Source organism: Carassius gibelio, chromosome B7 (genome assembly GCF_023724105.1).
Source record: "Carassius gibelio isolate Cgi1373 ecotype wild population from Czech Republic chromosome B7, carGib1.2-hapl.c, whole genome shotgun sequence".
Classification (NCBI taxonomy): domain Eukaryota; kingdom Metazoa; phylum Chordata; class Actinopteri; order Cypriniformes; family Cyprinidae; genus Carassius; species Carassius gibelio.
Window position 1 is genome coordinate 6,889,181 of NC_068402.1, and position 121,896 is coordinate 7,011,076.

The 121,896-nt window shown below is 35.7% G+C and overlaps 5 protein-coding genes, 1 long non-coding RNA gene and 1 gene segment (V, D, J or C); 4 read left to right on the forward strand and 3 right to left on the reverse strand.

The window, feature by feature from the left end:
- Nucleotides 1–2,081: 2,081 nt before the first annotated feature.
- On the forward strand, nucleotides 2,082–5,779 carry LOC127962213 (uncharacterized). Of its 2 annotated transcripts, XR_008154536.1 has the most exons (4): nucleotides 2,082–3,643; nucleotides 3,745–3,897; nucleotides 4,008–4,039; nucleotides 5,217–5,779. It is a non-coding gene; the product is annotated as an uncharacterized LOC127962213 (long non-coding RNA). The 2 variants fall into 2 exon arrangements; XR_008154535.1 differs by having other exon boundaries at nucleotides 2,082–3,897.
- A 4,869-nt stretch (nucleotides 5,780–10,648) lies between these two features.
- Nucleotides 10,649–12,446, forward strand: LOC127962326 (uncharacterized). The gene is made up of 6 exons (XM_052561865.1): nucleotides 10,649–10,729; nucleotides 10,829–11,182; nucleotides 11,260–11,637; nucleotides 11,722–11,850; nucleotides 12,083–12,129; nucleotides 12,210–12,446. Exons 1-6 carry the CDS (start codon nucleotides 10,657–10,659, stop codon nucleotides 12,336–12,338), a joined length of 1,110 nt encoding a protein of 369 aa, XP_052417825.1. The 5' UTR covers nucleotides 10,649–10,656; the 3' UTR covers nucleotides 12,339–12,446.
- A 5,414-nt stretch (nucleotides 12,447–17,860) lies between these two features.
- LOC127961017 (uncharacterized) lies at nucleotides 17,861–19,902 on the forward strand. Its single transcript, XM_052559941.1, has 6 exons — nucleotides 17,861–17,915; nucleotides 18,091–18,447; nucleotides 18,615–18,662; nucleotides 18,758–18,910; nucleotides 19,029–19,081; nucleotides 19,703–19,902. Exons 1-6 carry the CDS (start codon nucleotides 17,873–17,875, stop codon nucleotides 19,808–19,810), a joined length of 762 nt encoding a protein of 253 aa, XP_052415901.1. The 5' UTR covers nucleotides 17,861–17,872; the 3' UTR covers nucleotides 19,811–19,902.
- Nucleotides 19,903–29,303: 9,401 nt separating this feature from the next.
- LOC127961841 (Ig kappa chain V region K-25-like) lies at nucleotides 29,304–41,038 on the forward strand. The segment is given in 6 exon segments: nucleotides 29,304–29,434; nucleotides 38,262–38,633; nucleotides 38,795–38,830; nucleotides 39,112–39,213; nucleotides 39,304–39,332; nucleotides 40,994–41,038. Coding segments are annotated over 6 exon segments (627 nt in total).
- A 2,430-nt stretch (nucleotides 41,039–43,468) lies between these two features.
- Nucleotides 43,469–53,816, reverse strand: LOC127961400 (sodium- and chloride-dependent glycine transporter 2-like). The gene is made up of 16 exons (XM_052560483.1): nucleotides 53,532–53,816; nucleotides 52,281–52,733; nucleotides 50,870–51,014; nucleotides 50,279–50,410; nucleotides 49,952–50,125; nucleotides 48,991–49,138; nucleotides 48,754–48,886; nucleotides 48,452–48,586; nucleotides 48,225–48,328; nucleotides 47,833–47,957; nucleotides 47,564–47,676; nucleotides 47,275–47,406; nucleotides 46,893–46,992; nucleotides 46,491–46,591; nucleotides 46,149–46,316; nucleotides 43,469–45,335 (listed from the first exon to the last, which is right to left on the reverse strand). The coding sequence occupies exons 1-16, from the start codon at nucleotides 53,532–53,534 to the stop codon at nucleotides 45,177–45,179; spliced, it is 2,325 nt and encodes a 774-aa protein (XP_052416443.1). The 5' UTR covers nucleotides 53,535–53,816; the 3' UTR covers nucleotides 43,469–45,176.
- A 2,073-nt stretch (nucleotides 53,817–55,889) lies between these two features.
- LOC127961026 (protein arginine N-methyltransferase 3-like) lies at nucleotides 55,890–109,494 on the reverse strand. Its single transcript, XM_052559948.1, is given in 11 exon segments — nucleotides 55,890–56,312; nucleotides 64,293–64,380; nucleotides 66,035–66,085; nucleotides 74,270–74,356; nucleotides 77,179–77,366; nucleotides 83,644–83,722; nucleotides 101,025–101,124; nucleotides 105,217–105,338; nucleotides 105,868–105,933; nucleotides 107,783–107,927; nucleotides 109,341–109,494. Coding segments are annotated over 11 exon segments (1,059 nt in total). The 5' UTR covers nucleotides 109,364–109,494; the 3' UTR covers nucleotides 55,890–56,202.
- Nucleotides 109,495–111,762: 2,268 nt separating this feature from the next.
- Nucleotides 111,763–114,710, reverse strand: LOC127962118 (oxidoreductase HTATIP2). Of its 3 annotated transcripts, none has more exons than XM_052561586.1 (6): nucleotides 114,602–114,710; nucleotides 113,516–113,699; nucleotides 113,179–113,286; nucleotides 112,610–112,747; nucleotides 112,432–112,493; nucleotides 111,763–112,256 (listed from the first exon to the last, which is right to left on the reverse strand). In XM_052561586.1, the coding sequence occupies exons 2-6, from the start codon at nucleotides 113,696–113,698 to the stop codon at nucleotides 112,040–112,042; spliced, it is 708 nt and encodes a 235-aa protein (XP_052417546.1). In that variant the 5' UTR covers nucleotide 113,699; nucleotides 114,602–114,710; the 3' UTR covers nucleotides 111,763–112,039. The 3 variants fall into 3 exon arrangements, with proteins under 3 accessions (XP_052417546.1, XP_052417545.1, XP_052417547.1); XM_052561585.1 differs by having other exon boundaries at nucleotides 114,511–114,699; XM_052561587.1 differs by lacking the exon at nucleotides 114,602–114,710 and adding an exon at nucleotides 114,442–114,589.
- Nucleotides 114,711–121,896: the final 7,186 nt, after the last annotated feature.

Consider the following 121,896-nt stretch of genomic DNA (forward strand, 5'->3'; position numbering starts at 1 on the left):
CTGAAAAAACAACAACACCAACTAAATAGTACGTGGCCATCATCAGAGCATATTTAGTATTTGATTATGCTCTTTGTTTTCAGCTAAATCACATATGGGTCTGACCCTGACTGGCCTTTTCAGTGATAGGTCTACCATAGTTTAGCTGTGCTAAAAGCCACTCCTCCTTATATATAAAACACATCAATATCACCCACTTAATTTCCTCTTCAACTCTTATTGACCCAGTGCAGAATGTTACATATTTCAGCTGCAGCTCTATTGCTCTTTGGGATGGGTAAGCATTTTTATTTTATTATTATTTTTTTTTTTACTATAAACTACAATACTATAATTAGAGACGTAATTATATCTTTTATAAAGTTTAAAATGTGGTAACATTTGAACTGAAAATAATGTTTTGTGGTGTGCTATAGTTTTACTTTTTTTATTTAATGGTTTTCAGGCTTCCTCCAAATGACGTTTTCAATAGCAAGTATACAGGCTCTTCCAGGACAAAGTGTCACTATGTGGTGTTCACACAATATTCATGTTTCTGGAGGTCTGTATTGGTTCAAACAAACAGACGGGGATGTACCCATTACTATTGTGTACATGTTATACACCGAAAGTCTTCAGAAGTATGAGCCAAATTATTTCAACAATTTCACAAAAGATCACATAGTCATGGACCAGTTCAGCAAAAACACCACTCTAACAATTAAGAAAGTGAAAACGTCTGATTCCGGCTTCTACTTTTGTGGAGCTACAGTATATCACATGAAATTTGGCAAGGGAATCAGACTTGAAGTAAAAGGTAATCTTTTTGAGGCTCTCTGACTGATAACTGATTTTTTTACATACTGTTTATAGCTCTCTTTTTTCTCACTTTGTCTTTAATAGCACAGGTTGAAAAACAACACAATTTAAATACCATTGTAAATGCCACAATGGTAAATGACTTATCCTGGCCAACTGTTTTAATATCAGAGAAAAATTACACAGGAACCTTCAAAAAGGGTATTTTTTATTTTTTATTTTTTATCTCAATATTATAGTTAAAACCACATTTTAAATATATTTATATTCTTGTTTAATCTGTCTAATCAAATTATGTGGGAAAATTATTCTATAATGTATTCTTTGTGGAGCCGTTTAAAACATTTCATTGAAATGATGTCCACTCTTTCACAGATCATGAGCAATCATCCGTGTCTACTGAGGACTGTTCTAGAAGCATCTATTTTAAACTGACCCTCCTATTTGGTGGAATATGTTTTTTTACATGTATTGTTCCTCTTATTTTGGGGATTATCAGGGAACACAGAAGACAGAAGCATAAAAAAGGTAAACTTTTTAAACATGATTAAAATATTAAGTTTAACCACAAATGTGGAATGAACATTCTAAAATAGCTTTGAAATGATTTTTAAGAGTAATTGATTATCTTTTTCTCTGATTAGTGCCAGCTGCTGAATGTCAAGCACACCAGCATGATGACAAGGTAAACTCCACAGACTTATGTTAAATGTTAGACATAGACATGTTACTCTGAGGGCTAAGTAAAACCATGTACATATAAAAACAAGCAAAGCTTTGTTTTCTACCAGATCACACTTTCTTTTTTTTCTGTTATAAAGAGCAACATATTGTATTTTTGTATAAATGAGAATCTTCTATAAGTGATTAATTGCAATGAGTTTTTTAAAAACACATTGAAAGAATAATCATATTTTTGTATAGTTTGTGTGTGTGTGTGCTATTATCTTATGATTCCAAATGAACAATATTATTTCTAATTCTGTTGGCTATTAAGGACACGAATAGATGCTTTTTCAACTTTTTGCTGTAGAATTTATTTTGGAGGCTAAGGAAAAGGAAAATGTATCCAAATGCTCTGGAGTAAAATCCAAGACTTTTGATCATCACTTTGATTAGAATCTTGATGTACATGTTTGTACTTCTTTGCAGGAAAATAATTCAGTAGTATATGCTGCTGTGTATTTCCCAAATAAGAGACCCAAAACAGCAGGACGACATACTGAGGAGGATACAACTGTGTACACGGACACTACTTGAAACATGAAACTTAATTACTTACTTACTCAAACATATTTTTAATTTATTATCTATGGTTTATTTTTAACAGCTATATAGTACTTTTTAAAGAAATGTAATTTTTGAGGAGATCAGAGATCTGTCTTTCCTTTGCATAACTGTACATAATGATCAAGTTTACAAAAATTGTGTTGCAGTATAGCTTGATTCCTGATATTAATTTAGATTTATGTATTTAGATGAATTTAGATTCCAGATAAATATCAGTGTTTTAGTTTGCATCTCAATTTGGATGCAGATTAAAGTGTCCAGCTAGCCATTACTCATGAATCTCATGGTCCCAAATACAAGTTTTGATCAGTCATAGACATTAGAGTTTTAAGTTTGCTCGCTCAAGACTAACTAGTTATGCTCGTCACTTTCATACTATTTATATCAAACGGTTAAACCCTGTAAATCAACTGAACCCTGGGCTTTCAGAGAATTCAAATCAGGATAAAATCAAGTTTATAAATTTGTGGCTCAGGTAAAATGTATGTTTCAGGAATGATCAGTAAAAGACACAAACATACATTCTTGTCAAACATGCATTATAGTTCTTTGTAAAGCTGCTTTAAGACAATTTATTCTCAAAAGTGCTATGGGGAAACTATGGTGTGCTAAAGCAGTTAAGAAAAATTAATATTATACATTATAATCAGTGTATCTGATCAACAATGAATTTTCTTATTTTGAACTAGTAGCCGTGGACTCGTCTGATGATTGACAGGTCTGTCATAGTTTGATGTAAGCATAAGCCACACCCCCTCACATAAAAAAGCTCATTGATTTCCTCATCTTAATTTCCTTGTTGGTTCTAGTCTGATTCAGTACTGCAATGGTTTATAAAATAATTTCAGCACTGGTGATCTGTGGCACGGGTAAGAACTATTACACTATAATAACTTCATTCATGCAAGATTAATTAATTATTAATTAAACTGATTAGGTGTGATCTGTACACAGCATTTATTGTGTTATCAATGTTCTAAATATTAATATGCTGTAAAATTATTTATTGTTCCTCTGTTGGATTTAGGTTTTCTCATAGCTAAAACATCTTAGTCAACAAAAATCACAGCTCAGCCAGGAGATAGCGTAACTATTTGGTGTAAGCACACCACAAATTTTGGAAAGTACATACACTGGTTCAAACAATCAAACAGTGCTGTTCCTCTCAGCATTGTATACATGATGTTATACAAGCTTGAAGTAAAGGCAACATATTTAAATGGTTTTCAACCAGACCATCTTGTGATGTCTCTGAACAGCAAAAACACATCCCTAAGAATTTCAATAAGATATTTCTGATTCTGGTCTGTACTACTGTGGTTGGCAAAAGTGGTTGATGACATTTGGCAATGGAACACACCTAGACATTAAAGGTGATACTATTTTTTTCAACAGCACTTTTGTAAAACAGCTTTATAAAATCCTTATTCGTCCTTGTGATTTCCAAAATGCTTCTGTGATGCTGTGTGGATTTTATGAAAGACTCACATCTTCATTTATTGCACAGAGAGGAGTTTTACTACACAGCAAAATGAAACAGAAATTACAAAGAAAGGTTTTTATCATCTGCCATTCTTTAATGCTTGTCATATTCATATACAACAATGCTTTTGTCTAGATGATGGTGTGTTAGAGTAAAATATGACTTGTTAACAGATCTGAAAAAGAGCCCGATTTCTGCAAGAGACTGTTCTGAAGATATCTTTTATAAGCTGCCCTTTATTTTTGGTGGTATTATAGTTATTCTCATCATCATTTCGCTCACCACACTCATAATGAAGATACAGAACAGAAGAATGCAGGGAAAGGGTAACAGTGCATCTATTCAGTTCAAAAGATTTACTTACATTGCTGTATAAATTTACAAATAACTGTGCAGTGAAATAATTGTAAATAATTGTTTGTTTCTGATGCCGCAGTTGCTGAACACCATGAAACACAACATCATGAGGTAAGCTAATTATTATAATAAAAATTTAAATTCTCTGAATTTTAAATAAATATATTTGAATTCTTAACCAAGAGTTCCAGGGTTTTTCTGCAACATTTTTTGCCAAAAAATATTGAACAGTTGAAATTAAAGACTGGGTCGACAGGAGTACAGAAAGATTATAAATATGCAAGCCTCTGCTGTTGAAAGAAGTTGTAATGATAATGGACATAAAATGTAAAGAAATTTTTCTAATATCTGGGTTTTTTCAATATTATTTTTATGTCGAAAAACTATTTTGAGATTTGTTGTGTTTTCATATGGCCTGCAGTCTTGCTTCTCTTTTCTATTTAGCTCTAACCATGTCTTTAAATAGGACAGCATGGTTGAAATCCTTTTGTGACAATATGGTTAAAATTTAGTAAGCAAAAATAAGGCACAAAAGTTATTTTTACAGCTTGGAATAAAATCACATTTATTGTTTATTTCCGAACTGTCCCCAAAATCAGAATTAGAAATCAATCATGATTCTATCACCAGAGAATGCTTTTGGATACTTGCATGTATAATATATATATATGTGTGTGTGTGTGTGTGTGTGTACTTGTTTTTCTATTCTGGTGGGGACTTAAACCTGAATACACACAGACTCATGGGGCCTCGTGGTCAAATTGAGGTCCCCACGGGTAAACAAGCTAATAAATCACACAGAATGAAGTTTCTTGAAAATCTAAAAATGCAGAAAGTTTGCTGTGTGGGTTAGGTTTAGGGGTAGGGTTGGTGTAGGGCGATAGAAAATAAGGTCTGTACAGTATAAAAACCATTACGCCTATGGAGAGTCCCCACAAGGATAGCTGACCAGACGTGTGTGTGTGTGTGTGTGTGTGTGTGTGTGTGTGTGTGTGTGTGTGTGTGTGTGCGGGCGTGCGAGTGAGTGAGTGTGTGTGTGTGTGTGTGAGTGTGTGAGTGAGTGAGTGTGTGTGTCTGTGTGCGTGCGTGCGTGTGTGTGTGTGTGTGTGTGAGTGAGTGAGTGAGTGTGTGTGAGTGAGTGAGTGAGTGAGTGTTTGTGTGTGTCCACTGTTTTGCTTATATTATTTTCTTTTGTAAATTAAATTTTAATTTCTTAAAATTTCAAATTAAAATTAATTCAATTAAATAAATTAAAATGCTATTAAAGTCATCTTTCAATCTGTTGCAGGAGTCTTATTCATCAGTGTATGCTGCTCTACAGTTCTCAAATCACAGATCCAAAAGAGCAGCCAGAAATACAGAGGATAGAGATGTTGTGTATTCTGCTACTAGATAGTCCAACAGTGGCACACAATCAAATATTGTAGCTTACTCTAATGTTCATCATCAAGACACTAATATTGAAATGCTTTTACTAATGCCATACATTTTAAGCGAATGTGAGCTCTGCAATGTTCAGTATTTTCAATGCAATAAAAATTTTAAAGATCAAATGCATTTGAAACTTTAATTAAATCAGTTTGTATTTGCTATCATGAAGATATAAGCAGGCCTTTATTCAAGAGGCAGGGGTTGTGAATGGTATCATTTCCTGTACAGACCCTGACAGGAAGAAGCTGTTCAGTGTAGAATGAGACGTGCTGAGATGAATTTGAGCAGACCAAATTACAAAGCTGTAAATATACACATCAAAACATTGCTGTACAATTTATCACAACTATATATTAATTATGCACACATTTCACAAAAATTTAGTACTTTGTGAGCAGAAGCAGTATTGCCATGACCATTATGAATATACTCGACAATTGAAAAAAAAATGCTATTAAAACAATATTCAAATCTATTTTAAATGTGTGTAAACTGGTTTTTTTTTATCGCATAAAGGCTTTCCTAAACGTCTGCGTGCCAGTGTGTGCACATGAGAGCATCACAGTTTGACTGTTTTCCACCCACCAGACTGACCCCAGCTCATCTCTCAACCACACAAACACCATCACACTACATGCCTTTCACACTACTTTCCATAACCATAACAGACAAAACACCCCTTGTTTTTAAATGAGGTGTTAAGTCACAGATGACAATAACTTACAAAAAAAAAAAAATTGAAACAGCCATGAAAGTAAACTTTTATATATTTGTATATTAGTTTTATTTAAAATATCTTATCAGACATAAAAATTCCCATATTTTTAATACGTAGTCTTTTTAAATGATGGTATGGATTGCACTGATAAAAGAGAAGTTGAATTATACTAATATACTAATAACTAATTTCAAGACATTCAAAATTGTTAAATATTATCTGTCACTTATCTTAGTCCAATCTGCAATCCAAAACATGTGCAGTATGTTGGCCATCATAACCTCTGCATGAAAAAAAGGAAAAATGCTGCAATATTGTACCAGGACATTATTCATTAAAGACATTTTCTTTAACTCTAAAACACAATGCAATGTGTAATTCAAAATATAAGTAAAACACCTGAGAAAGAAATAAAGAAAATCCCATTATATGAACACTGCAGTGGATCTATAGTAAAATATTTCATCTTTAGAATAGTCTTTTGAAGTGTCTCTGTCAATGCAGTTTTATCGCAATGTACTGTTAAAGTTATCAACTGCATGCGTACCACTTGTTAGTTCCTTTCACACATTGAGTAATGGTTTCGAAAATAGACTTAAGCCATAAATACATATAAGACAATTTGATGCACAGTGCTCAGGTTGCGGTCAGCTTTTGTTTCTGAAAGTAACAGAATAAACAAGCGACCTTAAGCGCGCTTAGGTCTCTGTGGGTAAAAGTTTCCATACATCATCTTATTGCAGTGAAACACAAGCATTAAAACGAAATGCAGACAGCTATGCTCTTGCTATATTTAGATTTTCTCCTCTAGCATTACCAAGCTACCCCACATAAATAGTGATTATAGTGATTATTCACCTCTTAAACAAACTCCATGGAATTTTTTTTTTCTTTTTATTCTTTTTTTGCAGTGTTTAAAATTTGACACATGCTAATTAGATATTGTACTTTAACCTGCTAACAGATAATTTAACTAGATGCTCTTTACCTGAAGGTGCGAGTTAAAACACATATTCATTCCATCACCCATTTGTAATATCATATGTAAATATTTATGTGCTTTCAACTACTGTTGTTTAAAAAACCCATAATCACATGACCTACAGCAGGGATGTCCACTCCTGTTCCTGGAGGGCCAGTATTATACAGAGATACTTGCCTGGAAGTCTAGTCGCTGTGTCCTAAATGCTGCCTTCAGTTGACACATTCCAAGGTAGGAATGAAGACACGTCCAAATCTAATGTCAGAATGACTTTCTGTCTCCTAAGATGTCTTCAACTGATTGATTTTTGAAGGCAGCATGGAGGTATTCTTCAATGTCTTTGACATCCCATAATCCAGTGCTCCACTCTGTGACTACTGGACCAAAAAAATTATTATGAAATAAATAAAGCTTTTGGACCCAGCCAGTGAATCTTAAGACCTTGGCTGTGTCCTAAATCCTCCTTATACTATTAAATACTGCGGGACATAACTAGGGACCGTCATTTATGGTGGTGGATGAAACCATAGTTGACATCATCGAGGGCACTCATTCAGTCCCATAATGCACCGCATTAATGAGTGTACATCCGATTTGCATTTTTTTTAGCACATTTTGAAGTGTGTTCCACTTTAGGCCACTCCATAGACCACAAGTGAAGAAGAAAGACGAAACACCAGATACACGTAACACGATCATCTGATATGAAACATCCTCAAAACTGTAACATTATGGAATAAAATGTCAACCAATGAAGAGGTAATAATTACTGTCAAGCTTTGGGGTGTTGATCGACATCTACGTTTTGATTATCATTCTGATTCCAACTCATCGTTTTATGAAACCAAACATTTATGTTTGTTTACAAGCAGATATCGTTTTCTCTTTTTTTTTGGGATGTTTTGTATGTTCAGATATGCATACAACAAAATATATACAAATTCAAACCTAAATAGGGACATAGTAGTATACTTTAAGTATGATGTAAAGTTCACTTAAAGAAAACTTATGAGTATACTTGCAGTATAAAACTACTAGACTAGTTGTTTACTGAGACTATACATCAAAGTATACAATGTATTTAATTAGTAAACTATCAGTATACCAAGATGAACTTATACTAAGTTCAGTTTTAGTATAATTGCAGTACAAACTACCAGTGTTGGGCAAGTTACTTTTAAAAAGTAATTAGTTACAGTTACTAGTTACTTCTTCCAAAAAGTAACTAAATTAGTAACTCAGTTACAAATTTTTAAAGTAACTAGTTACTTAAGAAAGTAACTATTGCGTTACTTTCAAGTAAAATTACATTTTAAATGCTCAAACGTGACCCCACCTCTACCCCTCTTTAAAGGAACTTAAAATACATGTGCATGTTCAATTATTTATGATAAATCTGAATATTATAATGAAATGGACACTTAATACAATACATTATTAACAGAAACATGAAACATTGTACACAAATCTAAAAAAAAAAAGTTGCTGTGGGACAAAGTGAGACTAGCCTCCAATCAAATGGCATGTATGTAGATATTATGTTTATATAGTGGATCAATGCAAATAACACGATAGATTTTTGGGAACTTTTGATATTTCCTTTTATTGTTTCTTTAATTTCTTGAAGGAAAAAGTAATGTATATACTTCTATTTAGAGAAGGCTACTTTTGGATTATTTGGGCTCGTCGCCATACCTGTCTCTGGTTGACTGACTGGCTTGTGTTGTTCGTTGTGTGTCCTGTCCTGTCCGATGATGGGTCGTTCGCGAATGAGCGTTAGTGATGATGGATCGACTCGTTCGCGAATTAGCTTTTGATGAGTCGTTCGCGATTCGCGAATGAGCCGACTCTAAGAGCCGGCTTTTTTAGTTGAACTTCGGGAGCTGGCTCGCATATCTGAAGAGCCAACTCTATTTTTTCAAATTTAGCCTATAGAAATTAAATAATTATGTAATAAAAATTGAAATATTATAGTCAAAGTCATTTAAAGAGCCGTTTGTGAGCCAAAGAGCCGGCTCTTTTCAGTGAGCTGAGTCAAAAGAGCCGAATTCCCATCACTACTATGCGTGCTTTCGAACACCCGCCCAACTCTACCTCTGATTGGCTTACAATGAAATTTTACTCTACCTCAGCCAATCGTCAGCATTTATGCGCTTGTCTCGTGCTCTGCCCACTAACCAAGGAAGAACAGTAAAAAAAAGTATTTGCCTCTCGTTCAGAGATCTAGTTGGTCTGATGAAAAAAAAAAAAAACAGCTTCATCATCAGTTATAGTAACGCGCCGCATTTTTTGGCAGTAACGGTAACGGCGTTATTAAGATGAGAAGAGTAATCAATTAGATTACTCGTTACTGGAAAAAGTAATGCCGTTAGTAACGCCGTTGTTTATAACGCCGTTATTCCCATCACTGCAAACTACAAACATAGAGGTAAATTAGTGGTCTCTTCAAAGTTTGCTACTGTTATACTTAAAGTATACTTTTGTAGAAAGTGGGCAAATTTAGTCCCAAGGAGTATTGAAACAGTACACTTACACTGATATTTGTATACTTGCTACATAAAGTATACTTAAAAATATACTTGAACTTTACTTAAGTATACTACAGTAATTGGTAAGAGTACCAATAATGTACTGTGAGAGTCGTGCATAATGAACTCCCGCATATCGCCAAAAGGTGGCGCCTGCGGCTGAATCATCCATGCATTCTCCAAACCACTTGTCCAATGTGGGTACAGCCTCATACATGTACAGATTTCTTATTTGTCGTTTATTAAATAGTTTAATTAAGGTTTATACATGCTAGTTTGCATTACAGAGTTCATTAAATCTTTTTATTACTACAGAAGCTTGCATTTAAACAAGTAAATAAATATGATGGATTCTTATATTTTAAGGTAAACTGACTGATCAAAGCACTGTCTGACTAGTTCTTTAGTGGTTTGACAGCAGGGAGATGTTTCGTTTTTTCAATGAATTAATTGAGGTTTCACGGGATAATATTTATGGAATATGTTTTAAGGATTAAATTATCAATTGGGCATCAAAACGCATGCCAAGTGTGTCCAACAGCCATGACAGGCATAATTATCTGGAACAGCTGATTACTGGAGGAGTTACAACATTCAAATATTTCCTGTATTTCTAGACTTCTATCTATAAAGTTGATCAAATAACACTGGACTTGTTTTTTTATTTTTATTTATATTTTTATTTATTTTTATTTTTTACTATTATTATTAATATTTTTTATTTATTTATTTATTTTCAGTCCGAGCTTACTTTGTAGCAAGCAATACAGAAAATAAAAGGTCAAAATAAAAGGTCAAAACTACTGAAAATTTGCATTTGCAATAATTAAAGAATTAAATTACCAGTTGATAATTTGAAAACACCAGAACCAGATTCACAGAGGTTCCAAACATGAACATAAGAACAATAGATAAGCCACATCACATGCTATACTGTACGTCTTGGGTCAGAGGCCTGAATGGAAATATGACAACAGCCAATCACATGTCATTTAAATCAGAAAGGCAAGTCTTGACTCCCCTAAACCCAGACCTTTCACACCCACATGTCTTACAAACACTCCATAAGATGTTGCCAAATGCACAGAGGACCTCAACTATGTTTAAAGTACTTCTGATATTTTTTCTACCCTTAAGGACAGGTGTGTTTGTTGTGGAAAGGAGATTAGTTCTGCACAGTTAATTCTCACCTTACAATATTTAAGATAATGTTGATACTGTTTCTACTTTTTCCTTTGCAGGCTTCATCGCATCTGCTGCTGTAGTTCAAAAGAAAGTCCTGGAGACCTTCACTGCAGGGGAAACTATAACTTTAGAGTGCTTGATTTCTCAAGACCACGAAAACTATTTCTCTTGGTTCAAGCAATCTCTGGGAGAAGCTCCAAAATGCATCCTCAGTCTCTATGCTGACACTTTAACACCAACATTGTATGGAGACTTCAAGAATGACAAGAGATTTACAGTTCTAAAAAAAGGAGATCTTTTTGCCCTAACCATAAAAGATGCAAAGCCATCGGATACTGGAATCTATTACTGTGGTTCCCGTGACTATGATCTTATAACGTTTAGTAGTGGGCTGTTTTTAAACTACAAAGGTAAGCAAACCAAGAAGCAATCAAATTGCTTGTCCTGAAGAAAAAATCTAAATGTTGTAATAGTTTTGTAATTTCAGGGGTCAATACAAGACAACATCACATTAAGCAATTTTTGTCTGACATGGACTCTGGTACTTGGGTAAATGAGCATGAGTTTAACCCAGGAGACTCTGTGAATCTTCACTGTTCAGTTCTCACTGAGAAATGTGTAGGAGATCACAACATCTACTGGTTTAGGCATGAATCGGGAGATACACACCCAGGAATCATTTACAAGCATGGAAACATAAATGATCAGTGTGAGAAGAGCTCTGAGAAAGATTCACATGTACAGTCCTGTATCTACAATCTCCCCAAGAAGAACCTCAGTTTAACTGATGCTGGGACTTACTACTGTGCTGTGGCCACGTGTGGAGAGATACTGTTTGGGAATGGAAGTCGGCTTGAAATTGGAGGTGAGAAAAATGCATTTGAAAGATCAAATCACATTTTAATTGCAGTTTAAAATATTTAGACTTTTTTTTTATTTTTTATCTTAGAACCAATTTCTGAGTTCGTCTGGACTGACTTAATGGTCCCAGTTTTGGTAGCAACAAATATCTTGTGGTTAGCGATCATCGCTTTCCTTCTATGTAAAAGAGTACATAAACGACAAAAAGGGTTTTCTGGTAAGCTATTTTCATATCAAGAATATTCACTGATGATCATATTGTATGATAATCTTGAGCATTACTGACAGTAATTTTGATGAAATTAAATGAAATCCACCTTAATTAAAACTGCAAAATATACATGTACATATGAACATATCCAAAAATGTAAATATTAAGATTTTATTTTAAAATGTATCTTAAAAAACTCACTGATTACTGCAACTGAAAAGGTTCATATTGTTTACAGACACCCAGCCATTGCAAACAACACTTTCTTCATCTCCTGCTAATGAGGTAAAATTTAAATAAACTACATTTCTTATTCACTCTGTTTTGTTTTATTCATGTAAAGAGTGCTTTGCTGTTGGTTTTAGGATGTAGCGGAGGAGTTGAGCTACGCAGCAGTACATTTCTCTGGAAGAAACTCAAGCAGACACGAGACTGAAAGAAGCTCATACTCACATGTTGTATATTCCACTGCTAGATGTTCTAGTATTAAATAACAATTCTGTGATATAACATAATAAAGTAATGCTGTCCTTTATGTGTGTATTAGTTATATTTGATGTGTCCGAGTGTTGTTATGAGCGATAATAAAAAGAATGCCATTGTTTCACCTAAAACATCTGTCTCTCTCTTTTTAGTAAAAATAAATAATAATAATAATAAAAAAAAAACATTTTATGAAAAAGCCCTTTTAAGTTGGTGACAGCCTCATTCTTTTTCTAAGAGATTTATTATATTATTCGTCAGTGAACCAAAACTGATATATTACAAAGTATAAAACAATATAATTCTTGTATACCTGGAGACAACATACAGCAGGAGCTAAACATCTTCAGTTCTCGTTCCCCTAATAAAAAGAAATCTGTCCTTTTTGCTCATTGGCACGTTACACTTCCAGGCTTTTTGAGCCAATCACCAGAACCTATATATGCACATAATAATAATAATAATAATAATAATAATAATAATAATAATAATAATAATAATAATAATAATAATAATAATAATAATAAATGTAATCAGTTTAACCTTTTAATTAAATTAAGGTTTATAACACAGATACCCCTATCTGAGCCAGCTGAAGCAGAGTTTCAGTGGAGTGTAAAGTTTGGCTATTTCACTCCCCCAGCTGCTGAAATTATAAATTGTGGGGGGGGGGGTCTGTATGTCAGTCTGTATTTACAGCACTCGGTTCAATGACATGTGCTCTTCCAATTGTGTGAGACTCTACCATGCTATATATATAAAACTGCATTTGCACATACTGTCAGACTGATGCATTCACACAAACCTAGCCCCCTTTTGTAAGCTCAGTAGGAGAACTGATTCCTCTTCATCATAAATCATAGTATACATTTTGTGTCCCTTTATATATAACTTATGCAGTTTATATCCTATGGCAGCTTGTTGATGTCTTTTTTTTTCATAATTTAAGTTCTATTGCTTTTAAATTAGTTGTTTCTTTTTTATTTTGTTCTTCCCTACCCTTTGCTTTCTTTGTCTATCCACTGTGTAACTAATTTGTATTTTGTATTATTATTGTTTACGTAAATTTTTTTGAATAAAAATGTTAATTTATTAGAATTGTCTTTGTTTCTATTTAATGTTAGCTCTGTGGTTAATCTTAATACAATTTAAAATAATTTTATTATTTAAAATGAGAATCTTGCTGATTTTTGTGCAATATATCAATCATATTTTTGTGAAGACAGCAGACACCTATTATTATTATTATTATTATTATTATTATTATTATTATTATTATTATTATTATTATTATTATTATTATTATTATTAGTTCTACCAAGTAAATGTGAAAGTCAAGCAATTATCTGCAATATTTCCAGGTGAGTCTGATATTAAGCTCCTTCTAACAGGCTACGTTAAAACATCAATGAAGAACTGAATTGAAGAAGGGTTATTGTAAGAGTTGTGGTTTTCAAGCTTGACCTTCTTGCGTTATAAGCGCTTCTTGATCATATGCAGATAAAGGGAACTCGACATGTGATCACCAAAACTGTGATCTTATTATTATAAAGACAGACATCACAACATGAATTCATATTGTGTAAATGCTATGATGGAGACATACAAAATTTGCAGTGTTTAAGGGTACCCAGGACAGGTTTGAGAAGCACTTTTGAATAAAACGAGGGTCCTGGCAATGATTTTGAAAAACACTAGGGGGCTGTAGTGAGGGATAGTAATTTACTCGATGAGTACTCAACTGAATGAGTGTAACTTCATAAATGTATTTCTGCAACCTTGGGCCAGTTGCATAAACTGCTTAGACAAGTCTTAAAAAGGAAGTCGTCTTTTTTTATATATATATATATATATATATATAAAAAAGTGACTTCACTAATGTCATATAAAACACAAATTATAATGATTACAAATTATACGCTGAAAATATAGCAGAAGGCCAGATATATAAATATAATAGATATCCAACAGCATGCCCAAATAAATATATATCAATAAAAAGAAACCCCTACCTAAGTTTCAAATTTACAATAATAGCCTACAACCTCACATTATTTGAAATATCTCTATTTCACTGACCATTTATGAATATTGCATTAATAATGTATTCAGTGACACAATTATATATGCAGTATTCACAAGAACAAATGTACACATTTAGGTGTACTGTAAGATATCACATTACGTTATCCAAAAATATGTTTCAATATTATTAATTCAGAAAATAAATATTTTCAGAGGACTAAAAACTCATTTCCTGTATCATTACTATCAAACATGGGTCTGACCCTAACCGGCCATCTCATTGGTCTATCACAGTTCCTGTGGCAAAAGCCACTCCTCCTTCTTAAATATTTTATATCAGACTTTTAATTTCCTCTTCAGCTCTGTTTTGACTCAGTGCAGAAATGTTACACATTTCAGCTGCAGCTTTAATACTCTTTGGGACGGGTAAGAATTATTTTCTACTGTGGACAATATGGGTAGATATTTATTTTAATTGAAAAATTATTTTAATTTAATTATATTGTTTTGTGATGTGATGTGCTATGGATTTACTTTTCTTGTTCAATTTCAGGTTTTCTACAAGTGACGTTTTCAATAGCAAGTATACAGGCTCTTCCAGGACAAAATGTTACTATGTGGTGTTCACACAATATTCGTGTTTCTGGATATCTTTATTGGTACAAACAAACAGACGGGGATGTACCCATTACTATTGTGTACATGTTATACACCGAAAGTCTTCAGAAGGTTGAGCCAAATTATTTTAACAATTTCACAAAAGATCACATGGTCATGGAGCAGTTCAGCAAAAACACCACTCTAACAATTAAGAAAGTGAAAATGTCTGATTCTGGTTTCTATTTTTGTGGAGCTGGGGGTTATGACAAGAAATTTGGCAATGGAACAATACTTCAAGTGAAAGGTAATCTTTATTTAACCTCTTTCATTACACCTACATATCATATTGTTAGTTGTTGGTTTCACTTTGTCATTAATAGCATGTGTTGGAAAAACACAGTGATTCTGGACCACAAAACCAGTCTCAAGCGGCTGGGGTATATTTGTAGCAATAGCCAACAATACATTGTATGGGCCAAAATTATAGATTTCTTTTATGTCAAAAATCATTAGGATAGTAAGTAAAGATCATGTTACACATGGACAACTTTAAAAGAGATTTTAGATTTTTCTGCACCCTTAGATTCCAGGTTTCAAATAGTTTTATCTCGGCCAAATATTGTCCGATCCTAATACACCATACATCAATGGAAAACGTATGCATTCATCTTTATTCAGATTATGTATAATCTCAAATAAATAAAAATGCCCCTTATGACTGGTTTTGTGGTGCAGGGTCACAATTTAATACCTTTGTAAATGCCGCAATTGACTTATCTTTGCCAAATGTTTTCATATTAGAGAAAAATTACACAGGAACCTCAAAAAAGGGTATGTCATTTTACCATTTAACAGTTTTTAAAATTAAAACTGCAGGTGTTTAAAATTTACTATTGTTCTGGTTTAATTTGTTGATTCATATTACGTGGGAAATTTATATATAAAATGTGTTCTTTGTGGCATCACTTAAAATGTATTTGAATTTTGAAATGATGTCCACTCTTTCACAGATCATGAGCAATCATCCGTGTCTACTGAGGACTGTTCTAGAGGCATCTATTTTAAACTGACCCTCCTATTTGGTGGAATCATTTTTTTTACATGTATTGTTCCTCTTATTTTGGGGATTATCAGGGAACACAGAAGACAGAAGCATAAAAAAGGTTAAACTCTTTACACATAGTTGGAAAAATTAAGTTAAATCACAAATGTGGAGTGAATATTAAAAATGACTTTGAAATTATGAATTTTTTAATTTCAACTGATTGACTTTTTCTCTGCTTTTCTGTCAGTCGCTGAATCTCAAGTACAACAGCATAATGACAAGGTAAACTCCACAGACTTACATTAATTACTTTATACATTTATAACTGTTCATTATTTATTGTTATATGAGTTTTATTATCATCTTATGATTCCAACTGAACAATATTATTTCTGTTGGATGTTTTTATTTATTTATTTATTATTTTTGCTGTAGTATTTATTTTGGAGGGTAAGGAAAAGGAAAACCATTTACAAAGACTCCAGAATAAACTTTATGTTGTCGTATGATCACTTGAATTAAAATCTTGACATATGTTTGTATTTCTTTGCAGGAAAATTATTCAGTAGAATATGCTTCTGTGTATTTCTCAAAGAAGAGACTCAAAACAGCAGGACGACATACTGAGTATACAACCGCTGTGTACACTGATACTCCTTGAAAAAGGAAACATATTCAAACATATTATAAGTTAATTAATTATTAACTATTTTTAACAGCTAAACAGCATTGCTTTTTTTACTCTTTAAAAATGTCATTACTGTAAAAACTGTCTTTTCTTTGCACTTTTGTAAATAATGTTTAAGATTATTAAATTTGGTTGCAATACTTTGACTCCTGATATAAAATCATTATGACGCCATTACACAAAGCCCATTAATTTAGGTTGAGATAACAATAAAACATCAGAGTTTTAGGTTGCATCTCAGTTTAGATGCCGCTTAAAGTGTCACACTGGTTATTATACATGGATCTCATGGTTACAGACTCATAGATTGTAGTGTTAACTAATACCATTTAAAGTTTGATCACTCATGGCTAAATAGTAGTTTTACATAATCATGTTTCATGTTTTTTCATGAGCCTGGGTTGTCACTTTCATTCACCTTAAGTTGAATAGTTAGGCAGAAAGCTACAGTCCTGAGTGAGTGTTATGTGCTGGGCCTTCAGAGAAAATCAGGATAAAATCAAGTTTATCAGTTAAGGTACTATGTATCCTGTCAATAATTCAGAAATAATAATAATAATAAAAAAAAAAACATATTCAAAAACACATAACAATCACACATGCTTTTAGTTCTTTGCTGCTTTGGAACATATGTGACCCTGGACCACAAAAAACAGTCTTAAGTGACAATTTCTGTCTGAGATACAACTATTTGAAAATCTGAAATCCGAGGGTGCTAAGAAATCTTTAAAGTTGTCCATATTAAGTAATTAGAAATTCATATTACTAATCAAAAATTGAATTTTGATATATTTAAGGTAGGAAATTTACTGAATATCTTCATGGAACATGATCTTTAGTTAATATCCTAATGATTTTTGGAAAAAAATTAAAATCTATCATTTTCACCAATACAATGTATTTTTGGCTAATGCTACAAATATACACCAGCAATTTAAGTTTTGTGGTCCATGGTCACGTATATTCTCAATAATGTTGTGGAGAAACCAGGGAGCCAAAGCAGTAAAGAAAACATCACATCATTATCAATATATCTGATCAACAATGAATCTTCTTATGTTGAACCTGTTGATTGACAGGTCTGTCATAGTTTGATGTAAGCACAAGCCACACCCCCTCACATAAAAAAGCACATTGATTTCCTCATTTTAATTTCCTCGTTGGTTCTAGTCTGATTCAGTACTGCAATGGTTCATATAATAATTTCAGCACTGGTGATCTGTGGCACGGGTAAGCATTATTGCACTATAATTACTTCATTCATACAAGATTAATTAATTCAATATTAATTAGTAAACTTTAATTGTGAAATAGTTTTATGAGCTTTTATGACTTTTTGGGGAACAATTTTATCAGGATTATAAATATAAATATCAAAACACTGTTATTCCTCTGTGATTTTTAGGCTTGCTTACAGCTGTTAAAGCGTCTCAGATAGTCAATCTATCAGCTCAACCAGGAGAGAATGTCACTATTTGGTGTCGACACAACTCAAACGTTGGAGACAATATACACTGGTTCAAGCAAACAAAGAGTTCTGTACCTAATGCCATTGTATACACGTTGAAAAGCTACCAGCTTAAAGAACTACATAGTACTTATTTAAATGGTTTTCAACAAGATCATCTGCTGATGTCTCTGAACTCCAAAAACACCTCCCTACGAATTTTAAATGTGGACTTTTCTGATTCTGGTCTGTACTTCTGTGGCTGGAGCTCTTTGATTATGACATTTGGTGATGGAACACAGCTAGACATTAAAGGTAATCTGCCCTTTTCAGTAACACTATTGTAAAGGATTTATTTTTGCTCCTTGTCTAGTTGTAATATAACAACAAATATATTACATAATACACATATATGTGGATCATTTTAAATGTGTTAAATGACTAATGACTAAATATATTTAAAGTCTTTATTTACTGTGCAGAGAGGAGTGATACACCACAGCAAAATAAAACAGAAAATACAAATAAAGGTGTTTACACATAACACATAACATTCATAACATTACAATAATGCTTTTATCTGAAAGGCGGTGTGTTAAAGTAAAATTGTATTTAATTTTAACAGATCCAAACAAGAGCACGATTTCTACAAAAGACTGTTCTGAAAATATCTTTTATAAGCTGACCTTTATTTTTGGTAGCATTATTGGTATTCTTACCATCATTCTGCTCACCACGCTCATCATTAAGATACAGGACAGAAGCACACAGGGAAAAGGTAACACTGCATCTATTCAGTTCAGAAGATTTATATACATTGCGGTATGGATATAATTTGGAAAATAACTGTGCAGTGGATTAATTGTAAGTTTAAAAAAGCTGAACCTCTTTTTTAGTTTCCCTTTCTGTTGCCGCTGATGCTGATGGCCATGAAACACAACATCATGAGGTAAACTTATTGTTAAAATAAGAATGTTCATTCTCTGAAAAAATACATTTGAATACATAACCAAAAAGGTTTTTTATTTTTTATTTTTTTATTTTATTTAGAAGTCCTCTAAAATCTGCAGATATCTTGACAACAATCCTTGAAATTAAACACCAGGGTGACAAATTCTAAAATATTCAGGGTGCAAATGTATGCTATTCAAATGATTAATAATGAGAAGAGTTAAAACCCATAAATTAGTTATATTTAAATATTACTTTTACACCTAACATTGTTCAGGAGAAATGTCTCTTGAGATTGTTTTGCACACAGCCTGTGGGCCTTTTCTGTTTAGCTCTTACCATGTCTTTGAAAAGGCTTGCATTAGACACAATAAGTCTATGTGAACGCAACTCTCGAGCAGAACATTGCTCTCAGGGAAATTATATATGGTTCACTGTTAGATTGTGCAAAAAATAGTGATGCTATAAAGTGAGAAAATGTATTTGGATTTTAGTAAGCTTTATATATACACAAAAATAATTATTTCTTGATTTTTTTGTGTATCTGATTTTTTTCTTTATATATTTTAGTTACATTTGTTTTTACATGTTATTAAATACATATTTCAATCTGTTGCAGGAGCCTTATTCATCAGTGTATGCCGCTGTACAATTCTCAAAACACAAATCCAGAAGAGCAGCCAGAAATACAGAGGATACAGAAGTTGTGTATTCTGCCACTAGATAGTCCAACAATAGCACACAGTCAAATACTGTAGATTACTCTAATGTTTAAAAGCCATAAACTCATCTAGACTCTAATATATATATATATATATATATATATATATATATATATATATATATATATATATATATATATATATATATATACGCTATTACTAATGCTGTACATTTAAAGCGAATGTGAGCTCTGCAATGTTTAGCATTTTCAATGCAATAAAAGTTGTAAAGATCAAATGTATTTGAAAGTTCTAAGAACTTTAATTTATATCTGATAAGTTCTCTGTAAGTTAGATACAAGCACACCCTTATTCAAGAGGCAGGGTTTGTGAATGATATCACTTCCTTTACAGACCTTGACAGGAAGAAGCTGTTCAGTACAGAATTAGACGCGGTGAAGGGAACTTGACCGGACCAAATTACAAAGCTATAAATATACACACCAAAACATACACTTAGAGTTTTAGAGTTTTCTCAACTAATTTTTGTAGGATATTTTTGAGTTTTCTCTACTTTTTGTTGTATAAACTGAAATGTCCTGAAGCCGGTTGCCTTAAACTTGTACGTTTTCTCAACGTTAGTTTGTTTACAGTGTAGCTGTACAAAAATATTACAAATCTTATTAACTATGCTCACAATTGACAACAATTTAGTACTTTGTGAGCAGCATCAGTATAGCCTGATCATATGAATATTGATAGTATTACTCATTACAATTTAAAGAAAATATTTAAACATTGTGTAAATCTGATTAAATGTGTGTGTAAACAGTTTAAATCAGATAAAAGCTTTCTTATATATCTGCATACCAGTGTGTGCACCTGTTAGCACATGAGAGTATCACAGTTTGACTGTTTTCCACCCACCAGACTGACCCCAGCTCATCTCTCAACCACACAAACACTACATGCCTTTCACACTACATTCCATAACCACAGACAAAACACCCCTTGTTTTTAAATGAGGTGTTAAGTCACAGATGGCAATAACTTAAAATAATAAAATAAAATAAAATGATTATTATTATGAAACAGCAATGACAATAAAAAAAATCATATTTTTCTGAAAATAAATATAAATTTGTAAATATACAGTATTATTCATAATATGATATATACAGTAATACTTTGAACTACTTTGAAAAGTAGCAGGCTAGGCTCATTTATAAAAATTTAAATGTTACTCTTGCTTAATTTGATGTCACTTATCTTGATCCAACCTGCAGTCCTAAACATGTTACATGTTCCTGGCCAGCACTGTAGAAAAATGGAATAAGAGCTGGTAATCATCTGCCAGGACATTGACTGTTTAGTTAACATAAATTTTCTTTAACTCTAAAGCACAACACAATGTCACATGTAATTCAAAACATGCAAAAAAACAGCTTTTTTAAAAAAATAAAAAAAATTATTGGGCCCTTTTTTTTACAGACTTCTCTTAACATGAGGAAGGGAAACAATATTTCTCTTAATGCATAATGAATTGTTTATCACTGAGCTTCACTGAAACTTGACACTTTTGCTTCTTTGCAGGTGTCATTATTTAAGTCATATGATGATCTAATATAGTAATGTGTCTTATCTTTACAAAGATGTTGTGAAGTCTTAGTGTCACTGCAAATTTAGCACAATGCATTGTTAAAGTGTGCATAAAACCACATGATACCTCCTTTCATATATTGACTAATGGTTTCGAAAAACAGACATATGCCACTGAATACATGTAAGACAATGAATTTGATGCACAGCACTCAGGTTGCGGTCAGCTTTTGTTTCTGAAAGTAACAGAATAAACAAGCGACCTTCAGCACGCTTAGATCTCTGTGCGTAAAAGTTTCCATACATCACTCTTATTGCAGTGAAACCCAAGCATCAAAGCACAGACAGTTGTGATCTGGCTATGTTAAGAGTTTTTCCTCCAGCATGACCAAGCAACCCAACATAAATGGTGATTATACAAGCACCTCTTTAATTAACTGAATCACCATGCATAGGTATTTTTTCCCTTGTTCAAAATATGCCATGTTAATGGGATTCTTTACTTTGCAAACTGATAATTTGACTAGATGCTCTTTACCTGAAGGTGCAATTTAAAAAAAAAGTTTGAATTTCATTCCATATTTCATATTTCTCAAAGCAAATATCTTGCTTAGGCCCATTTTTAATATCAAATGTTAATGTTTATTTATTTTCAAATACTGTTGTTTTTAAACCCAAAATCACATGACCTACAGGAGGGGTGTGCAGTCCTGCTCCTGTATTATATAGGGAGCTTCAGTTCCTTATGGAGCGAATTTCTACAGGACAGTGCCCCTTAAGCAGCAGGTATAGACACCCCTGTGCTACTGTACAACATTTAAATGTCCCCTCTTTGTCCAGACCACATATAAATGTAATTTTGAGAGTATGATGTTATTGGAACAATATAATTAATAATGTTGCTCAAATAACTTTGGACATGTTTCTTTCTTTCTTTTTGTATTTTGATAATAATGGGTGTTAAGGAAATATAGAAAATAACTTGAAATAACTTCATTTAAAAAAATGAAAATGAGAGTTCACAAGAATTAAAAATTAAACCCAGACCTTTCACACCCATGTCTTACAAACATTCCATAAGATGTTGCCAAATGCTCAGAGGACCTCAATCATGTTTAAAGTACCTCTGAAATGTTCTTTTCTACACTTGAGTAAAGATGTGTTTGTTGCGGAGAAGAGATTAGTTCTGCTTTAATTATTAATTTTTTTTTTTAAGTTTTAATTTAATTCTCAATTTGCAAAATTTAAGAGAATAATATTATGATCTGATGATACTGTTTGTATGCTTTCCTTCGCAGGCTTCATCAAATCTGCTGCTGTAGTTCAAAAGAAAGTCCTGGAGACCTTCACTGAAGGGGAAACTATAACTTTAGAGTGCTAAATATCTCAAAGCTATGAAAACGTCTCATTAGTGTAACCATGGTTCCCTGAGTAGGGAAACGAGACACTGCATCCTCTAGGGGTCGCTATGGGGAACACCTCATTGTGACCCGTGTCTGAAGCATACATTGAAAAAACAGCAACGAGTTGGCCAGCGACAGCCTCTGACGTCACTACCAGCATGACTATAAATAAGCGCCAGGAGAACACGTCATCCACTTCTTTTTCTGAAGCTTGCGTCCGAAGCATGGCAGGGAGCTAGAGGACGCAGTGTCTCGTTCCCTACTCGGGGGACCATGATTACATCCGTAACCTGAGATGTTCCCTTTCAAGGGAACTTCGAACTGCATCCTCGAGGAGAGTGCAGGCCAGAATCATGGCAAACACTAACTACCAACTCTACCATTTCAATGGGAGTTGCCCCTGGGACATTTAGACGGCTGTCCATGACATTACCCCTCATAGCCAAAGGCCTAAGCTACATACCTACTTATTTGTTAGGTGCCTTGGCCCGGGGTAGAGCAGAAGGCTTGGAATCAGGAAGGATTCCTTTAAAGGGATAAGGCTAAAAACCCAGTAGTTATACTAAGTCTTGCCTGTCGCACAGGGGCTACCGCTTGCTCTTGCATAAGCTTGCTGAAGGAGCTGTCTCAACAGATCTCTAGTAGCAACACCCTGTTAAGATAGGTATCTGAGGATACGTAAGTGGAGTTGTGCCCAAGATGAACCAACTCAAGAAAGGGTACGAAGCAACCGCGCGAATATAGGATTTTAGATGCAGCGCACTAGGTTGCATACTTAGCATAGCATGGATTTTCAAATACTGTTCTAAGGAGGGGCTCTCGTGGCACTCTGATCGAGCAGCTCATAAATGGAATGGTGCATCTCAAAACAATATGTTTGAGAGTCGTCAAGTTTTGCATCAGCTCAAGGGCAGCGCTGCTAAACTACCACAAGAATCGCCCAGAAAGCCCCTCACGTTGAGGGAAGCAATGCTTGAAGTGTATAAACAAATACACACTGGCTGAATGGAGCCCAAGGAACCAAGGTCTAACCATCTCAAGAAGGGAAACGAAGCTAAGCGCGTAACCCTTACTGTACAGGATTTCAGAAAGTGTGCAGAGTCTTGCATGCACACTTACAACTTACATGGATTTTAGAAAGTATACAGAGCTTAGCGTGTGTACCTAAAGGTTCCTAAGCATCGCAGAGGCACTGAACCTCACATGAGCAATGAGTCTCCCGCAGAAGCCTGTGATCTCAGCCGCCCAATACCAGAGCACGAGACTAGCCTTCTGTGCCCATCTTTAATCCTCAGATCAAGATGGACCAGGACCCCTATGTTGTTCGGGCTCAGACCTGGACTTTCGTGGAATGAAGGATTTGAAGGCAGCTGAGTGCATCTTTGACTCCCTGATCTTCTCGAGCCCCTTTCTTTCTTCCCGATGTCTGCCAGGTTCTCCCACAGATGTCTCTCCGTTACCACCACAGCAACCATAGACCTACCCATGGCAGAGGCGGCCTGCTTGGTAGCACGGAGAGAGAGGTCTGTGGTGCGGCCACCTGGTAGGCTAAAAGGCTCTCGCCTTTATCCAGGTCCTTCAACAGATCAGCCTGATAAGCCTGAAGCACTGCCATCGTGCGCAATGAAGACACAGCCTGACCTGCTGCTGTGTATGCTCTGCCATTTAAGCAAGATGTATCCTGGAGGGGCTTAGATGGCAAAGAGGGAGATTTAAGAGAGGATGCAGTGCACACAGATCGCCCCCTCAAGGACATCGCGTGCATGCTCTTCGCCCAAACAAAAGACGCAAAGGCTGTGTGCGTCATCATGTGTCAAATAACACAGCCACGGATGTACACACTGTCTAAATGCCTTTCTAGTGGATGCCATGATAAACAGAGAAAGATAGCTCTTACCATGGTCATTTCTCAGATGCACACTTCAAACAAAACAGTCAATGAAGACGTATCAGAGGATGACGTGTTTTCCTGGCATTTATTTACAGTCGTGCCGGTAGTGATGTCAGAGGCTGTCGCCAGCCAACTCGTTGTTTTTTCAATGTATGCTTCAGACATGAGTCATGACGAGGTGTTCTCCATAGCGACACCTAGAGGACACAGTTCGAAGTTCCCTTGAAAGGCAACTACATCTCTTGGTTCATGCAATCTCTGGGAAAAGCATAAACTAATCCAGCAGTAAAATAATATACTACTGCAATCATTTGAAATTGTTGAAGTTGCTTATATGTTGTTGTGCTAATGTGATAGATTGGTTGCTACAATGACAAAATTAGTTTTGCCTATTTTTTGTCTGCATTTTTCAGCCTCAATTTGGATGAAAGAATAGAATGTATCTATTCTGATTGTTAAATCTGAGAGGAACCCTTATGCTGCCAGCCACATGAAAGAAAAAAATTAACTAGGACTATATATTTTTAGCTTCGTTGTTATATTCCTTTTGAACTAGGCCTAAGCCTGACTGGTTTATCATCTTTTATTATTTATCTGATTTGCATGTAATATGCGCAATTTTTTTTTATGTGTCTCATTTTGCACTTAATATTTTATATGTTGCAAATAACTAATAAAATGTAGGCTAAGTATCTTAGCTAATCTGTTTTCTGGAACTTAGTGATACGAAATAATGACCTTTATTCGGGTACAACATAGATTTCTTTATTTAAACCAACCCAAAAAATGACAAATTTAGACAACATGACAGGAAGATGTGGCTAAAGCCTCCACCCCAATACTTAATCTTTAACCCTTTCAAGATTGAGCTTTTATCCTGCAGAAAGGCCTGTTGCATGTGTAATCTTCTACAGATCAGTTAAGATGACTAAATGATCATACATCATATGCATTGTACTTAACCTGTATAAGTATGAATTTAAGATTTTTCTTTAAACCTTTAGCAAATGACTTTCTGACAAAAACATTTAATAATAATAATAATAATAATAATAATAATATAATTACCATGAAATCATAGCCCTGCTTAGCACACCCATTTTAGAAAAAAAATACTCATATGTTTAGTTATTCTTTTCTTCATCTTCATGCTTCTAAAAAATACAAATAATTGTGTTATATCACCATAATTTTATCTTATCATAATTCATCCTGTGGTAGGTTAACATTCATTTGTCTGTGCTCAACACTGCTGCCAGTCACTGTGTCATCAATGCTTCTCAACATCCTCTTGTATATATAAAAAAATAAAAAATAAAAGAATAAAAAAATTCAGGTAACTTTTCAACCTTTTATTTAATAGTTGATTAAATATTTGATTGTTGTCATAATATTGTTTTAACAAATAAAAAAGTTGTATAGTTTTATTTTGAACTTGTTTTATAATCCATTTGATCCTTTATTACATCTGGTTTAAGTGCCTGAGTTTCATTTTATTTAAATTAGATTATATAATATTAGTTGTATAATATTAGATTTCTTATGTTTTATAGTGTTTTTTTTTTTTTTTTTTTTAGTAAAGTTCCTGTAACAAAGTTCATAAGTCGGGAAGAAGGAGGCGTGAACCAGCAAAAATTTAAATAAAACTTTAATGATAAAATACACACAAAACAGTGGCACAGCCCCTCGAGGATGACTGCCATGCACAAACAAAATCAAAACTCAAAATAATATCCAGGCCTGGTTCTCTCTCGTCCTTCACTGTTGTTTCTACTCTTTTTATCCTTCCGGTGCTCCTCCGTGGTACTCGAGACTGGTGATAGGAGCAGGTGTCGCTCATTTCCAAATCACTCCACCGGCCTCGCTCCATTCTCACAGCTCTCGGCCCTGCACCACTCATCACAGTTCCAAATTATAAATATTTACCTTTCTTAACCTATGCATTGTTGTTTTTCTGACATAAACAATAGAATGCAAGCAGTGGCAAGAAATGTGTTCCTTTGAGTTATTATTATATACTACATTTTCTCACATGGACTCTAAATATTTTAATAACATTTAACAATAATAGCATTTGGTGGCATCACTGCAAGCGCATAGAGGATAAGATCACCTTTTGCTGCAACACCAGCAGTCATGAAAATGTAGTTTATGTTGTCAAAAAATAAATTAAAAAAAAAAACCCTCCTGTAATGCAAATGATTTGTGATTACAGCTAAGCCCCAGCAAAATGCCATTGTTTCTGCCCTTGAGAAACTTTGACTATTAATTTGTATCGGCACAGGTGTTACACAATGGAAAGCATGTACAGTAGTACACTTTTGGTTTAAACTATCTTCCTTATCCTGTTCTCTGCTACTTTATTTATTTGACAATTGCTGATAAATTTAGTAATAGAAGAGCTCTTAATTATAATTAGGTTATTTGCTATGTATAACTAGGAGACGCAATGGTGTACATAAACCTTCCGTCCACAGTGATGACCCATACCTCTACTTTCACACCCTGTGCTGCATCACAACCACAAACACTATTTTCAGAAATGCTTTTCACACATCCCCTCATTTGAGGCGACAACACTGGATTGCATAGCAATGACAACGGTTTCCATTGCTTGTCTATTTTATGCAGTTGTTGATTTCCTGGTGAGGGCCTGCACAGAAACAGTTTGAGACTCAAAAGGTCACATAAGGGTAATGAATTCAAAATGTAAAATCTCATTCATCTCAACCAAAACTCTTGATTTTTGTCAAGAGATTTTTGCTGTTGAGATTCATTTCTTATTTGTACTTTATACTGATACAAAAAACCACAACTTTCAGTACTCATTGCCACTGTATAAATATCTTCACCAGATGATTTTCCATTGATTTTTTATTTATTTTGCAAGTGAAGGTGATTATTACAAAATTCTGGACACCAACCATAGAGAGGACAACACTTTTGTAGAATAAAATAGCTTTTTTCTAGGTATGACTGATAAAAGTCTATCACTGAAGAGAACATCTCAGTTACATATGGTAATCCACGTTCCCTGTATGAGGGAACAGAGATGTCACGTCAGTGACCGACGAATTGGGATATCGCTTCAGTAGACCAGTCTACTTCGAGTGTAAACTAAACGAGCCAATGCAGATTTTCATGCAATTATTGCATCCAGCTGCCGCTGCCGAGTATAATAAGGCAGGAGGTGCAATGCATGCCAAGTTTATGCTGAGGAGCCAAGCCGGTGACCTGGCAGCTCAGCAGTGGTACAACAGCCTCCTTCAGGAAATGAGTGTAACCATACGTAACCGAGATGTTCCCTTTCAGTCAGTCACTCTCGATGTCACGTCAGTGACCGACAAATTGGGATCCCTACCAAAGAGCCATGTAAGCAGGGGTGTAGGGCAGGGCTCGGAACAAGTAGTTCCACCCACCATTGTCAAAGCACTACCACACTGAGTGAGATTGGATAACGCTTGTGGAACCAGGTGAGCCTTGCACCCCACACTCATACCCCTCTCTGGCCCTCTCACAAGCCGCCAGAGTTGGGTCCCTGTGTTCCACCTCTCTGCCCCACTGTGGGTATGGCTGTGGTTCCACGGGTCCGGCTTGTAGGGTTTCTAGGTGCCTGGTCAGCACTATCCAGCCCATCTCGCTGGCTTCTGTGGACCATCACAGCAGCGCAGCCAAATCTTCCTCAGAGAGCTCTCCATCTGATGCTGAGATCGACATCTGGTCAGGGGGAGGTCCACTGGATACCAGTGGAATGCACATTGAAGAGGGACCAGTGCGTTCCATGGGTCACTCCCCTGATTGAAGGTGCTGAAGGAGTGATGGTTCCCAGAGGGTTGGTTCCCTGCGGGGTTTGCCCCCCCTGTATCTCTCAAACCACCCGTGCTACTGCCAGAAGTGGTTCTCATCTGTCAGCCGCCAGAACGAGCCCCAGATCAAGGCAGCAGCAACAGGAATCCACCCCCTGAAGTTACAGTAGCGAAGCCTGGTTCCAGTTCTGAGATGGAACATGACTCATCAACAAAGGCCACCTCATCATCGTGCTTGATGCCCAGACACGTGAGGCAGTGATCGTGACCATCACCCGGTGCCAGGTGACAACCACACAGGGAAACGCACAGGTGAAATGGCATCCTTATAAGGAAGATCAGTTGTCTTTACAAAGATGCGCCTGTTTATTACTCTTTTAGAGAAATTGCTCTTTTAGGAAAATGCTCTTTTATGTCCTGAGGTGCACAGGAGAATTCCCACTTGCAGCAACGTGACGTCAAGAGTGACCGACTGAAAGGGAACTCCAGTGTTTCCGCAATGACTAATCTGTATGTCTCTGATTGAACATTATTTTCAAAAACTCAACAGAAATGCTTGTGATTGGTTATAACGCTAAAAGATTTAACAATGAGTAAACAAACATATGGTGCAACACGAGGAGATCTTTAATGCCTCAATCAACACTTTTAATTTCATTTTCACTTTATTAGCAACAGCCGTAATACATTCAGTTTTGTCCAATTTGGTGAAATGTTAGCCTCAAGTCGTTGTTAATTTCAGCCCGTGGCCAGGGAAAGGTTATAAGCCTTGCCCAGTCTTACACAAGCTCCGCCTATGCTGATGTACATGATTAAAAACAACCACCTTAGAGAGCAATGTTCTTTTCTCCGAAAACTAAACCAATGAATGAGCATTTGAGAGAAGGAACAGGAACATAAGATCGCAGATCACAGGTGAAGGAGTGTATACGCACAGCACCTCAAACATGACTAGATTATTATACTTCATATGTCTTCTCCTTAAACAGTGTAAGTACACACAGATTTATTGACCTATTATTCCTTTTAAATATATTTTAACTTGTATGAACAATTTGTAAAAAATACTTTTATTTTTTAAAAAGAAGTTACATTAAAAGACAGTGGACTGGGAACAAGCTGTTACAATTTCAAACCCTTAAAGTTGATTTCAATTTATTTCAGGTGTGTATGCTGTGTTTGTACTGCGTGTGTCTCAACCAGAGTCAGCAGTGAGAGTTCAGCCTGGACACTCTACAACTCTTCCGTGCTTCACACCAGATGATGGACACTTTAAAGTGTTCTGGTTCAAAATACAAAACAGTTCTGCTCCAGTTTTTGTGGCTTTGGCTGAATCAGACAAAACTGCCATAATAATTGGAGACAAATTTCAGGATCCCACAAAGTATACATTAAGATGGAACAAGCTCAGCTTCAGTCTCTCAGTACTGAACATGGAGCAAACAGACATCGCTGTGTACTACTGTGGGATTATTATTTATCGAGAGATGTATTTTGGAAATGGAACAAGACTGATGTTTGAAGAGCATTTTAACGGTAAGCATTTGACTGGAATGTACCCAGCATATGTAATTTATTTCATGCATCTGAAGTGTGAGAAGAAATACTTTGTGAATAGCCTTAGTTTCATGATTTTGTTCATTTTAGATATCGCATTATACATTGTGACTTATTATAATATGAAATGACTTGCTTTGTTTATAGGAACGGAAAAAAATCAGGAAAAGGAAGATGGCTGCAGTAGGTCCACTTTGATATTCATTAAAAAATCACTAAGATTTCAGTTAATATAGCTGAATAGTAAAGAGACAAAAAATTAAGAAATCAAATATTTTATTTTTATTTTTACACTGAAAATAACTAATGCAAGATTCACTTTGAAATCATTTTCACTCAGAAATTGCTAGTAAATTTCACAAATAATAACAAATAAATGGCAAATAGCACATTGAATTAAGCATCATATTTTGAAGTAGAATTTCTTTATATTAATTAGAATGACTCAGTTAGTATTTTCTTAAATATATTCCATATTTTTTATTTACAATTTTGAAAAAAAGGTTTTACAGTGTACTTTTACAGTTGTTGTAATAATAAAAAATTATAACATAATTAATTTTAATAATAAGTTCATTATTTACTAATTTCACATTTTTACAATTCAGTGTTGTTAGTTAATGCATGTATACCATAAGAAATAACATTAACATAAATTAATAAATAACTTTTAACAAACTGTTAACAAATGAGACATAATTGTAAAGTGTTACCAGAACAATTAAAGATAATGTCAACATACTCTATATTTCATCTTATAGGGAATCAGTCTGTCTTTGTTTGGCTAACACTGATAACAATCATTGTGGTGTCCATACTTCTCAACTTCATTCTGTTCTACATCTTAAAGAAACATAGAGCAGGTAATATTTATTTGCCGCCTATACTGGTATTTTCAAAGTATGCCCATGCAGTTTTTTATTTTTATTAAAATCTTACTTTTGTCACTTTTTTTTCAGACACATCACAGAGCCAAAGAGCTTACCGAAGTCATAAACTTGCTAAAATACAAATGTTTGTTTTAAAAGATGTGGAGACCCAGGTTGCATACACAGCTGTAAAAGATGATTGATTTTGCATTTCATATTTGATTAAATATTATATTTTTATTGATAATATTGTTTTAACAAATAAAAAAAGTGTATAGTTTTATTTTGAACTTGTTTTAGAATTAATTGTATCCTTTAATCAACTGGTCTAAGTGCCCGAGTTAAATTTTATTTAAATTAGATTACATAATATCAGTGATTTCTATTGTTTTATAGTGTTTTTTTTTTCATCTTGTCAGATTGCAATTTATTTTTTATTTGTAAAGTAACACTGTGAAAGATGATGCACAGTTAACTTAGCTAAATGAATTTCATCTTACTTATTTGTTTCTGGTCTGTTAGTTTCTGTAACAATGAACTTAATTTCTTTGTGTTCAATAAAAAGTTTATACATGTGGCTCCTTTGTGCATGCATTATAGACAGAAGTGCACATAAGATTTTCAGCTTTGTTCTCATAAGAGAACCTGGAGATTTGGTTTGGTTGTCACATTACACAAGCGTGACCCATTAAATAAATAAATATATATAGTAACTATAAATAATGAATAAATAATAGAGATAATATTATTGCACTTCATATAGTTTTTTTTCAATAAAATAATAGTGTGATAATACTATTATAAATCATTTTAAACATTTTAAAAGGTATTAATTCTGTATATTACCAAAGACTGATAATACCATCATGATAGATTCTGTATGTCATTGATATTATTCTTCTTTGAAGACACTTTATCAAACCTACAGAGAATGGCATGGCCTTAACTAACATGACGCAATTAGAAATTATAACCATAATGGTCTTCTTACAGACGAATGGATGAGTGCAAACCCAAAAAGGTAAGCATTATAAATGTACTCTTATTCGTTGGTTTGTCCATGTAATGTTAAATTTCACCCTAAAAATATATTGTTTTTTGTTGATGTTTTCAACTTCAGCTCTTTGTTATTTTGCATGGTTTATCCCTGTTTGTTGATTTGCACATGAGGTGGGACTGTCTGAGGTAAATTAATACTTACATTTATATTTTATATTTATACTTTCTCGTTGAGACGCTCACGCGATTCTGAAACGAGATGTTGTGACAATCTCTAACTGAGTCTCAAATCAATTATAGTTCCTGTTCTACCTGCCAAATCAGACTCTGCTGTACACGGGACTCTGTACTTTTCATTATTGTGCATGCAGATGTTATTCAGGTATGTGAAAACTTGACTTTTGCATGAATACTGAATATACCATCTTTGAATGTACCATAATTTTAATTAGTTAATTGCAGTTGAAATAAAAATGAATTAGAATATATATTTTTTCTTTAAGAAGTTTCTTCTGCTCACCAAGCCTGAATTTTTTTGATCCAAATTACAACAAAAAAAAGTTTTTACTGTTCAAAAACTTTTGACTGCTAGTGTTCTGTATGGACCTAACCAAACTAAATAGTTTGTTGTTTGTTAATTGTCATCCACTGTATGATGAGTAAAATTTATTTTTCTTAATTTTTTTTACAAACACACAGTGTCTGTGAGTTGATTTGCATGAGTTTTAATTTAATGCAACCTAACCTAAGAGTGTTCATTTTGTAAAGCAGTATAAGTGATGTCTAAATGAGACTGTGGTTATCCCTAGAAAATGTTGAAAATACATCCACATGGATAACATCAAATTTAACCTTCTAGAGAAGTCATGTGGACGTCTATATAAGACGTTTAGATGTCATAAAAAGTTATTTACTTTGACAGTCTTGCAGCATGTTAAGAAAAGGTAGTGTAATTATCATGTTTCAAGTGTTTGTTAAATTAGTCCCAAAAAGGACATGTCTCATTCTGAAGGTGTTCACTAACAATATCAATAACTTGCTTACTTCAAGATGACGGTGCGTCCACATGCAGCGGCTTCTTTCGCTCCCGATTAATTGGTGTTTTCATGTTTTTTTGTCCTTGTGAGTTTAAGTGTTTTTGTATGTCTTCATCGCATCTACTTGTCTCTAAGCACGCATACAGCCATGAGTTTCTGCTGGATGTCGGCAGAACTACATTTTTAGAGTTAAACTCCCCGCACGGGACCTCGGTTTGCTATGGAGGCCTACACCATCACCGACCCCCACTACTGCATCTCGCTTACAGCGGAGGTGCCACAAGTTGTGTGAGAGTAAGCAGAAGAGGGGTAAGCACAGAGGCATCCAGGCTAGGCTAACAGCTATCCCCACCATCGTACTGGCTAATGTAAGTTCTTTGGGCAGTAAACTGGACTACATCCGATTACTATGCTCAACTCAGAGGACTGTAAGAGACTGTTGTGTTTTTATGTTCATGGAAACATGGCTTAGCAACAGCGTTTCAGATGGTGCTATTCAGCTCGATCAGCTGACATGCTATTGAGCGGACAGAGCTTTCGTCGCAAGAGGAAAAACCCGCGGCGGCTGGCTTTGTGTTTACATCAATGATGCATTGTGCCGCAATGCTGTTGTGGCATGCAAACACTGCTTACCCCTTGTGGAGTTTATGATTATTAAGTGCTGGCCGTTCTATCTACCGAGGGAATATACAGACATAGTGCTCTTTGCTCTATACATTCCTCTGAACTCCAACAACAACAACAGGAACGATGCTCTAAATGAACTGTACAAACACATCAGTGAGCAGCAGACAGCCCACCCTGATGCTTTTCTCATCATAGCAGGAGATTTCAACCATGCAGATTTGCAGACTGTTTCCAAAAATACAACAACACATTAACTTTCCATCAAGTGGTAATAACATTTTAGACTTTGTTTACACCACACAGAGAGGAGCCTACAACGAGCCTGACGCCATCGCAACTGCCCTCCACTCATCACTCATACATATAGACCAAAGGGACTCATACATAAGACTGATGTTAACAGACTTCAGTTCAGCATTCAACACTATCATACCTCAACAGCTCATTTACAAACTGGTCCAGCTGGGGCTCAACCGTTCGCTGTGCAACTGGCTGTTGGACTTTCTGACTGGAAGACCTCAAGCAGTACGGGTCAGCAGCAACCCATCCTCCACCATCACACTGAACACTGGGGCCCCCCCAAGGATGTGTGCTGAGCCCCCTCCTCTTCACTCTGCTGGCCTGGGTGTGCACATCCCAGAGGACCACAGCAGCACTGGCCAAGAAATCACAACAGCAGCACTGGCCAAGAAATCACAGCAGCATCTCTACTTCCTCTGCAAACTGAGAAGAGCCATAGCCCCATCCCCCAACATGTGCACCTTCTACAGAGGCACCATCGAGAGCATTCTAACCCATAGTGTGCTTCAACCCATAGTGAGAGCAGCAGAGAAGATCATTGTTGTCTCTCTCTCCCCTCCCTCCAGGGCATTTATGGAGCCCGTCTCACCCGCAAAGCCCTCTACATTGCAGGTGACCCCACCCACCCATCACACAGCTTCTTCAGTCTGCTGCCATCAGGGAGGAGACTGCCAGGACCAGCAGACTGAAGGACAGATTCATTCATTCATTCATCAGGCTGTCAGGAAGCTGAACTCACTCCTGAACTTGCATTCTAGCTTGCATTCTCTCTTCTATGTGCCTTGCACTGCTTTTTTAACTGTATTTTTACATGTCCTTATTGAATAGTGTACTGTATAGTTGTATTTTATATTTTATATTTGATCTAGATTTTTATGCTTTACTGTTAGTGTTATCTGTATGCACCATGGGTCTAAGAGTAACACATGGGGGAAGCTGTGGCCTAATGGTTAGAGAGCCGGACTAGTTACCAGGCTGGTTCGAGTCTCAGTGCTGGCAGGAGTTGTAGGTGGGAGGGAGTTAATGAACAACGCTCTCTTCCACCCTCAATACCCATGGCTGAAGTGTCCTTGAGCAAGGCACTGAACCCCCAATTGCTCCCTGGGTGCTGGATACATGGCTACTCTGCTCCTGCTCCGGGGGTGTGTTCACTTCTCACTGCTGTGTGTTTGCACTTGGATGGGTTAAATGCAGAGTACCAATTCCGAGTATGGGTAACCATACTTGGCAAATGTCACAACTTTCAATTTCAATTCTCTGTATGTACTATACATGTGGAAGAACTGACAATAAAGCTGACTTGACTTAATTTTGAGACACTTGATTTTTGGGAACATTAACAACTTGATTGCAGAGACACTATTTGAAGAGAACTGAACTGAGCTGTATGATGATAACATCACTAAATCAATGATGAATTGACTTTAAAGGGATAGTTCACCCAAAAATGAAAATGTATTATTTATCTGCTTACCTCCAGGACATCCAAGATGTAGGGGACTTTGTTTCTTCAGTAGAACACAAAACAAGATTTTTTTAAATCAAACTATTGCATTAGTATGTAAGTTGATGGGAATCATGGCAAAACATTCACTAATACAACACAAAAAACATACACGAACAAAACCAAATTAAACCCTGCAGCTCGTGATGATACACTGATGTGTAAAGGCACAAAACAATCGGTCTGTGCAAGAAACTGAACAGTATTTATATATATTTTTTGATCAAACTGTCCCAGGCACTTTTCACTTCTCAGTGAGACTTCTCAGACTTATAAGTTCATTACAGCCACCTATCTCCCAAATGGACCATTGACACTCCTAACTGAGAGTGTAGATAGCATGTCAATTGTCCATTTGAGAGATAGGTGGCAGTAATGCACAAGTCTGCGATCTGCAATAAAGCAAAAAGAAGAAGAAGCCACCTCACATGCCTGCTGCTGAGAAGTGAGAAGCGCTCAGGACAGTTCAATAAAAGCAGTTGACCTGCTTTTGACAATTGTTCATAGATATTTTTGTTTGCAGTCTGTTTTGAACAATTTTGTATTTTGAGAATTGTATTAGTAGCCTTAAATTTTCATTTTGAAAGAAATCAGTCAAATAAGATACTTTATTCTACTTAATTAAATTTAGTCGACCTTAAAAATAAAAGTGACCACAACAACTTTTTGTTGTTGTTCTTGTTGTTTATTTGTTAATGTAACTTAACTTCTTTTATTTTAATTATACATGAGTTTCATTTACTTAATTTTAAGGCAACGGATTTCCTAATTTTTTTCTTGTCAGTACATTACCTTTAAGTTATTATTTGAAACAACTTTTTCTCACATGGGCTCCAAATATTTTAATAACATTTAATAAAAATAACATTTGGTGCCATCAATGCAAATGCAATGATAAGATCATCTTTTGCTGCAACACCAGCAGCCATAAAGATGTAGTTTAGATGTTAAAGAGGTAAAAAATAAAAATAAAATAAATAAACACACACTTCCTGTAGTGCAAATGGTTTGTGATTAAAGCTCAGCCCCCGCAAAATGATGTGATCATTCAGTCCACCAAATTTTTTCTGCCCTTGTGAGACTTAGAATTTTGCTTTTTTTTTATTTTAATTTTAATTTTGCTTTATTCAATATTCTGGCAATTTCTTTTTGGGAAGCATGCTGATGACAATTTAAGCTGTTTGCATGAGAAGCCAAGGAACATTTCTTTATGTATGCACAGAAGACTGGACAGACACAGTGGAAAGCATGTAGTGCACACTTCTGGTTTAAACTATCTTTCTCGTCCTGTTCTGTGCTACTTTATTTTTTTGACAATTGCTAATACATTTAGTAATAGAAGAGCTCTTAATTATAATTAGGTTATTTGCTATGTATAACTAGGAGACTATTTGATGTATCATACTGTGTTATACACATTATTATATGTTTTTGTTTCTCTCTGAACGTAAAGGTGTACATAAACGTTCCGTCCACAATGATGACCCATACCTCTACTTTCACACTCTGTGCTGCATCACAACCACAAACACTTTTTTCAGAAATGTTTTTCACACATCCCCTCACTTGAGGCGACAACACTGGATTGCAGAACAATGACATTTGTTACCATTGCTTGTCTTTTTAATGCAGTTGTTAATTTCCTGGTGAGGGCCTGCACAGAAACAGTTTGAGACTCAAAAGGTCACAAAGTGGTATTGAATTTTTTAAATCTTAATCATCTTAATGCCGGAGGGTGAATCAAATTCAGGTAAATGATAAAAGCTCTTTAACTAATCTATTAACTATGCATCATAAACCATACATGGCTGTTATGTAATTTTTAATACAGTATGGCTGAATTCAACGTGTTAATTACAGTTTAAGAAAAAATAAAAACTTTGTTACTAATTATTAAATTTTTATTTTCCGTCAATAGTGACTATAGTCTAATACAAGTTTAAGCACTCGAAAATAAACTCTCATTATAATCAGTAAAGTTGCACTTTGTTGTGCAGAATTCAACCATCGATCATGTGCAGTGAACAGAACTCAGTGTTTCAGTGATGACTAATCTGAACACGTCTGATTGGACATTATTTTCAAAAAACTCATCAGAAACGCTTGTGATTGGTTATAATGCTAAATACTTTAAAAACATGTAAACAGAAATATGATGCAACACTAGGAGATCTTTAATGCCTCAATCAACACTTTTAATTTCATTTTAACTTTATTATTATTTAAGTATTATTATACCTGTTAAACTCTTTATTAATGTTCCTGTGGCTCAAGTGATAGAGCATTGCGTTAGCAGCAAGGTTGTGGGTTTGATTCCCAGGGAACACGTAGGTAAAAACTGTTACCCTGAATGCAATGTAAGTCGCTTTGGATAAAAGCGTCTGCTAAATGCATATATTTATTTTAAATTTAATTTATTTATTCGCAACAGCCGTAAATACCTTCAGTTCAATTGTGGAGTTAAATTTTTTTCCAATTTGGTGAAATGTTAGCCTCAAGTCGTTGTTAATTTCAGCCCGTGGCCAGGGAAAGGTTATAAGCCTTGCCCAGTCTTACACAAGCTCCGCCTATGCTGATGTACATGATTAAAAACAACCAGAGAGCAATGTTCTTTTCTCCGAAAACCAAATCAAAGAATGTGCATTCTGAGAGAAGGAACAGAAACATAAGATCGCAGATCACAGGTGAAGGAGTGTATACGCACAGCACCTCAAACATGACTAGATTATTATACTTCATATGTCTTCTCCTTAAACAGTGTAAGTGCACACAGATTTATTGACCTATTATTCCTTTTAAATATATTTTAACTTGTATGAACAATTTGTAAAAAATACTTATATTTTTTTAAAAGACTTCTAGAGTTGACTGGGAACAAGCTGTTACAATTTCAAACCCTTAAAGTTGATTTAAATTTATTTCAGGTGTGTATGCTGTGTTTGTACTGCGTGTGTCTCAACCAGAGTCAGCAGTGAGAGTTCAGCCTGGACACTCTACAACTCTTCCGTGCTTCACACCAGATGATGGACACTTTAAAGTGTTCTGGTTCAAAATACAAAACAGTTCTGCTCCAGTTTTTGTGGCTTTGGCTGAATCAGACAAAACTGCCATAATAATTGGAGACAAATTTCAGGATCCCACAAAGTATACATTAAGATGGAACAAGCTCAGCTTCAGTCTCTCAGTACTGAACATGGAGCAAACAGACATCGCTGTGTACTACTGTGGGATTATTATTTATCGAGAGATGTATTTTGGAAATGGAACAAGACTGATGTTTGAAGAGCATTTTAACGGTAAGCATTTGACTGGAATTTACCCAGCATATGTAATTTATTTCATGCATCTGAAGTGTGAGAAGAAATACTTTGTGAATAGCCTTAGTTGCATGATTTTGTTCATTTTAGATGTTGCACTGTATTGTATTATATTATGAAATTACTTGTTTTGTTTATAGGGACAGAAAAAAATAAGGAAAAGGAAGATGACTGCAGTAGGTCCACTTTGATATTCATTTAAAAAAATCACTATGATTTCAGTTAATATAGCTGAATAGTAAAGAGAATAAAAATTAAGAAATCAAATATTTTAAAACATTAAAAAATGTGTTTGTTTTTTACACTGAAAATAACTAGTGCAATATTCACTTTGAAATTGTTTTCAATCAGAAATTGCTTGTAAATCTCACAAATACTTGACAAATGAGACATAATTGTAAAGTGTTACCAGAACAATTAAAGATAATGTCAACATACTCTATATTTCATCTTATAGGGAATCAGTTTGTCTTTGTTTGGCCAACACTGATAACAATCATTGTGCTGTCCATACTTCTCAACATCATTCTGTTCTACATCTTAAAGAAACATAGAGCAGGTAATATTTATTTGCCGCCTATACTGGTATTTTCAAAGTATGCCCATGCAGTTTTTGTTTTTCTAGTCTCACTTTTGTCAATGTTTTCAGGCATTTCACAAACTAACGCCAGTCAAAATGTAAGACATTTTCTACATATTCTTCATAATTTGGCACTTCAAATATTTAATAGCTGTCAAATGCTGTAATGTATCTTTTTTTTTTTTTTTTTTGTCAAAAACGGAGGAGATGAACTATGTAGCATTAACATTTGCTCACAATCAGAAGAAAATTAAACAGAGACCGAAAAAAGATCAAGAGCCCCAGGTAACATATGGAGCTGTGAAACATCAAGAGAATTAATGTATTTGAACCAATACATTAATAACCAATTCAAAGAATTTTATTTTACTAACAATTAAAATGCTAAATGCCAGTTTTGACCTGTATAATTTGTGCCGTGAAGTAAATATGCTACAGTCTGCAATGTCATGCCCCACTGACTGCTTCAATAATACAATATTTCTGTTGTCTAATGCATCAGAAAATAGTTTTTTTTTTTTAGTTACTAGTTTTCGATCAAGTTCTTGTGTACTAATGTTTCACATGCATGAAAAACACACAAGAGGAGGGTACAGTACACTGAAAAAATGGGTGTAGGATTTTTCTTTGAAACAATTTTACTCAGAAATTGCTACTAAATTTCACAAATAATTCCGAAGTAATAACATGTAGAAGGACTGAAATAGTATTTTCTTTCAAAACATACTCTTTGTTTTATTTACAACTTTGAAAAAAAAATAACTTTGAAAATATTTGACAAAGATACCTATGTTGAGATGACATTTCTGATATTCTTTTTTTAAACTGCAGCCATTTTGTTTTTTGAAGCATGTGTAAGTTTGTACAGTATGTGTGCACGTGTTTTTGAACAAAATATAACTCAAAAAACCTCAGGCATATAAGAACACAACTGGAGTTGAAAACATTAACATTTATTTATTGGTTAAGAGGTTATACATTTTATGATAAATATGGTCTTTTATTGTATTATTGGCAAAGATACTATGATTCAATTTGCATTTCAATACATAAATACAAAATCTGAGGTAGGGCCTCAAGGATTAATGACATTTAAAATAAATTATGCCTTTTCATATATGTTCATTTTCTTCTTTTTATACGTTTTGCTTTTTTGTGTGTGTGTGCGTGTCTTGCACAGTTTTCAAAATCTAGATATTTTTCACATTTATACTCTACAATTCAACTCAAATGATGCCGTGATCTGTTGGAGGTACATATCTGTATCCATAGGCAGATTTCCCTCATGTAAAACACACAGAAATATATGACATTACCCAAGTAATAAGAAATTTTACCTATGCTCCGATAGGTCCACAGTAAAGTGCCAAATGACACGACATACATACAATATAGACTGACCACACAATGACTGATTGGAAGCTACTCTGCATCATTATTCTGAAATACACATAATCGTTTATTACCAGAGGACATCTATAAGGCCAAAGGTTACCTGAAGATGTCATATAACATATAGACACACATCAACAATGACCACTAAATGAAGGATGAGTGGCAGTATCTCAGTCTCCTAAATACACAGAATAATATATATACATATCTTTTCTTCATATAGGCTATTTGTGTATATATATGTGTGTGTATATATGTTTTTTTCTTTTAGAATATATATTCTTTTTTTAAGCTTTTTTTTCAGAACCCTTTGAGAAGTTCTCCTTCTTTGGTTGCCTACTGCCCAGTGTCGTCCTGTATGTAGGAAGAGATGGTAAACTCAGCTGCTAAGCGAGGGACACATTCGTGAAAGAAGTGTAAAGGGGAAGCATACATGGACAAATAATCCACAGCAACACAAACAGCACATGCAAGACTGCTACCTATTATTTTTTTTCCCACAGAATATTTGATAAGTGAAGGGCTTGTAACAATAGCTCTCGGACAGACGTACAGCAACACAAGGACTAACAGAAACTCTATCCAATACCTTAAATATTACAACAATCGCAGCAGCAGTCTACTATTCGTGTGCTTTGGATACTGTTCGTTGTGCTACGTGACTCAGAGCTTCTGAGTAAAATAAGCTCTTGCAGATAAACCAATTTGACCATGTCTGGATGGTTGGATAAGTATAAATCTAAACATGAATCGCTGCATATTATTTCACACAATCATACACACATAAACTACACAGAGAGTAAGATTAAACATGTATCAGAAAAAGCATCTCTTTTGGGACACTAATATTCTGAGGAGTACTTTTTTTCTGTTTTATAAATGCTTTATATTCAAGCTGATTAGTGTAGTATCTGCATATTACATGGCTTTTGAAACCCATCTTGCCCAGGCAAAGTCTCAGTGTTATTACTTGCATTGCGTGGGCAGTGTGGCTCTTTTTACTAACTAAATAATATCCACAGTACTAATAGTTTAGGCATACATTCTGAATTAAAAAATAAAAGTACTTTTATTTTATTATTATTATTTAGGCTCTTTTTTTATCACTGTGGAAGTGGAGAATAACCACTTATTTTTATGTGATATTTAATCAAAGTGCTTTTTGTAGTGCTGTGACTGATCAGCACAACAACTAGCACATATATATATATATATATAGAGAGAGAGAGAGAGAGAGAGAGAGAGAGAGAGAGAGAGAGAGTTTTGTATATATATGTAATAACTCTAATTACTCAACTCTAAATAAGATAAAACTGTTGTCTAAAGCAATATTACGAATTAATTTTGTCTATAACCATATTTACAGTCCAGTAGCTGAAAATTATATATAAGGTTTCAAATTGACAATATATGGCATAATATTCTGAAAATTTCAACTTTCACAAATCGTATAGAGAATCGGTTATATGTAGGGCTGCACAGTAATGGTTAAAGGGTTAATGACGGTTAAACAGTTTATTTCTTTGCTTAAAATATATATATATATATATTAGGGGTGTAACGATACGCGTATTCGTATTGAACCGTTCGGTACGACGCTTTCGGTTCGGTACGCGGTACGCATTATGTATACCGAACGGTTCGTTGGAGTAATTAATTATATTTGGAAAAAAAAAAAAAAGAGAGAGAGATAGAAATATAATGATATGCGTTCAACAAGGTAGCCCAATAACCCAAACAACGTAACAGGCAACGCCCCTGACACTCCCAAAGAAGAAAAAAACACCATCTTATATGTTTATGTTAGGCTACTCAGCAGGCGCTCGCTCACTCAGTACGCGCTGAAGGCTCGTTGTAAAATAGCCAATGCGTTTAACAGACTAGAAATGAGAAGATCCCCCAATAACCAACAGGTCTGGTGTTTGGGTGCACTTTGGATTCCCTTTAAGCTATAATGGTGATGGCAAGAGAGTGGTGGATAAATAAACAACGGTATGTCGCATCTGCAACATGACAGGGTACACCAGCGGGAATACAAAAAAAAAAAAAAAAAAAAAAAAAAAACACCAGCGGGAATATCTGGGATATATGCGTCAGTACTATCTGGGAAAAGACGAAAAAAAGGAGAAACATGCACGCAGCAAACTATCCCTGCAGCATTTAGACACTATAGCTTACAGGGAATCCAACCCAAACACCAGACCTGTTGGTTATTTTAGGATCTTATATTTCTGGTCTGTTAAATGCATTAGACATTTTGCAACGAGCCTTCAGCGTGTGCTGAGTGAGCGAGCGCCTTAGGGGCCGTTCACATATCGCTCCTAAAAACGCGTGGAAAACGCTAAGCACGTCTTTCTCCTCCTTTCCAAAGCGCTCGGGCAGAAGCGCTCATGAGGCGTCTGTCTTTGCTAAGCAACAATGACGTGCTCTCTCCATGAGACGCGGAAATTTCAGCGAAGGATAAATGGATTTGCAGCTCTAAAAATCGCTTGCAGTAGCTCTGCTACTAAATTTATTTCAAAATTGCAATCCATATACAACTATGATCAGCTGTTCCTTCATCTTGGCTGAGCTCTCAACCTTGTTACGGGAAAGGATGAAGCTGATTGGTTGGTTCTTGTCACATGACCCGCGGTGCGCTTGCGGCATTCTGAAAAGTTGAGATGTTTTTACATTTTGCTGCATCTAAAACGTATCGAACCGAACCGAACCGAACCGAACCGTGACATCAGTGTATCGTATCGAACCGAACCGTGAATTTTGTGAACCGTTACACCCCTAATATATATATATATATATATATATATATATATATATATATATATTTTTTTTTTTTTTTTTTTTTACTTTCATCAGAAATATTGCACTTTCACATAAACACAAAATAGAGTCAATTCACATGGTTTGCTCGCAGATTGAATTGCAGCAAACAGCACAATCGACTGCTTTAAAGAAAGGTGACTAGTTGTTTTTTACTATTAAATAGCATTAAACATCTCAATAGAATATCTCTAAACTTCAACCTGCCTGTCTGCCAGTGTTTTCAGCTCTTCAATGTTTTTTTCATAGAGAGAGCATGTACATGGTTAGGAAGATTAATTGAAAAATACTCTTAATGGGGTATTTACATTTTTGAAATCTGGCAACAACACCATGAAAAGAAGCATGTTACCATAGTGCAAGATAATACAAATGCTAAATTAAATAGAAAGTGGGAAAACATCCCAGGCGATTATGATTAATAAATCAAGAGAAGCAGAAATCATGATCACGACTAAAATATGACTCATCGTGCAGCCCTAGTTATATGTGAATGACATCAAGTTAAATTCAATTCTAATCCAACATCTAATAAGCTTGATGGCATGGAGTAATACCTGAGACCCTGTTTCATGGCAAACAGACAAAGAGATTGAAAAGTGTGGTCCCTAAGCACAGGATTTCAGATGAAAAACTTTTTTTTTTCTAATCTACATATCCTCTGCAAGCAATTAAAAATATTGTGTAAGCTACTTTTCATGAGACGATTGGTTTGCCACACATACCACACTCCTTGATTTTCCTCTACTTTTCTTTTGTGTACTCCACTATAACTGCATACTGCTTAAGAATAGGAGGATTCACAAGTCTATGAACAGATCACGACACAAACTCCAAAGCATACTCTATAATATTAGTATACATACATAACTACTAGTTGGCTGTTGAGTACTATTCTAAACAACAGTAAAAGGTATTATTACAGTTTTGCATGGCCAAGTTTTCTTGAAGACGGGGATGGATCTATACTACTGGAGCCTACACTATGAGTTTGGCTTCTATAACATTATAGAGATATTTCCGACAGATTAGTAAAACAGTAGGATAGCTTATAATTCACAGAGACTGAAATGTGCTCACTTCCCTCCATAATGTAGTACAATTGGTTTAATTAGCACTATACTATGCAGTATTTTATAAACAGAGGAAGTCTGAGGCACAAGGTATGGCTATAAGTGGACACAAGTAGAGAGCGATAGAACGATACCAGAAAAGAGATCGAGTTCACTGTGCACTACTCAGCAGTTTATCTCATTATGTTCGCCACATTTAAGAGATGACAAGCAAATAGACAAGAATTATAAATGTTATTCTCTTCATTATTTTCTTTTTGACGTCAGCAGTCACTTGGAAATGAAACAAAAATAATTAAAAAACAACCACTGCATGATGCACGATCAGTCAAATATTGCCTCAACAGTTGCAACTGCATCATTATATTGCCTCTGAGAAAAAGGTTCAGCTGGGATCAGTGTTTTAGAATGTGCGCAAAAGAACCACTCTCAGACTGACTACAAATAATTATTCAGAAAACAAAAAATCATAGGGGGTTGTCTGTGCTTTCCACCTGAAAAACCCCTCTAAAAGTGTCAGAAGAGGGGGAATATGGCTGAAAGAGAAGACTATGGAAAAGAGGGGAGGTTGAATAGGGAAAGAGTTTGACGTGAGTGCAGGTCTCACCCTCAGAGGCCTGGGGGAGATTCACACTCACAGGAAATTGAGAAGGATTATTTATATTGAGCTGATAGCTGGAAATCTTTGGGGGGAAGTTTGAGGCCGAGGGAGTTGGTGCCCAGAGGGTCGATCATGTTCTTGTAGCGTTCCCCGCGGTGTTTCATCAGGAACGGACCCCAGTCGGGTTGAGGAGAGCACACCAACTTCAGACGCTGCAGAGAACGAGAAGGGGCACCTAAATTAAATGCTGGGTGCCTGGTTTGCATCCTAGATATTGATTAATTTATTACATTTGTTTAATCTTCTTCAAAACTAGAATTTAATAGATTTACTGAAAGACTTACTTTGATTCATTATTTTGTTGTTAGCATTGGTCATGTGTATACTTAACATGTTGTTTTATATCCATAAGATTTCAATAATTCTTTACGATTATTATGCATGCAAAAATGTTGTTCTAACCAGGGTTATTATAGTAATTTAAATAAAATAAAACAATTGTTACTTAAAATTAATATAAACTGAAATAAAATACTTTAAATAAAAAATTTTATTCTAAGTTTAAAAAAAAAAGTATTTCAGCTAGTTGCCAAGGCAACATTTCTTATTTTTATTCAGTTAAACTTAAATAAAAATGAATAAACTATATAGACAAATAATAATAATAAATTAGTAAAATGGACAAAAACAGTATAATTTCTAAACTTTATGAAAATTAAAACAATTTAGAAAATGTTTTTTTTTATTACCATTTAAAAGTAAAACTAATTCAAAATATTAATAAAATGATAATAGTATCTCAATTAAATTAAAATAACACTAGCTCTCACACCACAGGACTAAATAAAATGAGCAAATAATACAATAAGGTGATTAAAATGGGGAAAAACTTTGGACAAAAAAAAAAAAAAGAAATACTAAATTCCTAAAATGTTACAAAACTAGCCATCTACTTATTGAAAGGCAATACTGAGCCATTTTTAATAACACTCAAATACAAAACAGTCCAAACATCTCTCTCTTACCTCAATTAACGATCCAGGTGCAATGTGCATCTTAATAACAAACATGATTGGAATCCATATGACAGAACAGATGACCATGAGCCAGCCGAGAACCATAGACCAGGTCGGATAAGTGTAATCCTCATATGTCATCACCTTCCACTGATACAGACTTAGTGCCAAGATAAACTAGGGAGACAGAGAGAGAGTGAGAGAGAGACAGACAGAGAGAGATAGAGAGAGAGAGAGAGAGGGAGGGTCAGTGGCAGCACTAACCAAAAGTAATAGAACTAATCAATTTGTGCATGCAACGATATTGGATGTGTGTCAGGAATGGTCATATAAGGTATAAGGTGAAAGTACTGTGAGAATGGTTGGTGTGACAAAGGCCCAGCAAATTCTCCAAAACTTGTTTGGCTGGAACCCAATCATCATCTCAATGTCCTCACAGAACCGCTGTAGTCCTGCACCACAAATACAGGAAGGAAGAAAGACAACACGCATTAAGATTTCAGCACTTCTGGATCCATCCTCCTTAAGTGAATGGGTTTTGTGAATAGTGTTTGGCTAAAAGCATGAATTAAGGCCCATGGTTCACACAAACAAAGATATTTTCACATTTGTGACTAAATCAGAATAGATTTTGTCAGGGACATTAAACATCATCAGGCTGATCAAGTAAACTCATCGACTCGCTAGTCCACTTTCACAGCTTTTACTATTTATTAGCTATATATCTTCTAAAGATACATTTTGTAAACTCACCATAAATGTACGAGATTCCAATCAGTTCAAATATGGCAATGATGATCAGAGAATAAGAGGCTGCAAAAGTGTCTACCAGCTGAAGCATATACATTCCACTCTGTGAGGGCAAACACACACACATATGCACATTTAAAATAAAAATAAAATAAATGAGAACTAATCTAAAAATTACCCAGTGAATCACTTTAATTAAAAAAGCTAACTAATTAACAATCTTTTCAAACCTTTCTAATTATCTGCTTTAGGTATTCCATTCCAGTCCGTTTACTTTCTATATTTCTTTTGTTTGTTTGTTTTTTATTGTTTACCAGAGAGCTGCTTTAATTAAAGTGTGCTATAAAGGTAAAGTTCTCGCAGATGGTTATAAGAGTTGTCCTACCTCATTGATCATGGGGAAACCCAGCACAAAAAAGCACAAACAGCAAACCAAAGTGAACAGAGGCTTGTGTTTGCGCAGGTACTTGGGGAACTCATCAGAAACAGACGTCACTATAGTTTCTATGGTGGCAAACTGGAGAGAAAAAAAATGAAATGAAAGAGCACAAGTGTGAACGAAAAGCAGTTTAGTTATTTTGTTTGTTTGTTTGTTTGTTTGTTTACTGTGATCACAGAAAACAATTATTATCAAAGAAAAAAACTGTAAATCATAGATTTTATGATTCCATTACCATAGTATCCAGACCAAGTGTAAGCAGCATGAGGAAGAAGATGATGGCCCAGAAAGGTGACAAGGGCAATCTAGTCAGGGCCTCTGGATAGACCACAAAAGCAATTCCCGGACCTAAACAAAAAGAGCACATTTACAGACCAGATTTTATGTGAAAACAATGATGATGTGGTGAGTTTTGTATATTTAGAGAGAAAACACAGCACCAGCCATCTGATCATAGTTAATCTTAGCTCACCAGTCACAAACACATGCGTTCATACAACCTACCTTCATCTGCCACACTCTCAATTGGGACTTTGAGCTCATGAGCCATGAAGCCAATAACTGAAAAAATGACAAAACCAGCAAATATACTTGTGGCACTGTTAGTACACGTCACAATGAGAGTATCCCTGAAAAACAAAGAGACAGAGCGCAATGTGTAATCTTAACTCATTAATAATCAACCATAATGCATACTTTGAGCAGATGTGTCTATTGAATGTGTACAATGTGTAATCGTTTGTGACATTATAAATGTCTCTACTGTCACTTTTGACCAATGTATCCTGAAAAAAAAATAATAATTAATTGCTTTCAACTAAATAATTCAATAATAAATCCTATACTGACCCTAACATTTAAACAGTGGTGTATTGTAAAGTGACAGAGCTGGCTACCTGTAACAGTTGTTATGGAACTTATTGTAGGACGAGAGGGTTATAAGACCACCCCACGCTGCAGACAGAGAGAAGAAAATCTGCGTAGCAGCATCCTTCCACACCTAAAGTCAAAAAGAGTAAAGAAAGATCAACTGAGGAAAAGAAATAATAAGCATTCTGGAGAAGAATATGTAACATTTTACTATCAAATATAATAAACAAAACTACACAGTTATTTTTATTACCTTGGCATCATTGAGTTTTTCCCATTTGGGTGTTATGAAGTAAAGGATCCCAGAACCGGCTCCTGGAAGAGTGACCCCTCGGATCAGCAGGATGACCAACACCACATAGGGGAACGTGGCAGTGAAATACACCACCTGAAAACAAAGTGCATGTACATCACAACTACAATGTGTTTGTAGCTGAAGACTGAAATAAAGAAGTCATCTTTCAGCTGAACCCAGATGAGGCCTGTTGTAGGCTTCTCTCTTAATAGTACATAGAGGGGAAATAAGGAGAGAAAATAATCAACCTGTTCTCTTACCTTCCCTGAGGACTTGATCCCTTTAGCCAAAGAGGCATAAACAATAAGCCAGGCCAGAAAAAGACAAGCAGCCAAGGCCCAACGGATGTCACCTGGGTATTCAATACCCTTGGAAATATGCAACACATTATACCTGTCAAGAAAGCACTGTGGTTAGTATCCGATTAACATGAAAAATTACACACAGAAGCATCTCTAAATACACAAACAAACGGATAGATAGAAAAACACACTTACTTGAAATACTCCTCACTAGGGCTGACATAGGTTTTATTGTCCACTGTGACATTTAACAGTTTACTTAAATTCCCGACAGCATTTGCAGATAAACAGAATGTGGTGTTCTTGACTGATGTGATGTTTCTGTCCCTTAGTATACAGGAGTCTAGCCAGAAGAAACAAAGACAGAACTTGGAATGAACGTGGAAAAAAAGTTCCTGTTTTCCATCGTCATCCACTACCTACTTGAAAAACAGTCTTAAAAGTAATTAAGTCAACAAAATAAATCAAACGTCAGCCTACACAGTTCACAAACCACTATAATACTGTACACAACGTCTATGATTCGTGTGCAGATTTAGTGGCGCTCCTCAAACAGGCCACGAGGGGGCAGTGCATCTCACTGCGGCACTGCACCAACTCTTACAGTAAATTTGTCAAGCAAGCAGATTTTTTTGCTGAATTCACCAAAAGCACGACATTGAGAACAGCGTTTCTAAACGATTTAAAACGTAAAAATGTCAGCAAATTAAATCAAACGCACAATAAAAAAGCAGATATTTTATTTATATTAAAACTCATTCTGATAAGCCAGGAAACAATATTTATTTCACTAATCGCACCTTTAAATAATGTGACACAATAATTCTAAATAAAATAAAAACAACATATATTATTAATTCACGATGGTACTAAAAGGAAAAAGCACTTTATTTGACAGTTTCTTTATCTGACAAAAAAAAAAAAAAAAATCTGTCAACTCATCAAAAAGTAACTTTTGGTGCAATGGGGAGAAACAGTCGCATCTGGGGTATAAAAAGAGCAGTATGACACTGAATAACCTAAATTGAGTGGTAGGCTACTTAATTCCTGAAATACAGGTTGCGCATTGCGCATTTTAGTTAGAAAAAGGGGTGTTGGGGGTGGACTCACAGAGAGAGAGAGAGAGAAAGAGAGAGAGAGAGATGCTCATCCTTACCCAAAAGCAGCATGTCTTTGTCTTTGCACTCGACGGTGTTCCATTCATTTTTACAGGTGGCCCATGGCAGTGTCTCCTTCAACGAAGCGAACAGGTAGTACAATGTCCAGCACATAATAATATTATAGTATATGGCTATCAAGACAGATATTATCAACATGGCAATCCCGCAACCTATAATAACAAAATGAAACCAGATAATAGAAATTACACTTAAAGCAGTCGGAAAGTCGATTACCAGTTCACTGGAAACACTAATATGACACATTAGCACAATCAAACATTGCTCATAAAGGAGCACCAATTAATAAAGTAACGTCAGTTTACCTTGTAGAGCTGGGATCGCTTTCCACACTGACACCGGGCCTTGGCTGGCGAACTGACCCAAAGACACCTCCAACAAAAATATAGGTATTCCGGCGAGGCATAACATAATTAGGTAAGGTATCAAAAACGCACCTATACAAAAAGAGAAAACAGCTGCTATTGAGAAAGGCAGGACTCACGAGTAGAGGGAACAATAAAGATATTAAAGTTTGAATTTTAGATTTTCTTCTTTTTTTTCTTTTATAAACAAATTACACAATATATATTTTATAATATTATAATAAGATATGATAATGGATAATAAACACAATAAATATTATAACACATTATTACACTATTACTGTGTACAAATAATACCTAATAATAATCTTTCGTTACCCTTATAATTCGTACATTAAAATAAAATCCGTGCAATTATAAAACGATTTTTTTAATTTTGTAACAGAACAAAAAATTGCCTCTAACGAAAGTTTGTGTGCGTGTATTACTACACACTGACAATCCGAGTCGTTTTCGATAAAAATCGATCTGTAGCAGAACAAAAATAGTTTCTAATATTTTCTAATGTGATGCCCTTTGATTGTTCCTCACCTCCACCATTCTGGAAAGCAAGATATGGGAATCTCCACACATTTCCCAAACCCACGGCATATCCCACCATGGACAGAATAAAATCCAGTTTGTTGGACCAGTTCCCCCGGGCCTTATTCTCATCTCCTCCATCATCATCATCATCCTGGAAGAACAGACAGCTAAGTATTTATGAACGAACATTTTAATATATATTCAGATTTTAACGATCTGTACAATCATCAGATTACGAATCAACTTTTCTTTCTTTTTTTTTTTCTTTTTTTTTTTTATAAACAAATGTTCCTCCAAAAATGTTTTTGTCTTGTTTCCATGACCTGGGAATAAAGGGGTCGCCCTTGGCTCTAATGAAACACCCCAAAGGGAATTGTACCATAAGAAGATTCTTATGTAACATATTATCCTGCAACACAACCAGTCATCAGAAACCAATCTCTGAGGACAATAAACTTCACAATTCACAGGCATACGTTACATGCAAAGCTCAGCTCTTCATTTCTAATCACAGAGCAAATGTTGTAACTCTTGATCTTTGGGGTTTGTTTCATTTGCAATGCAATCCTAAAACATAGCCTACAGCATTTGATGCAGACTACTCGGGTTCCTTCACACATCCCCTCACTCGCCCTGTTCGTGAAAACTGCAGTAAGTTAATTACAGTGCTGTCAGAAACAATTAGTATCACGGTTCAAATAATTCCAGATTAGAAACAGATTTCGTTTGAGAGACAACTGAACAATGTACTACTTTTGTCCACAACACTTTTACTCCTGAAAGAGATTGCGTAGAATACATTACCGAGAATATTCCGTTATTTTCACACAGTAAAAACGGTCAAATTACGTTCAAACAAAAGGTTCGAAGGCCTTAAATAAGACTAACGTTACATATTTATATAATTGCTTATGTGTTTTAAACGTTTCAGTTATGGTAAAATCCTACGAAAAACTACAAGTTAGTCACAGCGCATTTTTACCAGTCGCCTAAAACGCCATCGAATAGATTTTGGTTAGTAGGTAACCATAGCAACAGTACCCCGCTCCAAATAACCGTCACTACTTATCGCTAAGTGTAAATTTAAATATCACAATAAAAAGCTAAGTATATTATTTAAAGGATAATAGTTTCGATTGAGTGAGACGTACCTATACTAGCTTATTATCATCATAAATGTATTATTATTATTATTATTATTTGTTTATTTATTTTACAAAAGTAAGTGGTTAAACGAAATTCAAACCGTAACGATCGTAACGGACAAAACTGCAGCTGGATTCCTTTGGTTTTACAATGCAACTGCGAAAACATCAAGCTTTTGTTTTCGCTCAAGACTCTCCCCGTTTGAAAGCTTTACGCTCAGGGTGATTGGCTGATTCAACCGGAATGAAACGTTCCTTAAACACGCACTTACCCCGGTCACCGTGCCAGGCAGAACAGATGTATTGCCATCTGTACCCAGGATGATGGTGGTCTGGCTCATGGTGGTCCAGTCACCGGTGGCGTTGTTATGCTCCGCCGCGGTCCTTACAGCACTTTGGTTGTTAGACATGAAGTCCGACGTGGCTTTACCGGTCGAACCATCCATTTTACCGACGGAATCCTTGCGCACGGCAGAATTAACGGGAGCAAACGGGGGTCCAGGAGCGGCGTTCTTAAACGTCCCGTATGCTTTAGTGGCTTCCATTTCGCACGGTTTATTTTCCGATGGACAAAAAGTTTTCCGTTCGTTTACAGGCGGCGGTTGGGGCACCGGGTTCCCGTTCTCCGGTTTGTTAGTAGTTGTAGCTCCAACCGCTCCCCCAGACGGCTGGGGCGGGATACTGTTTGACGGTTGTCTCAACATTTCCCCGTGCTCAGAAAAATCCTGCAACGTTAAATACACATTAGACAGGATCAGTGTAATTAACGCAGCCTAACAATTAACTGCTATGAGTGACCCAGCATTTCTACAGAAACCTACCCCTGGGTAAAATGTTCACGCTATCATACTATAACTTCTGCAATGTATTTTATGCTAGACCCTTTCTGGACATGTCTGCTCCACTTCTTTGATTTTCAGCTCACGGACGGTAGCTGTTTGCTTCTTGCTTTTACCATTAGAGAAAGATTCTTTAATTTTACGCCTCATTTACCTCCTGTCATTCAACCCCGGCACATCCCCTGGTTTTATGGGCAATAGACAAGCTGCCGGTCTCGGCCGAGACTTTTCCCCCCTGCGGCAGGCACCAGTCCCGGTGTAATTGTGCAGTACAAACCCCGGTCCAAACATGGAACATTACACCAACAATTACATCGCACCATAGGAGATCAATGTCCTAAAACCCTTTTGAAATAAGTTATACAATTCTAGTTATCTAAATAGTATAATAATAAATAAAAAAAAATATTTATATTTTTAAATAACATAAACCGGCTGTCATATGAATAGTACTACGAAGGTTATGAATTTGTAATCATTTATTTTTAACCTGATATATATAACTAAATACTGCCATTGAAAATGCGTAAAAACGCTGGCTATAAAGTTTCAGCACCGTGGATAGCGACACTTCGTTAATTAGTGCGCTCAGAAATAATACTTTTCTCCCCCAAAGACTGTTCTAAATAATTTGTTCACAGCAAAAACACGCAGAGCGCAAAGTAATGAATGTGCTGTACTTACCATTTGTGCAGAGTCAACAAATGTGGGTTAATAGTAGAAAACAGCTGGAACGAAGGCAGGCAGACTGAGTTTGGCTGCAAAGTGCAATGCTTTCTATAGCTCCGTGGGAAAGATCGGGTTTGCGTCAGTGCATGGCAAGGTACCCTTCGCGTGACATTTTCTTGATAATAGGGCTTTGATAAATCATTGGCTTTCAATTCTGATTTTTAAAGGGGCAACAAGCGAAGACGTGAGCTCGTGACACACACAAGGCAGCGCGAGACTACATTTGGGGACGGACTGGCTCGTGACTGATTAATAAACTTGTCCCTTAGGACTATGTAAAGATGTTCATCTGACGCACGGAGAAGATTCTGCAGACGCAAGCATCATGGGGACTGCATAGTTGACCGACTCCTATACATATAGATCAATCTAATGGCGTTTCATCATGCAGTATTATTAAAGATAGATAACAGGCCCGTTTTATGTTTTCTAATTACATCTTATCACAGTTAGGTTATTTTCCAGCAATGCACAGATCTGTGTCAAGCCTGGCTTTTTATTTATTTAGATAAGGCCATGGAAATATGATTTTTGAACGAAGTTGCTTATGTTTAACACGAATGGCTATGTCTACAATCAAATAGTTGACTTTGAAAAATTGCGAAACACTACTATACAAACTTTTCTAGCATATTTTCTATAGTATTTGAGTAATGGATCTCATGGTTCATAGTTCACACGTCAAACAAACGCACACGTACCCTTATGCGTCACCGGCACACATAGTTCAAGTATGAAAAGTGGGCGAGGTTTTCAGAGGAGTGGAGGCACTCATTTGTTAAACTTTTACGCAAGACAAAGGAGGAGTAATTTTCTATTTTTAGCTTCGATATAACCACACTGCATTGAGCATCCAAGCATCATCCCCCAGAGAGCACCCTTTTTTTTCCAAAAGAGAAGCACTGAAATGAATATAGCATCAGTTATTATTGGAAAGAACAACTTGCATGAATAACTTGAACACACACACACACATTATAGAATAACAGATGATGCATATTTAAGTCGATTCATATTTGAATACTGAGCTGTTAAAGATTAGCCTATATAATCAGGGCTTTTGATAAAAGTTATTATAAAGTTCTTAACCAATTAAACATGAAATATAATAACGTCGGTAAGTCTTCTCGAGTCTTCGGCTGCTCAGTTCCTCAGTCTTGATATCACCCTATACATGCACGCTGCTGCAGTGACCATCATAAATCTGCGGCCGCCTGTGATAAGCCTCTATACGGCTGGATTAGCTCTTGGCTCTGGGTTTAATTGCTTTGTCAACAGAGAATAATTGTAATTGATTTCTGCTTCTCTTTCCGTGTCACCTTTATACGTTGTCTTTAAAGCACGTTAAAGAGAAACACGGTAAGCCTTAAGTAGGCTATACAGACAACAAAAATATCTACGTCTTTCAGAGGTCTACAACCAGCTAATCATTTACCTAACGAATAATTCAGTTTCTCAGGCTGATTATTACAGTTTCAAGTTTGGAATTGTCTTGTGTTGACCAACATTTTTGTATTTGGCAATTTTCCGAACTTGTTTTTGCTTTGCTCTAAAAATGACAGTGGACACAATGGGTCTGATAAGGAATAGATTACTTTGAAACTAAGTAGTTCTCTCCACTTTCTTTCGCCCTATAATTAATTGCATGAGATAAGATTATGCATCAGCCGATGGTCATTTGTCTTTGTTAGTGTTTGTTGTTAAAACAACACAAGAAGTGCCCGTAAGATATGGAATAGGGCCTTAAACGAAATCACGTTTCTACTGTACAACGATTACAGTCGCGTCAGATCACGTCTGAGGCAAAGCTATTTACGTATCTTTAAAAAGAATTATATAATAATAATAATTTTTGTCACAATGCACCCCAAACGCAGACCCCAAATATATACTAGAATGAAGAAGTCATGCCAAATATACAGACTACCGGATAGGCAGTCGATTTCTTATGCCTATATTATCAGCTTTTTCCACACAAAAGGAGTTCATTTAGCAGGAGGCATAACTGATTGCCATTCAAACAAGTTTTTGTTTATCTTCAGGAAGGCCAAGTGCACGTTTTAAGCCAATTAAGCTCATATTTGCTCCCCCTATTGGTCAGCTTCTGTTATTACACGACTACCTGAAAACTTTATTCTGATTGGTCAATTGTGGCATTCAGGTTATATTTCTTTATGACAGCTGTCAATGCAAAGGAGTGTGTAAAGGCAAACAATCTTATGCAATATAGTCATAATTAAGTCTTCGATGTTTTGGCATTGCTAGACCTAAGTATGCACATGATAACATAGAAAACGAGTACCAAGTACGAGATTTCATGGAAGCTTTTACTTTATTCACTCAAGTAGGACATTAGATTTCTTCCACTGCTTTACATGAAGAGTCATTAAGGCCCAAATATCCCATATATTATGGGATATTAAGAGATTTAAAACAAAGACTGACTTTCATTAGTTGCCCAAATATTGACTCGGTGTATGGTCCTGTTGTTTGTCACAGAAAGAACAACATTCACTTTATATACAACTAATGAACGACTGATATTTGATAGAAAAACTTTTAATAGAATGTTTGAGTTATTAAACACTACATTTCTCAAAATGTTTTTTCCCCCTAATACAATTTTTCACTGAAGGCTGTAGGTTTGCTTCCGGCCAGCAATGTCAAGTGTGATGAGCAGTGCTCTGGGGTCCTTTCTGTTCTTATACACTGTGATTTGACCTGGAAGTTCCTCTCCTGCACAAGGAAAAACAGAGAGTGGAAAACAGGATTTAACACAGATCAATCTCCATGGTGACATGCCTTCACACCAGCTAGAAATGTAAGATATTTAAGCTTTCCTGGCATGTGTTTACATGCAAGAGTAAATATTCACTTTTTATTACCATATAGCTCAGCCACAAATGACACTTTTCTGTCAAAACTCGGAGCTGTGTAATACCAAAAGTGGGAATATCTACTGTCTCTCATTGAACAAAACTGAAACTAGCTGAGAAGAGAAAGCTGACAGTGAATCAGGGGAGGATGACATGCAGCTTGGCTCCAGATGGCAGAGAAAGCTGCTGCTTCTCTACAGTACAACTACAGTAGGAATACAGGCTGCACAGTTTATAAGAAAGGCCTGAAGACAATGACGATGATTACACCAGATAATCACTTTGATTAACTTCACGTTTCACTGCCAGACGTAAATGAATGTTTACCCATTTGGCAAACAAGCCCTCCGCTCCCCATCATTTCTTTCTTTGCTGCAGGTTACATGAGATTAAAATATGCTGACTGCAGCATTTTGACATGAGGAGATGGGGAGAAGTCAGATGTGACCGTCACAGTGCGCTGCAACTGTCACATTGGTTTTCTTGTACCTTTTACTATCAAATGATCCCCTTAAAAGAACATAAAAAATAAATTATTTTCACAATTCACTTTTCCTTAACCCAATACAATTATTTTTGGATGCAAGTACAAGACCACTGAGGCCTGTTCACACGAAGGACAAATACTATAAAGTTTAAATAATAATTGTATGTATGTCTATGACAATAGGGAAGTCTATACCACAACTATAACGATAACGCAACAGAGGAATATATGGAAGATTCAGGATGCACTTACAAGGTTAAGGACCAGGAAAGGTTCTTATCACTGACCTATAATATAAATATGTATATAGATCAGTGGTTCTTAAACAGAACCCCTTCTGTTTTTTTAAAAACACCAGAACTGTGCAAACTTTTGGCTCAAAAAATTTTTCTGGTGCAATACGTTAGCAAAGCACTGGGAGCTTTACCAAAACGCAGAAGACACGGATTTAATTCTCAGAAGTTCCTTAATATTTTTTATGGAAATGGAATGGTTTAATAATGGATTCGGAATCATTAGGCAGAATCAGAACTGTAAAATTTCGTACAATTCCCAACCTTACATAATTCTAATACATAGAAAATTATTTTTGTGAATAAGCATTTATTTGAATGCTAATGTAGTTATTATCATTCTTGATGTGAACAGGCCTATGAAAAACTACTTGCCATACAAGTCATGCACTAATGTGTCATGAATAGAATCATCAAAATGTTTGTTCAATAGCAAAAAAGCACAAACAAAAAAAGCTGAAGCCTTTTTTTTTTTAAATTGATCTAGCAAGAACTCCTTTAATTAAAATCAGCTGTACAGTGACAACTTGACAGATCTCATATTGCCTACCAAAAGTAAAAAGCACGCACAGTGGGTTTTCTCTTGACCAGTATGAGCACAAATGATAGAAAGATCTATTAAACTTAAGCACCCTGCAGAAAATGTCTGTGTGCATCACACTGGTGTGTGTCTGCACTTCATAACAAACACTTGCCCACTTACTGCCAATGGGCTTTGATACACAGAGGTCTGTAGAGAGAACCGAGACAGAGAGTGAAATTACTTGACCCTAGACTTCCTGGTTAAATCTTAGAGTAAAGTAGTTTGGGATGTAGTTACTGGAAGGGTTTTTTCTTAGACCACAGAGGCGAGCAACATATTTGTGATCTATTAGAAAGGAGCTGTTGGTGCACATTAATTAAATGAAGGAGACAAGGCTGCTTCTAGAACCGTCATACATCAGCGTACCATTTGCATTAAACATGCCAATGCAACCAAGGGTGACGGAGGCTGAAACGAGAAACGAACGAGACAACGTAAAACATCTTGATGTATTCCTCGATAATGTGACTGCTAATCAAACAAGCTGGTGTGTAAATGTACAGAACAAGCATCATAGTCTCTGCAAATATTTATTTAAAGGAATAGTTCAACCAAAAAAAAATTTACTTTGCTGAACATTTACTCACCCTCAGGCCATCCAAGATGAGCTTGTTTCTGCTTTTGAACAGATTTGGAAAAATTTATTCTGCAGTGAATGGGTGCCATCAGAATGAGAGCCCAAACAGCTTATAAATACATCACAATAATCCACACCACTCCAGTCCATGAATTAATATCTTGTGTAGCAAAAAGCGGCACGTTTGTAATAACATTCCTAGCTTAAACTGTTACTAGTCTTCCATCCATAATACTGCTTTCTCCAGTGAAAAAAATAATCCTTTCTGAATCAGAAGATAAATATTCATAAATCAAGCACAGTTTAGAAGAAAGAACAGTTCAAAACAAATATGTCAGTAGATGTGAAAAGATGACAGGGGACAGACAAGTGTTATTATGGATAATAAACTACAATGGATTATTATTTAAGTGACAGTTAAAAATGAAAAAAATCTTGATGAATTTGTTTATTACAAATGTCCAACTTTTGATATTAAAGGGGTCATATGATGCTTTTTTAAAGAATCATTATTTTGTGTATTTGGTGTTAAAGAATATGTTGACATGCTTTATTGTTTAAAAAAAAACACATTGTTTTTCCAATACTGTACATTATTGTAGGTCCTCTATGGCCCACCTCTCTCAAACACGTTGTTTTCTACAAAGTCCCCCCATTCTGACAAGCACATTCTGCTCTGATTGGCCAACTGACCCAGTGCATTGTGATTGGCCGAACACTGCAAGCACTCGTCGGAAATGCAACGTCCCTTTCCATAATCGCGAGCTTCATCTTTCAAAACAAATGTAAAGATGTTAAATAATAATGTACTTAGTTTTACCATCAGTTCAAGCCCAAAAGGGGAACAGAGTGGTGTGACAGACACAGTGATGAAGCTTGTATGTGTTTGTAGTACACAAGCCACGGATGGTTAAGACAGCTGACTCCACTGAGTGACCCTGTGTCTCTCTCACTCTTTCTCACACACACACACACACACACACACACACACACACACACACACACACACGCACACACACACACACACACAAAACTCTGCATTTGAACATTCAATAGCAAATACTTAAACTAATAACAAAACATACTTACAGTAGCTAATTCAGAAGTGCCAGATTGTCGTAGCAAAGTCAGAATTACCTTCTCTCGTAGGTTCACGAACGTAGACATGTGGGGTGTGTTCGATTGAGCCGTTTTAGGAGGGCGTTGACGAGTCTAAACTTTGATAAAGGATATCTTTTCGGATTTGAGACTTTAGTCTCTGCAACTTTACAGATCTTCTTCATTCACCAAGAAATTGTAACTCTCCAAAGAGAAAGGAAAAATTTTAATTGAAATCCTATGACCCCTTTAATTGATGAACTGGATTCATGTGGATTGTTTGTGGATTACTGTGATGGTTTTATCAGCTGTTTGGACTCTGATTGGACTCATTCTGAGGGCACCCATTCACTGCAGAGCAAATTGGTGAGCAAGTGATGTAATGATACATTTCTTCTGCACAACACAAACTGTTTTGTCCATATCGTGAAATTCAGTGGGATCCAAAACCACATTGGATTTTAAAGAGAACAAAAAGAGAGAGATTTGAAACATATGAAGTTAAATGATGACAGAATTCTAATTTTTTGGGAGAACTATTTAACCCTTTGTAAGAGATTACTTTTGCAACATGTAAATTAAATATACAGTATCAGTATATGTAATGTTCAATCATTAAAGCAGTTTTCAGGGGGGAAAAAGTCAACACTGCAGCACAAGATACAAAAGCTGCATTACACAACACCTCTCGCTCTGCAGCGCATAACCTCATAAATCTGCGGCCCCTGTAAAGGAGATGCATAAAACAGGCCTTCGGAATCACCAGCTAACCACAGTGCCCCGTCTATCAAATAATCGCACCTCCTCCTAAAGGAACCTTGGTCTGACACCTCAAGGACCTTTTCACACTGCAGACCGACTGCATTTCCTGTGAGCTTAAACTATTTAAAAGTACTACACAAAGCATTGGATGGTTGATTCCAATAAGCTGCCTTGTTCTTCAAGTCTATTACCAATATATAGGCTTTTGAAAACTTCATTGGAGAGAAGACATGAGGTACAGTACACTCTCTACCCTCAAAATGTCCCAAGACCACTTAACACAGGGTGACCTCTTTTATTCGACTTTAAAGGTTGGTTATGCATGACAAACGAAGATTTTCAAGGAAATGTTCTCATCTTTTCCTTTTAATGATCGGCAAACCCAACTAAATCATGACAAATGACGGCTGCTTTAATTGCGTTTCTGAGGGCGTTTTGCATTTCCGTTGAATAGTCTACCTCCCCTCTCATCACACAGCTGAAAAGTAATTACTAAAACACAAACAGGAGAAGAATCCACGCAACCTGAGCGTGAGCTGACAGGAATGCATTTTTCTTCTTACGATCATTTATTCTATACAAATGACAGCCTGGTGATATACAACACAAAACACACTACTGTTACTGTTTGGAAAAGAAATCCAATTTAAATTCACAAGTTATGAATCACGTATTTATAATTAAAGTGAGAAGAATGTCAAATGTAATTCCTAATATTATTTGAAAAGATTCCTATTTTTATGAGATTCATTACATGAGAGTGTGGTTCTTATCTTTTCATTTTAATCAATAAAAATGAACCATGACAAAGTTCTTTTTCAAGGTGCCAAATTAAGTAAAAAAGATGTGCATCATCTGTGAACAATTCCTTACTCATTTAGTCTTACTCTCCAAGGCTGTATTTATTTGATGAAAATAAAATTAACAACAGTAATATTATGAAACATAATTACAATTTAAAACAACTTGTCTATTTTCACTCACAGACGCATATCTTTTTTTTCTGCTATTGCAAAGCTGAATTTTCAGCATGTGAATTTGTTGTTTTGTATCACTGATTTGATGCTTAAGAAATATTTCTTATGAGAAATGTTTAAAACAGTTGTGCTGCTTACACACACACACACACACACACACACACACACACATTTATTTATTTATTTATTTTGTGGAAGCCAATATCATTTTTTTCAGTATTCTTTGATACATACTTTCTATCAACCTAATGTATTTGCTGAATAAAAGTATTAATAAAAAAAAAACTGACCCCCAAACATCTGAACAGTAAAGTACCATGGTACTGAATGATGACAAAATTGTCATGCTTATACAGTAGGATATTAAACTTATCTATACATGGTACTCCAAATTCTACTATAGTATGATCATGGTACTTGCCCAAAAACAGTTGTTTACCCCAAACATGTTTCTCTTATACCAGTTTTTCTCTTATCTTTTTATTACACACATTACAGAGCAAAGCAAACCGAAAACCGAAACTCTAAACCCATATGGTGTCAATCAAGAGGAAATAGGCCAATCGCAGAGCTACTCTTGGTGAGTGTGCATGTGAGGAAATATGAACTATAAATAACTTAATCTAGGTTAGTCACTATAAAACTATAGATTTGCCATTTTTTGGAGCTCCTGCAACAAATATTCAAATATGCCATAGAATATAATCACAAAACTGTTCCTTCTGATTATAATCGGACACTGGTGTCAGCAATACAGGAGTAGTGTTAGCAGACCTTCAAGTTATCATTGAACGGCTCCTGCAGGAACTGTCCGTGGTAATGCCCGTGGACAGCTACAGTTAGGCCACAGTCATTTATAATAGTGTGCTGTATCAGAGAAACTGGCTAAAGCACCTTCATCCATCTGCGCATCAGATGACATTTCTCCGATTCCCATTATGATAAGACACACTTCATCTGTTAGCACGGCCGGGATGCTGTCTCGCCATCTACGGACATACAGAGCCTTGATCTAAGTGTAGATGGTCCGTGTTGCTCTTATACATAAACACTTATACATAAAGACTTTCAGATTCTGATTCACTTTCCTCTCATCATCTATATAGTTTTCTTCCCATTGTTTGCTTCTTTTAAACAACAGAGGGCTGATATGAGAGTAATTTTGCAAAAGCAAGTTAAAACCAAATAATATAAATTAAAATAAATATTAAAATAAAATGACAAGGAAATTTACATATAAATGAATCAGTTTCTGGCTGATATCAATTATGTTTTTTATGGTATTTTTTAGACTTGAATCCTCTTTACAGGAACCAAATAATTTTATATGTGCAAAAAGCACTATTTGTATTATTTGTCAGTTAATATAACTGTAGTAAAATTACAATTACATTAATGTTATTATTAATAAGTAGCATAACTAAAAGCCTTTTCAGTCTTATGTGTATTATATACATTTACGAATACTGTATATTACAAAATATAACCAATATAATACTTTTTTACAGTTTTTTTACACACACTTTATTTTAAAAGATTCCTATTTTTATGAAATTCATTACAGGAGAGTGTGGTTCTTATCTTTTCATTTTAATCAATAAAAATGAACCGTGACGAAGGTATTCTTCAAGGTGCCAAATTAAGTTTAAAAATAAAAGAAAAAAGCCCCCATGAAGTTTGCTCAAAAACACCTGAAGGATCCTCTAGTCTGATGAGACCAAGATAGAACTTTTGCCTTAATACTAAGCGCTGTGTGTAGAGAAAACCAGGCACTGCTCATCACCTGTAAAAATACAGTCCCACCAGTGAAGCATGGAGGTGGCAGCATCATGCTGTGGGGGTGTTTTTCAGCTGCAGGGACAGGACGACTGGTTGCAATCGAGGGAAAGATGAATGCGGCCAAGTACAGGGATATCCTGGATGAAAACCTTCTCGAGAGTGCCCAAGACCTCAGACTGGGCCGAAGGTTCACCTTACAACAAGACAATGACCCTAAGCACACAGCTAAAATAATGAAGGAGTGGCTTCACAACAACTCCGTGACTGTTCTTGAATGGCCCAGCCAGAGCCCTGACGTAAACCCAGTTGAGCATCTCTGGAGAGACCTGAAAACGGCTGTCCACCAACGTTTACCATCCAATCTGACAGAATTGGAGAGGATCTGCAAGGAGGAATGACAGAGGATCCCCAAATCCAGGTGTGAAAAACTTGTTGCATCTTTCCCAAAAAGACTCATGGCTGTATTAGATCAAAAGGGTGCTTCTACTAAATACTGAGCAAAGGGTCTGAATACTTACTTTTAATAAATGTGCAAAACTGTCAAAAATTATGTGTTTTTCTGTCAATATGGAGTGCTGTGTGTACATTAATGAAGACAAAAAAAGAACTTAAATGATTTTAGCAAATGGCTGGAATATAACAAAGAGTGAAAAATTTAAAGGGGTCTGAATACTTTCTGTACCCACTCTATATACGTAAAAAAAATAAGTTATAAATAAGTGTTGTTAAATGCTTTGTAAGCATATATTTAAAAATGTGTTAAGTAGTTAGAATCCTTTGGGATCACAAAAAGTCAAAGGATTATTGGTTCTATGTGAAAATACCATGTAATCAGATCACACACAACATCAACCAGTCATACCAGGCTCACAAAAACAATGCCCCTAAATACATTATCTACAAACCTGATGTGTTGTGTCATCTTGACACCCTGTTGGAATGATTCTGAAGACACCACATACTTTATCATCATATATATTTATCAACAGAAAGAACAAACTGCATTGTTTATGTGGACGGGCTCTGGAACTGCTCAATCATGTGTCTATCTCTCAATGACTGACAGATAACCTGTGTCACCGTCTAAGAATCAACTGTCAGAGTAAAGAAAGATAAGATACACCTCCCTGGGACACACATCTTTTTTGTGTTTTAAAGAAAGGTGATGGCTGCATATGTACTTGCCAGATCTCATCACAGTTAAAAGAAAGACACTAGTACAAGCAAACACTGGTGTGAAGACAGTTCAAACAAATAGGAAGCATGTGTGAACAGGGTACAAACCGGTTTTGACAGGAATAGGGCTTTCTAGTAAGAACACCGTCTGTTTCCAGTGCGTCTTAGTGCAGTCTGGAGCAGTGGAGAACATGACCTAAAATTAAAACACAGTCGTATTAAAAACCTGTTTATGTTGAAATAAACAGGAAAATGATTTTGCCATGCTTTGCTTACATTGAAAATTGACTGATAAGAGAGAAAAGTGATTGATTCTGAAAGTGAATATGTTGAAATACTTAGTTTTGTTGTCAAAATTAATTCAAATAAATATTAACAAATAATATAAAACTTTTTTTTTTCATTTCTGCATCCCAGTAACCCCCTGATAATCTGACACTTTTGGTTGCAAAATAAATCAGCTATGGGTGATAAACATACCTGCCTTAAAGGCACGACTAATTAAAAACACCTGATTTTGTGTGATTTATAATCTACTGAAGCTTATTTTTGAAATGCAGATGTCAGATAGTCCCAATTACCTTTTTATTCATTTATTTATTTTTTATTCTGTGGCAGAGATGAATAAAACTGAATGACGAGGCATTTAGTTCTATGAAAAAGATCAAAATTACGAGATGCAAACTCGGAAGTCTGTGAAGTGAAGTTTAAACTCGCAACTGAGAAAAGAGTCGGAATTGTGAAATTAAAGTCAAAATAAAAATGTATTTATAAATAAAAACAACAGATTTGCAAGATGTAAAGTAAGAGTTCTGAGAAAAATGTCTGAATGCAGTTAATTCGCAAGTATGACTTTATAACTTTATAACATACAATCTACATTGACATTCACTCCAGCAGTACAATTATACATTTCATACAACATTTATACATCTGCAACACCGTCCCAATGCTCTTGATCTCTGATTAGGTGTTTTTGTTCAGTGCAAGGATTGCCTGGTGCACAAAAACACCTAATCAGAGATCAAGAGCATTGGGACGGTGTTGCAGATGTATAAATGTTGTATGAAATGTATAATTGTACTGCTGGAGTGAATGTCAATGTAGATTGTATGTTAAATGTTGTTGTAAACATAAATACTGTTATGCAAGAAAAATTTCAGACACAGTCATACAATAAAGTATAAAGTAAAGTAAAGTAACTTGGGATTGTGAGATAAAACAGGCAAATTGTGGGATATCAGAATCATAAGATATAAATTCACAAGTGTGATAAAAACTTTTTTCTAAAATGTAATATCGCAATAACGGAAATAAGCTTCCATACATTCAGGTCAATATGTGACAGTGTAAAGTTCAATGAAAAAAATGTAGTGCACATTTTTTTTTATTACAAATTCATTACTAGGAGACAATAGAGACTAAATTTAGGCAAACTACAGAGAAGTGTGAAGACAGAAAATGGGCCAAAATACAATGTTAAATAAAATTTAAAAAACAAACCAAATGCTGTGGTTATCCACCAGATCATTAACACAAACTCAGATGATGCAGTTTAAACAATGTTCTCAAATATCAAAAACAGGACAAAAGACATAAGATCCTTCCATATCCTCCTGCTTAAGCTCCTATTATCAGAACCCAGTGCACGATCGCCCTCCCAGTGCCTGATGGGTTTAGCTTATTTCCTTGCCTGTTCCAGTTGGCCACTGGAGGAAGGCAAATGCTTATTTCAGCATTTAGGTATGAGAGGCTAGCGATTGCATTGCGATTGCCTCGGGCCTAAAAGACGTCAAGGCGTGACCGCAATTGCTCGCTGTTAAACAGCACAGCACAGCACTATTGCTTACCTTGTTTCCACAGCTCTTGTCGAAGAAAATGTCAAAATAGCCCACGATGGCCTGGAATGAAATAGGAGAGAGAGGTTAGAACATGACATTTTCGTAAACGCTCACATGTGTTCAGGCCAAAAGGAAGCAATTAGCAAAACAGTGTAAAAACAGACATGTTGACAAGTAATTTAAAAAAGCACAGTGATGTGGAAACGCTCCATCTACAAAGATAATCCTTTTATTTAATAAAGCCTAGTGATTAATAATAATCCTTTTTGTTTGTTCTCTGTGTTAATACACACAGTGTGTATACCCAATATTATGGAAATGAAAACTACCCTTTTTTTGTCCCAACCTGCCCCCAATGACGGCGGAGCAACTCTATCAATCTCAGGAGCATACTTGTAGTGGCAATGATGCAGAACTAATAGCTTTTAATCCTGACGCAGCTGACAACACGAGGGTCTGCTCGCTCACACAAAGAGCGTAATCAATGAGAAGAGAGAGAGAGAGAGAGAGAGAGAGAGAGAGAGAACACTGATAAAGAGAAAACGGGGCATAAAGAGAAAGGTAAGCAAGACAACAATAAAAAAAGACACCTCAAAGATGTTTAAAAATAAAGAGTGGGAAGAAAAAGCAGAGGTGACTAAATTTTAAGCAAGCTTTTTACTGGAGCCACTATTTTCTTTAACCAAATCTGGAGTATTTTCAACTTTAATTGAAAAAAAAAAATACCTTAACTTACATCATTTTAAAACTGCTTTATTAAATTAATTCCAGTTATAAAATGAAAGTGAATCTTAATTATGACAAACAGACTTATAAAAATGGGGCATGAATAGAGATGTATAAGCACGGCAATGGCACATTGAAAATGGAAAAATTCAGAGAGGGAAGAAAAAGTAGCAGTCACTAAATTTAAATGCTTTTTCCTTTAACTAATACACTGGAAGCAGCATTTTTAGTTTTGACTCTTTTGAAATTAAATATAGTTTATAAAGCATCCTTGCCCATAAAATAAGGTTTAAAAATAAAATTAATAATATAAAATAAAAAGCTGCACACAACTTCCAAAATACCTTAAAAATGTATAGACTAATGAAACTATACATTATTTTAAAGGTACTAAATTAAGTTAACTTATAAATTGACTTTGTCCAATTCAATAGTTATGATCTGAAGATGCTACTGACTTAAAATAAAATATAATAGTAATTTCAGAAATCTGCCCACAATGTACAAATTTACAAAATATCTTAAAATGACTTTTGCAACAACGCCATATTTTAAAGTTGCTTTGTTTAAAGGTAAAATATACATTTACTTTCTGTCCCAAGTGCTTTGGTAGATCTTAATTGTGTAGACAGATAATCAGTCTTTGAATCATAACTATATTACACTCTTAAAAATAAAGGTCCAAATTGTTTTATTTGCTGTGATTGCATAGAATAACCATTTTGGGTTCCCCAAAGAACCTTTCAGTGAATAGTTCTTAATAGAACCATTTTTTTTAGTGTGAAGAATAATCTGAAAAAAAACAAAACAATAGAAATTATTGTGCAATAGAAAGATTACATGGATGTTAAAGGATCTCCGTGGAATCACTGATGCCAATAAAGATCCTTTATTCTTAGGAGTGTATAAAAATTCAACACAATTCTTAAATCCAAGCAAATCACTTTTTATCAGAAATGACAGTTAAGATCAAGAGACATCACTGAAGGTGTGATGGAAATAAAGTCAGGTCAGTGTAATTATGGCTTGTAATGAACATTATCAGACATTACGTGGAGCAATAATTACCAAATCAGGGCTAATTGCTTATTGAATGCGTTAGGAAGAGTGGATTTGCGAGTCATTTGGCACACCAGAGATGAACTTTGTCATCGCTGATGACAACAGCTCGTAAATATGATTGATTGGAGACAAACATTTCATAACTTTTTCTTTTGATGACTCACATGGTTTCCAAGTTAAATATTTCTCATATGCAACTGTTTACAATCAGCAAAACACCACAATTTACTGGAAAGGAGTACTTTACATTTCTACAGTATTTATTTAATTATGAAATGTGTAAATTGAGGAGGATTTCCTTGAATGAAAGGCTGAGGTGTGTCACGGCGCACACCTTCTCACAGATGGACACACACACACACACACACAGAGAGAGAGAAAACAGAGCGCAGTCACCCTGTGAACTCCCAGGGGACACTGCAGTGATAATGGGAGCCATTCTGCCTGAAGTATCTCAGGGACCTTGTGGGGAGAAATACAGCTCTGGCTTAATGCCTGTGTCTCTCTCCCTCCCTTACAAACCAGAGCAGAACACCCACCTATTAATCCTCCTCGTCTTCTGTTAAAATAGCTTTAAGAGGACAAAGCCACAGCAGCATAATCAAGGGTTTAACACCACATCCACAAACAACAACTGTTCTGTGTGATTCATTTGTATGGGCTTATTTAAGAAACTATTAAAAACAATATTAAAAAACAGAATTGCAAAAAGTTAACATTTAATCGTTTACAATTATAGATTTGTAAAAAAAAAGAAAAAAATGTATATATTATATATATATATATATATATATATATATATATATATATATATATATATATATATATACATACAATTGTTTTATATATATTTTTTTTTACATTTACTATAATGATTACACTCAATTATATTACTAATTTGGTCACATTTTAATATAAACAATAGGCCTTTATATTTTAATTTTCTTAAATATGTGTTACCTTCAATTACAGTCTTCCGATAATTTTCTATAATTAATAGTAGTAATTGTAATAAAATAGCAAGGTGGTGAATATATTTTTTCCTTGTTTTCCATAAATCTGAGAGTCAATAAATAAAAAAATAAAAAATAAATAAATAAAATTCTGCATCTCCAAACCGCTTTCCTTTAAACGGGTTCATCCTTTTTGTGAGCGTAAATTGCCCAGAAATGTTAACAGAAACCAAGACCCGACAAAAGAGGATGCCCACTGAAAACACGGGGGTCAGAGCCAAATAACTCCCTGCCAGAAATAAAAAAAAAATAAAACCACCCCCGTTAACGCACCGGGGCGGAGTGAAAGAGCAGACACAAAAGCCCGAGCTGCGCGGGAAAAGGGGGACAAATGATGGAAACGGAGGCTTTTTATTCTCATCAAAGTGTTCAGCCTTCACACCCGGGGAATGTCGGGAGATAAGTGATGCGCGCGAGCTGTTTCCCGGCCCAGGAGGCGGCGCACGGTGCCACTCAGCGAGGCTACCTGGAGAACAGGTCGGGGGAAAATTAATAATTATCATCATCGCTAACACCAACGGGGAGCAATTCATCATCAAGCCCTTTCCAGCGCTATCATGTCGGAGCAGAGCGTGGTGCAGCCAGATACAATTATGCAGCGAGCTGCGAAGGAAGGGGAGCTAATGCGCTTTTGATGGGGTTTATTCACGCGTGCGAGGCGTCACACTCGACCACCTCGAGCTCTCTACCCCCCTCCTCCTTCTCCACCCGGCGTCTCCCCTATTCTGTGCATAACACACACCAGTGCCAATGAAGCTCCCATTCCTGTTATTCTGCTTTTCCCTTAGAGTTTGACGTTCCGCCACACTGGAAACAAATGCACAGGGTTTAATTAGAGGGGAAGGACATTACTGCAGGAACATTACAGTCACCTACATAAAGTGGAGTATAGAGAGAGGCAGAAATGCTGTAGAAAAGTGGTAGCCTATCATTAGTTGAAACAGAACAAATACAGCCTTTCTTGCTTCTCTTAGAAGATGATCACAACACTTTTTGTCTTGAAAATAACTAAAAATAACTTCATACTATTTCAGGTCATTTGAACAAATAAGTGGTAAACATTTTGCCTCCTGTTATATTCAACTGTGCATGAACAATGGAAAAACCACTAGATGTGGTGCTACTGTATATGCCCTCCATTTACATTTTCTGATCTAAAAATGCATAATAAAAACATTGTAACTAAAACAGATAGTCCGTACAGTATAAGTACTGTAAAATCTATGACTGGATGAGCCATACTGGTGTTTGGGCACGTGCATGACCTTCCTCCAGCCTGTTAAAATCGACAGTGTTGCTTAAACACTGATGCGGTGAGAGGGTTTGTACACTACTGCCTCTAGTTTGACACTCTGCTGGAACTGGTGTTTTTAAAATAGCCTCACATTCTAGTAATTATTAGTCTCCCTCACATAGCAAAGCACAATCATTCATGCAACAGAATAATTTATGAGCACATTGCAATGCAAAACAACTGTATGCATCATGAGAGATTAGTATTTGTGTGCATGATACATCACACGTCACTTGGGATAGCAAGGACATGGATAAACTTGCGAACCAGTTTTCCAAAACTTAGTATCTATCTCCCAAAATCTTTGTTTCTAAAACATTTATCTCAATTACATTTTAGGCCTTCCTGTACATACTGTTCTGTTAAAAACAAGTAGCTTTTATCACGCCAATAAAAGTCTTAATGTGGCCACCAGAAAAGCAAGGATTGCAGAATTGTTTGTACTAAAACTACACTTCCCTGCTGATAAACTATCATGAATTTACAGTAGCCCCTTTTTGATTATCCTGGGGCATTTTAATTATAAGGAAGTAAAAAATAAGCTTTATTAGATTCAGAGCTTAATTAGGCAAGTCACTTGAGATAAATGCATTTGCTAGATCACGATTACTACTATTTCACGATGACTACTGGAGGCCAAGAACTAACAAAGAGTAACTTGTACAAAGGAAGTATAATTTGCATAAAAGGAACATTTACACTGATGATCTATAATGAAACTCCACTGACTTGATTTCACCCAATGAGTCTCAGCTATTTGGGATATCTAAAGATGTCCCATTGTTAACATTCACTGGAAATGTCGAGTCAGTCTCTGAAGTCGTCAGAAATGCAGGATGAGTGCATCCTGTGCTTTTTAACAGAAATAATATGCATGATGCTCACAATAAATCATAACAGATGGATATTGATACAGTGATGTTGTTAATGACTAACGTTTTATTGCACAGCCACCTACACTTTCATTTAAAAGACTTGTAATGTTTTTCAAAGACTCTTTTGGCCAACAGAGCTGCATTTATTCAATAAAAGTACACTAAAATCAATAATAATGTGAAATATTACTGCAATTTGAAATAATTGTTTTCTACTTAAATATATATATTTTTAAATGTAATGGAAAAGCTGAATTTTCAGCATCATTACTCCAGTCTTCAACTTCACACGATCCTCCAGAAATCATTCTAATATGCTGATTTGGTGCTCAATAAACATTTAATTTATTATCAATATTAAAATCATATGCTGCTTATATTTTTGTGGAAACTGATACTTTTTTGCTAGATTCTTGAATATAAAGTTCAAAAGTACATCAAAAGATAATTAAAGCTGCAGTAAGTAACTTTTGTAAAAATATATTTTTTACATATTTGTTAAACCTGTCATTATGTCCTGACAGTAGAATAAGAGACAGATAATCTGTGAAAAAAAATCAAGCTCCTCTGGCTCCTCCCAGTGGTCCTATTGCCATTTGCAGAAATGCATCGCTCCCGTTAAGAAACAACCAATCAGAGCTGCGGTCCGTAACTTTGTTTGTGTTCAAAACGTAGAAAAATGTATATAATAAGCGAGTACACCATGAATCCATTTTCCAAACCGTGTTTTTGGCTTGTCCTGAATCACTAGGGTGCACCTATAATAAGTGTTTATATTCGGACTATTTTAGATTGCTTCGGGGGTACCGCGGCGGAGTAACCCAGCACCTGTGATTCTTCATAGACATAAACAGAGAGAAGTAGTTACGGCTACGATGTTCTTCCGCAAGACGCAAGCAGTTGTGTTTATTAACCGCTAGAGCGTCAAAAGTTACCGACTGCAGCTTTAATTTGAAATTAAATTATTTAGTAACACTGTAAAGTTCTAATTGGAATTAACTTCCAATTATAAGTTAAGCACATATTTAAAAGATCTTAACTTCTGTTAGTACTTACACTCCTTATACCTAACTTCAACTCATTGCCTTGTCTCCACTGAAATTTTACAAATATGAAGGAAACAAGCATTATCCCTCTTTCCTTCCCCCCAAATACTGTATGATCATTACCAGTCTTGTTCTTGTCACAGCTTGATGTAACATGAAGTGTCCTTAAGGCAAATCACCACTGACGCAAACATTACGCACATCTTCAGATGTGCTTTAACTGCAGTGCACAAGACGTGTCCTGAACATTTTATACCTAATATAAAAGCTCTAGACCCTCAATGTTAGCTGTATTTTCCTAGCAAACATATTGTCCTGAAATGAATAGTTTACACAGAAATGGATTTACTCACCCTCATGATGTTCTAAACCTGTATGTTATTTTTCAGAGAGCCAAAAAAGAAAAAACTCTCAAAAAACGTTCATGCTATACTTAAAGTAAACAGGCGGCACAGCTTACCCCACTTACTTCTACTTCGGCCAAAACTGAGTATACATACTGAATTTATCAAAACAAATCTGACAAATTATGAGTGACACACTTTTTTCTACAGGAGGGAGGTGAAAGAGAAAGCATTAGAGATGCTGAGAGAGAGAGTAAGGAGAGACTGCCGTCCCTGTGGACAACGTGAGCCGAGGACCAGTGCAACTATAGGAGCGAGCGTTATTTGTCTTCCGCCAGCCGAGCACGAGAGCGCAGGGTAGCGCTGTTCATTTAATGCAAGGTTAGGCAGCCTGATGTGATGAATGGACTGTCGGCAGGAGAATAAGTCCATGCACTCAATCATGGGGACGACAGCATTTTCCCTCCGTTTTTGGGGTGCCTTCGTAATTACATGACAAAGCAGTGCAAAATAGGGCGCTGAATCCCATCTTTGACTATAAATGGAATTTTCCTCAACACATTCAAGGATATTTAAAAAACTGCAAATTGCTTGTACCTGCCTCCTATCTAAAAATAGAAGTTTTTAAACGGGGAGGAAATCAGGATGTGCTTTTCCATTACTGGAGAGCAGCAGAGAAATTAGATGATGTTTACAAAGTCCATTAAATCCAGAGTAACTCGGAAAGGGGAAGGGAGATAATAATACAGTATTGATTAATCCATAAAAGTTATAACAAAGAAGCAGGAACAATGATGCTGGGACAAAACCTGGGAGACAAAAGAAAAATTACACTTGAAATTTCAGTTGGCTTTTTTTTGACCGTCTCTCACAGGTCTCGCTCTTTCATTGACAAACACACACACATGCTCTCTCTCGCCATAAAATACACCCGACACAAATGGTGAACTAGCACACAATATAGCTAGAAAAAAGGAACATATTGTCTTGAAAGGAATAGTTCACACAGAAATGGATTTACTCACCCTCATGTTGTTCTAAACCTGTATAACGCTATTTTTCAATGAAGCACAAAAGAAGAAACTCTCAAGAATGTCCATGGTGCTCTGTTTCCTACACTGTAGGCTGTTCAAGATCCAATAAAACACTATAAAAATAGTCCCAATAACTCTTTTAAAACCAAAAGGCATTGGTTCTAGAATGTGTCATACGTGACTGCACCAGCTCAATTAAGCTGAATCAACAACTGTTAAAATTATGTATATTAAAAAGATGATTTCAGTGACTATTGACAAAAAGATACTGTATGGTTTCAGAGAAATATATAACTTACGTTGAATCTATATTACCATTCAAAAAGATAGGTGTTGACAAGATTTTTTTTTCAAGGCTTTTTCAAGCTATATCATTTACTTTTTTGGAAGTTTTATGGTATTTTATGTTCTTTTTGGAGCTTGACAGACATGACAACAATGAAAAGTTCCTGAAACCGAGCTTGAGATTTCAAAATTTACACAAGATTACACAAAAGATTTTTGTTTCAGATCTCAGTTTAATAACCTCCCACCTTATTTGATCTCACAAATGGGGATATGTGGTTTAATTTAGGTCATGAAATAATTAAAGTAAACCTTTCCGTGCCTGTCTTTACCTCCACCTGTAAGAATACTTGTCTGTCCATCAAACCAGACTGATGTCTGAGCCCCTGACCCATCCCATCCAATCAAATGGCCAATCCATCTTCCCAACCCTTAATTAATCTTCACACCTGACAACCTTGTTTAGCTATGATGATTGAAGTGTGTGTAAGACAGGTAATAATCACAGTTTGTTTGCAAGTTTGTTGGTAAATGTGTGTTTGTGTTAGAAGTTGGATCTACTGACTGTACAGACGGTGCTGGCCGTTATCTTCAGGCTGAAGTCTTCAGTGAACTCCAGCTCAGACACAGTCACAGAGCCACAGTCAATAGTCTAGAGAGAGATACACAGAGACACACACACAAAACTTTTTCAAACTTCCTAATGTAGGTGAATAAAAAGTTGTCCATCCCATTCCATTTTATATAATTATGAAACCCTACAGTCAACTTTGTCGTTTACTGTTAATAACATTCTGTATTATAGTGGTTCAACTTCAAGGAACAGTTCACCCAAAAATGAAAATTTGCTAAAAAAAAATAAATAAATAAAATTTACTCAGCCCCAAGCAATCCTACATGTATATGGGTTTGTGTTTCTTTATTGGAACAGATTTGAAAAAAATGTAGCAATACATACTGTAGCTCACTAATGGATTGTCTGCAGTGAATGGGTGCCATCAGAATGAGAGTCCAAACAGATCACGAATCCAGTCCATCAATTAACATTGTGAAGTGAAAAGCTGCATGTTTGCAATAAATCCAAAATTATTCCAAAATTGATAATAATGCTTCCTTTAGTGAAAATGTCCATCACCTTTATCCATTGCATCAAAATCCACCGGTATAGGTTTTTAGAACTGGTTAGGGCTGTTTACTGATCGCATTCTGGAGAGCCTGAGGGTGAGTAAAGTTGAGCAAATGTTTTGTGAACTATTATGAGGGGGGTGAACTATTCCTTATAGCAAATGAATGTGAACACAACAAACAAGTCAGGGTTTCTTAGACAGTTAAACCTGGATGTCAATTTTAGACATTTTTTTTTGTTTATTAATATTAAATAATTGCATTTGCAAAATGATTACATGAATATCTGCATGGTAAAATTATTAATAAAAAAAAAAAAAACTTAAATATAATAAAGCGGTGATTGTGGCAAGTTTAAGAGGAAGATGAGTCAGTAAAGAGAATTCCACGCTGGAGTGTGTTCATTTAATGGAACTCTGACTACCGTTAAATAGCGTTATTGGGGTGGGTCAGTGAGATAATGGAAGTAAGATGTGCAATGTTTCTGCACAGACAGTGAAAGATTGATGTGTGCATTGAATTTTCATTACTGCTTATGTCTGAACCATTTTATGATCATGGTCAAAGAATATAATGAAATTCAGTTCCTAAGGTTGAACATATGGGTAAAAATATGTAAACTTTTCTAATAAAAAAAAATTATACTGCATATTAAATAAATCAGCAAAAATCTTACAATTGTGGTCTGTCTAGTCAAAATATGCACAGTATCTACTGTTTAATCACATATCTAATGCTTATCAATAGCTTTCTTATAAACATAAAATATTAGATTGATTTTTGGCATTTTCTTTAAACAAAATTTTTGTACGATATGCATGATATGCATGACACTAAAGCTGGTTTAAGGAAAAACTCCATTAAACAGCATAAAAAAGCATTAAACAAACACAGCATTAAGCATATGTGTGTGTTTGTAAGTGGACCCAAGGCCATGGCAGTGGTAAGTAATGAAGTTTACTAAAGAGGACGTTAAACAAGGATTCAATTAATCAATCAGCTATTCTGTCACAGACTGTCTCTGAGGCTTTACTTCCTCTCTCACGATCTGTCACTCTCTTCATCTTCTGCCTTTATCCTACCTACATTCCTTCCCCTCCCCCTCCATCTCAAAACAAGGCCACAACACAGGAAATTGGCTTTCTGTCAGGCCCAGACTCAATTAATTAGAAATTCAGGTGCTCTAATGATGTGCACCAAATCCAATGAGACAGAAACCATTATATAGTTAAAAAGAGAGGATTAGTAACAAGATTAGTCAAATGCATAGAGATAGTTCACCCAAACATGCATCACAGTATTAATCGTCATCCACTTTTGTTTTATTTAACAGAGAAGCTTGGACTTTTTTTTTGGTGTTCAATGGAAACACAGAAAGGTTTCAAATAACATAAGGATCAGTAAATTATGACAATTTTCATTTTTTGGGTAAACTACCAATTTAATATCTAGAATTGATATTTGAATTGAGACCATTCAATGGTTTGGGCTCGGTAAGTTTATTTTATTAGAGAAGTCTCTTATGCTCACCAGGACTGCATTTATTTGATCAAAAATACCGTAAAAGCAGTAACAGTGTGAAATATTATTACAATTTAAAATACCTTTTTATAATATATTCTAAAATGAAATTTATTACCGTAATGCAAAGCTGTGTTTCCAACAGCCATTGCTCAAGCATTCAGCATCTCATGATCCTTCAATAATCATTTTAATATGCTGATTTGGTGCTCAAGGATCATTTGTTTTTATCAATACAGGGAAAAAAGGGTCAAGCTTAATATTAGCTTATTTTTTGTGGAAGCTGTTTACATTTTCATCCTTTTTTTTTTTTTTGGCATTGACACTATTTTCCTATTTAATACTGTAAAGCTGCTTTGACACAATCTGTATTGTTAAAAGCACTTTATAAATAAAGGTGACTCGACTTGAATCCAGATTCTTTAATGACTAGACAGTTCAAAAGAACAGCATTTGTTTTAAATAGAAATAATAAATGCATTTAAATGTCACAATTGAATGCGTCCTTGTGAAAAAAAAAAAAAAAAAAAACAGATCCCAAACTTTTGAATAGTAGTGTATGGAACCCTACTCATCTAGACTACTGTGCTGTGAAATTATATTAAATAAACATGTACATTTTCATATATAATGGTTTTATCCAAATTCGATTTGAGGACCATCACTAGCACAAAAGACAACATGTTTTACCTGAAGACAAACTATTAAATCTTGATAGATGGCACACTCCATCACTCCCCAAGAGGACGTTCAGAATTAACTAATCATTTCACAGATAATTCCCTTCAGACTTTCCTAGAAAAACCCAACTACAGTCTCTACTCTTACCTTAATCACGGCAGGCTCTGAAATGACCGTCTCGGGCTTCAACATCTCCACTACCGGCTCTGGTATCACAGCCTTCTTCATGCACGTCATCTTGAAGCCATACACAACGTCCCAGAATGCAATGCGGTCACTGTGTTTCTGAGCGTCCCCCACCGCCGCCAGGCTGATATTGCAGCGGTCTGGATAGACTGAGAAGAAAGATGATACATGAAAGTGAGTAAAAGACATAAACTGCACGGCTTACATATGATATATGTACACAGTCAAACCAAGCCCTCATGAGTCAACACTTCAGATGACAAGAACATTATTCATTCAACAGATAATTTCTTATCCAAAGTGACTCGCAGCACATCTTTTACTACAGTCATCTGGAATTGAGATCCTAAATCGCACCTTCTGGGGTTTGAACCCAAAACCTTTGGCTTACCAGGCCACAACTCCAACCTCTAAGCCATGTCACATCCATTAAAAGATTTATGTGCAGCTTTTCAGATCTCCGTTCGCAGTGGTTTGCTCATATGATCTAGACATATCTGGGTTATACTGCTCCCAGGGATGCTGGTTTGAGTCCATTAAACTGGAAATGACTCCAATTAAATGTCCTACATTTATAAACTTTGACTGCATATTAACGGGTTGTCATTAAATATAGCAGCTCTGAATGTTTGCACAAACTTACTGCCATTAATCAAAGGAGGAAAAACTTCCACAACTATATAGAAACAGCAGTCTGTATGCACCACAGTTATGACAAGGCATAAGGAATATTAATGCAATAATCAAAACTCTTTACACACGAGTAAAACGGTAAACAGGAACAGTAAATGTGTTACAAATACACAGATCAAAAGCCAAGCAAACCAAAGACTATTTCCATTAAAGCTGAATCAGGATAACATAACTAAAAACTAAAAATGTGACTAGTTTTTACAAAACTTGTGGTTTTATGTAATTGAAAGCTAAAGCATAACAGACGGCTGGTCACTGTGTGGGCGTATTAGACCTCATCCTTTACACAAATGTGCAATAATGAGCACATCTATCATGAAATGGTAAAGCACAGCCTTGACGGTCTCTTTCAGTAATGTTTCAGTCATTTCCAGCACTAGTAAATGTCCCTGTGTGATAATGGTAATGGTTACTATGCACATGCTTCTGGCAAAAAAAAAAAAAAAATCAAAATTCAGCTGATGGTCATAATCGTAAAAACTCTGCATTCATCAGTTCTTAATGTCTGTTGCGTTTGGCCATCAGACACTAACTCAAAGCGGCTGTGCATTTATTTCACATTCCAGGAGAAAGCAGACGTCACTAATATATATATATATATATATATATATATATATATATATATATATATATATATATATATATATATATATATATATATATATATATATATATATATACTAAAATAGGAGATCATGAAAAGTGCAAATCCTAGTTTTCCCTTTTTAATAAGTTAAAAACTAAAATATTTAGTGTTACAATTACCAAGAACTCCTCCGATACTCACATGGTTGGTTTGAGTATCAGAGGAGATCAGGGTAATTGTAACACTAAATATTTTCAATTACAAACAAGCTACAGTATGTATGAGGTAATGTTCTCTCTGTGCTTGAGATAAAGAAGTGATTGCATCAATGACAAATGGTTGTAGCACTAGTTTAGAAAAATCTTTGAAGTAGTTATTTTATCTAGATTAAGATTTAACAGCCAAGCAATTTATTTAAATAAAGAGAGTTTACCTCTTTTCAAAGAATTATAATTTAGGTTCCAACTAAATGCATAAATATTTCTGACAGCTAAAATAATTAGTATCATATAAAGGTATAACCAATATTAATTTGAAAATATGCATTACAAATGTACCTTTGAATTTAATTTTGAGTGAAAAATCTTAAAGTGACTTACCTGGTTAAATAAGCTAAAAAATAAATATCTATTTAAACAAAGCTAAAAACAATAAAGTATTATTTTGAAATGAAATTAATACTTTTATTCAGTAATGGATGCACAAAATAGACCAAAGTGACGGTAATTACTTTTTTAATTCTATTTCAAATAAATCTTTTTCTTTTGCAATTTTTTTTCTTTGTCAAAGAATGCTGAAAATACATTTTCACAAAAATATTGTGAAATAAAAAACTGATCTAAAATGTTTCTTAAGCAGTAAATTAGCATATTAAAATGATTTCGGAAGGATCATGTGACACTGAAGAGTAATTACTGGAGTAATAATGCTGAAAATTCAGCTTTGCATCACAGGAATAAATAAATTTTTTATTTTATTAAAATTGAAAACAGTTATTTTAAATAATAATAATATTTTGCAATATTACTGTTATTACTGTATTTTTGATCAAAGAAATGCAGCCTAGTGATCACATTTTAGGTTTCAAAAACAAAAAGAACATACTGATTAAAATAATTATTTTTTGAAATGTTTTGTGAAATGTGACATTTTATATCTGTTGATATTACATAATAGAAAACTTTCTTGTTATTGTTCAGCAGTGATACCTATAAAAAAAACAGCTATTTCCAGACAGTACCATTAACTCTGTCCAAGACAAGTTTTAAGATACAGAAATCCATGCTGGGCAATATTTCACCAACTTTGTCTGACCTTTAATCAAGGGTTAAGGGTGCACATTCACTCTTGCCCACCTTAATAAAGTGTGTGCCATCAAAATCTCGTCTCCCATGTGACAGGATCGTGACTGGTGAGTTATACCCCCCACCCTGTTCCTTAAAGCATTCGCTGTGTGTCACGTAGGGTGAAAAAGCACACACACACACGCACCTGGAGTGGATTTGTCACCTCATTTTCTCTGATTAGTAGAGCTATGAGTGATTGTCTTGGGAGATGCAGGTGAGCGCTGATTGGGTGCTACACGGGACTGTCCCGCACCTGAGCGGGGAGCGGAGGCTATAGAGAGAGAGAGAGAGAAGAGGGATGAGGGGGAGGCAGTGTCCCAAGATTCATAGCTTTGACATCTGCGTCCTTCTCGACTCGGTGCTCATGGCCCGTTTGTCAAGCACCTCCCTCCGGTTTCTCTTGAGGGCAGCCGTGAAGAAGAAGAGGGTAGTGGGAACAGGGGGTGGAAAATTAATAAAAATAACAGTGTTCATCGTCTGTTTGATTACGTCTTTAATTGATTTTTACCGTAAATTTCTGCCATATGTACATCAGTTTGAAATAGTCACCACTGATAAGCTACTACTAAATATATTGTAGAAACTTGATTTTCTGTCAAGCTGTTTTGCAACGTTTTGTATCGTGAAGCGCTATACAAATAAACTTGAATTGCAAAAAGGCGTCCAGTGATGAGAGAGAGAAAGTGTGAGCCATGTTTCAGGATGAAGAGAAAGGTTAATAATATGAGGTATAAAAGGAAAGATGAAAGAAAAGAGAGGGAGAAACGAGGTTATAGTGGCGGGGGTAAGTAATGTTGATCTGACACAGTGCAGAGCTGCCACATGATGGGTCATTATATCAATCTGCTTCACACCAGGTGTACATGGCTGCGGGCTTTCCGACTGAATGGAAAAATAGAAACGCACTGCCTCACTGGACGAGACAGTGCTGTTCAGCCTGTGCCTCTCAGTTTCTGGTTTTCCTAGCAGATTTAAAATGTTCAACATTTCTTTCCCTGGAAAAGTGTGGATGCCTCATCCTAGATACAACATATTTTTGAGCAATAAAATAACAATGTAGTGTACCTCCCCCTAATACAACATGCATGCATTAGGTATAAATAGTTTATGGCTGTGACGTAAATAAAGCTTACTTCTTTTAAATAAGTGGCAATAGTTTTGAAAAGTCTTGAAGTAGTCGAAAAATGTAAATTATGTTTATAATATTTAAAACTGCTGTCAAGAATATTTAATAAAAATATTATATATATATATATATATATATATATATATATATATATATATATATACAATACTTTTGTTAATGAAAATTACATTTAAAATTATAATGAAATAATCTAAATATTACAGTAATGAAAACAACAAAAAATTCTGCCATGATAGGGATAAATGACATGCTGTTTTCCATTTGAATAATTAACAATATTAGTGTTTTACTGTATTTTGATCTATCTATCTATCTATCTAGACAGTACAGAGTCAAAAGTTAATGATCTTTAAAATACTTAAATTACTAGTTACACTATATAAACTTTATATTTATTATTAAATAAAATACTGTTATTAATTAAAAATATATTGTATTGTATTGTATGGTCTGATACACAAATGAATGACTACTATAGGCTACTTTTGAATAAAGGTCCAAATGACTAAAAAATTAAGCTTGCTCATTCACTAAATCTTTTTTTTTTTTATATATATACTTTTATTCAGCAAGAATGCAACAATAAAGCTATGCTATTACAAACGATTGATATTTCAAATAAATACTTTCTACTGAAAAAATGCATCATGGTTTCAACAAAAATATCTGTGAAAACAGTTGTGCAACTGTACATAATAATAATAAGAAATGTATTTTGAGCAGCAAATAAGCTTAATAGAATGATTTCTGAAGGATCATGTGACTTCAGACTGAAGTAAATACAATTTTAAAATAGAAAACAGCTATTTTAAATTGTAACAATAATATTTCACAGCTATGTATTTTTTTAATCTAAATACATACTATTTATGATCAATTATTTAGAGCTTGAATATAACTAGAACCTTTAAATTCCTTACATTTCCCAACTCTACCCATCCTCAATCCCATGATGCCTTAAAGATCATTAGAGAGTAGAATCTCCTGTTTCAGGATCCGTGACGTTATAATTCATCCAGTCAGCGTGTGCACAGTGCTGCGTACCACGAACCTCCTCAGCATCTGTTCACTTAAACCTCCACAGTGGACAAGAAAATGACGCAGAGCCACAAGACTCGTGCAGAATATTTAATATCCACTTCCTCTCGGTCCACAACCTTTGGCAGACTTTAGTTTCCCCGAACAATGAAAGAAAAACATGATTTCTGGTATCTAGAAGGTGAGTGCCCAAGGACTGTTTAGTTATTCAGCACTTGGTTTATTTATGTTTTATTGACGCAAATCAATATGTAGTAAAAATCACAGTACCATGCAGGGTGTGAGATAAGAGAGATAACACCTGGAAAACACACAGAGCATTATGCTGTAAACTACGCAAGTGTGAAAGGTATTTCTACAAAACTGTCGTGGTGAGATGACCTTTACAAAGATACTGTAAAAGGCCTAATCTGCACTGAATTATAGGCAGTTGAATAGATTCTAATAGATGAATACATAATTTTTTAGTAATTGATTGTCTGTCGGTCGGTCGGTCGACAGTATGGAGACAGACAGACAGATACAGACAGACAGACAGACAGACACAGACAGACAGACAGACAGACAGACACAGACACAGACACAGACACACAGATACAGACAGACAGACAGATAGACAGACACAGACACAGACACAGACAGACAGCCAGACACAGACAGACAGACAGACAGACACAGACACAGACACAGACACACAGATACAGACAGACAGACAGATAGACAGACACAGACACAGACAGACAGCCAGACACAGACAGGGAGACAGCCAGACAGACACACAGACAGCCAGACAGACAGAAATACACAGACAGACAGACAGCCAGCCAGCCAGACACAGACAGACAGACAGACAGACAGACAGATAGCCAGACAGACAGACACAGACACAGACAGACAGACACACACATACTCTCCAAAACTGTGCTATAGGGTGATGCGGAGGAGACTAATTGTTGAATAGTCATAATTTGTGCACAAAAAGTATTCCTGTAGCTTCGTAAAATTAGGGTTGAACCACTGATGTCACATGGCTTATTTTAACGATCTCCTTGCTATATTTCTGAGCCTTGATCATGGTAATATCCTTGCTTTCTATGGGAGGGTCAGAGGGCTCTCGGAATGCATAAAAAATAACTTAATTTGTGTTCCGAAGATCTATGGAGGTTTTACAGGCTTAGATCAACATGAGGGTGAGTAATTGATGACAGAATTTTCATTTTTGTGTGAACTATCCCTTTAAGGCATATTAACACGCCTCCATGTTTTCAATGGTCATGGTCAGGATAAAGGGGGGGGGGGGGGGGCAAAACAATGTTCAACACTACACCATTTTCATAATAACACCTCCTTAAAATGTCCCTGCAGGGGAAACAAACACACAAGTTGACTGATCTTTCATCATTTCGGCCAGCCCTGATTCAGTCTGTATGAAATCCTCCTATTAAAATAAATGAAGTCTGTTTGATAGACCTTGTAAATAAAAGAATACAGTGAAATGGGCTCACTGTATTCCATCAGTAAAAAAAACTATTGGTAGGTCTAGCCAAGGACCTCCCAGATACCCCTAAGCTCAGAATGAGAAGGTAAAAAGGCTGAAACATGAAGATGTGACTTACCCAAACCATCTTCTGTAAGGTATCAATCCCTGGCATACAGCACAGAGTCCAGCATTGACTCAAACAGCAGGAAGTAGCCCTAGAAAATGACAACATTGGGGGGAAAACTTTTTCATATTTAAAGATACATATAAAAGGACACAGATTGTGATTTTAACAGTAAAAGACTATGAAACCGTTACACTAAAAACCTGCTAACTGTTTAACAGTTTCTGTACTATATACGGTGAATAACTGTAAGAGATCTAACCTTACATTTAATTAAAATGCTTTATTTGTATAATGACACTTCACATCACATTTATTTTATAGTTTTTTTTGTTTCTTATCAGATGTGTACATTTGGGTTCTAGCTTACATTTGATGTTAAATTAATGTTTATTTAAATTAATGTATTATTTTAGCATCATGGGTGTCACCATGATGATGTTTACCATCTCAGCTTGTGGAAAAGCTGCTTCTGATGATACATTGTCATTTTTTGCTGTAAGCAGTGGTACAAAGCAGATGGTTGGTATATTAGCATACAATCAATTAATGATATGTGTGGAATTTTTATTTATTTATTTACTGTAAATGTAAGTTAAATCTGTAAAACCTGAAATGTTGCTACCATATTTTTTATCGTACATTTCTGGTATTTTACCTTAAATGTCAGTTTTTTTTGTTTGTTTGTTTGTTTGTTTTGTATTTTTTAAACAATTTTACATGTTCTCATTTCAATAACAAATAATGTTCGATGGGATAAAATTGTGATTTTATTTTATTTGTTTTATGCTAAAATTAAATATGAAAATAGGATAGAAACAAGCTCTTTTAACTAGGCACAGTTATCAACTACCTAGAACAGACTATCAACCCCCCATGACCTTCTGCATGAGGAAACTCCAATTGCAATATCTTTCAAAAATGTTTCAAGACTAATATTTGGCATTTTCAAACATGCATCCACAAACACAACCAAACCGATATCAAACACAAAACCTCCGGATTTATGAGACCTTCAGACTGCACCCTGTTAAAACCTATGCATGGTCACCCATAGTCCCATTTCACTGCACTGACCCCTCACTGACACTGGTTTTGCATGAGTAGTTTACACGTAACCTCCTGAATTATTCTATTACCGCTCAACTGCAGCTTGACTGCATCTCACTGGCCTCAATTTGGACAGCAGCACAGACAGCCATGAGTGAAACAAGGCTGCTTTATGCTAACTCAGAGTAATCTAAAACAGAGGCACAATCAATTACAGAAGACAGACGTGATGGATGTACCTAGAATGAGGGGTAACATTCTTCATCAATGTGCTCTTCTGCTGTCTAGTTGGTGCAAAAGTTATATGGAAGTCTAAAAGCAAATAAGTACAACAAGATGTTCTTTATCACCAAAGTGTACATGTGGTCTTGCACAATGTGTATCTTAGTGTGGAAATGACAGCTCTCATGTGCACAAAACACTTTCCTTTAGAAATTAAAAATAATAATATTTCAATATACAACAAAGGCATGCTCTCATGATGTTTTATTGATAAGTCTGTTGCTGTAAAAGGTCACATAGGCACTTCTGTGCTCATAGAACCCTCAAAAGCCACACTGTGACAGCGACTCATACTGGTTCTCTCTGGGCCATTTTTAAACAGACTTAGCATCAGAGTGATGGCTAAGCTTCTCCATGGTGTAATTTAGAACCCAATTTCACAGGCGGCTGCCTCCACTGCAGTGTGAGAGAGAGACAGAGAGCGAGACAAAGAGAGAGAAGAGTGTGTGGGGGGGGGGTAAGGGGGGATGTTGTGTGTGAGTGACGTGACATTCAGCCGAGTATGGTGACCCATACTCAGAATTCGTGCTCTGCATTTAAACCATCCAAAGTGCACACACACAGCAGTGAACACACAATGTGAACACACACCTGGAGCAGTGGGCAGCCATTTATGCTGTGGCGCCTGGGGAGCAGTTGGGGGTTCAGTGCCTTGCTCAAGGGCACCTAAGTCATGGTATTACCGGCCCGAGATTCGAACCCACAACCCTAGGGTTAGGAGTCAAACTCTCTAACCACCAGGCCACGACTCCCCACACTACCATTCAAAATATTAGGGCAAGATTTTTTTTATAAATTGATACTTTTATTCAACAAAGAATACATTAAATTATTAAAATGACAGTATTTAAAAATACTTTTTTTCTATTTCTTTCTGTTGAACTTTCGGTTACACTTTATTTCGATAGTCCACTTTAGACATTCTACTGACCATAAGTAACTTTGTAACTACAAGTCAACTACATATCAACTAAATCTCAGAAATTTCAGACGGGGTCTTCTAGTCTGAAAACAGATCTGTGGACCGTTATTTCATCTAAGAGGACCTTGGCTAAATGGTCCTGATGTCACCATCATCAGGTCCCTGAGGGCAGCCCCACCCTGAGGAAAGGATAACACCTCAGTATATGGTGCCCATTCCTCCTCAGTGCCCTCATGGAGGCTCATTGATACACCTGCCACTCTCTGTGCTTCAGGGCTCAGTGAGCTCCGACGAGCAAAATTCCCAGCTGCCACCTGGCAACAGTAACATGGGAGAGAACAAGAAGTAGATACGCTCTTGAGGAAGGGGGTCATAGAAAGTGTTCCTTATCTCACAAGGATGTCCGGGTTCTACTGACGTTACTTCATCTTTTCGAAAAAAGGGGTTGTGTCCGATCTTAGATCTCCATCTTTTAAACCCCACTATTAAACGGCTTCAGTTCCATTGCTTCAGTTCAGTAAAGAGAACCACTTATTTAGGTATGGTGTAGGATTCTACCACGATGCAGAGACATTTGTGTCCTGCTAGAATTGAGTCAATCCTCATGACAGTCAAGAATGTAAGAGAAGACCAGTCACTCACTGTCAAACAGTTTCAGAGGCTGTTGAGTTTGATGGCAGCAGCATCCAACGTGATTTTTTTTGGCATGCTGTGCAAAGGACCATTGTAATGATGGCTCAGGACCAAGGGATTTTCCCCCAATGGGAATCCGCTTTGCATGATCAAGGTCACATGGTGATGCTTACGTCCCTTGCAAATGTGGAAGAATTTTATTTGGCACATCAACTACCTGGAGATGCTGGCCATGTTTCAAGCATTGACACACTTCCTTCCAGACCTGGAGACATCATGTGCTTGTCCACACAGAAAACACATCGGTGGTCTCCTGCATCAAGTGGCTGGAGGGTCTGCATTCAGAAATACCCTGGAAATGGATCTATTTGCATCACAGGAAACAACACACTGTCTGCTCTGGTTCTCCCTCACACTTCCAGCTCCACTGGCACTGGATGCCATGGTGCAGATGTGGCTGAGGCTTTGACTGTATGCTTTTCCCCCAATCGTTCTGCTTGACCCATTCTGAGGCTGAGGCCAGTACAGCGCACTAAGGTGCCCTCGTGTGACCTGGCTCCTTTGAACACATAGATGAAGTTTCAGTCAAGTTTCTCACACTCAAGACTATCTTTCTCCTTGCTATTTCCTCACTTAAAAGGATCTGGGATCTTCAGACACTTTCTGTTTCTGGGTTTGCTCCAGGCATGGTTAGGGCATTCCTTTACCCGAGGTTCGGGTATGTCCTTAAGGTACCCACTTCTTCGCCAGGGCCCATAGCTCTTCAGGATTTCTGTCCTCCTCCATTCTAGGAAGTAGGCCAAGAAAAGTTTAATCTGCTCTGTCCAGTTAGAGCACTGGATGCTTACATACAGAGCTACCGGGTGGCATAAGGCAGATCAGCAGTTTATTTGCCAAAGAAAGGATCTCCAGCGACGAAGCAGACTAAGAGTAGTTGGGTGGTCAAGGTCATCTTACTAGCCTATGAGTCCTCTGGCATCCCATCACCTATTGGGGTCAGAGCACACTTGACCAGGAGTATGGCAATCTCCAAGGCGTTCAACTTGAGTGTGGCATTGAAGGACATTTGTGCTGCAGCGCGCTGGTCCTCTCCACAGACTTTTGTCCACTTCTATAACCTAGACCTGGAATCTACCCCAGGTTCCCAAGTTCTCTCTTCATGATGTGAACAGGAGATACACACACAGGCAGGTATTTGGTAGTATGCTGCAGTGTATTCTTATTCCCAAAACTATTCTCAATGCAGCTTGAGTTCCTGACGTGCTTCAGAATGCGGTGACACAGGAGCGTTTCCAAAGTGATTTCGGAAGACCAGAAGAATTACTCTGGAAATTTACATTTAAATAATAAAAATAGAAAATGCTAATTTGTTTTATCTAATTCCAAACTACAAGAATAAGTTGCTATATGTAACTGTATTAAAGCTGTAAGGGAAAATATTTTTGATTACACTTTAATTTAAGGTGTCCTTGTTATGGTCTAATTATACAGTATATTTAAGTACTGAGTAATATTAATTAACTACATGCATATGTTAATATCAATCAACTATATATGTTAAGGTTAGATTTTGGCTTACTTGCATGTAACTTGCATGTAATTTTGCATAATTTATTGTTATTATAATAACAAGTACATGCAACTTGTAACAAGAACACTTTATACAGTACCCGTATAGCATTAGTACTTGCTTTACCACTACTCATTAAATAAAAGTAGCTTGTAAATGGAAAAGCTACAATGTTTTGAATACAGATTCTATTATAGCATTGAAAATAGTGAAGATTTTCTGCTTTTAGCTAGTAGCACCCCAACACTGCTCTGCAATCCTAAAATGAAGTAATTTTTCTTTTCTCCCACCAAGCATTTAAACATTTATTAGTAAGGAAAGAATTAATCTGTGCAATCACCAGCCTTTTTCATGGTGCTTTGATCCATTGTTTCCCATTATTGTTTCCTGAAAAATAGCCTAAACACTTTTTCTGAAACACATTTTTTAAAGAAATACTTTTATAAGCTGGCATCCCACAACTTCTAGTCCAACAAGAAAAGTGTGCACAACTAGGTAAATCCCACAGAGAGAAGATCCAATAACACACACTGGTGGTAAAAAGAGTCATTGCGACATTAATGGCTGAATGTGGCCAAAATGCAGATCGATTCATTAAGCCATGTGGAGCTGGGGCAGAAATACATGAATGCAACTAATAAAGTGCTAATTAAAATTGGACAGCAGCATTCATGCACATTAAACAAATCACCCCATAAACACACACAAATACATGAATGCTACTTTTTTCCATTTAGATTTGGAACAGAGAATTCTATATGATATGTAGTATAATTACGGTTCACATAACAATAAATTAAATGTGAGGACTCAGATGGCTTGTGCAAAAAAGGCGATTCTCAAAAAAAAAAAAGACAAACAATCAAATGTTGAAACACAGGTCAATTAAGTCAAGAGTCTGTTTTAGATCATGCTGCTGTAATCTGTTTCTTGTGAACATCAGAGAATAGTGTTTGTCTGGCCCAGAGTGGCCATCTCTGCTCCATAAACACCTGGCATCAGCACGATTCAACGTCTGCCAACGTCATGAGCATTCAATAAACAATCCTCTCAATTAAAGTACAACAACATCAATCCAACTCCCAGGGGCTGTGTAATCTAGCTCGCACTCACTCAATCCCACAAATCCAAAGCAAAACACTTAACACATAAATGGTTCAAACTACGCAGTATAATGAATTTAATGTCTGAATACCCAACTAATCACTTAATAGTGTAATATACAGTAAATAAATACAAATGGCTTAATAATTACTCCTGCTGTTTTTAATCTTTACAAAACAATGGGACAGATGAGGAGAGACATTACAGGAAATAATGTAACCATATCACTTAATCAAATATAGATAAAATATTTTATATTTTAATATGTTAATTAGATTTATTTTTTTTATTTTTTTAAAAAACCTTATCATCAGTTAGAACAATGTTGTTTTGCTGCTTTAATATTTTTGTGGAAACTTTGATACTTTTTTAGGACTGTTTTATCAATAGAAACTACTTTTTTAGCTTTAATCCCATAAAAAATTTTCTTATTAAATGGCACTGTCCCTTAAAGATCATGCTAGAGTAAGGACAGGAAATCTGTGTGCATTCAGCAGAAAATAATCAGTTAACATCACTGCTTGATACATGCATCATGTATAACATGAAAATAATAATAAAGGCTGAATTCCACTATTTGTGAATTAGTACCAAAGTGTGCAATAATTAAAAAAAAAGGTTTCTTCCTCTTCATCTAAAGAAAAAAAGTAAAGGCAAACATAAAGATGCACTGTGTGTGGGCAACCATTAAAAGACATTAAGAAAAATGACCGTAACATTACACAAAACGCTATTGTTAATAAAGCATAGTTTGTGAAATAAATCAAAACTCTAGGGGGAAAACTGTTTGCTCTGTGTGGATCAAGTGTGAAAGAGCCTGATTAGCATATGAATACAGACGAGTAGTAAATGTATCATATTGTACAGGCATATTCAAATGAGGCAAGCCCCATGTTTCCATGATTCATTTTAGAGGGACAATAGATGCTTGAAAGCTTCATTGTCGGTCGGTGACAGATCCAGGTAAGCACTGTGGGAAACACAAGTTAAAAATATCATGGTGCAACAAAGAAGAAAATGGAAACCATGATGGAGTCTAAAGCCGCGTCCGAAATTGCATACTTCCATACTATATAGTAGGCGAAAAACAGTATGCGAAGCAAGTAGTATGTCCGAATTCTCAGTATTCGAAAAACAGTAGGCGAGATGTACCCGGATGGCCTACTACTTCCGGCCGAATTCCGTAGTATGCATAGGATGGACACTTCTCTATCCCATGAGGCACCGGGAGAGGGCTCGTCATACTCATATTCGAAAATAACGGAAAATCATGACGCCGCTGTTTTGAAGTGTAAGTACCTTATGGATAAACGCTGTTCATTGTGGTTAAAGTGTACTTGTTTAACATAATCCAAGTAAACGACTGATTTGTTAAAGCTTTACACACTGTAAACTGATGAGACTGTTTTGTAAATTGAGTTTAAAAATATGTTTAATAATCATTTTCGATCAGAGGCTGTGCCTTAGCTTGTTAAGGCTGCTTTCTACAGACGGCTCGTTAAGTAATTTAATGATATAAAATTACAAAATTTTAAGTAATTGAAACGAGTTAATTTACATTTTACTAGTGTTGATATTTTGATTAAAAAAAATGTTGGTTAACTTACAAGGCATAAATCATCAGTAATGTGTAATGTGTAAATCCTGTTCTGATGTTACAGAGACTGATGAACACACTCTTGTTCTCATCCACTGATGAAACTCTATTCACTGGAAAGCATAATTCAGTAAGTATATAAATTAAAATTAATCTTAACTACACACACTCTTTACATGTATTTATGTTAGGATCATCACTGATTTATGCTGTTTTTTTATATTATAATATGAATTTCCAGGTATTTCCAGTTGCTATTTTGTCAGTTGCAAAGTACTTAATAGCAAATAACTTTTGAAGCAGTTGTGTGCACTGATTTTGTAGCAGTTTCCAGTTGTTGTTTTTTTTAACATCTGAAGAATGTTGTCTTGAGAATGGGTGCCACACTTTAGAGAAATACCCATACAAATTATTCTCTTTATGTATTTATTTATTTATTTTTCATTTCTACATGGATAAGAGCACAAAGCTTCAGACAAAACCATATTAACATTTTCATAAAGTAGTATAATAGAGCTTAAAGCAACAGCAAAAGGGAATTTCTTAAGACGTTTCTATAATAATGTCAGGAAAATAAACTTCAGCAGCTTCATTTCAGTAACTGTAGATGAGGACTTTAAATTTGGGTATCAAAAATGAGTGAAAAAAAAGTGGAATTAAAAAATATAACCCAGGGATAAAGTAATACATATTTTAAAATTAAACTTGTAAATATGTTGGTATGATATGTTATGTGATATGTTTCTAGATTTTCAAATTGTAAAATTTTCATTTTCAACTGTAATATGAATTCCCAGTTATGAGTGTAATATATTTATGTGTATATATAAATACACACATGTTTAAATTTAAATACTTGTGTATTTATACATATTTATGTGATTTTATAGTATTTATATTTCTTAAATAACTAATATATGTATATCTTGATTTGACAGTCTTAAAATGACCTTCACAACTTACACAAGCTTAAACAATAGCACTATGAGAACATGGACGGATTCACAGAGTCTTAACCTGTTCGACTGTCCTACAGGTAATCTGCTCTTGAAGAGCTGCACACGGTCGTCTGCTGTGACACAGCTGTGGTCCGTTTGTCCCGCACATGCTCTCCTGTGCTGACTTCTGTGTTTTGGGGTTCCAGTGTATCATCCTCATGATCCTCCACAACTTCTGGATCAGCAATGTCCGCATTCAGAAGACGGAGGTTGTAGAGCACTGCACAGCATGCAACAACATCTGCACAAAGCATAACTCACTTCCAGGGCCTTGAAGAAGAAGAAGATGGAGCACAGCTGGTCTTCATCATCTGAAGGCTCTCTCAACAATGTTCTGTGCACGAGCATCATTGGTATTGAATCAAAGCTGTGCAGGATTGTGTTCAGACTCTCTGTCTGCTGTGATGAGGCAGATGAACACTCACACAAGGACACACACACCATCTCCCAGGATGTGTTTTCCTGCAGGTGGATAGGCCTCCAGTGTTCTTCAGCACCCTGGCATCATACACAGACCCGGGATACTCAACAAAGATATCAAGGTACTTACCATGGTGGTGACCTGCAGCTGAACAGAATGAAACCACTTCCTGTTGAAATAACATTGGGCTTCACTTGCTGGAGGTTCAGTTTGTATGTGACAGCAATCTATTGTTCCAGCTACCAGAAGAAAAGCTGTGGTGGAGAAGGCAATCAGCCTCCTCAAAATCCCCATGACAGACCTGCTCATTCTGTGCACAATGTTATGCAGTTATTGGATGTCAAAGCCCAGTGACAGCAGCCTGTATGATGCTCTTCACAGTCTGTAAATATGTAGTTTTTGTTTTTTAGAATAAAATTTCAATAGGTTACACATTTTTTTGCTGATATATCTATATCTAACTATATATATTTATATATGTGTGTATATTGTCTATAATGTATATATTATGTATGTATTTATGTATATATTGTGATGTGTGTATTTATGTGTATACATGTGTGTGTGTGTGTGTGTGTGTATTTGCCTAAGCATTCATTCAAGTTTATTAATTTATGTTCGTTTTGTGTAATTTTATTTGTATTTATTAATTACAATAAATTACTTTATATCCTTACATAAAATCAGTCTGTCATTCTGTTCACAGCTGTAGCTGCTGTTATTCTGAGGTAGAAAATTAAAAGCTATTTTAGTAAAGGATTTACAAGCTGTCAACGAAGGCATGATCTGCGAACAGCTGACCGACGCCTGCTTTGAATTGTTAATTCAAACGACATAAAAACGCAGACGAAAGCGGTAAGAAAAACGAAAAACATCACCGATGTTCGCTCAGTAGATTGGGCTCTTTAAATTTACGCGCTGTTGTGACGACGTATGTCACGTGACAATGTCAACATGGCGGATGTAGTACGTCCGAATTCCATTCATACTACCCACATTCATACTATATAGAACGTACTTTTCTAACGGTCGAGTAGTACGTTCAAATTCAAATGTAGTACCCAGTACGCAGTATTCGATTTCGGACGCAGCTTAGATCTGGGAATATCAGGAAACGAACAATCCATTTGCTAAAAGAGCGAGTTTCCTTCCAATTGACCTCAACACAACATTAATATCTCTGTGCTTAATTCATATTGTTTAAACAACAAGTGTACCTGACTACTTCAGAGTGTGTGTGTGTGTGTATGTTTGTTGGTTTGTTTGTGTGTGTGTGTGTGTGTGTGTGTGGCAGGCAGCTGTAGGCAGTGAATGGATGTAAGTGATTGCAGCTGTCCTCTTTTGCGACAGGTAAGACTGCCATCGAGAGATAATGAGGCCCAAGATGGGATCTGCCATTAATTCAACTTGACCATCACCACACACAGCAGCTCATCGCTTCCCAAATGTGCTAAATATCAAAACATACTTCAAATCGAGCTCAAGTTGAAAGTTCAACCCGCTATGTTAATTTCGAAGGACCAAATCAGATTAATGGGGACATATAGGTGCTGGTCATATAATTAGAATATCATCAAAAAGTAGATTTATTTCACTAATTCCATTCAAAAAGTGAAACATGTATATTATATTCATTCATTACACACAGACTGACATATTTCTTTTAATTTTGATGATTATAGCTGCCAAATTCAGTATCTCAGAAAATTAGGCTTAAAGGCTTAAAACTTTTTTAGAAATCTTGGCCAACTTAAAAGTATAAAAATGAAAAGTATGAGCATGTACAGTACTCAATACTTAGTTGGGGCTCCTTTTGCCTGAATTACTGCACCAATGCGGTGTGGCATAGAGTCGATCAGTCTGTGGCACTGCTCAGGTGTTATGAGAGCCCAGGTTACTCTGACTCTGAGTGGCCTTCAGCTCTTCTGCATTCTTGGGTCTGGTATATCGCATCTTCCTCTTCCCAATACCCCATAGATTTTCAGGCGAGTTTGCTGGCCAGTTAAGAACAGGGATACCATGGTCCTTAAACCAGGTACTGATAGCTTTGGCATTGTGTTCAGGGGCCAAGTCCTGTTGGAAAATGAAATCTGCATCTCCATAAAGTTGGTAAGCAGCAGGAAGCATGAAGTGCTCTAAAACTTCCTGGTATATGGCTGTGTTGACCTTAGACCTCAGAAAACACAGTGGACCAACACCAGCAGATGACATGGCACCAGAAACCATCACTGACTGTGGAAACTTTACACGTGGATTATGTGCCTCTCCTCTCTTCCTCCAGACTCTGGGACCCTGATATCTAAAGGAAATGCTAAATTTACTTTCATCAGAGAACATAACTTTGGACCACTCAGCAGCAGTCCAGTCCTTTTTGAAGTGAGACTCTTCCGACGCTGTCTGTTGTTCAAGAGTGGCTTGACACCAGGAATGCGACAGCTGAAACCCATGTCTTGCATTCATCTGTGTGTAGTGGTTCTTGAAGCACTGACTCCAGCTGCAGTCCACTCTTTGTGAATATCCCCCACATTTTTGAATGGGTTTTGTTTCAAAATCTTCTCCAGGGTGCGGTTTTCCCTATTGATTGTATACTTTTTTTCTACCACATCTTTCCTTCCCTTTGCCTCTCTATTAATGTGCTTGGACACCGAGCTCTGTGAACAGCCAGCCTCTTTTGCAATGACCTTTTGTGTCTTGCCCTCCTTGTGCAAGGTGTCAATGGTCGACTTTTGGACCACTGTCAAGTCAGCAGTCTTCGCCATGATTGTGTAGCCTACAGAACTAGACTGAGAGACCATTTAAAGTCTTTGCAGGTGTTTTGAGTTAATTAGCTGATTAGAGTGTGGTACCAGGTGTCTTCAATATTGAACCTTTTCACAATATTAAAATTTTCTGAGATACTGAATTTGGGATTTTCTTTTGTTGTCAGTTATAAATATCAAAATTTAAAAAAATAAACATTTGAAATATATAAGTCTTGTGTTTAATGAATGAATATAATATACAAGTTTCACTTTTTGAATAGAATAAATATTTATTATGAAATAAATAAACTGTGAGCTCCAAATTTGTTAATCAATGGTAAATGCCTGTTTATGCCATCTGTTCGTATTATTCGCATTAACTTGTTTTTAAAATAATGGTGATTCATGTAAAAAATATTCAAATAGCATTGTATCCCACTGTCTTTCATTGTATGAACAAAAAAACTAACTTTTATTTTTTTCCCATTTCTGCCACTGAATATATGAAAAAAGGTAATTTACATCTCACAACTATTTATTTTATTTTTTTCAGAATTGTGAGATTTACCTCACAATTGCAAGTTATAAAGTCCAGTTCTGAGAAGAAAAGAATACTGATATGTTCTCAGAATTGCGAGTTTATATCACACAATTCTGAAAAAGTCAGAATTGCGAGATGTAAAGTCAAAATTGCTAGAAAAAAAGTCAGAATTGTGGAGATAAAATACAAAAACTGCAATTACCATTTCAATTTTTTATTCAGTGGCGGAAACAGGGCTCCCATACTTATTTTCCTCTGAGGAAAGAAAGAATAATGGTCTGGAATAACATGAAGGTGAGTAAATGAAAACAGAATTTTCATTTTTGACCAGGGTTTGTATTAATCATTACCATGACTTCCACATGACTTCTTACAGGGACAATCCTCCTGGAGCAGTCTGTGGTTAAGTGCCTTCCTCAAGGGCGCAGTGGTGATAGCTCAAAGCTTGCCCCCTGAGAGGTTAAAACCTACAACCTTTAGTTCTCCAGCCCTGATCTTTAACCAATAGGCTTATGCCAGAAAATTCAGAGCATCTACACAAGACCTTTTTCTGCATCACTATATGCCCAATGTAAAGTGATCAATAACCTGCTAAAGAATCAAATAATTGTAAGAAGTGTTAAAATATCTCAGTGTCATCCACCTTTTTTTTTTCTTTTTACTTGTGATGAACATGATGAAATTGGCTAAATCTAAATTCATTAAATCTTCAAGCAGAGTAGAGGTTGTACAAATGTTTTGAAGTAACAAATTCAAATTTATTGCTACTATCAGTGCCCTAGAGTAATTTATCTTTTCAGTAGATATTTACCTCTAAATATCCAAAAAGAACCATTGATTATGTGAGAAGACCTGTTGTTTATTTGAAATGAATATTTGAAGGAAAAAAAAAAGGATTGGTTAGAAGACAAAGCCTTGAAAAGGCATAGTTTGCCCCAAAATAACTATTTAACACATTCACTAAAAGTGAACAGCAAACTATCACTATCAAGCCATATATGAGTGAGGAAATGAAAAAATAAACATTGACATGAAGTTTAGTTTAAGTTTTTCTACTTCTACTCGTGTTTCTTTTTCATATACTTAATTTTTATTAATTTTATTTCCATTTGAATTTTTCAATTTCAACATCAGATGAGAAATATTACTTTGGCAACTAATTAAAATTTATTTTTTGTTTTCAATCAACGTACTTTACATGTTTGTTTTTTTTCATATTTTAGTCAACGATAACGACACTGCTTGAAATATAGTGAAGAAGTCATGGACTATTTCTATGATGCTTTTAATGGTGCTATTTTAGAGTCAGACAGCCCTGGTTCCCATTAAGGTTCACTGAAAAAAAAAAAAAAAAAGAACAATTATGAAAAAATAATTTATTCCACAGAATAGAAAAAATAATATGGGGTTGGAATTAGAAATAACGACAGATTTGTAGTTTTTGGGTAAACTATCCCTCAAAGGCCATATACACCAGCAGACAATCGTAAAGCAGATATTTTTAACTGTTTTATTAAATTATTTCAAGAGCTGCAAAACATCCGGTCCAGCATCCTCACGCTTCTTAGGTGTAACCCCGCCAGAAGTGAAAGCCATAGCATATGATGTGATGGATCATCCTGTGACAAGCTTTATTTAGCCTTCTCCTAATTCACTTCTCCTCTCTTCCACCTAGCCAGTGGCAGAAACCATCCCTCTCTTTCTTTTTGCCCCTCTAATCTAATCCAGTCTGTTTGTTTTGCTGGGTGTTAAAGTACAGATCAATTGTGTGAGTTATGAAATGACATTACAGCGGCTCAGACCCGTCTCTCCCTGCCAGATGACATCTCGTCCTTCTGAAAATTACCCCCTCTGATTTATCGATTCATTCTGGCTCTCGTTCTTGCACTTACAAGTACACATCCAAACTCAAGCCATCTGAAAAGTAGAACAGCCAACCTCCTGGGAGAAACTTTTCCGAAAGTTTCTTCGGACTATAGATGCACCAATGCGAGTTTACAAGACACTATGGCATTCATTAACTAACATTTAATTCATGGTAATTGACACTCTGTTTGATGATGAATAAAGGCAAGCATGTGAAAGCAAAAGATGCTAACTTGATTGCGCATGACACTGTCACATTCAATACTGCAAGCACACATGCATTCTCAGTATTGCCATAGAGGCGTCAGCATCTTTATGGTTACAATTATTTATGATCAGCTTCCTCTTTCCGGTTATGGCGAAGCAACAGTTTAAAGAAAATCTCACTGACTTGTTGAATGTTTAAAATCAGCTACCTTAAACACACATGTGGTACACATCTGGGGGGGGAAATAGCTCCTTTGCAGGGTTTTTACAGTTAACTTAAAAAAAAGTTCCTTAAATAAAAAATTATATATATATAAAAAAAAAAAACATGTTTTCACAAATGTTCAAGGCAAAATTTTACATTATCATTTAACAACATAAAAAAAGAAAAGAAAATACAAACAAAATAAATTATAAAAACGACAAAATTACTAAGATGTTAAAAAATAAAAAAAATATATTAAAAAACGAATTCAAAATATTAATAAAAAAGAATATAATATATAATATATTTTTATTAATATTTTTATTAGTATATATATATATATATTATATATATATATATATATATATATATATATATATATATATATATATATATATATATATTATATATATATATATATATATATATATATATATACACATACATACATACATACATATACATATATATATACATACATACATACATATACATATATACACATATATATATATATATATATATATATATATATATATATATATATATATATATAAACTTTTAAAACAACACTAAAAAAAAACACAAAATAATTCCTTAATAGCCAGGTGCTAAATTCAAAACATAATTCTAAGAAAGTACAAGTAAGTTGTATAAACCATTATAAACTAATATATATATATATATATATAGAAAGTTTAACACTATTATTAAGGCGAGGTCAGAAGTTTTTTTTTTCCCTCAAATTTCGCATTTTCACTGCAAAAATCAACAATTTCATAAAATTGAAAATTTTTGTAAAAACAAAAAATATTAGAGTGCATTTTACAAGAAAACACAATTCACTTTTTCTACTTCAAAATTTTATGTTTAATAAATTAACATTTATTTGTGAAATGTACTCCTTTACAATTTCTGAGTGAAAACTGGTTCCAACTAAATCCTTGACCAGTTTTTTCAATGCTCATCTTGTTCTTTACTTTTACGGTCTGTTCTGGAAGCTTTCATGGATCAAAGTACAGCAATACTTTGCTCACGACCATTTGACCCGATTCAGCATCAAATCATTTTGGAAGCACTTCAAAGTTAGATATCGGAGCTTGTGGAGCAGGGTGACTGCATCTTTCTGTGGACATATGTCTCCTACAGCTCTGTGTAATAAGGTAATTGTACAACTATTGTTCCATAACATCTTGAAAAATGATTTTCAGAAAGCGGCTGTACGCTCCCCTGCTTTCACAAGGAAAGGTGGCAATGCACAAACAATTCAGACGTTTTGGGAATAAAACGGATGACATTGCACAGATGATGAAGGGCAGGATTTTTACACCATTTAGCAAGCCAGAGTTGTAATCATAAAATAATGTGCTCCAGTGACCCAAATCTCAGGTTACTTTGTCAGAGGCTTTGCACACACACATTCAGGTACACATCACACGTACACACTGGAAAATCATGCACATGCTCGCCACTGCCTCAGGCACTGAGTTTGTTGAATTATTGCCCTAACATGCAAACATAAGGGGATGAAATATAAAACATTTATTATTTCACAATTAGCCTGCAAGCAATAAAAAAAACTCAGTGACGGCAGAAAATCGCATGCAGGTCAAATTCGCATGGGAATTCCTGGAAGTTTCCAAATTTAGAGAAAATTCTCCAATGTCCTTTTTTTTTGAGCCTGTGGCTAGGTGGCTCGAGTTATGACCTACTTTTCCCCTTTCCTACTGGACTACAAATTAAGGGAACTTAAACAAAGAGAGCAGTGCAATACAAGCTTTTATCGCCTTCCTCGTGGTCAAACCCATAATACCAGTTTCTCTGAATTGCTAGGATAGAAATCAAAGCAATTATCCACTAGATGCCATGCATTACAGTCATTTTAACATTATTTTAAAGGGAGCCAGGCACAGAATGAAACGTCTTCATTATTCAAGCAGCAGTAATAGCAAGCAATACGACAAAAGACATAATTCTTATAAATAATTTATCAACAAAGAATAATCACAATAAACAATTATTCAGCCAAGGAATAATAAGCAGTATATACCGGTAACTAATATGCTGACTATTGCATTGGCTATTTTACAATGGATTAGAAATGTTCGGTCAGATTTAAAGGGTTCAATTCACCCAAAAATGAAAATGTTTCTTTCTTCAGTTTCTTTCTTCAGTGGAATGTAAAAGAAGGTAGTTGAGAAACAGTTGATGTTCGACAAAAGAATGAAAGTCACACATGGTTGAAACAACATGAGATTGAGTAAATGATGACAGGTTTTTCAATTTTGACAAAAATTTTCAATTTTGGGTGAACTATGCTTTTAAGACTCTGAACTATATGGTTTAAGATTTAATATTATTCCTATTGACAGCACACTTTAGAGTTCAAAAGCACCTATGAGGTTGTTTGCATTAGTGGATATATGTCAGTTTAGAATGGTTTTATGCTTGTAAAGGGTGCTTAAACTGTGAATATTTCTCTCCTCATTCAGATGAGACGACTTTTTCCACTGAAGAAAGCAAAATTATGGATAAAGGACTTGTAATTGTTTTAAGTAAAAAACATCTTATTGATGGATTTGTTTAGTACAAACAGCTTTTTTTTGCTTCACACTGATTACTTGTGGATTAATGTGATGTTTTTATCAGCTGTTTAGGCTCTCATTCTGACGGCACCCATTCACTGCATAGGATCCATTGGTGAGCAAGTGATGTAATGCTATATTTCTCCAAATCTGTTACGATGAGAAAACTAAATCATTTACATAATGGATTGCCTGAGGGTGAATACATTTTCAGAAAAATTTCATTTTCGGGTGACCTATTCCTTTAACATGTGTCTCTTAAAGTTTTGCTTCTCATTCTCATCATCAGTCACGTTCAAATAAATGAGGAGTGATGCCTGGCTTCTAAAATGAGCATGAAAGTTACCCCATTACGGATTACGCCTGCAATGTATCAATCAACAACACCTCTCAGCTTTTTCATTTTCCAATACCAGGTTTTGAAAAGGGAAATGACTGGACAGAAAAAAAGACGCTGACACATACAAATCCTTTATGTCTAATTTTGGGTCCAACCCAACTATAACTGTTGCAAATGCAGTCTTTTATAGGCAAAGCTAGCCATTTTTCTTCAATGAGCAGTGCAATCCATTGCAAAAAAAAATGTTGTATAATGATTTTTTTTTTCTCTATGGAAAGCATATTAATATATACAAACTGAAAAAATGCACAAAAAGCTAACATCCACTCACCATCCACTCTGAAATGATGATGTCCACTTTTTCCACAGGAAGGTCAATTTCTTCTATTCTGCCCTTGATCAACGTGACGGTGTCTTCAAGTTTATTTGATCTACAGAGAGCAAAAATAAAATTATCTAACACTTCGAGTAGATGTATGCATATTCATTATATTAACTAAATTTAATTTAATGAATACATTATAAATTGTCCATTTTTTTTTGCAAGTTGCAAGTGGTCCAATGAACAAAATAAAATAAAATAATGTTTGGAAAATCAATAAATTATAAAATGCATGTTACTAGTTTGAACACCTAATGTTAATTATGCTAATTTGGCCCGGGAGTCAATCTCCACAAAGACGACTGCTAATTAATCCAAATTACACTCACCAGGACAACAACACTAACGCTCCCAATTTAACAGCACCTCCTCCCATGACCTTTTGCACTAAGGGTCAACAAACTAGCGTTCACCTGAGTGTTTGTGTAAGTGTGTAAATGTGCATGAATACCCCCCATCCCCCCTTATTTAAACGATCGCTCCCATTTTGACCGGTAACCCTGAGCATCAATCTCTCTAAATACTCCATTATCATGACAGCTAATGTTAGTAGGGACAGAGTCATTACTCAAGGCTTCGGAGCGCATTTCTGCCCAGCCGATCCTTATCTCTGCACCTTCGCGCTATCACACTCTCCCAGAATCCCATTGTAGCGCTCCCTCTATACGCCCCTCCTTCAATGGACTGTCTTGAGCTAGGAAACACTAATCTCATTACTGGGTTAATTTAGAGGACAATGTCAGCTACAGGGGGAGAAAGAGGAGTAGGAGGGGGGATTTGGGATGCTTAAATACTTCCCTTTGCTAGATGGTACTTGGTTTAGGGAATATGATCCAAGTATATTGATCCTCAGGGACTAATGATTGGATTTAAACTGTAAAGTGATGGTGGCAGAATGGATTATCCACCAAATCACCATCATGACTGGTGTTAAACGGTGTAATCTAGGGAATAAGTACCTCAATAGTAGAGATCACATGGGGATTATCTGGATTTTTGTTGTAAAATTCTCCTTAAACATTAATAAAGACACTAAAAGGGGCAAAAATCCAGAGAAACATTTCACACAATACAAGTGCAACACAACTAGCCTAGGTTTTTGTAAAATATGGTTTTAATTTGAGTATAGATTATTCTTAATTTAGAATGACTTCTAAATCTCAGACAAACATAATACTGTATGCATTTATCAAGGAACATTATTGTTTTTGCCCATTAATTATCCTTACGTTCTTAAAAAAAGACTGTGGATCTCAAATATTTCGTATATATTACTTATCCTAAAATAATTTATCATTAAGTCCAAGATCAAATTGTGTAATGCACCTGCATTATAGAAACAGTGCATATTAAATATCTAAGAATTATTATTATTGATTCATCCCTCACTTTATACACATAATAAGTACATAAATACATGGGGCGGGATCTACTGTAAAAAAAATAATAAAACATACTAATTATGATTTACTGATTAAATGTTTTGTTATTTCCCTCATTTTTAGTCACTGTAATAACTAAGTGCTTAATTATTCATGTAAATACTACTTTTCCATCCACTGTACATGCATTTCTGTCAAAGTTTTTATTTAATTCCTTATATATATATATTTTTTTTTTTATGTGTATATATAGTGTATAAAGCTAAAAACTCAATTGAGATACTTAATTCTCGCCTCTATGAAGCTGCATAAAGCATCATGCATGTCAGACCACCTCTTCTGTAAAACCCATACACACTCAGGTGGCATCTAGGAGGCCTCGGCCCAACAGCCGCCCAGCGAGCTGTAAAATTAAACTTCATTTTCCTTTCATCCTCCTGCCTGCTTCCGCTCCTCAGACTTACATAATAACAATAACCATAATCAAAAAAATCTCCCAGAGAAACCACATGCGGTGAACACATCTCAGCTCCAACAAATAAAACTATATTCCTGCTTCTGGATGAAATGGAAGTGCACTCGGAGGTGATACATGAGGTAATTTTAATGGGCAGACGGGTCGTAAAGGAAGCAAATAGGGCAAGCTGGAGTTCATTTGTATGTTTAGCGTGTGTGTGAGACACAGGGCCGGGATGGAAGCAGGGGAGATTGGAAGTCAACTGGGTGGAGGTAAATGACAGGCCTTTAGGAACGTGACTGCAGTCCGTAAACACATTGAAGTCAAGCATGGAGACAAATAAAAAGAGGGCTAGTTTTGGGAAGAGATTGTAAGGTAATAAAGCTTGGTAATAAAACACCCCCACAGCATGATGCTGCCACCTCCATGCTTCACTGGTGGGACTGTACTGGACAGTTGTGTTTTTTAGCAAACTCAATGTGGGCTTTCTTGTGTCTTGCACTGAGGAGATGCTTCCGTCGGGCCGCTCTGCCATAAAGCCCCGACTGGTGAAGGGCTGCAGTGATTGTTGACTTTCTACAACTTTCTCCTGACTGCATTTCTGGAGCTCAGCCACAGTGATCTTTGGGTTCTTCTTTACCTCTCTCACCAAGGCTCTTCTCCCCCGATAGCTCAGTTTGGACGGACGGACAGCTCTAGGAAGGGTCTGGTTGTCCCAAACGTCTTCGATTTAAGGATTAAGGAGGCCACTGTGCTCTTAGGAACCTTAAGTGCAGCAGAAATGTTTTTGTTACCTTGGCTATATCTGTGCCTTGCCACAGATCTGTCTCTGAGCTCTTCAGGCAGTTCCTTTGACCTCATGATTCTCATCTGCTCTGACACACACTGTGAGCTGTAAGGTCTTATATAGACAAGTGTGTGGCTTTCCTAATCAAGTCCAATTAGTATAATCAAACACAGCTGGACTCAAATTAAAGTGTAGAACCATCTCAAAGATGATCAGAAGAAATGGACAGCACCTGAGTTGAATATACGAGTGTCACAGCAAAGGGTCTGAATACTTAGGACCATGTGATATATCAGTTTTTCTTTTTTTTAATAAATCTACAAAAATTCAATTCTGTGTTTTTCTGTCAATATGGGGTGCTGTGTGTACATTAATTAGGAAAAAAAATGAAAAAATGATTTTAGCAAATGGCTGCAATATAACAAAGAGTGTGTGTATACATATATAGTGAAAGTGAAGTGACATGCAGCCAAGTATGGTGACCCATACTCAGAATTTGTGCTCTGCATTTAACCCATCCGAAGTGCACACACACAGAGCAGTGAACACACACACACTGTGAACACACACCCGGAGCAGTGGGCAGCCATTTATGTTGCGGCGCCCGGGGAGCAGTTGGGGGTTCAATGCCTAGCTCAAGGGCACCTAAGTCGTGGTATTGAGGATGGAGAGAGAACTGTACATGCACTCCCCCCACCTACAATTCCTGCCAGCCCCGAGACTCAAACTCACAACCCTTTGATTGTGAGTCCGATTCTCTAACCACTAGGCCACGACTTCCCCACAAAGTTGTGGGAAGTGTAATATATACAGATAGAAAACGCTTTTATTATTTTTTTTGTGTTTTGTATTCTGTTATGCTGTTATTGCTGCTGCAAATTCCACTGATTTATCACAAATGTAATGTTATCTAGTTGGCTAACGTACATCAAACATGTTGAAATTGCAAAACCGACTTGAGACGGTCATGAATGCCTCATTAAGAATGTGCTGAAAACTACACAACATCAGTTTCAGCAAAAATCAGCAAATGCATCATATGCCACTGTTGTTACAAATGTTGGAGTAAAAATATAAAAATGCATAAAAATTAAAAAAAATTAAAAAAAAATTTAAAAAAAGAATGAATGAATGAATGAATTGAATAAAAATGTTCACGCAAATGTAATTGTGGTCAGACCAGTAAAATTGTTGATAAATACCAGAAGAAAAAAAGAAAAAAGAAAAACTCTTACTGTACAGGTTAAAGAAGCTGGATTGATGGGAAGAAGTGACTCAAAGTGGATGAAGTTGGGGGAAAAATAATGCAGAAAACACTTTGGAAGCCATAAAAGGACTTCACATTGAGAGAGGAGATGTTCAGAAAACACCAGAGGAACACAAGATGGTTTATTTTCCAAAAGGAGCAATATTACACCTTGTTTTTACTAAAAACAAGTAAATGCCTCCCAAGAGGCCCTTTCTCATTCACTCAAGACGAGGCTGTTTATTACTTGAGCTGCAGTGTTGACTCACCTGACGATGTCCATGGCCTGGTAAATGATCTCAGATTGGTCGACAGCAATGACCTTCCTGGCTCCTGCTTTGGCGGCGAACATGGAGAGGATTCCCGTACCACATCCCACGTCAAGCACCACCTGCAGGTTAAAGAAGCAGAAGCACTGCATAACCTTTCCGCGCTCTGCCAGCTTGTCTGTGCCATCTTAAGCGTACAGATGTGTAATAATGGCACCCAAGGCATTTATCATGCTGACAGGGTCTAACCCTTATTTGCCAAAGTCCACTGGCTGGACCACGATGGCCGAGATAAGCCTCTCCTCGTCTACCCCCACTTCACCTTTTTCATTCCAGCTTAGCGTGTCACCTCGGGATCCATGTTCAACCACGGCCGGCTAAAGCTGATCTAGCCAATGTCAGCGCAAAATTAATGGTTTGTATATGAGCTGTGGTGTATGTTGTGTGTGAGCGCTGAAACACCATTATCCTGTTATCAGCCCACTGCAGTTGACACATAAGAAACACCCCTTTAAAAAAAAAAATACTGCAGCTTGGTGTAATGCGAGGGTTTTTTTATATCATCCCCCTCTCAACGCAATCATTACTCTGTTGTAGCTTTTAACACTTAAAAATGCCAAAGTGGCTGGGCTTCAAGAAGCCCATACTCACCTTGCCCTTGAAGACGTCCATGTTGCGGTACATGGAGTCTCGATAGCTCTCAGTACGCACCTTGTCCTGTCGAAAAAAAAAGAGACGAAACAAAGTCCTAAGTAATGACACAGCGTCACCATTCTACTTTCCATTAAGAAGACAGAACGCACCCATCCAAGTGCGAGAGGAATCGCTGAACACGATCCAATCCTTCAGAGCAAAAATTTCATTTTAACGCCTTATCCACAGTTAAAGCTGACAGTTAAGGAGCACGCTGGAAATCAAATTAACAATCGTTAAACAGCATGAAATAAAAATCTCATTTTTAACAGTCAGGATTGAATTAGAAAGCAATTTAAAGGATGTGTGACTGGTAATGATTTTTTTTTTCTTCTTTTTTGAGGGGAGGAGAATGGTGTGCTTGGGAATGGAGATGAAAAAAAAACTGACCCTGACACTTCTTGCTTTGCCAGCAGAATTTCATCCAGAAATGGCTAATTAACCTGCCAATCAGATGAAGTACCACCCAGAACAAACATGATGCCGGCAGCTATTGACAATCCAGACCAGAGCCATTACAATTATATTGGTTTAAACCAGGACATTTTAAAATAAAAATAATAACTTGAATAAATAAATAAATAATTAAATAATTAATGCCTATTTTTGTGTTACATTCAGCTTGAAAGTTTATGATATTTTTCTGGAACTTTTTGTTCAAACTAAAGGACAAAAGTTTGTGTTTTATTTTCTTTTTTACATTTTTGAAATAAGGCTGCATTTATTTGATAAAAAATACAACAAAAATAATATTGTGTAGTATTATTACAATTTAAAATATTTTTTTGTTCTACTCTAATATATTCTAAAATGTAATGTATTCCTGTAATGGCAAATCTTAATTCAGCAGCTAATAGTCCTTCAGAAATAACTGTAATATGGAGATTTTGCTGCTGATTAACATGTGAAAACCATGATGCACTACCACTTAAATGTGTGGGGTAAAGAAAGAAAGAAAAATAACTGATAAAAAGTAACAGTAAAAACATTTATAATGTTACAAAAGATTTCTATCTCAATTAGAGAATCTTAAAAAATTTATTAAAAACCGTTTTCAACAATGATCATAAGAACCATTATTAATAATTCAATATCAATAATAACTAATAATACTATAATAGGATAATAACGGAGCACTAAATCAGCTTATTGGATTGATTTTTCAGCATTTCTGTTTATTCAGTAGGATCTGATTTGAATCTTATGTGATAAATCCATTAAAAATGCTTTCAAATTATGGCAAAAATTCAATTAGCATAGCATTCAAGGAGGATTTGATGTTCTGAAAACCAAAAGTATTTAACATTTGTGTTTTTTTTTTTTTTTTTTTTACAATTCAATTTATTTGAGTGCCTCTTCTGATGCAGAAAAAACAGAGGACAGAAAAGTTCACTTAACTTTGCTCATATGGAAAGTTTTGCATTAGTTAAAGGGTTAAAAATCGTGACATTGGACTCATGACGGTAAACGGCATCATTTTACGGTGGACAGTAAAATGCGTCAGCGCTTGCGTTGGACCATACAGCTCGCCTCTGCTCTGCAGAGTTTCAACTCTGACGCAAACCGCCGTTTAATGCAAGTTGGAGGAGGCACCAATCACTGGCAATCTCCAGAACATACTGCAGTGTGAGAGCTGATGATCCAAACGCTCCTTACTTGAACCTCTCTTACTGCAGTTACAACACTCAAACAATGACATCCTAATAATAAATCTGGAAAATTGCAATGTGGGAGAACAAATAATGGCAAATATTGCTGCATAGAGCGAACCACTGCATCTTTTTTGAAGTAGTTTGCACAAAGGGGGAGTTGTTTGTGACCTTCTTCTTAAGCAAATAAGGCCGCAGATATATGTTAGAGGGGACAGACCTACCTTCAGCATCTCCTCATGGATGCTGTAATGCCCATAAGAGCTAAAGTAGGCCTCATCTTCATCTTCTCTCAACTCGGCAATGGCCCCTGAGCATGAAGGGCCACGACTTGTGTCTGCGTTCAGCACTAGACCTTGTGCCAACAATCTGGGGCAATGCAAATAACACACACATATATATATATTTATAATAAGACAGAGGAAGGCTTGGTCAGTCCACCAGCACACGTGCACGTGCATGTGAGCGCTTGCTCAAAATCTTAACCACTGCAGTGGAATTTTACCCCATCTCTAACTTCTATTGCCCCGCCTCTTTTTTTGCACCTCTAGCCACAGTAAGTGTGTGTGAAACTGAATTCTATGCTGCACCCTGCTGGACCAACTTAAATATTACACATCTATTGGAGTTGCACATTTAAACTCAGAGTGAGCCATTCTTTCAAATTAGTCAAGACTGAAGGTAAGGTCCCTTTATATATATTTAGTTTTTTTTTTTTTAAATGTGGATAGTGCCATTATTGTAATTGCTTGGTTAGATAAGTTTAAACAATGGTAAATTTGGTTCCAGCATAAACTAAGATGTAAACTAAAAAAAAAAGGTATTGCAACCAATTTACTACATATTGAATTAACTGCCACTGAACAGAAACTCGATTTGGTATTTTTCATCAGCCTTTGAATTTTGAACTAATTTTCAAGCATCTCTGTGAGAAACTGTGACATATTGTAACACCAATTAATACTGTAGGTAAATAATTTGGTCTTCAGTCTGGAAAAACAATGGAGAATGTGTGTGCAGTAATGCTCTCTTATTAAAAGTCTGTGGGAAAATTCACATATGCAGTCCACAGAGCTTGCATTTACAGTTGTATTTAAAGGAACAGTTCACCCCAAAATTTAAATTCTGCATTTATTCAAACCTTTCTTTTCACAAAAGAAAAAATTCTGCACTAAACCCCATTGACTGTCACTGTATGGACCAAAAAAATCTAAATATCTTCTTTTGTGTTCTGGCATAATGATTTTTCAGTTGGTTTTTGGATAAACTATCCCTTTAACCCATTTTTTTAAATTATTATTATTATTATTATTATTATTATTATTATTATTTCCTTTATTTCACTGCTGGCAATATGGGTTTTTAATAAAAACTCAATTTCATGTCACGTGACATTTTTTTAATCTGTGATACATGAAAAGTGAAAAAAGAATTTGTGGCAAAAAAGGAAAACTTCAACACCCATAATGCACTGGGTTCCATCTGATTATCCACAATTAGGAATACAAAAATCCCTGGAACTGTCAAAATTCAGCTGGAGACATGTTTTTTGAACATCATACTATCAGGTAAGGCATGTTTAAGATGGCATAAGCTACACTGTGTTATTATTGCAATCAAACTAAAGATGAGTGATTGAACAAAAGGGACTACAGTTGCATTACTGTTATTCAACAAGTTGAATAATGCTTATTTGCTTATACTATGAGAGGAAAAAAAGAAAAGAAAGCTGAACCACAGTGATTCAATGCATATGAAGAGTGAGGTTGAGGTTATACTGACTTGAGTTTGTGCAGATCGTCCATAGCCCGGGTCAGAGCTTCCTCGGCTCTCTGAGCTCTGTCTTCAGCCTGTGTGGCTCTCTGAAGCAGAAGAGACACCTGATCACCAGCCGCAGGGATCACAGTCACAGCTGTGGCCTCGCTCAACTCTTCAACATCTAACAAAGTGCAAGCCAGTAGCACAATGCGTTTCAAACATGTTTACCACATTCAAACGTTATAAAGTAAGTATGTTTTTTTTTATATATTTTTATGAACCTGTTCTGCAATGATGCATTAAACTGATCAAAAGTGACAGTAAAAAAAAATAAGGAAAGATTTTTATTTCAAATAAATTATGTTATGAATTTTCTATTTTTCAAATAATCCTGTCAAAAAAAAAAGAAAAGAAATCACTGTTTACACAGAATTTCAGCCGCACAATATTGATCACAATAAGAAATGGTTCTTGAGCAGCAAACCAAAACCTGTTTAAAGTGAGACGCATATACTTGAGTACAAAACAAACCCTTTGATCTTAAAAAAAAAAATCAGTTCAGCCAAAAATTATAATTTTGAGGTTTTCCCATTTTTTTCAGAATAAAGATTTGGAGAAATGAAGTAGAGATACACCTGGACTCATGTACAAATTAAGGCTTTAGTTTTGCATGTCATCCTTTTTCTGTACAGTTCTAACACACAAAACCAAAGCCTTACTCAGCTTTTAAATAAATAAATAATTTCAGACCAGGGTTATTTACTCTAAACTAAAAGTATGAAATAGTTTAAGTTTAAAATGATTTAAAAAAAAATTGTTAATGGAAAAAAACTGAAATACTTAACCCAATAAAAACATTGTTGAATAAAATATGTTTAAGTTGAAGCACTAAAATTACTAAGTGGAAATAAAAACTCAAATTGTAATAAAAACATACACTATAAATTAAACAACTTAAAATGAAAACTAAAAAAAAAAAATACATGAACAAATCTACGACAGTATAAAAACAAAAATAAAATTGAATTGGCTCATATATCCATCCTTGTGAGATCAAAATGAGTTTGTATTTGTCTAAATCAAAATGAGTTTGTATTCCTCTGCATTTTTCTTCTTCTAGCTTCACCGCACTATTGTTGCATTTAATCTAAATTAAATTGAAATGTTAAAATGTTTCTCTTGGGGTTATACATCTCACATTTCACTAATAGCATGTAGAAAAAGATAATAAGATATCCAAAGCACATTAAATTTCACATATTGTAATAGTTCCCTCTAGTAGCCAACAAGAAAGCACATTATTTAAGTTTGAAAATAACATGCTACATTTTCTCAAATACAGGTATGCAGACATGAAATTATATTGCTGTCTCCAGTGAGATGTCTTTCAGTTTTCTTTTAGGAAGCATCACCGTGAATGATTTCTGCTGAATGTTACCTGTCACAGAGTAAACACGGGACTGTGATGTGTTCAGGTCCCTCCTCCATCGACTGCCATTGTTCCTCATCACTGTCAGACAACTCGGGTGCATCATCACCTACATCACAAGATACAATGGCAAATTTCATAACTAATAAACACCTTCTAAACAACTGGTGACTGACAAAAAATAAAATTTATACTATTAAATACGCCATTTAAAAAATGCCGAACTGCAGTACGTTTTCTGTTAGATTACAATACACTATCCAACTCTGTAGAATAACGCAGTTTAATCGCATCATAGGTTGAAACAAATATATGCATCATTTCATACACTCACGTGTACCTGTGTACGCTTCCATGTTGTAGTCTCTAAAGTTCGCGTTTTTCTCATCCGGGTCATTCTTATTTTGGCGTACTTCGCTTTCGTCGCCATGTGAGGTCGCTGTTTCTTTATTAATCGCAGTAACCGAGAGGCATGTGACGTTTAATACGTCATTGTTTATTTTTGTTTCCATTATGTATATTGTATTTGTGAATCTTAACAAAACATTATTCTAGAATAACGCACTAGACCTACCTACTATAGTCAAGACTTTGGACACACTATAATTATTGAAAGGCTTACAGTAATACTACATTTGTATTGTATGGCTAGTGTGTGAATTAGTATTGTCACTTTTCTGTGGGGGATTTTTTTTTTCTTTCTTTTTTTTTACAAAGTTAAATTTAAACTGAATTTTTAAAGTATAAGTTAGATAAGAAAGAAAGCAAGAGTCAAGCACATAAGTAAACTCTCCCCCATTAACAATTTGAACATAACATAATATATACCATATAAAAAAATTATATTTTGAATGCAGTTGAACTGTATAGCTGCTGAACAGCTTCTGTGAGTTATAATGTGTCGTAGGTTTAATACAGTAAATTAATGCTTTTGTCTTCTAGTTGTGACTAAAGAGGTGACTGTTTTAATCCAATTTTCAGATAGGCCTTTTACACACAAAATAATATGGACAATAGTTATTGTCAACCATGAATATAATTTATTTTTTCCTGAGCAATATAAAATTACATAACAAAAAAAGCACCAGAGCCCAAAAATAAAGCATACAGAAACACAGCACATATTAAATTAGTGTCAATCAGTTTTTAAATACTTAATATGATAATTACATCCAAGTAAACTGCAGTAAAAAAATATTTTGGATTATCCCGCTGAAGAATCACACCAAGCCAGAATTGCACTTAAGTAAAAAAAAAATTAAATAAAAAAAAAATAAAAAAAAAAATAAAGGTTTTATTTTTTGTCTCCAATTTTTCCAAGATTGCATATGGCCTTGTTTTCAAGAATTTCCACTTTCTTTCCTCCATCTTTAAGCGTGTTGATAACCATAGCTCTGGCCACTGCAGTGATGGAAATAGACATTGTAGGGAAAACAGAGGAGAAAGCACCAAGAAATTTCTGGGCCACCCATTCAGCTGGCCTGCTCTCCTCTCTGGCCACTAAGAGCACCCTGAAAAAAATATTATAATAATAATTACACACTCAAATGAAATGATGATTTAGAAATAACTGGAAAAGCAGACATGCACACCACAAAGATCTATGATCTCAGACTATAAACAGACTAAGAAATATAATAAATCACAACAGATTTTATTTCTTGTTGTAGCACAACATTGACTCACGCTGGTCGATAGATGGAGAAACGCTCAAACCCAAGGTCTTCAATTTCTGCTTCAACCTGTCCCTGCAAATAAACCAGTGTTGGATTGGACAGAAATTGGCTTGAATGACATGAAAATACAAGCTTCTTTGTAAATCAAATAAGCCGTATCATTTTATCAGGGTTTTATAATAAGGTACCTTAGTTTTCAGGTAGAGAAAGCTGCTGGTTTTGTCTGCACCTTTGGAGGATTCGAGGTGAAAATGTGAGCAGCCTCCTGCTTTGGCAAGTTCTGCAGACTTGAGTACGTAGTCATGATCCACCCGCACAAACCCTTCCTGTAACCCCATGCAAAACACAAAAGGTTATGTGTTTTAGTATGCATTTAACAGCCTTTACCACAAAAAAACATGACATGACATGAAATGTAAACTCGCAAAGGGCTCCCCACAAATGCATCAGTTTACTAAAAACAGAAAGTGAAGGCTTGTTGCCAAAACATTTGATTGTCCATTGCTCTGTTGCAAAATTAAAAGTTAAGAAGATACAGCGAGTGCATATATTTTAACTGAAAGTGATGTTACTGATCAATCTATGAACCCAAAACTAAAGTTGAGCCCAGCGATTTGTATTTTTCTGTTAGTGTTATACAAATATTGAGAAAAAAACAACCCTTTTCTTATATTTCTAAAGTTGAAATAACTAAGGTTCAGCAGAAAATCCTTCATGCATTTATACAGTTCACAAAATGATCACATCTGAAACATACAGCTCCTGCTTTGGCCTTGGTTGTTCCTAGACAGCAGTATCCAACATCATGGCCCTGAAAAGCCTCAGCGTATTCATCCAGCTTCTCAAAATCAACCACCTTTTGCACCTGAACAGAACAAGGAGGAAAATAAACAGTCAGAATCATAATACATTTTTAAAATAATGCATTGCATATTTTAACAAAATATGAAATCTTGTGTTGTGCTGTCTTTCTTTAAGAAGATAGTTCACCCAAAATTTTCATTTTTGAATGAGCTCTCCCTTTAAGCCACTTGATTTGATATTGGGTATGCAAACTAATTATGGACACAACATTCTCAAATGTGACACATTACCAGATTTTCATAGGTTTTATCCTCGAAGGTTAACTGCCTTCGTCCAATGAGAGTGATCTTGGAGAAGATGTTGCGCTCCACTATTTCCTTCAGCAGGGCCTTTCCGGTCTCACCTGACGCGCCGAGAATGAAGCAGGTTCTGTTCTTCTGTCTGTAATTCTCCTCCATCGCGTTCAGATCCATTCTGTAATGAAGAAATGATTGCATACGTAACAGTCTGAGTCTCGCAACATCACCATGACATTGCAGAATTTGCGCAGCTGTACTACAACAGACAGGTGTTTTATTCGTAACAACTGCTTCATGAGTTGATGCTCACTGAACCACATTCAAATCTCAGGACAATTGTCTACTGTAGGCTAATATCTGAAATACAGGTCTGGAATTGTTGAAATCCATTAATGCAATATGTGGTATCTGACATGCTAATGTAAATCCGCCCCAGAAATCTTTATCAAATGTTTTTTAAATATCCTTCTCCAGTATATATAATTACAATCAACTGTGAGGTGTTTCAATGCTGAGCAATGTGTAGAAAAGTTTCGAGTACCACGTGACAATACAGTTGGTTCCAGCAAATGTGTTGTTTACCTGACTGAATTGATTCTGCTGAATTGATTTATTGCATTCGGTATCGTCTAGTCGACTTATTTCATGCATAGCCTAAATGTTGTTTTTTAATTATTATTATTATTATTATTTAATATTATATTCTTTATCTCTCTGAATCAAATTCTCCGTTTGTATTTTTTTTTTTTTTTGTACATTTATTTATTATTATTATTTGATTATGTTATTTAGCTAAATACAATAACGAGGTGTGGTCGTTCTTAAGCTGCTGTAATCGAGAATCAAATGATTACGTATTGCAGAAAAAAACATAAGATGTTGCCAGCACAGTCGAAAGAAAGCAGCGATATACTAACCATTATTGGATATAGGATACATAGTAGTTTAATAAAAGTGACAGTAGTGGTCTGTAATGAATATTTCACCTTGGGATCTCCTCAGTCTCTGAACTTTCCAGATAATTAAAAACAGCGGCGAGAGCAACAACAAAAACGGTGAAGAAGCTTAAGGTTTTACCCCAGTTAATCTCAAATATATTCATGCCAAGCTCCATAAACAGAGGACTTTGGTAGCTGATAGTTGATACGCTGTAGCTTCTTCCTGTAATAGCGTCCACTGATTCACACTGCGCTTGCGCAGAACGCCTACAGAGAATGCAGCGCATAACATCTAATCAGCATATTTTTTATATTTGTTTTAAACTGATTGCTGTTACACTTTTTAACTTTATGAGAAACATTTTCCTAAACTAATTAAATGTACATGTCTCCATTTACATTGAATTTTTACATGTGATCAATAAATTTAGAGTTAGTTACGTTACGTTGTTAGCCTACTATTCAAATTAAATCAGTATCAACAAATTCCATCTGTCCAAATAAATAAATAATGTTATTAGATTAATGTTTTACTTTTTTGACATACAAATATGAATATGATATACAAAACCACAAGTCATGTAATGTGATGGCAAGTCATGTCTTAATGCCAGAGTCACCAACCCAAGTCGGTCTTGGAAGCATTTTAAGTCGATCGCGAAAAGTTTCAAAAATCGTAGAAAAAAAAAACTATATTTTTATTCATTATTATTCATTAATTTAAAATGTACCATGTGTGAGTGAGCCTTTTGTGTGAAGTAAATGGTGTCTAGGGGAGGGAGAGGGGTACGTCGGGCAAGTAAAATTCTCTTTCACTTGCCCCTTCACAAAATCCACTTGTCCCGGACAAGCGTTAATGTCGAGCCCTGCTGTTATACTTTTCATATCACATATTTATCTCATATTTTCACATTTGCATTCCATATGTCACAATTACAACTTCATGCAGCTGCACCTTTGAATAAACCATTACGGTTTATTGACTCAGTCAACATTTAAAATTGAGATAAAATTATGTAAACTCTACAGAGTTATTTAGTCCAATAACTGAAAGTTACAATAAACAGCATCTAATTCTTTATTTTTTTATCGTTATCTATTGCAAATTTATTTAATATTTATCATGTTACATATCTCGTATTTTCACATTTACTGTACATGTAATCAAACTATTGCAGCTTTGACTTTCTCTCACAGTGTGGAATTATTTCATATATTAAACTTTATCACACAATTAAGGTGTTTTTATTTCTCTTTTGTTCACCTAGAGACTGTATATAGAGAAAGAAAGATGGATTTTTTTTAGTTATCTTTTTCAAATTAAAACATTTAGCAAACTATTTTTAACAAAATAATTAATATTTAAATTGATGATTATTACTTCTAAAAATGAATATGTTGTCACATCACTGGCCTATATTAATGAAGTAGTTTTGTTCAAGATGATGTGGTGCCCCAATTTGACAAGCTTTTGACTTGCTTTCCCACTCTGTCCTAAAAACAGTGTGTGATGCCTTATTCTCACCAAGAGGAGTCAGTGTAAACCCAAGATCTCTGAACTCTATCCCCCCCTTGCTTAATACTTGGGGCCCCTGCATTCAGAAGATGTGCTCTTTCCTGCCACTCATCTAAAACTGGTGCTTCTGGTGATGAGATATATTCAATAACGGCTTTCTCTTTCTGTTTAAGGTTTCATTTGTGCTTAATTCCTGTAAAGCGGTGGGAAATGGCTTTCATACCAAAAAATTCACAAAGGAACATATTTTAACAATAATAAAGCATGATTCAAGTCTTCAAATGGAGCTAAACTGCACCATACTGTATCATTAAACATATCAAAGCAGTGAATTAAACCCTTTCCTCTACAGTCAATGAGGCCACACCATATGCTCCAATCCTTTAAAGCAGATTTTATTGTCCAACTGTTTAAATTCCACCTCTTGTTCAAACGTTTGTTGGCCGCTGGTATGAATAGACCCATATGTCAGCTGACAATCCTCTTTCAGATGTTACTGAACAAATGCAGAGGAGATTTATAGAAGGCTACTGATATATTCCTTCTTTAAAATGATTAGGGAAAAAAGCTTTTTCTTAAGGACAGAAGCATGTTTTTGTTTAAAATTTTCATGCCCAATAAACCATATTTTAATACATGCAGCCATTCTTCAACTACTCTAAAAAGACTGTAAAGCTCAAGTAAGGAAGTGTTATTCAGAAAGCATCCCACAATGCATCTGGATCTGCCCGTGCAATGACTGAATTTTCCCTGCTGATTTTTTAACTTTAAGCCTCCCTCTGAAAAGCTGCTCTTTTTCTATTATTGAGCTTAAACCAATCTTGTCGAGGAGAGGGAAGAATGCAAAATGCATCATGAATGAATCCACATCCCCCTCGCCGCTTAAGACAAAAGGCTTCGATCTTGCTGTCCTGTCGGTAACAGGGCGACCTCGGTGAGCTCTGGAGATGCCGGCGGAGTATAGTCTGTTAATTACCACTGAGTGGAATCAAAAGGGCTTCCTATTGTCCCGTCTTGGTGGGGGTTTGTGGCAGCCTGCGGAGGAGAGATGGCTTTGTGTAGGCCGCTGTCATACACACATGTTGAGTCATTATGTCCTGACTTCGATCGGATGAACGTATGTAGGAAATGCGATTGAGGCCATGCTGAGGTTCAGGGGAGGGTTGTCATTCACAGTGCCAGTAAAACACTTTTTAAAGCCATACTGTTAAATGTCAAAACAGCTTGACGCATGTGGACGTGAATTCTTAAAGTCATACATTTGATTGTAATTCTAACTCAGCAAAACCAGATCTTTAACTACACTTCACAATCAATAATTCTAAGAAATAGAAGGCTACAGATAAAAACTAGCTAGTGGTAACTTAAGCACATGTAAGTGCATTACATTTTTTTATATCTTTTGACTGACGACTGTCTTTACACGGGGCACATTCAAAAAGGTTATTTAAAGCCAAATTTACAAATAAGTACATAAATAAATAAAGAACAAATTAATGAATGAATGAAAAAATAAACAAACATAAACAAATAATGAATGAATGAGTAAATGAAAAAATAAATAATAAATAAATGCATGAATGATAAATGAATGAATGCAAAATGTATCTTATTTTAAATGTTTTGTTGTTGACAATTTTTAAAAACTAGAATTTAAAATAAAATGTACTTAAATCACAACAAACTGTTATTTTAAAAATGATAAAATAAGAAAAAATATATAACCAGCAAAACTGTATATATTTAGTTTTATTGACAGCAGCACTTGAATAGTGACTTTGAAATGAGTGCCCTAGTTAGTTCATATTCATGTTATGCAATAACATTTGTTTAAAATGTGTTGAAACCCTAAAACTTTTTTCTCTATTTCTAGGTTTAAATTAGATTATCTCAAAATATTCCATGAAGCATTTTCACAGCAAAATTATTCAAAGCCTCCAAATGACTCTGAGGTTGTTTTAACCGTAAAATCTTTAAGTTAAAAAATGGATGTCTAATCCAGAATCCACAGAACCAGGAGGCCTAATGCCCCACTGCAGTGCAATATGTCCCATATCCTGGCCAATTGAAACCTGCCCACTGACACAGAGGGCTTAGCCAGCAGAGCCACTGACTCTTGAGTGTGATGCTAATGATGGCCATTAATGGAGCCTGACAGCACAATCTGCTCCTCATTGTAGCACCTTTGCAGGATCTGCAGCTTGCAAGGGGCCAAAGAGGAGGCGGGCGGCTCGGGATGTCAGGTTAAAATCAAGAGGCAAGTGGAGGTTTCAAGAACAGAACCAGGGAGCTGCCACAGAGGGACTGAGGATTGCAGGCCAATCCCAGCTGATCCCCGGGTGAGGATTAGCTTAATTAGAGCTCAATACCCTTTACAGTCAAAAGCAACTGTCAGTTACTGTCAAAAAAGCACTGTCCAATAATGTGGGCTTAATTCTTCAGTGGTCCCACAGGTGCAGGAATCACAGGCTTCACAATCCCAGAGCTGAACAGGAGTGACATCATTAGACTTGACCGTTTGCCTTGTTATATTTTTTCATTTGCATGTCAGATAATCTTAACAATGGCTTGCCCAATGCCCCATGACTCATATCATGCCAAGATCTGGAAGGGATTTTATTATATTTGTCAGTTTTTATTCATTTATTTGAAGATTGCTATATTTTACACCATATTTTGACACAAATGAGAGTGTAAAATAGGAATTAGTTCATATTTATTTATTTATTCATTACAATTTTACATTACAAGCAATGTGGACATCATATAGGTTTGGGGTGAAAAATGTCTCTTTCGCACAGTTTTTGTGTAGTCAGTTGTATAGCTAAACAACTCGTACACAGGTCTCAGACTGAGTCTAAGTGCTGGCAGAGTGACCGATCCAGGCTTAGTATCAGTGCAGCTCAGCTCAGCTTTGTGGCCCAAATGCCATCAGCTAAGCTGGTCTCAGACCTGCTTTGACCAGGCTTCCTGCCAGCTCATCCAAAACAATGGCGTAATTAAATAAGCAAACAGATTAGAGCAGGCCGACACAGAGGGAGATGGGAGCATAGATGAGGCCCCTGCCAGGCCACAGCAGGTTCAGTTAATACTTGGAAATGCATTAGCACATCTGTCCGGCATGCTGTGTTGAGCACGCCAGCACAGATATGTTAGCTTACAATGGGAGGAGAGGGTGAAGTGTATTACAGCGCAGGGCTGGTCAAAGTTTCTTGTAGGGGCGGCTTCATCAATTTAATTTACATTGAGTAATTTTCTGAGAGGTACATGAAAATGTTTGTCTTAAAAAAGTTTTCACATTTTCCACAGTTAGGTAATTGTAGATGAGAATACACTCTCATAAAAAAAAATGTAAAAACTTGAACCAGTACCTTTTTAAAAGTTACATCTGTGCACCTATGTACCCCTAAAGGGTACATATTTTTTTACCTTAAATGTGCTGCACCAGTGAGAGCTTTTAAAAAATATACAGTATAAGTAGCTAAGATAGAAGTGAACAGATGCTGAACCAGGTTCTAAAACATACAGAAAACTTGACTTTAAAAACACAACTCAGTCTCCTAGCAATTGCTATTTTACAATTACAAACTGTTTGCAGAGATAGCTAGACCGGACTATTGTAATGCACTGCTAGGGGGTTGTCCTGCGTCTTCATTGAACAAGCTACAGGTAGACCAAAATGCAGCAGCAAAGGTCCTTACCAGGTCAAGAAAATATAATCATATTACACCAATTCTACAGTCTCTGCACTGGCTACCTATTAAGTTCCGTATCAGTTACAAAATATTATTATTTACATATAAGGCCCTTAATGGTTTAGCTCCTGCATACCTAACTAGCCTTATACCACGTTACAATCCATTATGCTCCCTAAGGTCTCAACACGCTGGACTTTTGGTAGTTCCTAGGATAGCAAAGTCCACTAAAGTAGGTAGAGCTTTTTTGTATTTGGCTCCCAAACTCTGGAATAGCCTTCCTGATAATGTTCGGGGTTCTGACACACTCTCTCTGTTTAAATTTAGATTAAGGACACATCTCTTTCGCCAAGTATTCAAATAATGAATCTCATAATCTTGAACTGCAGTTATATCTGATCAAATGCACATTATTATTTTTAGCTTGGGTTAAATAAATCAATTTAGCTTGGTTGTAACAGTAGCTATGCCCATTATGTCTCTGTTTGTTTCTTAAGCTCCAGTCTGGATCCAGAACACCTGGGAAGACATGATGCCAACCCCTCAGAGGTCCTCAGATGATGCCAACCCTGAAACATCAATCAGAACTACCAATTTTGCTATAAGTTTGATTGCATCATAATTGCTGTTAATAGTGTTCGTTGCTTGATTGTTCGATTATGTCTTTGTTTTTTCCGTACATTTCTGCCATATGTACATAAAGCATGAGTCACCACTAATAAGCTACTACTAAATATTACAGAAACGTAATTTTTTGTAAAGTTGCTTTGCAATGATTTGTATTGTAAAAAGCGCAATACAAATAATATTGAATTGAACTGAATTGAACAGACAGACGGACAGACGGATGGATGGATATATACATAGGATAGAGCTTGGGAGTTTTTTAGGGCTTGGGAGATTCTCAGATTTTCCCAAGTGAAAATGTAAGCACTGAGCCTTTTGTTTTCTATGAAATGCTAATGCTATAGTAAGAGAAAGCTTCTTCTACTGGTTATCTATATTTGATTTAGGTTTTCTCTATCAGTTCTGTTAGCAGACTTCAAATATCCCTTTTGTCGCATGTCTGGACTATCCTAATGACTTCTTTGAACTGCCGATGTTCTCTGAGGTTGAGCTTTGTGTGCTACTCAGCCTCTCGTCTCAGGGAAACATACTAAGTCGCTAACCTCTACACTCTTTCCCACATCAGTCACGACTGATTTGAGTGAGAATGGTTTCTCGGTTTTACTTACAAAATTTATATTGTGCCAAAATTCATGCTAAACAAACCTCACAAGCAGGAGCATTTACAAAACACGATCTTCTTCAACAAAAGGTGGAATCAGCATCTTCTAGGTCTTCAATGGCCTCTCAGCAGGACTTTGGCTTTAAGATCCTCATTAAGATGATCCAAAGTAGCCCAGAGTGTGGACTCTGAACCAAGCAGAGGATCATATCAGACCCACCACAGCCCTGAGATTTCTCCCCGCCAAAGAGCAAACACAACTACAAATGGCCAGGCTGCTAGCACAATGCCACAGTGAAAGGAACCAAATTAGCTGGAGGCTAACAACAGTTTACCAACACCTGTATTAGTGTGACAGCTCTGCAGGGAGCGGAGTTGAACAAGCACTAATCCCTATAAACCCTACAGTACTCCTCCTAGCAAATCAGCATTTGCATATTCTCCATTTATTGGTTGATGAAGAAGGTTTGCAGGGATTGGGCTCGTTTCATTCCTCCACACTCTCACTCTCGCTGCCTGGGTGGTTCGATGATTATCTCCAGGCCGTGTTAGTGAGAGAGAGGGTCGTGTGTGTGTTAGAGATTAGCAGGCATTAAAAGATTCTCTAACCCCCATGACTGAACCTAATTGGAGAGGTGGAGAAGATGGGTGAGTCATTAGCCCGAGATGTTTGCTTAGGAGTCGACCGACTGTGATGTTCAGTCTCACGATGGTTTCTGTTCGCCGTTTTTTTTTTAGGATGGATGAAAGAGAGATGCCGCAACAAGAATGGGATGGAATTTTTTTTTTTATTTGGATAGAAACGTAAAGAGGATGATGTTGGGCTACTCGGGGGACAAATGAGACTACTTGGTCTCTTTTGGATGATGGACAAATATAGTTGCATCTGGATACACTTTTGACCACAGTATTTATTTACTGTAAGCCAAAAGTTGGAGGAAATACATGCACATATGTGTATTGGCCATATGAGAGTTTTTGTGATTTCAGTAATC

Bases quoted from the DNA above. Each gene is read 5' to 3' on its own strand.
- LOC127962326 (XM_052561865.1), top strand. From the start codon at position 10,657: ATGTTGCCAAATGCACAGAGGACCTCAACTATGTTTAAAGTACTTCTG. The intron at 11,638-11,721 runs GTGAGAAAAATG...TTTTTATCTTAG, and splicing joins AAGTCGGCTTGAAATTGGAG to AACCAATTTCTGAGTTCGTC. The intron at 12,130-12,209 runs GTAAAATTTAAA...TGTTGGTTTTAG, and splicing joins CTTCATCTCCTGCTAATGAG to GATGTAGCGGAGGAGTTGAG.
- LOC127961017 (XM_052559941.1), top strand. From the start codon at position 17,873: ATGGTTCATATAATAATTTCAGCACTGGTGATCTGTGGCACGG. The intron at 17,916-18,090 runs GTAAGCATTATT...TGTGATTTTTAG, and splicing joins ACTGGTGATCTGTGGCACGG to GCTTGCTTACAGCTGTTAAA. The intron at 18,448-18,614 runs GTAATCTGCCCT...TTTACTGTGCAG, and splicing joins AACACAGCTAGACATTAAAG to AGAGGAGTGATACACCACAG.
- LOC127961400 (XM_052560483.1), bottom strand. The intron at 47,407-47,563 runs GTAATGGAATCA...TTTTCTCTCCAG, and splicing joins CACTTGGTCTGGATACTATG to TTTGCCACCATAGAAACTAT. The intron at 46,592-46,892 runs GTGAGTTTACAA...TTTGTGGTGCAG, and splicing joins TGGAATCTCGTACATTTATG to GACTACAGCGGTTCTGTGAG.
- LOC127962118 (XM_052561585.1), bottom strand. From the start codon at position 114,638: ATGGAGCTTGGCATGAATATATTTGAGATTAACTGGGGTAAAACCTTA. The intron at 113,287-113,515 runs GTAATGTGTCAC...TGTTCTGTTCAG, and splicing joins ATAAAACCTATGAAAATCTG to GTGCAAAAGGTGGTTGATTT. The intron at 112,257-112,431 runs GTGAGTCAATGT...TATTTTTTTCAG, and splicing joins TTCTCCATCTATCGACCAGC to GGTGCTCTTAGTGGCCAGAG.